The sequence below is a fragment of the Rutidosis leptorrhynchoides genome, chromosome 6 (genome assembly GCF_046630445.1).
Source record: "Rutidosis leptorrhynchoides isolate AG116_Rl617_1_P2 chromosome 6, CSIRO_AGI_Rlap_v1, whole genome shotgun sequence".
Classification (NCBI taxonomy): Eukaryota; Viridiplantae; Streptophyta; class Magnoliopsida; order Asterales; family Asteraceae; genus Rutidosis; species Rutidosis leptorrhynchoides.
Genome location: NC_092338.1, coordinates 254,296,382 through 254,440,560, shown reverse-complemented (window position 1 = coordinate 254,440,560; position 144,179 = coordinate 254,296,382).

Genomic DNA, 144,179 nt, shown 5'->3' with positions numbered 1-144,179 from the left:
TAAAAAAAATAATAAGTAAACTAAGGATGATATTGGTACCAATAGGGGTTCCAGGCATAACCATAAGTGCTATAGAATGCTTCGGCAGGGTCATACGTATGATATGGTGGCTGCATCTCTATCGACCAAGGAGGAAAGACGGGTTTCGGTGTAGGAATATAGTTTCTACCTATATGTTGGCAATGCGCTATGATCTGGTTCTGATGAACTTGCCAATCTTCAAATGCTCTCTGTCTAGCATTTTCGTATTCCTGAGAAGCTATAAACCTATGCATTTCTTGCATCTCATTCCCCCCTCCTACATTACCTTGCTCCTGGTTTCTCTCCACCTGTGGATGTCTACCATGGTATCGTACTGCGGCGTTATTTCGCCGTTTCAAAACTTTCGCACCATGGTATACATTTAAACCTATAGTATCGCGGGGTTCCGGTTCTTCTAGTAATAATCCCCCCCGACTTATATCCACACCGAGATATTCACCAATCAAAGTAATAAAAATACCACCTCCTATTATGCTATGTGGACGCATCCCCCGAACCATAGCTGATAAATAATAACCCACACAATATGGTATACTTACAGCGCTCTGTGGGTCTCGAATACACATATGGTAAAACAAATCTTGTTCATTTACCTTTTCTTTGTTTTTACCCCTTTGTGTAATCGAATTAGCTAAAAACCTATGTATTACTCTTAATTCGGCTCTATCTATATCCAAATAAGAGTAGTTTCCCCCTTTGAAACGGTGATGGCTTGTCATTTGACTCCACACACCGTGTGTATCAAAATTCGCATCTATCTTTCTACCGTTTAGTATCAATCCTCTACAATCGGCAGACGCTAACTCCTCAGGCGTATATATACGTAAAGCCTGAGCCATGTCCAGTAAAGACATGTGGCGCATCGAACCGCCTAACAAAAATCTAATAAAAGAACGATCGGTTAAACTAGCTACCCGATCATTCAACTCTATACTACATAACAACTCTTCACACCATACTTTATATACAGGTCTGCGTATGGTGAATAAACATATCCAGTCATTAAAAGAAGAATTACCATACCTTTGTACAAGTAATTCCCTAATTGGACCGGCCAATTCTACAGCTTCTAAGGGTCCCCATTCTATGACCCTCGGTACCTCAACAACCTTAGAGTGAAGAGTATGCAAACCCCGTTGATATTTTGGATAATCTATCCAAAGTCTGTCAAATCTCAGGTTCGGGTGCAACTGTTCCAAGTGCATATCTGAAAAGGTCATGACTGGATGAGGTACATCCTGCTTGTAGTAGTTATCTACCTCCTGTTGGTCCAAATTCTCAGCAGGAGCATGGCGGGCTTGGGATGAAGATTCACCCCTTTCATTCTGCAAAACATATCAAACACAAATTTTGTGCATCCAAATATGCATTAGTGTCAGCAAAATCATCAATCAAAATAATTACAATGACATTATCAATTTATATCAAACTTAAGCTTATTTTCACATTTTTATCAAATCTACACTTTTTCAAATAAGCATATACGAAAATTTTCGCCAAGTTCATAACATTCAACTCAAATAACATGTCAAAATAATCATTACTAGCAATCAAACAAGTCTCAAATGGCATTATCTTTCAAAAATCAAGTTCATGAATTTTAGACTTGAAAAAGTCCACTTTAATTCTCAAAATCATGTTTAGGCTCAAAGTTTGGATCATTTAACTACCTAGACATGTTACACTACTCATCTTAGCAACAATTCATGACAAAAATCGGCCATAACCTGTTTATATCAAAAAGCCCCAAATTGCTCAAGAACACAAACCCTAGATTATTCAAAATTTGAAGTTTAAGGCTTCTAATCATGTTAAACAGCATCAATCTAGGCTATACAAGCATAATACATAAACAATTTAAGTCTAATTACACTAAAAAGCATCAAAATCAAATTGGGGAAAAAAATAGCTCAAGAACACCAAAATTCGGATTAAATGGTGTTTAGGTGTAGAAATTTACCGTTTTTCTTGAGTAGTTCTTAGATAGCATCCTTCTCAACATGATTTTAGCAAAAAATTTGGTGATTAACGGTTAAAAATTGGGATTTTTGGGGGTGTTTTTCGGGTTTTTTCGGGTGCAGTTTCGCAGTATTTTTCTGTGTTTTTGTTTGTGGGAGTGAACTGATCGTGCAGTTCTTTATATTTTTTTTCTGATTTTTGATCCCTCCGCGAGTCGCGGAGGTTTTGTACTTCAAACTCCGCGAGTCGCGGAGTTTACTCTTTTTTTTTTTTTTTTTTTTTTTATATAATCTTTAACTTATTAAAACAATTAAGTAATTAATTTTAAAATTTTGTTTCCCTTGTTATTTAGGACGAGGTCGTTTCGGATCGATGTCCTAGTCCGTCTCTCGACAAAATTTTAAAATTTGTCTTTTAGTAGCGATTGTTTTAAAAGCTAAGATTTTTGGGTTTTTTAATGTTTTTGGCATACTTTAAATCAATAAGATTAAAAATAATGATAATAAAAGTTCTCGTCCCTCCCTCGGGTAAAGCAATTTCGGTTCAAAGACCTAGTCTTCAACTTACGACGAATTTTAAAAATCATATTCTTAACTTAATGAGATAAAGTAAATTTTTGTTTTTAAATTCACACAACTTAAATATAAAATTCAAAATTATTATTAAAAATTCACACCAAACTTAAAATTTGAAATGCATAAAATTAAAAATTCATATTTTAAAAATTAAAAATTCACACCAAACTTAATTTAAAAATTTATAAATTCATATCAAACTTATATTAATTTTTCAAATATTTTAAATATATTGTTTTTACAAAGTTTACAATATTAATTTAAGATTTAAATATTAATTTTAAAAATATGGTAAAAATAAAATTAAAAATCTTTTTGTCTTTTTATCCCACTTTAATCAATCAAATATTATCAAAAATATGCGCCCCTCTTTTCGGTAAAGTAATTTCGGTTCCAAGACCTAATTTAACTCATGACGAATTTTTGAAATATTTTGGGTTGATTGTTTAAAGATATTTATACCTTAAGAATAAACGTTAAATTTCGCAGTGATGTAATAAATTTTTGAATGATATCAATAATTTCGGTCGCCAAACCTAATTTTATTTAATACCAATTTAATACTTTTTAGCGAACAAATTAGCGTTTATTATCAAAAGGTTAAAAATAAATAAAAATAAAAACTGTACAGACATACCTGTGAAATAGATTTCTTAGTTATATGATCTATTATATTCATAAGATAGTCGGTTTAATTGGTTTTCCATGGCTGCATAGGCGTAACCTCGAGCATTCATTGTCTTTTCTTCTAAACATATGAACGGTCCGTCTCTGCATAAAGTAACAAATTCGGTATTTGAATAGGTTTGATTATTTGAACATTTACCTCCATGTGACCATTTTCCGCATTTGTGACATCGTTCTAGGTGTCGTGCTCTTCTTTTCGCTGCGGATTTTGATTTTCCTTTACCAAATTGTAACTTATTATCTTCGCATCTGGATCCTTTTCTAACTCCGTCCATTCTTTCTCTGATTACTGATACTAATTCACTCGGTAGTATGTCATTATTACGTTTAGTGATCAAAGCGTGTAGCATTAGACCATGGTTTAGTTCACAGGCAGTCTTCATTTTGTAAAAACCTAAAAAAAATAAAAATTCAGAATGGGGGGAGAAGACTAGTTCTTTAGGGTCTGCTAGGGAAAGACCATTCGGGTTCCATTTTTGAGAACTACACGAAAACAGACAATCTAACTCTAACAGAAATACATATTATCCTTTAAAGACTTGATTCTCCCCACACTTAGTTAGCTGTGGTGTCGAAATTGTGATTAACTTCGTTGTCGACTTCCATCGGACCATGTATGTAATGTTTAACTCTGTGACCATTAACTTTAAATTCAATCCCATTTGAATTTATTAATTCTATCGTTCCGTATGGGAAAACTCTTTTGACTATGAATGGTCCAGACCATCTTGATTTCAATTTTCCAGGAAATAGCTTGAATCGTGAATTGAAAAGAAGAACTCTGTCTCCTTCTTTAAATTCTTTTGAACTTCTGATTCTTTTATCATGCCATTTCTTCGTTCTTTCTTTATAGATTAACGAATTTTCGTATGCTTCATGTCTTAATTCTTCTAATTCGTTTAGTTGACTTAATCGTAGACGTCCGGCTTCATGTAAATCAAGATTACATGTCTTCAAAGCCCAAAATGCTTTGTGTTCAATTTCTACTGGAAGATGACATGCTTTTCCATAAACAAGTCTAAAAGGTGTGGTTCCAATTGGAGTTTTGTAGGCTGTTCTAAAAGCCCAGAGTGCATCCTCCAATTTAATGGACCATTCCTTTGGATTTGATCCTACGGTTTTCTCTAGAATACGTTTTAAAGCTCGGTTGGTGTTTTCAACTTGTCCACTTGTTTGTGGATGATATGCGGTGGAGATTTTATGAGTTACTCCATATCTTTTAAGAACTTTCTCAAGTTGATTATTACATAAATGAGTACCCCGATCACTTATTAAAGCTTTCGGTGTTCCAAACCTTGCAAAAAGACGTTTTAAAAAATTGACTACAACTCGTGCATCATTAGTTGGGAGAGCTTGTGCTTCCGCCCATTTAGATACATAATCAATGGCTACGAGTATATATAAATTATTATGAGATTTTGGAAATGGACCCATAAAGTCAATACCCCAAATGTCAAATACTTCACATACTTGGATGACATTTTGTGGCATTTCATCACGTTGACTTATTTTTCCGGCCCTTTGACATGCATCACAGGATTTGCAAAGAAGGTGTGCGTCTTTGTAAATTGTAGGCCAATAGAATCCAGCTTCATAAACTTTTCTTGCTGTTAGTTGAGGCCCATAATGCCCTCATGTTGGTCCTGTGTGACAATGGTTTAAAATTTTACTAGCTTCATCTCCAAATACACATCGGCGTATTATTCCATCGGGACAACTTTTAAACAGATGTGGATCTTCCCAGAAATAGTGTTTTATATCACTGAAGAATTTCTTTCGTCTTTGGTACGATAATCCTTTTTCAAGGAATCCACAAACTAAGTAGTTTGCATAGTCTGCAAACCATGGGATTTCTTTATAATCTATCTTCAATAGATATTCATCAGGAAAGTTGTCTTGTATGGCTGATTCATTTAGAACTTCTAATTCGGGATTTTCAAGACGAGAAAGATGATCAGCGGCGAGATTTTCTGCTCCTCTTTTATCTCGGATTTCAATATCAAACTCTTGTAAGAGTAAGATCCAACGGATTAATCTTGGTTTAGCATCTTGTTTTGAAGATAGGTATCTAAGAGCAGAATGGTCGGTATAGACCACCGTTTTTGCTAGAACGAGATATGATCGAAATTTGTCAAAAGCAAAGACAATAGCAAGGAGTTCTTTTTCAGTAGTTGTATAGTTCGTTTGTGCTCCTTGTAATGTCTTACTAGCATAATATATAGGTTGAAATCGTTTTTCAATCCTTTGTCCTAAAACGGCTCCCATTGCAAAATCACTTGCATCGCACATTAGTTCAAATGGTAGATTCCAATTTGGTGTTATCATGATCGGTGCATTAGTGAGTTTTTCTTTAAGAATATTAAAAGATTTGATACATTCATCTGAGAAGATGAATGGCGCATCCTTTTCTAGGAGTTTATTCATAGGAGTGGCAATTTTAGAAAAATCTTTTATGAAACGTCGGTAAAAACCGGCATGCCCTAGAAAACTCCTAACTCCTCTAACATTTGTGGGATGTGGAAGTTTAGCAATTACATCTACTTTAGCTCTATCCACTTCAATTCCTTCTTTTGAAATTTTATGTCCAAGAACGATGCCTTCTTTAACCATGAAATGGCATTTCTCCCAATTAAGTACTAGATTTGATTTTTCGCATCTAATTAGCATTCGTTCCAGATTAACTAGACATGATTTAAATGTATCACCGAAGACTGAAAAGTCATCCATGAATACTTCCATGCATTCTTCTATCATGTCGTGAAAAATCGCCATCATACACCTTTGAAAGGTTGCAGGGGCGTTACAAAGTCCAAATGGCATGCGTTTGTAAGCAAAAGTACCATAAGGGCACGTGAATGTGGTTTTCTCTTGATCTTCGGGTGCTATTGGAATTTGAAAATATCCGGAAAATCCATCTAGAAAACAATAGTAACTATTTCCGGCTAATCTTTCCAACATTTGATCTATGAAAGGTAAGGGAAAGTGATCTTTTCTGGTGGCGTCATTTAATTTTCTATAATCAATACATACACGCCATCCTGTTACAGTCCTAGTAGGAATAAGCTCATTTTTCTCATTTGTAATGACAGTCATGCCACCCTTCTTAGGCACGCATTGAACTGGGCTTACCCATGGACTATCAGAGATTGGATATATCAAACCTGCATCTAGCAGTTTAATAATCTCTTTCTTAACTACATCTTGCATATTAGGATTTAGTCTTCGTTGGCGTTGCACATACGTTTTATGACCTTCTTCCATAAGGATTTTATGTGTGCAATACGAAGGACTTATTCCTTTAATATCATGAATCTTCCATGCAATGGCTGGTTTATGAGCTTTCAACACAGAAATGAGTTATGATTTTTCATTTTCAGTAAGAGAAGACGATATTATTACAGGTAATTCAGATTCACCATGTAAATAAGCGTATTCCAAATGGTTTGGAAGTGGCTTTAACTCTAATTTCGGAGGTTCTTCTATCGATGATTTATATCGATATCTGTCTTCTTCTTTTAGCATTTGAATTTCTTCTGTTGTTGGTTCATATCCATTAGCTATAAGTGTAGCTAACATTTCAGCTTCATCAATTGGTTCATTACCTTCTCCTAAAGAACATTCCCCTGTTCCTTGTAATTCTGGAAATTCTTCTAATAATTCTGCATGTGCATCTATAGTTTGAATATAATAACATGTATCATCTGCAAATTGTGGTTGTTGCATTGCTCTATCAACTGAAAAGGTAACACTCTCATCCTCTATACTTAGGGTCAGTTTCTTACCGAACACGTCTATCATTGCTTTAGCCGTGTTTAAGAATGGTCTTCCTAATATAAGAGGAACTTGAGAATCTTCTTCCATGTCCAAAACAACAAAATCTACTGGAAATACTAAAGTACCAACTTTAACTAGCATGTTCTCCATTATCCCTCTAGGATATTTTATTGATCTATCGGCTAGTTGTATGCTTATTCTGGTTGGTTTCAATTCTCCAAGGTCTAGTTTAGCGTATAGTGAATACGGCATTAGATTTATACTAGCACCTAAGTCTGCTAAAGCTTCTATTGAACTAAGACTACCCAGAAAACATGGAATTGTGAAACTTCCTGGATCAGATAGTTTTTCTGGTATCTTATTCAACAGCACTGCTGAACAATTAGCATTCATAGTAACAGCCGAGAGTTCTTCCATTTTCTTTCTATTTGAGATTAGATCTTTCAAGAATTTAGCATATCTTGGCATTCCTGAAATCACATCAATGAAAGGAAGATTTACATTTATCTGTTTAAACATATCCAAGAATTTGGATTGCTCGGCTTCAAGTTTTTCTTTCTTCATCTTACTCGGGTAAGGAAGTGGTGGTTGGTATGGTTTAACATAAGGTTTATCCTTAACTGTGTTATTTTCATTAACCTTTTCAACTACCGGTTCTTTTTCCTTTTCTTGCTCAGGTTGTGGTTCTTGTGGAGTAGGAATAGTTTCATCAGAAGTTACAGGTATTTCAGGTGGTTTAAGTGTTGTACCACTTCTTGTGGTAATAGCTTTAGCTGTTTCATTCCGGGGGTTAGCATTTGTATCGCTTGGTAAACTTCCCGGTTTTCTTTCACCTATTAACCTTGCTAGGTTACTTACTTCTTGTTCCAGATTTTGAATAGAAGCTTATTGATTTCTAAATGCTTGAGCATTTTGTTCATTAGTTTGTTTTTGAGATGTGAAAAACTGCGTTTGAGTTTCAACTAGCTTCGTCATCATATCTTCTAAATTTGGCTTTTTATCATCGGTTTGTTGTGGTGGTTTGTTTTGAAAATTAGGTCTTTGCTGATTGTAAGTATTATTGGATACTTGTTGATTGCTAGGACCTTGTTGGTTGTTGTATGGAATATTTCGGTTATAATTCTGGTTTTGATTGTAAATCGGTCTTGGCGGTTGATAATTATTCTGATAATTATTTCCAGGCCTTTGGTTTATGTATGAAATATTCTCTCTTTGTTCCATTGTTAATTCAATACTGAGACAATCTTTTGTCAAATGTGGTCCTCCACACTGCTCACAACTAATTCGTATAGCATGAATATCTTTAGTCATCTTTTCCATTCGTCTCTCGAAAGCATCTATCTTTGCGGAAATGGAATCTAAGTCATGGCTAGAATCGGCTCTAGCTGCTTTAGATGATCTAATGATATCTTTTTCTTGGTGCCACTCATGCGAGTGGGAAGCAGTGTTATCAATAATTTTGTAAGCATCAGTTTCGGTTTTCTTCATAATAGAACCACCAGCTGCTATATCTATATCTTTCCTTGTAGTGATGTCGCATCCTCGGTAGAATATTTGTACTATTTGACAGGTGTCTAAACCATGTTGCGGACATCCTCTTAATAACTTTCCATATCTTGTCCACGCCTCATATAGAGTTTCATTTGGTTTCTGTGTAAACGTAACAATTTCTGCTTGAAGTCTTACGGCTTTAGATGCAGGAAAGAATTGTTTAAGAAATTTGTCAATTAAAACATCCCATGTATCGATCGCCCCTTCAGGTAACGATTCCAACCAATCTTTGGCTTCTCCCTTTAAAGTCCAGGGAAATAACATGAGATATATCTGTTCATCCTCCACTTCTCGGATTTTAAATAGTGTGCAGATCCTATTAAAGGTACGTAGATGTTCATTTGGATCTTCCTTCGGCGCACCACTAAATTGGCATTGATTAGTCACCATGTGTAGAATTTGTCCTTTGATTTCATAATCTGGCGCATTAATGTCTGGATGAGTAATTGCGTGACCTTGGCCAGTGCGTTTAGCTCTCATTCGGTCTTCCATACTTAAAGGTTCCAGATTCTCCATAATTGAATTTGTTGAATCGGTATCACTAGATGATTCTGATTTAATGGTTCGTTCCTCAACAATCTCTGTTTGAATGATTGGTGGTTCCGGAGAAAAGTTTAGTGGTTCAGGATCTACGAACCGTTCCTGAATATTCTCTGGATTCTCAATTGTGAGGTTGGGTTCAAAAAATGGATTATCGGAAATTTGAACTGAAGTACTTGGTCGACTGGATGACGATTCTAAAGAAAAATCAACGGCGGTTATATTTGTTAAACGATGTCTTGATCGAGTTACAGGTGGTGAACGTACAAAAGGTGATGAACGTCTTGCTCGGTGCATTCACTGAATATCCTATTAGTTTTTTAAAAGGAAAGAAAAATTATAATAAGTTATCCAATCAATAGGCTTTTCTGATTTTGCCCACGTTTCGAATAGCCAAAAGATGCAGCAGAGGGGCAGGATTCGTTTGGTCTCAATATAATTGAGGACTGTTTGGCTCCAATAACCCGGTCCACGTACAAATCCAACTATTACTACGAACCAGAAAATTTTGATGTCTATTAATTTAACCACTTAAAATAAATTTTCGTAATTTTAAGAAATTTAGATAAGAAGTAGAAAAAATTCTAAGTCCTAAAAACTAGAATAGCGAGAAATAAGAGAGAAAAAGAGTTCGTCGAAAAAGGTTGAAAAAGAAAAAATGGTTGAAAAAGTAAAAGGTGACGGAAAAATAAAAGAAACTTATAAAAACTTAAAAATACTTAACTAACCTAACCTTATTACTACAACTAACTTAAAATTATAATCGCAAATTGAAATTACTAATTGAAATGATAATTGATACATAGTAAAAGGTCTAAAAATATTAAAGCTTACAAGGAAAAACTAAATCCCAAATGGAAATAACTTAAAAAGAAATTAAAACTTAAAAAGGCGTCGCAAAATTCTAAAGCACCTAAATCTTAGTCTAAAGAAAAAGCACTTAAGGAATTTTACGGCAAAGCCTAAAAATCTAGGAGTAAAAATGACTATAGCAAATACTAAGTTTAAAATTAAATATGAGCTAAAAAATACAAATATTACGCTACAACGATTAAAAAGGTACAAAATATAAAAATATACAAAAAGTTGTAAAAAGTACAATTTTTATAAAAATATTATTTTTATATTATTTATTTAATAAAACTATTAATTTTACAATTTTATTAAACTAATTTATACTAAATACATTAAACTAAATAAAAAGTAAAATTAAAAATAAAACTAATAATAATAATAATAATAATTAGGTTTAAAATAATAATAATTAATAATTACCGTAATTAATGCTCGATTAGGGCTTCCTGTGCGCGTGTCAGAGTAGCTCCGCGAGTCGCGGCAATTAAAGAAGAAAACCCCGCGAGTCGCGGGGATCAGAAATTCAGCTGACAGGGTTGAGTTTTTACGCGTTTTCTTTATTTATTTTTTTTTTATGTTTTCTGTTTTTTAAATAAATAAAAGATTTTAAAATAAAACTTATATTTTTATAAACTAAAATAGAAATAAAGAAACTTATAAAACTTAAATATTTAATAAAATCTTAAAAATACTTATATTTTTGTTTTTTCTTTTTATATTTTTGAATAATTAAAACGTATTTTTACAAAAGCGAATTTTAATAAAAGTAGATAAATTTTTTTTTTTTTTATATTAGCGTTGTGCTTCCGGCTTTTAAGATAGTTCCCCGGCAGCGGCGCCAAAAATACTTGATGTCAAAGCTAAGGGGTATAAAATACTATTAAATTTTTGCAGGAAATACTATTAAATACGATACAATTTTACACAAGATATTTATTTATTTATAGAATGGATATACTTAAACCTTGCTACAACACTTATAGGCAGTGTACCTAATCGTACAGTAGTGTAGTTTTTAGTAAGTCCGGTTCGTTCCACAGGGAAATCTTTAAACAAAACTCAACGCTATATTAGTTTACTTTTATAAAAATACAAATATATATATAAGTAATATTATTATTATAAAGGGGGGTTTTTACCGTTTAATGACCGGTTTGTCGATTTTAAGATTTTAGTCGCAGTTAAAACCTAATGTAAAATATAAAATAATTACAAGACTTAAAATTAAAGCGTAAAGTAAATAACGATAATGAAATTGCGAATAATAAAAATGCGATAAAATAAAATTGCGATAATTAAAAAGTACGATAATTAAAAGTGCGATAAAATAAAATAAATAAAAGTGCGATAATTAGAAGTGCAATTAAATATAAAATAAAGGAAATTAAATATGAAATAAAAGAATTATGCTTATTTAAACTTCCGTAATCATGATGTTTGACGTGTTGATTTTAGTTTTATGCCCATGGGTTAATTGTCCTTTGTCCTGGATTATTTAATATGTCCGTCTGGTTTTTGTCCATAACAGTCCATCAGTCATAAATATAAATTGCAAGTGTCCTCGTCAAATTATTATTATACCCGAAGTTAAATATTCCAACTAATTGGGGATTCGAATTGTAACAAGGTTTTAATACTTTGTTTAATGAATACACCAGGTTATCGACTGCGTGTAAACCAAGGTTTTACTACTTTGTTAACAATTACACCAATTACCCTTGAATGTAATTTCACCCCTGTTTTAATTATTCTAGTGGCTATTAATCCATTCCCGTGTCCGGATAAATGAACGATTATTCGTACATATAAATACCCCGCCCATCGTGTCCGATCGAGTGTATATGGTAATTTATAGGGACGCCCAATTGTAAATCTTTATATTAACATTAACAAACTTTCATTTAGTTAAACAAATATAAAGCCCATTAATAGCCCATAGTCTAATTTCCACAAGTGTCGTTCTTTTGTCCAAACCCCAATTATGGTACAAAGCCCAATTACCCAATTTTAGTAATTAGCCCAACATCATGATTACTTCGTTTTAAATAAGCATAATAATAACTTAGCTACGAGACATTAATGTAAAAGGTTGAACATAACTTACAATGATTAAAAATAGCGTAGCGTTACATGGACAGAATTTCGACTTACACCCTTACAACATTCGCTAACATACCCTTATTATTAGGATTTAAAATTAAAATTAAAATTAAAATATAAATTATATATATATATATCGTATATATTGAGAGAGATAGAGAAATAAGATATGAAATTTGATCAGAATTCGGTTTGCTTTATAGCCAGAGTTGAAAATTGGGGCTCCGCGACTCGCGGCAAAATGCTCCTCAAACTCCGCGAGTCGCGGAGATAGTATTTACAGCTCAGTCCTTGGAGTTTTCTCTGCCGACGGTTTTTTATATATATATATATAATATATATAATTAATATAATTAATTATATATTATATTATATTTATATACATAGTTAACTTGTAATTTTTAGTCCGTTGCGTCGAGCGTTAAGAGTTGACTCTGGTCCCGGTTCCGGATTTTCGAACGTCCTCGCGTACAATTTAATATCTTGTACTTTGCGTTTTGAATCTTGTACTCTTGTGATTTCGAGACGTTTCTTATCAATAATTGGAACCTTTTTTATTGTCTTTTGTACTTTTGAGCTTTTTGGTCGTTTGCGTCTTCAATTCGTCGAATCTGTCTTTTGTCTTCACCTTTTATTATTTAAACGAATATCACTTGTAAATAGAACAATTGCAACTAAAAGCTTGTCTTTCTTGAGGAATAATGCTATGAAATATATGTTCGTTTTTAGCATTATCAGTTACCATTAGAAATACTAGTAACGCAGTAGTTGTATTAGAATCTAGTGCTCTCTGATAATAAAAAACAGCCCTAGTCTTATATACTGACTACCCAATTCTAGTAAACTTTTTCAAAATTTTCAATTAAATGAACTCAAAATCATGTTTATACATATTTATGAACGATAAAACTAGGTGTTAACACCGAAATTATTGTTACCTCGGAAAGGACATAAATTGAGAAACAAACTAAAATGTTAGAATTCATTTAAAATGGAATAGAGAACAATAAAAAGGCAAAGAAAGGAAAATAAAAGCCAAGTGTGGGAAAAATTTACCAAGTTATTTAAAACATATATCACATATTTTTGTACAAATAACTGAAGATGCTTTTGCTTTAGACTAAACTAATCAGTTTCACCCGATTTAAAGTAATATATTTGAAAGAAAGATGGAGCTACACGATGAATCAATTCCATCGTTAAAAGGAAGTAAAGTCTTCCGAAAAAGACACGCGCTTCTTAATTTAGGTCATGAAGTTGTCGTCCAGACCAGCTGTAGGTTAACGAAAAATCTAGAAAAGTCATCACTAAAATCAGCATGAAATCCACGGACCTCAGCATCAAACAGGGTCGCCAAGTGGTCAGACTTATCCTAACCATGAGCGGATACGTCTTGTAAAATGGGGAGGACGCCGTGCAAATTAGCTTGATAAGACTAATGAATCAGACCCCCAGAAAGGATAATCTCCTTAAAAGATCAAAAATCAGCTTTTAAGACTGATATTACTCAATCCTTGAGATTGACCTTAAAGATTGAGAATTACAAACTCATGGAATTCAATGATATCTAAACTCGAGCTTGAACGAGAAAATATTTTGATCAAATTACAAACCGATTTGTTTTCTGAAAACCCATTTTTAATGCGTTCATTACCATTGAACGTAAAATCCTAGAAATTCACCTGGAATTCATTAGGTCACCTGAACCAAATCGGGTGTCAACCGTAAGAACGGTGGTTGCATAGCATGGTCAAAGACAGGACCTTGTGCCAGACCGGAAAATTATAAGGGTGAGCTTTACTATTGCTCCTACAAAGGATAGTAATTGCATCCGACATGTTATAGACCATAAATAAAAGCATGTCAGGGGACATTGCCTTAACAGTTGCTTGTTCAACGCTTTCCTTTACAACCGGACGGTAGTTTACCGAAAAGTAATATACGGAGCAAGTATACTGGACGTGTTGCTTTCCCAATACAAGGTTAGCAAGTGGGTGACACAAAACCATAAGTTTTGAGCTAAAAGTTTCAAAAATGAAACCCACAAAACCCACAAAAACAATTTGCAAACACCGGTGAAGGGTTATTCCTGAAAATTTATCTAGGGTAAAAGCTAGATTTAATTTTCAAAAGATCAAATGTTTTCATAAAGATCCAATTTACTTAAAGGGTCTAAATTTTTATAGTCATGTGGGACTGTAAACCACATCATTACTACCATTGTTTATACCACCGTATAGAAATCACTGATGTACAAAGTGTGAAGAATAAAGAAGTGATTCTAGTAGTTTTATTTCAAGACTATATTGCTTGAGGACAAGCAACGCTCAAGTGTGGAAATATTTGATAATGCTAAAAACGAACATATATTTAATAGCATTATCCCTCAAGAAAGACAAGCTTTTAGTTGCAACTGTTCTATTTACAAGTGATATTCGTTTAAATAAAAAAAGGTGAAGACAAAAGACAGATTCGACGAATTGAAGACGCAAACGACCAAAAAGCTCAAAAGTACAAAGTACAATCAAAGTGGTTCAAATTATTGATGAGAAACGTCTCGAAATTACAAGAGTACAAGACGCGAAACGCAAAATACAAGATATTAAATTGTACGCAAGGACGTTCGAAAATCCGAAACCGGGACCTGAGTCAACTTTCAACGCGCGACGCAACGGAGCTAAAATTACAAGTCAACTATGCACATAAATATAATATAATATATAAATAATTCTTAAAATTATATATATATTATATTTATATTTTAAATTCGTCGGCAAGCTAGGATCCAAAGTGTGTGAGCTGGAATCCAGTGCTCCGCACTCGCGGAGATTCAAAGGCAAACAAATCCGACCTCGCGGAGGCAACAGTATCCAGATGGGGCCTATAAAAGGCAACGCATTTTGCTGAATTCGATCATCTTTTTCTCTTCTCATTCATACGTAAATGTATATATATTTATATTATAATTTTAATTTTAATCTTAATTCTAATAATAAGGGTATGTTAGCGAATGTTGTAAGGGTATAAGTCGAAATTCTGTCCGTGTAACGCTACGCTATTTTTAATCACTGTAAGTTATGGTTAATGTTATTTTTATATTAATGTCTCGTAGCTAAGTTATTATTATGCTTATTTAAGCCGAAGTAATCGTGATGTTGAGCTAAATATAAAAATTGGGTAATTGGGCTTTGGACCATAATTGGGGTTTGGACAAAAGACTATGGGCTATTAATGGGCTTTATATTAACTAAATGATACATCGTTAATTTAATATATAGACTTATAATTTGACGTATTTATATATAACCATATACGCTTGACTGGGTACGGTGGGCGGGATATCTATAAATACCAATAATTGTTCATTTTACCGGACACATAACTAGATTAATAGTTAATAGACTTGTTGAAACAGGGGTGGATTACATTAAAGGGTAATTGGTGTAATTGTTAACAAAGTAGTAAAATCTTGGTTTACACGCAGTCGATAACCGGGTGTATTCATTAAACAAAGTATTAAGACCTTGTTACAATTCGAATCCCCAATTAGTTGGAATATTTGACTTCGGGAATAAGAATAATTTGACGAAGACTTTCGCACTTTATGATTATGACTGATGGACTATTATGGACAAATCCGTATGGATATATAGAATAATCCAGGACAAAGGACAATTAACCCATGGGAATAAACTAAAAATCAACACGTCAAACATCATGATTATGGAAGTTTAAATAAGCATAATTCTTTTATTTCATATTTAATTGCACTTTTAATTATCGCACTTTTATTTATTGTCATTGTATTTAATTGCACTTTTAATTATCGTACTTTTTAATTATCTCAATTTTATTTTATCATACTTTTATTCATCGCAATTTCATTATCGTTATTTACTTTACGCTTTAAATTAAGTTATATTTATTTTTAATATTTTAAATTAGGTTTTAACTGCGACTAAAGTTTTAAAATCGACAAACCGGTCATTAAACGGTAAAAACCCCCTTTTATAATAATAATACTACATATATATATTTTTGTATTTTTACAATTATAAGTTAAAAATATAGCGTTAAGCTTGTTTAAAAGATCCATGTGGAACGAACTGGACTTACTAAAAACTACACTACTGTACGATTAGGTACACTGCCTATAAGTGTTGTAGCAAGGTTTAGGTATATCCATTCTATAAATAAATAAATATCTTGTGTAAAATTGTATCGTATTTAATAGTATTTCGTTGTAAAAATAATACTATTACCTAGTACACCTCGCATAATATCAGTAGTCAACTTTGTGCTTTCATGTGTGGGAGGGCGGTGTATGCTAGGAAGGAGTATAAGTCAAATACATGGGAAAGAGGTGCATGCATGCTTGAGACATCTTTGTCTCCTACACCTTAATTAATCTTGTTTAATCTTAATGAATTACTAGCATAAAAATGGGCTCACTAATTAGTCCATTAAGTAATGTAGGGTGGGCCGTGGTAGTCCAAGTCCAATAACAAAAGCCCATGTATAAGTATGCAACAAATTAGTAACAAGCCCAAGTAATTAACTACTTACATTAGTTAATTAGGAGTAATTAATAATAATTAATTATGAACGTAAATAATATTCGAAATATTATTCGAGAAAAGCACGTGTCGAAAAGATGAGTCGGGACATGGAAAGTCAAATACGATGACAAGGAAAATGTATAAGAATACATTTATTGACACGCGAACAACTATTTGTAATTAAATATGTATATATTTAAAAACTAGTCATTTTAATATGGAACCAATTAAATGTTAGTTTACATACTTTTATGGGGAAATTTAAATAAGCCTATAATATATTGTAATTTTAGCAAAATCATCACAAATGTTAACATCTTAAATTACATTAACATAAACAAATACACTGCTGAGTTAGAACCCATGAGTATGTTAAACATACTTGATTCCATAGACATAATAAATAACTAGTGATAACCTTTAACATTAAAAATCCTAAAAAGAAAGAAACAATAATCCACTAAACAATATTTAATAGTTAAAGGGCTAACGAAAGTTGACTGGAAATTTAGTATATTGGTCGACCAAATCATCGATGGACACAACTATGGAATTCATTTATAATTTATATATCTTCATGGCTGCTTTACTATTAGTTTTATTAAAGTGATATTATTGTTTGATTCCCACTAGCTAAATTTATATATAAATACGTGATATGGTCATTAGTCACCAACCCCTTATCATATTATCACTTTGTCGACAATAAAGAGTCCAAATTTCAGGCTGCTGTACAATCGAATTATTTATGCACGTTCTTTTTCCTTTGAACATGAATATGATATTATATATATATTAAATATATTATATGTACTATCTATCTCCATCTATATATTTATATACGAGAACATTCATATATGCATCTTAATTTATACCCACCATATTCATCACCAATTATTTAAACACCCACTTGTTCTTTTTCACCAGTAAATTTGTGAATGATTAATCTAATGTAGAGTTCTTTTATCATCATTGCCATTTATATATAAACATATATATATACATGAGACTTGGCAAAAACCATAAACCCATCAATTGCTCTTTCTCCATCTCTTTTTATCTTGGCACCTACACCACACCCACACCGTCACCATCACCACCATTAACCAAAGTCAAACCGCCACCACTAAACAACCGTTCACCAACCTAGTTCCACCGGTCACCACCTAGAACAACCACCTTCACCGCTAACCTCCATGCTCTTCTCTCTCTCTAACTCTCTCCCTCTCCTCTTTTTATCTTCCTGTTACTCACAATATTTCTGTTTTCTATTTAATCTAACGCAGCTGCTGCAGCATAGTGGCTTATGTTTCTGTTCTAAATTAATAGCCACCTGATGTTATTCCTGCTACTGTTTCTATCACCACCAAGACCACCTGATCAAACCGCCATTTTATGGAGTTTACTTCATAAAATTCGATCCTACTGTTACCGCCACCCAATAACAAATAAAACATCACCACCGACTACTAAAATCGCTACTGCAGCTACTTTTTTTTCCTTTTTCTTTTTCCCTACTGCAGCTGCTATTTTATTTTTATCTTTTGAGACTGTTATGATGTTAAAATATGGTGTACAGCGAGAAACGAGAATGATGATGATGATTATTTTCTTTTATAACGAATATGATGATAAAATTATTGTACGATGATGGTGATGGCGATATATGATAATGATGAAGTAGTTATTATGAAGATGATGATTAATGAAGATGTTGATGATAATGAATTGTATGAGTATGATACAAATAAGATGATGATTAGGGTTTAATGTTTAAAGAAGATGGTCACAGAAAAACAGGTTAAATAGAAATAAATCAGGAATTTAAACAGAAATAGAAGTACAGCGGAATGGTTAGGCGTATTTGGGTGTAACGAGAGGTCACGGGTTCGAGCCCGGGCAGTGCCGTTTATATTTTAAAACCTTGTTACTATAAGGTAGTACTCTCTTTATTATTATTATTATTATTATTATTATTATTATTATTATTATTATTATTATTATTATTATTATTATTATTATTATATTATTATTATTATTATTATTGTTGTTATAATTATAATAATAATTATTATTAATATTATTATCATTATTATTGAAAGTATCATTATTATTAAAATTAGTAAAATTTTCTTTTTTTATTAAAATATCATTTTTATTATTATTTTTATCATTATTATTATTATTATTATTATTATTATTATTATTATTATTATTATTATTATTATTGTTATTATTATTGTTAACATTAACATAATTTTATTATTATTAAAATTATTATTATAATGATTATTATTATCAGGATTACTATTATTATTACAAAATAATACAACTATTTATTCATTATTATTATTAACAATATTTTATCAAATAAATATTATATATATAAAAATATATATTTATTACATATAACATAATTATAATGATATTTTTATAATAAATACTAATTATTTATCTAAAGTATATAAAATAAATATAGATAATTAAGTTATTAATGAAACATATAATTTACTAAAATAATAATTAATAATAATATATAAATTTGTTTGATTACGATTATATGTGTTAATATATATACTAGATATAGGTTCGTGAATCCGAGGTTAATCCTGCACTTGTTCAGTGCCATCATAGGCATAATTACTACGAAATATCATATCGTGAGTTTTCATAGCTTTCTTTTTACTTGCTTTTGCAATCTATATTTTTGGGCTGAGAATACATGCATTATTTTTATGACTGTTTTATGTTTAGACACAAGTACTCAACTTTATTATGCTGTCATGCTTTGTCATGCTAAATCCTCACCGTAATATCGTTAATTGCTACTTTGAAACGCAAGCTTAATTATTGTGAATAGCGCTATTGAGAGTAACGTCTCTAATCATTTGACTGTTGGTCATTGGTTACATAATAATGATTCAACGACACTGACAGGACAAGGTGTCACGGGGTAACTTTTGTTTAGTCGCGATATTACAAACTGCAGCAACACTTTTAGATTGATATATTTGGTATCAATCAACTTTAAACTAAATCTTGTGGTCTATTACTATTTGTAACGTCCCAACCTGTATTCAACCGGATAATTTTTTTTTTAATAAATAATCATTTACCCGCCATTCGAGTGGTCGCAAGATGTAAACCATTTAATACAACCCATTTAAACTTACAAGTTAAATGTTTACAAAAGGCACGAAGGCCATTAATTAAATGTAATACAAGTTCGACCCATTAAAATGATAGTTTTAATCCAAACTACACACGAGCATGGTTTGGGGCTAAACTACCCTAAACACTAGGTCGACTTCCAAAAGCTTCAACAATCATCGAACAAGAGAAATCTAGTGCCCAACGACACCCTTCCTTTTTTCCGCACCTGCATCTAAAAAGTAAACAACGAGAGGGGTAAGCTAACGCTTAGTGAGTGCAATAATTATACATATACATATATAATCCATTTACTTGCAATCACTTACACAATACCGCATACAAGCTAGCAATTCAATTATCATACCAATCTCAAGTATAACGCTACTAATCTCCGACCACAAAAGCTAGCATATCAATAGCATATAACACGAACGATATAATATGCTACACTACAACATACACCCATGGTTAACCAATCGTACAAGGGAACGGTACTCGCGAAAGACCGTCGGAGTTCATAACATCCATTACTGTACTTAACACCGCGTAATCACTAATCCCCCGGGTGATGTCTTAAACACTACGACTAACTCACCCCCATGACAATGTGGTGTCTTAAACACCACGACTATCCCACATGTCAATCAAACCCATGATTGGTGTCTTGAACACCGCGACAATCCCACTCCCATGACAATGTGGTGTCTTAAACACCGTGACTATTCCACATGTCAATCAAGCCCATGAGTGGTGTCTTGAACACCGCGACAATCCCACTCGTTACGTAGAATGTGGTGTCTTGAACACCGCGACTATCCCACATTTCACGCTACACAAATAAATACATTATGTACGTACACGCATAATTATTCCACTCACCTTATCACGTCGGTGGTGATTAAATACTTCTGTAAGCTTCAAAACAAAGTACCTAATACATTAAGTACACATTCAATACACAAACTTGTGGAACTAACCACAATACTTACTCTTGAGCATTTAATGACCCAAACACATTAAATGACTCACTTACACCAAAACCGACCATCAATGTCCAAGACTCATTATAAATCACTAAAAGCTAGCGATTAAAGCCTACTAACACCAAATAACACGAATTATGGGTATTTCATACCCATCTTACCCAACTAGGTCAACCATTAACCATTTGACCCATTTTAACACATAGACTTACAATTTTGGTCAAACTTAAACCCATTTAACAATCTTTCAACATATTACAAGTGTATTAGTGACTAACAACACAATTAACACTTACAAATATCAATTTATATGGTCAAACCCTAGATTATAGCCATTAGGGTTTTCCATACATCAATTTAACATAAATTCACCCATTTAACCCCCAAATGGGTCTTACAAGTCTCAAATGAGCAAACCCTAGCCATAAATCAACTAAAACTCAAAACACGGAGTTAAGACTTACCAATACAATCACAACGTAGCTAGAGACTTAGGGAATAACTTTAAAACTCAGACTTGGGTGAGATTTGGTCTCCTTCTTCTCCAAATGAGCTTTCTCTCACTAGAACCTTAACTCTCTCTCTCTCACTCTCTTTGTCTCTAAAATTGAATATGGAGTAGTTGGAAGTGTGTTAAATGAGTTAGGATAACTCATGTATCAGTTTTCTAGATCTAAAACCGTCCACAAGTGAAAAGACCAAAACACCCCAAAAGATCCCATTTAAAACGCGTCAAATAAGTCAATACAGCGACTTTGTCGCGTTTCGCGACACCAGGATGCGACACCCACCACTAAAACGCGATAACTTGGACAGTCGAAGGGTTTTGTAACAGTCGCGTTTTGAACCCATTTGTCGCGTACCGCGACACACCCAAACGCGACACAACACACTGAAATGCGGTAATGTGGTCAGGTCCAAGAGTTTTTCGGCCATCGCGTTTCAAACGATATTGTCACGTATCACGACTTACCAATTCGCGATAGACCCTTCTAAAATGTGACAATTTACCTATTTGTCCAATTTTCAACATTCAACACCTAAACAATCGATCACGGTTAAAATTAAATGTTTACAAGGTAAAATACGCACCTTTAGACCATGTATGAGGAAACGGGGTGTTACAACTCTCCCCCACTTGAATCGGAGCGCGTCCTCACGATCCAAGCCGCATGACATGCCGGAAGATAAACCAAAACAAACTCTCCGGGTTCCCATGTAAACTCGCAACCTTTTCGATGTCGCCATTGGACCTTGAAAGTTCTAATTTCTTTGTTTCGCAACGTTTTAACCTTCTCATTAAGAATGGCAATCGGCGCTTCAACATACATTAATTTGTTGTTCAAAGCGATCTCATCTAACGGCACCCAAGTCGAGTCATCTGCAAGACACTTACGGAGATGGGAAACATGAAATGGGTTATGGATTCCCGTAAGCTCTTCGAGTAACTCTAGTCTATAAGCAACCTCACCAACACGAGCCAAAACCTTGAAAGGACCAATAAACCGAGGAGCTAACTTTCCTCGTTTTCGAAAACGAATAACACCCTTCCATGGCGAAACCTTAAGCATCACCATGTTACCCTCTTGAAACTCAATCGGTCACCTTCGTTTATCGACATAAGATTTTTGTCTATCTTGCGCTGCCTTAAGTCGAGTCCAAATCATCTCAATCTTACTATTCGTCTCTAAAACCAAATCGGTACTCCCGATTTCTCTTTGACCCACTTCACCCCAACATATAGGAGTCCTACACCAACGCCCATAAAGCATTTCATAAGGTGGCATTCCAATACTAGCATGATAGCTATTATTGTACGAGAATTCCACCAAAGGCAAGTGCTCATCCTAACTACCACCGAAATCAATAATAAACGCCCGTAACATATCCTCCAATATTTGATTCGTACGTTCGGTTTGACCGTTCGTTTGAGGATGGTACGCTGTGCTCATTCTCAATTGGGTACCCATATCTTCATGAAACTTATTCCAAAACCGAGATGTGAAACGAGTATCCCGATCTGAAATAATATATATAGGAACCCCATGTCTCGATATCACCTCCTTAATAAACAACTTTGACAAAGTCTCCGAAGATATCGTTTCCCGAATGGAAAGAAACAAAGCGCTCTTCATCAACCTATCAACTATCACCCAAATCGTATCAAATTGGGTTCTTGCCATCTTTGGTAGCTTTGTAATGAAATCCATGATAATGTGCTCCCATTTCCATTTTGGGAATTCCAATGGTTGTAACTTACAATACGGCTTTTGGTGTTCGGCCTTAACTTTCAAACACGTGATGCATTGTTCAACATACTTTACAACATCACGTTTCATGCCCGGCCACCAATACTCTTTCTTCAAATCGTAATACATCTTTGTCGCGCCCGGATGAATGGAATACTTTGACTTATGCTGTAACGTCATCCCAATAGGGTCTGGAAGGAACGTCACTAATATCAAAACATACCAACATATTATAATAAACGAGAACAATACTAAATGATGAATTTAACTTTAATGAGTACGCAGCGGAAAATGAAATGTCGTTACAATGACAGGAATAACAATAACGTAAATGTTCACATGCAGAAGTAATAAATGCAATATCTCTTGATCCTATGTCCAAGTAGCATAACATTAGCAGTAAGTATAAGAGCTTGAATCAAACAGCACCTGAGACAAAACATGCTAAAGTGTCAACCAAAAAGGTTGAGTGAAGTTCATAGGTTTAACAAAAAGTTTGACCGTTGTTTTAGACCACAAGATTTAGTTTGTAAAGTTGATCTCCCGCAGGATCAAAAAGTTATGCCAATGCGTGATATTTAGACTAAACGTTCAAGTTTGCCCCATGACAAGTTGTGTCTGTCCTTGTCGGTTTAATTTCATTATTAAGTAATACAAAGACTTAGTCAAATGTATCGGGGACGTTACTCCCGATAGGCCTACCTCCAATAATTAAGCATGCAGCAGCAATTAAAAATATCACTGTAGAGACTTAGTCGAACGTAGCCGGGTATAGCTTAGTTTAACAGTTTGGTACTTGTGTCTAAAGTGTAAAAAGTAAAAACAGCATGTGTCTCACCCCAAGTAAAAGTAAGTAAGTTTGCTAGCAATTAAAGAGGGGCTATGAATTCACCTTAGTAAGTAGATAGAGAGTTATTCCTCGGAATAAAGAGTTGAACGAGTGAGCAGGAAAGTCAACCTATTGACATTTAAGAGTAGTTAAGTGTTTTTCCCATGTTTAAGTTTAAGTATGTGTTTATGTATAGTTTGTTTTACTAAGTTTCTATTCCTAGTAAGTTACTATTTTTATAAGTTTCCATTTTTAGAAAGTTTCTTATTTTACTAAGTTTTTATGACTAGAGAGTTTCTACTTTTATCAGTGTTTTCCATTTTAGGATACTTGCCGTATTAGATAAGCTTCCAATCACCCCTTTCCCTTTGAATGGCTAATTTAGATCTAGGGGCTTGAGCCATAGGACCCTTTAAATCGGAAATCCAAACCCTCTGCATAGAATCTCATAGAAACCATTCGTCAAGAAAGTTCGAAGATCTATACATCTCTAATACATATCCCAAAATATTTTTATGTTACAATATAAGTAGTAGGTTATAGGTGCTAGTAATAGTAATAGTAATAGTAATAGTAATAGTGTATACATGTTATTTATTTTATTTTTAATTGCATATAATTTATAACATTATTTACACGTTTCGGTAAAAATAATAACCGAAGTAAAAAGTAAAAAGTAAAAAAGTAAAAAGTAAAAAAATAAAAAGTAAGAAAATAATACTTACTAGTAGTAATTCTTCAAAGAGAGAATGAGAGAAATTTTGGTGTGAGTTTGAATGAGAAATGAGGGGTATTTATACTTGAAAAAATTAGGTAAAAAGAATAAAATAATTAAAAGAAAAAAGAAATATTTTAATTCTTAATGGGATTTTAAAATTAAAAAGTATTAAATGTTAGGTCATGGGATAATGCACAAAATAAAATAATAAAAGTAGTTTTTCCATTACAATTTTTAATTAAAAAGTAATTTATTTATTTAATTATTTTTTTTTTCATTTATTTTAAGGATTTTTTTATATAAATAAATAAATTGATTTAATGTTTTTCCAAGAATATTTGTCAATAATATTTTATTTTATTTTATTTTTATTTAATTAATAAATAAAAATTTTGCATAAAAATAATAAATAATTCGGTATTTTGTATTTTTAATAATAATTATGATTTTAATTATTAAACTATAGTTTTAGTAAGTTTGTAAATATTATTACATTTATATATAATTGGATTTATTATATAGTTAAATATATAATATATTAACTAAATAATAAAAGTGATACAAAGTTTATATACTTAGTTAAATTATGTCAAATTATATAAATTAATAATATATTATTTATTTAAGCGTACATTTTGACTAAAAATTACTATTCGGTCAATATTTAATTGTATATAACAACCCTTAATACATATAGTCAGACATATAACCCTAGGGTTAATTCAGTAATTTAGAAGTCGAAAAGTGAGGGTTGTTACATATGCGCTTCATCAAGTAGTACTTGTCGGAATTCTCCCATTCTAGGCACCCATACTCGCCCTTAAAAGGACAACAAACCATGCGGGCCTAAGGTAATGAACTCTGTTTACCCCAAAATTCGTTCTTCATGCTTGTTATAAACGAACGCTTTAATTTGTATCTCACCAAGCGTTACAAGAAAATCGTTAGTAATAATCATGCGTAACGATCCTACTCGTATCGCCAGATGTTGACTCTTTCGACTTAACGCATCCGCGACCACGTTCGCCTTACCCGGATGATAAAGTATCTCAGAATCATAATCCTTTACCACATCCATCCATCTACGTTGACGATAATTCAAATCTCATTGATCAAGAAGATGTTTCAAACTCTTATGATCCGAATAAATCGTACGCTTGACACCATACAAGTAATGGCGCCAAATTTTCAATGCATGTACCACCGCCGCCAATTCAAGATCATGAGTCGGGTATCTCTTTTCGTGCTCCTTTAATTGTCGAGAGGCATAAGCAATGACTTTACCTCTTTGTATTAGAACACACCCGATTCCATTTAATGAGGCATCACAATAAACCGTCATATCTTCTACACCTTCCGGTAATACTAACATCGGAGCTTGACACAATTTCTCTTTTCAACAATTGAAAAGTGATCTCTTGCTCATTTTCCCAATTAAATCTCGCATTCTTCCTCGTTAACTTCGTCAATGGAGAAGCGATCTTAGAAAAGTCTTAGATAAACCGACGATAATAATCGGCAAATCCCAGAAAACTTCGGATTTTCGTAGGCGTAGTCGGTTGTTCCCAACTCTTCACCGTCTATATCTTTCCCGGATCTACTTGAATGCCTTCTTTATTCACAATGTGGCTAAGGAATTGCACTTCCCTAAGCCAACATTCGCACTTTGAGAATTTAGCATACAACTTCTCCTTCGTAAAGTCTTCAATACTTCACGCAAATGACATTCATGTTCCTTCATACTCTTAGAATAAACGAGGATGTCGTCAATGAACACAATTACCGACTTGTCCAACATAGGTTGGCACACTCGGTTCATAAGATCCATGAATGCCGCCGGTGCATTCGTAAGACCAAAAGGCATAACTACAACTTCAAAATGCTCATAACGTGTTCGAAAGGCCATTTTCTCAATATCTTCCTCACGGACCCGAATTTGGTGATAGCCGGACCGTAAGTCAATTTTAGAAAAATACATCGCACCTTGGAGTTGGTGATAGCCGGACCGTAAGTCAATTTTAGACCACAAGATTTCATATATAAACGTTTTAATAAAAATATTCTAAGTTGTTGAGCACTTGATAACCATACTTAACATTTAATCAACGTCGCATATTCCCTTTATTATGAAATCTTACTACACCGTACCAAGTGTAGTCACCGAAACGAAGTACTGTGCAACCGTTGAATACTGGTCGTCCAGTCCGGTTAGGGTTGTCAGGCCCGATAGATCTATCAATAGGATTCGCGTTTACAATACCTCATGTAAATAATAGTTACCAAGTTACATGGAAGTATGCCAGTGGTACAACTCAACGTAGAATATATATTTTTAATCACTTGTGTCCATAACGTAAATCATAAAATGCATGTATTCTCATCCCGAAATATCTAGAGTTTAAAAATGGGACTATATACTCACTTTTGCCTTGAAGGTATTTATCACGACTTGGTCTCCGATAGATATCACGAACCTAACCATATATATAATATATGAACATATTTTCTTTTTAAGTAATCGTTACATATATATATATATATATATATATATATATATATATATATATATATATATATATATATATATATATATATATATATATACTTTTAATATTTTCTTAGTCCCTAGTTAGCAGTCCGATGTTAGTGGTCCACAATTAGTTGCTCAATAAAATAAATAAAGACCCCATCGTATTCGTATTGATCAGAATTAATCTTGACCCATGGTACCATGTTGTCAAATGACGTGTTGCGTACATAAAGTACCGTGTTATCAAATGACGTGTTGCGTACAATCATGAGGTCTTATGATTAATCTTCTCGTGTTATTTACGGGTGGTCCTGAAATATATAAAATCAAATCATAAGTAAATATATATGAAATATCATATTAATTAGAAATATATGATTAATTTAATTTTTATCCAAATATTTTCGTAGCTAAACTAGCTTCGCATACCCGATCTTTTTTTAGCCGTAGTTTCTTCATTACAACTCCGTTTTTGTTGGTTCAACTTGCCACTTCCTTGGATCGAGTCAAATTTTAAGAATATGAACTGAAAATACCTTAGGTTGTATTCGAAATCACAGGTTATAGGTCAAACTTTGGTGAAACTTATGAAAGTGATCATTTTCCATCATAAAAACAACATTTAATGATCATTTTTCTAAAAATACTTACACTTTGAGTTAAACCATGAAATTTTTATGTGTTAACATATTCATAAGAAATATCATTTTTCCAGAATATGAACTTCCAATTCAAAGCTTAAGATGGTTTTTAATTATCCAACCCAAAACAGCCCCCGGTTGCACTCCGACGACGTAGATTCAGTTTTTAAGATGTTCTTTGTAAAACCAAGTTATATCTTGTTAAGTTAGCATATCATTATGATATATTACAGGTCTTGAAGTATTTTAAAAGTTAAGTTAGAAGGATCTATTTAGTTTGCAAACAAGTTTGAAATCATTCAAACTATGTTCTTGTTGTTAAAATTTTATAACACAAAATAAGATAGCTATATGAATATGAATTGAATAAGATTATGAATAAGGTTACTACCTCAAGTTACTTGGATAAAGTTACTGTAATAGATGAGAAAAATCCTAGAATCAAAAGAGTGGTGGAGTTGGATTGAAAGGTTGGAAGTAAACTTGTATTTTTGGAAGGATTATTGAAGTTTTCTTGTAAGGAATTTATTATGATGATTAAGGCTTGTTTTTGAAGCTAGATCTTCATGGTTATTTGCTGAGATTGTGAAGAACACTTAAGGTTCCTAAGAGTGTGTTTTTTGTTAGAGAAAATGTGTAGTAAAAATGAAAATGGAATGGAGTATAAATGGTGGTGAAAAGATGTATAAATTTGTAATATTGTGCAAAAGTCTTGTAATATGCCAAATTGATTAATCATGCATGCTAAGATCTAAAATTAGCTGACTCATGGCTGCTAATAAAGTGATTGTAATGTGTATATACCAATAGTAAATACGTATAGAAGCTGGGTATGATACGGGTACATATACCCTAGATATACGTATAAAAATCTTGAGAAAACGGAACGAGGATTCAAATATAGCTATCTTTTGTAAATATACTTATATTGTTTTATGTATATAAATCCTTTAAAAGTGATACAATACATATCTATACGATACATGTATAAGCATTATAAGTTTTAAGTATTTAAGTCGAAGAACGTCACATATAGTTATTGTTTTGAAAACTTAAGTTAGTAGTCTCAAAATATACTTATAACTCATTGTTATTAGTACACAATGAGATGTTAAAACATTCTTAGATCATGTTAAATATATAAAAATACATATATATACACAAACGTATAATTATCGTATGTTATATAGTTCGTGATATCATCGGTCAAATTGGACGGGCAAACGTTGTGTAAAACTCTTTTCAAAAATATAAGTCTCAACAATTTAGATTGCTTATCATGTTGGTAAGGTTTAATTTATTTAAATTTTAATCTTATAAGTGTAAAACGATCGGAAAAATCCGGGTCGTTACAGTACCTACCCGTTAAATAAATTTCGTCCCGAAATTTTAAAGTTGTACCTATTTTGCGTTCTCGGGAAACAAATGTGGGTACTTTTGTTTCATCTGATCCTCTCGTTCCCAAGTAAACTCGGGACCTCTTCAAGCATTCCAACGAACCTTAACGATTGGTATGTTGCTCTGCTTGAGCCGTTTAACTTCACGGTCCATGATTTCGACTGGTTCTTCTATGAATTGTAGTTTCTCATCGACTTGGATTTCTTCAAGAGGAATGGTGAGATCTTCCTTTGCAAGACATTTCTTGAGGTTTGAGACGTGAAATGAATTATGTACTCCGGCGAGTTGTTGTGGTAATTCGAGTTGATAAGCTACCGGTCCAATGCGTTCGATGATCTTGAACGGGCCTACATACCTTGGGTTCAGTTTACCTCTTTTTCCAAAACGTATTACACCTTTCCAAGGTGACACCTTTAACATAACCATGTCACCGATCTGAAACTCTAATGGTTTCCTTCGGACATCGGCGTAGCTCTTTTGGTGACTACGGGCTGTTTTCAATCTCTCCTTGATTTGCACTATCTTCTCAGTAGTTTCATGGATGATCTCGGGTCCAGTTAATTGTCGATCTCCTACTTCATTCCAATAGATAGGGGATCTACACTTCCTTCCATACAGTGCTTCAAATGGTGCAGCTTTAATGCTCGCATGATAACTGTTATTATACGAGAATTCTGCTAATGGTATATACTTATCCCATCCGTTTCCAAAATCAATCACACATGCCCTGAGCATGTCTTCAAGAGTCTGAATTGTTCTTTCACTCTGCCCATCAGTTTGTAGATGATATGCAGTGCTCATATCCAAACGAGTTCCCAGGGCCTCCTGTAGTGATTGCCAAAACTTTGATGTAAATCTACTATCACGATCGGATATAATGGAAATAGGTATTCCATGCCTTGAAACAATTTCCTTTATGTATAATCGTAATAGTTTCTCCATTCTATCTGTTTCCTTTATAGGCAAGAAATGTGCAGATTTGGTGAGACGATCAACTATTACCCAAATGGTGTCATAACCCCAGGCAGTCTTAGGTAACTTTGTGATGAAATCCATGGTAATACCATCCCATTTCCATTCTGGGATTTCTGGTTGTTGAAGTAACCCTGACGGCTTCTGGTGTTCTGCTTTGACTTTGGAACAAGTTAAAAATTCCCCAACATATGTTGCAACATCTGTCTTTAAATTAGGCCACCAATAATGCGTCTTAAGATCTTGATACATCTTTCCAACTCCAGGATGTATTGAGTATCTTGTCTTATGTGCCTCGTTCAATATCAACTTCCTTAATCCACCCAACTTTGGTACCAAAATACAGTTTGCAAAATATCGAATTCCGTCTTCCCGTATAACGAGTTGTTTCCCATACTTCTTCATTATTTCATTTCCTATGTTTTCTTTAGTAAGAGCTTCTCGTTGAGCCTCTTTGATTTGTGAGTTGAGATTCATGCGAATTTTTATGTTCATCGCTCGTACTCGAATTCTTTCCCGTTCCTTTCTGCTTAGAGCGTCGGCCACTACATTCGCTTTACCGGGATGATAGCGAATCTAACAATCATAGTCGTTTATCAGCTCGACCCACCTACGTTGCCTCATGTTCAGCTGTTTCTGATCAAAAATATGTTGAAGGCTTTTATAATCAGTAAACACAGTGCATTTAACCCCATATAAATAGTGTCTCCATATCTTCAATGCAAACACTACTGCTCCCAATTCTAAATCATGCGTCGTATAATTCCGCTCGTGAATCTTCAATTGTCGAGATGCGTATGCTATAACTTTCTTCCGTTACATAAGGACGCAACCAAAACCTTGTCGCGAAGCGTCACCATATATCTCAAAATCATCGTTCCCTTCTGGTAACGATAAAATAGGTGCTGTAGTCAACTTCTTCTTCAGTAATTGAAATGCACTTTCCTGCTCAGAAGTCCATTCGTACTTCTTCCCTTTTTGCGTTAACGCTGTTAATGGTTTAGCTATTCGGGAAAAATCTTGAATAAACCTTCTATAATAACCAGCTAAACCCAAAAATTGGCGTATCTGCGTTGGTGTCTTAGGAGTCTCCCATTTTTCAATGGCCTCAATTTTAGCTGGATCAACCTGAATTCCTTTGCTACTAACAACATGGCCAAGAAATTGCACTTATTTCAACCAAAATGCACACTTAGAAAATTTGGCATATAACTGTTCTTTTCTTAACAATTCTAATACCAACCTTAAATGCTGCTCATGCTCTTGCTCACTCTTGGAATAGATAAGAATATCGTCAATGAAAATGATAACAAACTTATCTAAATACGGACTACAAACTCGATTCATGAGGTCCATGAATACAGCTGGCGCATTCGTTAATCCAAACGGCATGACCAAAAATTGATAATGACCATAGCGTGTCCGAAAAGCAGTTTTCGGAATATCTTCTTCTTTGACACGTAGTTGATGATAGCCCGACCTTAGGTCGATTTTTGAGTAAACACATGATCCTTGTAATTGATCAAATAGTCATCAATTCTCGGTAGTGGATACCGATTCTTGATAGTTAACTTATTTAATTCACGATAATCTATACACATCCTAACAGATCCATCTTTCTTCTTGACGAATAAAATCGGAGCTCCCCACGGTGAAGTACTTGGTCGTATGAATCCATGGTCCAGTAATTCTTTTAGCTGACTCTGAAGTTCTTTTAACTCAGATGGTGCAAGTCTATATGGAGCACGAGCCACTGGTGCAGCTCCTGGTACTAGATCTATTTGAAATTCTACAGATCTAAATGGAGGTAATCACGGCAACTCTTCCGGAAAGACTTCAGGAAAATCTCTTGCCACAGGCACGCCATTGATGCTCTTCACTTTTTCCTTCGTTTCGACTTTATTAACATGTGCTAAGATAGCATAACAACCTTTCTTCAATCACTTTTGAGCTTTCAAACAACTAATGAGTTTTAGCTTTGAGTTACCCTTCTCTCCATAAATCATTACTAGCGTTTTATCCTTACGAGGAATGTGAATTGCCTTCTTGGCACACACAACTTCAGCTCCTATTTTGGACATCCAGTCCATGCCGACTATTACATTAAAACTTCCTAATTCTACGGGTATCAAATCAATCTTAAATATTTCTCCGGCTAAATTTATTTTACAATCACGGCAAATTTTATCGGCTTTAATTAGTTTATCATTAGCTAACTCAATCATGTACTTAGCATCTAGAGGTAATGATGAACAATTCAATTTAGCGTAAAAGTCTCTACTCACGTAACTTCTATCGGCACCAGTATCAAATATAATAGATGCAGATAAGTTATTAATGGTAAACGTACCCGTAACAAGCTCCGGGTCTTCACACGCCTCTCTAGCATTAATAACAAATGCTCTTCCACGTGCAGATCCATTATTCTTCTCTGGATTCGGACACTGGCTCTTATAATGACCCTGTTTCCCACACCCATAACAGGTAACAGTGGCCAAGGCAGTTCTATTTGCATTAGTGGCAGGAGTCTTGGTGCCATTTGTATTTGTAACAGGAATCCGACAATCTTCAGCAAGATGACCCCTTCGATTACAATTTTCACACACCACATTACAATAACCAGAGTGATATTTGTGGCATCTGTTACATAAAGGATTTCGTCCTTTGTAACCTGAGTTTGAACCGCTACCCGCACCTTGTGTGGTTTCTTGTTTGTTGTTGGATTGTTGATGATTACCTTCCCACTTTCTTTTGTTTCCCGATGTCTTGACATCGGTGTTCTTATCCAGAATAATCTGGTCCATCAACTCGTTCGCCATGGTGATGGCTTCGTGAATAGTCTTGGGTTTCGATGCTGTAACATTTACTTTGACATTTTTAGGCAAACCATCTTTGTACAGTTCTATCTTTCGTTCTTCGGTTGGTACCAATTCGGGACATAGCAAAGCTAATTCCATGAATCACTGATTGTAGTTGGTGAGTTCAGTACCAACAACTTTCAGGCTTCGTAATTCAGCTTCCAACTTCCTAACCTCGTTCCTTGGACAATATTCGTTGATTAGCATTGTTTTGAATTCTTCCCAGGGAGTATCATAAGCTACATCTCCTCCTACGGCCTTCACATAGTTTTTCCACCACGTGAGTGCACTATATTGTAAGGTGCACGATGCATACTTGGTCATGTCCTTCTCAATACAACCACTAATTTTAAACACAGACTCAATCTTTTCGATCCACCGGGTTAAACCCACTGGTCCTTCTGTTCCACTGAATGATGAGGGCTTGCAACCTTGAAAAGTTTTGTAAGTACATCCCACACGAGGATTTGGGTTAACTGCAGCACCTCTCGCAGCCTCGACCCATAACATTCTGTCGTCCACTCGCTGATTGATGAGTTCCTCGATTTCTTGTTCCGTCATTCGGTTCAATCGCGCCATAATCTTCAATAAGAATGAAAAAAAATAATTATTCACATGGAATATTATAGATGTAGTATGTATTTACAGTACATCGTAGCTTATTAATAATATGAACCAGTTATTATTATAAAAGCATTTTCTTCTTATTAGCGTTTTATAATTATATCTAGGGTAGTACCTACCCGTTAAAGTTCATACTTAATAGCTTAGTACAGAAATCAATTACTATCACCCAAATAATACTCAACCATGGAAAATTATTGCATTTCACACTTCACTATTTTACATATGCTTATCTTACATCAAACATTAAGCAAACCACACTAGTAATATTATACAAAACGTTATATGATCCCATAGTTTAAAACAACAGCGCATCATTTAACCCAAAACATTTGTGTTCAAAGAAATCGCTTATAGGTTATCTTGACTGTCTCCCTCCGTTTTGGCGGAGGGGCTGAAGAACTGGATGCCGGGATAGAACTAATAGGAATAGCGGGAATAGGGATGGAAGTGTCTGGTGGAGTTGGTGCCACAACATCCTCACTAAACTTGGGATTTGGATTTGGATTTTCCAATTCAGTAGCCTTTCGTTTCTTTCCTCTTTCAAACTTGTCTTTCGTAATTTCCTGTATTTCTTCCTCCTCAGGATCACTTTCCGGTTCCTCTTCAATTGATTCATCCGAAAATTGTGAGTCTTCCCCAAAGGTATCGTTTTCATCATCGGACAGGTTAATGACTGGAACACCATCTGAAGATTCTGGTTCGGAGTCGCTGAATGTGATAACAAGTTCTAAGCCAGACATCTATCACATAACAACTAGCACGTTAGTACCACATAATATTTACATATTAATTTTTTTTAACCAACAAGGATAAGCAATAGTTTTCGAAATCAAACACGGTCAAAGTCCAGACTCACTAATGCATCCTAACAAACTCGATAAGACACACTAATGCAAATTTTCTGGTTCTCTAAGACTAACGCTATGATACCACATGTCATAACCCGACCTTAACCATAAGGATGATTACAATAACATATGATTTCATCGCGAGGTATTGACCTCTATATGCGACATTTTTCAAAAACTGCATTCGTTTTTACAATACAAACCATAGCTTTTATTACAAATACAAGGTTTAAACAACTTAATAATGATTATCGTTTAGCGATAATCTTAGACTTACAAACTTTACACGTGATAATAACAATACGACTTCCAACATATTTTACATTACAAATCCTCCGATATTCAGTTTTATTTTTGACACAAATATGCATACTCAAGATCTTGCTTAAATTCAACATGTTGCAGCGGAAGCTTTTAGTTATCACCTAAGAATAAACATGTTTAAAACGTCAACATAAAGTTGGTGAGATATAGGTTTAATGCCGGAAGCGTTATAAATATAGACTACAAGATTTCATATATAAACGTTTTAATAAAAATATTCTAAGTTGTTGAGCACTTGATAACCATACTTAACATTTAATCAACGTCGCATATTCCCTTTATTATGAAATCTTACTACACCGTACCAATTGTAGTCACCGAAACGAAGTATTGTGCAACCGTTGAATACTGGTCGTCCAGTCCGGTTGGGGTTGTCAGGCTCGATAGATCTATCAACAGGATTCGCGTTTACAATACCTCATGTAAATAATAGTTACCAAGTTACAGGGAAATATGCCAGTGGTACAACTCAACGTAGAATATATATTTTTAATCACTTGTGTCCATAACGTAAATCATAAAATGCATGTATTCTCATCCCGAAATATTTAGAGTTTAAAAGTGGGACTATATACTCACTTTTGCCTTGAAGGTATTTATCACGACTTGGTCTCCGATAGATATCACGAACCTAACCATATATATAATATATCAACATATTTTCTTTTTAAGTAATCGTTATATATATATATATATATATATATATATATATATATATATATATATATATATATATATATATATATATATATATATATATATATATATACTTTTAATATTTTCTTAGTCCGTAGTTAGCAGTCCGATGTTAGTGGTCCACAATTAGTTGCTCAATAAAATAAATAAAGACCCCATCGTATTCGTATTGATCAGAATTAATCTTGACCCATGGTACCATGTTGTCAAATGACGTGTTGCGTACATAAAGTACCGTGTTGTCAAATGACGTGTTGCGTACAATCATGAGGTCTTATGATTAATCTTCTCGTGTTGTTTACGGGTGGTCCTGAAATATATAAAATCAAATCATAAGTAAATATATATGAAATATCATATTAATTAGAAATATATGATTAATTTAATTTTTCTCCAAATATTTTCGTAGCTAAACTAGCTTCGCATACCCGATCTTGTTTTAGTCGTAGTTTCTTCATTACAACTCCATTTTTGTTGGTTCAACTTGCCACTTCCTTGGATCGAGTCAAATTTTAAGAATATGAACTGAAAATACCTTAGGTTGTATTCAAAATCACAGGTTATAGGTCAAACTTTGGTGAAACTTATGAAAGTGATCATTTTCCATCATAAAAACAACATTTAATGATCATTTTTCTAAAAATACTTACACTTTTTTGTTAAACCATGAAATTTTTATGTGTTAACATATTCATAAGAAATATCATTTTTCCAGAATATGAACTTCCAATTCAAAGCTTAAGATGGTTTTTAATTATCCAACCCAAAACAGCCCCCGGTTGCACTCCGACGACGTAGATTCAGTTTTTAAGATGTTCTTTGTAAAACCAAGTTATATCTTGTTAAGTTAGCATATCATTATGATATATTAAAGGTCTTGAAATATTTTAAAAGTTAAGTTAGAAGGATCTATTTAGTTTGCAAACAAGTTTGAAATCATTCAAACTATGTTCTTGTTGTTAAAATTTTACAACACAAAATAAGATAGCTATATGAATATGAATTGAATAAGATTATGAATAAGGTTACTACCTCAAGTTACTTGGACAAAGTTACTATAAGAGATGAGAAAAATCCTAGAATCAAAAGAGTGGTGGAGTTGGATTGAAAGGTTGGAAGTAAACTTGTATTTTTGGAAGGATTATTGAAGTTTTCTTGTAAGGAATTTATTATGATGATTAAAGCTTGTTTTTGAAGCTAGATCTTCATGGTTATTTGCTGAGATTGTGAAGAACACTTAAGGTTCCTAAGAGTGTGTTTTTTGTTGGAGAAAATGTGTAGTAAAAATGAAAATGGAATGGAGTATAAATGGTGGTGAAAAGATGTATAAATTAGTAATATTGTGCAAAAGTCTTGTAATATGCCGAATTGATTAATCATGCATGCTAAGATCCAAAATTGGCTGACTCATGGCTGCTAATAAAGTGATTGTGATGTGTATATACCAATAGTAAATACGTATAGAAGCTGGGTATGATACGGGTACATATACCCTAGATATACGTATAAAAATCTTGAGAAAACGGAACGAGGATTCAAATATAGCTATCTTTTGTAAATATACTTATATTGTTTTATGTATATAAATCCTTTAAAAGTGATAAAATACATATCTATACGATACATGTATAAGCATTATAAGTTTTAAGTATTTAAGTCGAAGAACGTCACATATAGTTATCGTTTTGAAAACTTAAGTTAGTAGTCTCAAAATATACTTATAACTCATTGTTATTAGTACACAATGAGATGTTAAAATATTCTTAGATCATGTTAAATATATAAAAATACATATATATATACACAAACGTATAATTATCGTATGTTATATAGTTCGTGATATCATCGGTCAAATTGGACGGTCAAACGTTGTGTAAAACTCATTTCAAAAACATAAGTCTCAACAATTTAGATTGCTTATCATGTTGGTAAAGTTTAATTTATGTAAATATTAATCTTATAAGTGTAAAACGATCGGAAAAATCCAGGTGACACAAAAGACAAATTAGCACTGCTATCAAATAATATCCTTGTTGGAATAGAGTTAACCATGAAAGTACCTAAGACAACTTCATTGGATTGTTTGGCCACATCATTGGTCATCAAATAATTTCGCCCCCGAGCAGTACCCGCCGCCTTCTCCAATTTCTTAACATGATCATCCCGCAACTCGGGACACTCCGTCCTTTGGTGACCTTCTTTACCACAATTATAACAAGTGAGTTTGGTTGTAATAGATGGTTTGGTGCAATCACGGGCCATATGCCCCTTTCCTCTACAATTGTGACAAGAATAGGGAAAAACTCCGGAAGCACCTTTCTTCACACTACCAACACTCTCGGTTGCACCTTTACTCTTCTTGTTCGAGTGACTAGTAGCTTCAAACTTCCTTTTTCCAAAAGTAAAGGCACTCTTTCTCAAGATGTGTGACTCAAAACCCTTGGCCATATCGAACAACTAATCAAAACTTTTCACCACGTTTACACTAATCTTCTCTTGATAGTTGTCGTTCAAGATTCGATAGAAGTCTTCCTTCAACATTTTATCATTTCCAGCATACTCCGGGCAAAATTAGGTCTTTGACAAGAAAACAGATTTGAGAGTGTTCAAATCCATCGAACCTTGCCTCAAGGCACGTAACTCATCCTTAAGTCTAGTAAGATCGGCCGAAGTTCGGTACTCTTGGAAAAACTCCACCTTGAACTCGTCCCAAGTGAAATCCATACATTGTTCTTCATTATAAAGTTGGATTTTTGCGTCTCACCATAACTTGGCATCACCCCTTAGCATGCTACAACCATACCCCGTCTTCTTTTCGAGAGGGCATTCACAAGTACAAAAAGCCCCCTTCATATCGGAGATCCAACGGGCACTCTTAAGTGGGTCCTGTTCACCCTCAAAAGTGGGAGGTTGAGCATCCCTGAAGTTCTTGTAGAAAAAGTCTCGCCTTCCAACATTATCTTCGGGAAGAACGGCCTTAATTTGTTCCTTAACAAGATTAACTACTTGCTCGTCGATCGAATCTAAGAACATCTTCCTAACGTCCTCGATAAACTCCATTCTTTGACGTTTAAAGATGGCCTCAACCTTGGCCGTGAATTCGGAGTTTCGCTCGGGCCTCCAATTTCGGTATCATGACCGTTTCTCATCTTCATTCTATAAAACGAAATAAATTAGACAACGAAACGATAAGTCATGACACACATATATACACATATACACCTTACCGCCCTATCTTACTCAACATTCATCGTACTTCGCTTGTTTGACACGATTTGTATCCGTAACAATGGTAGCTAGTCATTACTACACGAGAACATCGCATTAACTTGTTAGTAAAATGTCTATCTCTCTTGATGATTTCAAACACCATACAAAACAATTATTAAGAAGTTAGTTCACCTAAACCTAGGCACTAATCAAATCCGGTCTGACCCGTCTCCTACAAGTCCACATAAAACGTATGCACAAATAAGTCTAAGTCTAGGCACCTATCTCAAGTCACCTAAATCCCTTAGACCATGCTCTGATACCACTTGTAACGTCCCAACCCGTATTCAACCGGATAATTTTTTGTTTTTAATAAATAATCATTTACGCACCATTCGAGTGGTCGCAAGATGTAAACTATTCAATACAACCCATTTAAACTTACAACAAGTTAAATGTTTACAAAAGGCACGAAGGCCATTAAATAAATGTAATACAAGTTCGACCCATTAAAATGATAGTTTTAATCTAAAATACACCCGAGCATGGTTTGTGGCTAAACTACCCAAAACACTAGGTCGACTTCCAAAAGCTTCAACAAGCATCCAACAAAGGAAATCTAGTGCCCAACGACACCCTTCCTTTTTTTCGCACCTGCATCTAAAAAGTAAACAACGAGAGGGTATGTTAATGCTTAGTGAGTGCAATAATTATTTATACATATATAATCCATTTACTTGCAATCACTTACACAGTACCGCATACAAGCTAGCAATTCAATTATCATACCAATCTCAAGTATAACGCTACTAATCTCCGACTACAAAAGCTAGCATAACAATAGCATATAACAAACGAACGATATAATATGCTACACTACAACATACAACCATGGTTAACCAATCGTACAAGGGAACGGTACTCGCAAAAGACCGTCAGAGTTCATAACATCCATTAGTGTACTTAACACTGCGTAATCACTAATCCCCCAGGTGATGTCTTTAACACCGCGACTAACTCACCCCATGACAATGTGGTGTCTTATACATCGCGACTATCCGACATGTTAATCAAACCCATGAATGGTGTCTTGAACACCGCGACAATCGCACTCCCATGACAATGTGGTGTCTTAAACACCACGTGAGACGACCCGTCCTAATCAATAAGGACGAATACATTACATTTGGTAACATTGCGAGTTATTTGACCTCTATATGATACATTTTACAAACATTACATTAGTTTTTAAAAGACAAACTTTCATTTCAAAGAAAGTTGACAGGCATGCATGATATCGCATAATATATCCAAACTATGAATGACTTATTATCAATCTCGATGAACTCAACGACTCGAATGTAACGTCTTTTGAAATATGCCATGAATGACTCCAAGTAATATCTTTAAAATGAGCAAATGCACAGCGGAAGATTTCTTTAATACCTGAGAATAAACATGCTTTCAAGTGTCAACCAAAGGGTTGGTGAGTTCGTTAGTTTATCATAATCATTCATTTTCATCATTTTAATAGACCACAAGATTTCATATATTGACACGCGTAACTCGCGAATTAAAATTCATTCATATGGTGAACACCTGGTAACCGACCTTAACAGGATGCATATAGAATATGCCCATCATTCCGGGACTCCCATCGGACATGATAAATCGAAGTAATAAAGAAGTTCAAATTCTCTGAATGGGGCTTGTTAGTGCCCATAGATCTATCTTTAGGATTCGCGTTAATTGGTGGCAATTATAATAAACACCAATTCTTAGGCTACCAAGCTAAAAAGGGGCATATTCGGTTTGATAATCCAACCATAGAATGTAGTTTCGATCACTTGTGTCTATTTCGTAAAGCATTTATAAAAACAGCGCATGTATTCTCAGTCCCAAAAATATATATTGCAAAAGCATTTAAAAAGGGAGAAAATAAAACTCGCAATACTGTATTTTGTAGTAAAAATACATATGCCGACATTGAACAAGAGTAGGGTTGGCCTCGGATTCACGAACCTATATCAATTGTATATATATTAAAACATTTTAATAGAAATCTCATAATTTCATTCATTAATTGTATAGATTTTTAGATATGTGTAGTTATATAGAATTTATACTAAAATCTATTTAAATAGATACTTTATTTATATATAATATATCTTATGTATATTTGTATATTTTGTATATATATTTAAAATTAATTCTTTTATTTATACATTTAGTTACATGTAAGTATTTATATAAAAATATTAGTATGTTTGATATATTATTATATGAAATATAATTATAGTATATATATAGTAAGTATAATTTTTGTACAAAAAATTTATTTGTTAAACATGATAGTTTTGACAATAATGATATACTAATAATAATAACTTTATAAATAATGATAATACTAATAATAATAACACTAACGATATTGTTAATAATGATACTCATGTTAATGATAATAATACTAATTATTATAAAAATGATACAAATACTAATATTAGTGAAGTAATAATATTTTTGCATCATTTTCTTAGTAATAATAATACCTATATTAATAACACTGATAATTCTAAAGTTCTAACAATAGTACCTTTCTTGATATTGACATAGATGATAATAATAATAATAACAATATTAATGAATACATAATAATAATAATTTTAATCATAAACATAATAAAAATAGTAATAATACTCATTCTATTTAGTAATAACTAAGTTAATGATAATAATTAGAATAATGACAATAATTACATTTAATGATAATACTTGTTAATAATAAAAATAATAATAATAATGATAATAACAATAATACTTATAATCATAATAATCATAACATTAATAATAATAATCATAATTGTAATGATAATAATAATAATTGATAACTAAAACTTATGTTAGTAATTATAATAACAATGATAATTATAATACAAGTAATATTATCAATAATTAATAATAACATTAATAATAGTAATAATAATAATAATAATAATAATAATAATAATAATAATAATAATAATAATAATAATAATAATAATAATAATAATAATAATAATAATAATAATAATAATAATAATAATAATAATAATAATAATAATAATAATAATAAAAATGGAAATGAGAAGTAAAGGTATACCCTAAAAAGAAATGCACCAAACGGGACTCGAACCCAAGACCTCTCAAACACCCGAACATAACCCAACCATTGAACCATAACTGTTTTTTTTTAATTCGACACCCATATATATATAACTTGTTTTCCTGTTATCTCCTTCTTCTTGTAATTCAATCGATCAGAAACCTTCCTAACCTCTAACTAATTGTTTGTTTTATGATTCAAACTTGAAACAGAAATGACACGTACAGATTGTTTGAATTAAATAGAACAGAAAAAGAAGAAAATAACAAAATAGGCTGTACAGCTCCAAAAAATACGGTTATGAACTCAAATGTCAAATTCAAAATTGAAAACATTTTAGACTAAACTTTCAACATGAAAAAGGTTCCAAATAGATAATAGAAACTATCTGGATTATCAATTAAACTTGAATCAAAACAGAAAACTCGAATTTTGCTGAAGAACAATTGTTGACTTTTTTATTTTAAAACTTTGACCTCACAATTTGAGATCGATATAAAGAATTGAGTTCTGAAATTTTGTAGACAGTTTAAACGAAACAATTCTAACATGATAGCATTTCTAGATTTTGAAAAAATGATTTGAAATTGAGCTAATGCAAAAATCATAAAAAAAACAAGATACAGCGATTTGTTTTATTATTTTTCTGTTTTAAATTCTATAAATTGAGTTACTTGAAGTTGATATTTGATAAAGATGATGGAAAGACTGAATGATTTCAACCATATAATTGAAGAATTCATTTCCTAAATAAAAATTAATGGTCAACAGGTTTGTTCCATCGTACAGATAATAAAAAAAAACCTAACAAATTTAAACAAAATCGTACGAATTGATTTTGATCGGTAATTAATTCTAGACAAAAACAAAATGAAGATAAAGCATGATGGGGAGTGAAACTGAATCCGTGATTTACATGATATAATATATTTGTATTTATATTTATATTCTATATATAGTTAGTATTAAAAAATATATTAATAATAATAATAATAATAATACTAATACTAATAATAATTATTATATAGATAATAATAATAATAATCTTAACAATAATGATAACATTAGTTATTAATAACAATATTATAAATGATATTACTAATGACAATAATAATAAATTGTGTTATTTTTATATTAATATTTATAATATCAATAATGATTTTAATGATAATAATAATAATAATAATAATAATAATAATAATAATAATAATAATAATAATAATCATAATCATAATAATAATAATCATAATAATAGCGAAATTCATAATTTTTCTACTAATTATGATATCAATAATATTAGTGATATAACAAATTAATTGTATAATTGTCTATATATTTATAAATTATATATTGAAACTAGTAATATAATAAATACAGATATTAATATTAATATTAATATTAATATTAATATTAATAATGAAAGTAATAATAATATTAGTATAACAACTCTATTTTTAACTTGTAATTACATATATTAACATTATATATTATTAATAATATAATATTTAATAATCATATGTTATATCATATAATAACTTTTGTTGATTCTTTATTATTTATAAAATTTTATATATATTACAATATATATATATATATATATATATATATATATATATATATACCTATAGAAATCGTATATTTTAATATAATTTCATTTTAGGTACAACTTAATTATTGTATGTCTTATTTTACATATTTAATTTTAATGTTTAAATTATATTTTAAAATTTCAAATTAATATATATATATATATATATATACACTTACATTTATATATATATCCATATTTTGTTACAAACACTTGTTCGTGAATTGTCGAGAATGGTCGTAGGTCAATTGAATATAGTTTTCAAAACTTTCGAGACTCTATATTATAGACTTTGCTTATCGTGTCGAAATCATATAAGATTAAGTTTAAATGTGATCGGAAATTTCCGGGTCGTCACACCACGACTATTCCACATGTCAATCAAACTCAAGAGTGGTGTCTTGAACAATGCGACAATCCCACTCGTTACGTAAAATGTGGTGTCTTGAACACAACGACTATTGCACATTTCACGCTACACAAATAAATACATTATATACGTACACACATAATTATTCCACTTACCTTATCACGCCGGTGGTGATTAAATACTTCTGTAAGCTTCAAAGCAAAGTACCTAATACATTAAGTACACATTCAATACACAAACTTGTGGAACTAACCACAATACTTACTCTTGAGCATTTAATGACCCAAACGCATTAAATGGATCACTTACACCAAAACCGCCAATCAATGGCCAAGACTCATTATAATAACTAAAAGATAGCGATTAAAGTCTACTAACACCAAATAACATGAATTATGGGTATTTCATACCCATCTTACCCAACTAGGTTAACCATTAACCATTTGACCCATTTTAACACATGGACTTACAATTTTGGTCAAACTTAAACCAATTAACAATCTTTCATCATATTACAAGTGTATTAGTGACTAACAACACAATTAACCCTTACAAATCTCAATTTATATGGCCAAACAGTAGATTATACCCATTAGGGTTTTCCTTACATTAATTTAACCCAAATTCACCCATTTAACCCCCAAATGGGTCTTACAAGTCTCAAATGAGCAAACCCTAGCCATAAATCAACTAAAACACAAAACATGGAGTTAAGACTTACCAATACAATCACAACGTAGCTAGAGACGTAGGGAATAACTTTAAAACTCCGACTTGGGTGAGATTTGGTCTCCTTCTTCTCCAAATGAGCTTTCTCTCACTAGAACCTTAACTCTCTCTCTAAAATTGAATGTGGAGTAGTTGGAAGTGTGTTAAATGAGTTAGGATAATTCATGTATCAGTTTTCTAGATCTAAAACCGTCCATAAGTGAAAAGACCAAAACACCCCAAAAGATCCCATTTAAAATGAGTCAAATTAGTCAATACAGCGACTTTGTCGCGTTTTGCGACACCAGGACGCGACACCCGGACGCGACACCCACCACTAAAACGCAATAACTTGGACAGTCGAAGGGTTTTGGAATAGTCGCGTTTTGAACCCATTTGTCATGTACCGCGACACACCCCAACGCGATACAACACACTAAAACGCGGTAATGTGGTCAGGTCCAAGAGTTTTTCGGCCATCGCGTTTCAACCCATATTTTCGCATATCGTGTGTGATGCCCCGTACAAAACCATCGTGTACGAATCATCAACAATAGGATCATTACAAGGTCAAACACTATATGCGTTTTTAAAACAAGTTGCATTCATGATAAAAGGTGACGTCATAAACAACGTCAAATGTTTTACATCCAAAAGTATGCTTCAATGAACGGAAGCAAGTAATAATATTACGTGAACCTTAGGTCGTTACAAATCATAGTTCAAAAGTATTAAAGTTATGAATGCAAGATAAACAGTGCATGCGGTGATAACTCTAGAGCAACGGGTGTCTACAACAAGACTAGTACCCAACGGAAGCAACCTTAAGCACCTTAGAAAAACATGCTTAAAAACATCAACACAAAGGTTGGTGAGCTATAGTTTAAGTATAACAGTATGTAAGGTAGGCCACGAGATTTCAGTGCTACAAAGAGCGTTTCAAAACAGTATGTTAAAGTATATGCTTAACCGTGGGCACTTGGTAACTAACTTAACGTTTATACCCCCTGAAAGTACACTTGGCAAGTGCGTATGTATATGAAGTATTAAACACCCGTTAAATGCTAGCGCTACTAGCTCGAGTGGGGATGTCAAACCCTATGGATCCATATCTAAGATTCGCGTTCACCGGTTCAAAAACCAATGACTAAACGTTACCGAGCTTAATGGAATGTTTATGCCATTGTATAACCCACACATATATAAGTTTAAGTACTCGTGCCTACTATGTAAAATGTAAAATGCCCATGTATTCTCAGTTCCCAAAATAGTTAAAGTAAAAAGGGATGCTATAACTCACAGTGGTAAAGTAGTGGTAAAGTCGAGTCGGGAAAATAAGCAAGTACGTAGGTCCGGAAGTCCTCAACCTAAGTCAAATATCACTAAGTCAGTAAATCGTCCCAATAGGTTTAAATGTACGTAAATAAGGTCTTAAAGGTCATCATCATTCATCATCAAACAAAAGGTGTAAAGTAAGTTTCGTTCATGAAAGAAGTTTAAAACAAAGGCTGATTTCGGTCAGTCACCACGGCCTCAATACCTACTGAAATAAGGTGAGACCAGTGTCCATGGATCCGTATATGAGTCCTTTAGTTGTGGTAAAAATCCCAGAAGCAAACTCGTCTTCTTTTGACCGTGGCGACGGTCTAAGTGCGAGTAGGTCAGAATTTTCAGCACAACGTTAAAGGACATAGTGACATTCGGAGGGCCATAAATCATAAACCGTAACTCGGATTAAGACAAGTCCTAAATGTAAAGTTATGTAATCGAACAGAGCTAACTAAAAATCATCTTTACAGTAGCCCAGGTCATACGGGTCAGACACAGAAACAGTAAAACAGTAGGTTCTGGTGGTTCTTGGTACTCGATGCTTATCACGGTTCTCATCCTTGATGCATATAGCCTCAAGTGTACAACTCGTTGATGTTTTTGCATCATCTTAACCAAGGTTTCACCATCATAACACTTGTGTAAGTCTAAGACATGTAGCACAACTCAATTAAGTGTTGTATGTAATTTGATGAACCAAAGTTACATCAAAGTCTTAGATTTAACACATACATGAACTATAAAAGTAATATTGAACTACAAACTTGAAAGAAAACTAACTAATCAAGATCTTAAGATGTAGAACATAGTTCTTAGTTAGATCTTGAAAATCCAAGACCCAAAAGTCAAGATCTAAAGTTATTAAGTTAAATCCTAAGTAATAATGCTTGAATCTTTACTTTAATGAAACCATAAGTTACAAAACTTAGATTTTCATCTTGCAAAGTGTATGTAAGCTTACAAGCTTTTGTTAATGACAAAATAAGTAGACCATAAGCTATAGAACTTAGATCCATCACAAGTATATGAAGTTATAACTAAAAAGTTATACTTCAATGTTCTTGAACTTTTAAAGTTAACTTTAGTTCAAGAAAAATGAGATCAAAGTTAACTAGTAAAATTTGACAAACAATAACCAACAAACATGAATTTAAAATGCATAACATGAAGTAATAAACTAAGTAAGCAAGTAATAAGTTCATGGGTTTCATACTTTTAAAGATTCAAGCCTAAGTCTTGATCTTTAGAAAGTAAACTTTAAGTTTACTTCATGAACACAAGTAATGATTTACAACCATGAACTTACAATCTTTTTAAACGTTATATGTAGAATATAAACTAGAGAGTTTTGCTCTCTTATGTCTTGTAAGAACAAGATGATATGAAGAATAAACTAAAGAGTTTGATTCTTGATAACATGTAAGTAATTAACAACAAAGAACAAGTAAGTAATTTAACAACAATAAACAACAAGTAATGATGATGATATGTGTTGTTAGGCCACAGTTTTGATGAAGAAAAAGGAAGAGAACATAAGTTGTTGCTTACAATATTTTTTTTTTTTTGAAAGGCAATGTTAGTGGTTAGAGTTAATTCACGAAAATCCCCCCCCCCCGAGACTCGAACCCTGGTCTCCTCGAACACCATGTTAACATGGTGACCAATGAGGCAAAGCCCCATTGGCGTTGCTTACAATATTTGAAAGAGAAATGAGAGCAAGTACTAGAGAGAAGGAAGTGTTGTTGAATGTGTGTGTAAAATGGGAGTGAAATACAAGTAACAAATAACAAGGTTTGAAAAAAAAGAACTCCCTTGCCTCCCATATTGGTTGACGGTTTGGAAAGGGGAAGGGGGAGGAGTTTACTCACCAGGTCCTTGCATGTATGTGTCATAAAAGTTGGTTAATATGTGTTAGTTCATGGGGACATGGTGTAACTAGATTTCAAGCAAAGTTAACTCATCTAGTTTCATCTTAAATGATACTTACATGTGTAATTGGGCTAATAAGTCCATTAAAGAAGTAGGGTGGGCTTTCAAGTCCACTAATACTAATAAAAGCCGAAGTTCCATTAATTAACAAATTAATCCAATAAAGGCCTAAGTAATTAACTAGTAACCATAGTTAATCAAAAATGATTAATAAAACTTAATCATGAATGTAAATAATACTTGAAAATATTATTCGTGTAATGTACGTGTGTCACAAAGACGTTTCAGGCATTTAAAGTCAAGTATGGTAACATGTTAATGTAATAACATACATTCGTTAAATCACAAGTATTAATAATAATAATTATTAATAAATAAACGTTGGAAAATCCGGGGTCGTTACATTACCCACCTGTTAAAGAAAATTTCGTCCCGAAATTTTAAGCTGAGGTAGATGGAGGAGTTGGGAAAAGGTGAGGATACTTCTGCATCATTTGATCCTCTCGCTCCCAGGTAAACTCAGGTCCTCGTTTGGCATTCCATCATACTCGGACGATCAGAATCTTGTTGCGTTTCAAAGTCTTGACCTCACGGTCCATAATCTCAACTGGTTCTTCCACAAAGTGGAGTTTGTCGTCAATCGTAAGTTCCTCAAGTGGTATGATAAGTTCAGGTGCAGCATGACACTTCTTCAAGTTTGACACGTGGAAGGTAGGATGAACTGAGCTCAATTGAGCTGGAAGATCCAAACGGTAAGCAACGGGTCCAACAAGTTCCAAGATTTTGAAAGGACCAATGTATCGTGGGTTCAACCTTCCACGTTTTCCAAAACGAATCACACCTTTCCAAGGTGCAACCTTCAACATTACATGGTTACCGACGTTGAATTCAAAGTCATTACTTTTAAGATCGGCATAACTCTTTTGACGGTCACGAGCAGTCTTAAGTCTAGCTTGAATCTGAGCAATCTTCTCCATTGTTTCATGGACTACCTCGGGTACGGTGATTTGCTTCTCGCCCACTTCGGCCCAACAAATAGGATATCTGTACTTGCGGCCAAACAATGCTTCAAAAGGTGCGGCATTAATACTCGAGTGATAACTGTTGTTGTAAGAAAATTCGGCGAGTGGAAAATGCCTTTCCCAGGCCTTTCCGAAATCAATAACACATGCACGTAACATGTCCTCCAAGGCCTGAATCGTTCGTTCACTTTGCCCATCGGTTTGTGGGTGATAAGCAGTACTCATGTCGAGACGGGTTCCCATGGCTTCTTATAAAGAACGCCAAAATCTAGAAGCAAAACGGGGATCGTAATCTGAGATGATCGATAAACGTATACCATGACGAGATACAACCTCCTTGATGTATAGTTGAGCAAGTCTCTCCATTGTATCCATTTCCTTCATAGCCAAGAAGTGTGCAGATTTAGTAAGGCGGTCAACAATAACCCAGATGGTATCGTATCCGCCCACCGTCTTTGGTAGCTTGCTGATGAAATCCATAGTTATCCTTTCCCACTTCCATTGCGGGATTTCCGGATGTTGAAGTAACCCAGAAGGTCTCTGATGCTCGGCCTTAACTTTCGAGCAAGTTAAACACTTACTAACATAAGTTGCAACGTCTTTCTTAAGATTCGGCCACCAATACTGTTCTTTAAGATCGTGGTACATTTTGCCTGCTCCTGGATGAATTGAATATCTCGATTTGTGCGCTTCATCAAGTATGAGGCTCCGTAGATCGCCATAAAGAGGTACCCAAATTCTTCCGGCATAACATCGGAGTCCAGACTCCCTAACCTCGAATCGAGAGACAAGTATGTTCAAATGTTCGTGAGATATATTCTCCTCCTTGAGAGCCTCATCTTGGGCTACTCAGATCTGGCTATTGAGATTCGAATGAATGGTGATGTTCAGAGCCCTAACACGAAGAGGTGCCATCCTCTCCTTTCGGCTTAAAGCGTCAGCTACAACATTGGCCTTGCCAGGATGATAGCGAAGTTCACAATCATAGTCGTTTAGCATCTCGATCCATCGACGCTGTCTCATATTCAGTTGCTTCTGATCAAAGATGTGCTGGAAGCTCTTGTGATCGGTGAAGATAGTACTCTTAGTTCCATACAAATAATGTCTCCACAATTTGAGCGCAAAGATGACGGCTCCCAGTTCGAGATTGTGAGTAGTGTAGTTTCGTTCATGAATCTTCAGTTGACGGGAAGCATAGGCAATAACCTTTGATCTTTGCATCAGTACACAACCAAAACCACTTTTCGATGCATCACAATAAACGACGAAATCGTCACTGCCTTCAGGAAGAGATAAGATAGGTGCGGTGGTCAACTTCTTCTTCAAGGTTTGAAATGCTGATTCGTGTGCGGGTTCCCAAATGAACTTCTTCCCCTTGTGAGTCAGTGTGGTCAAAGGACGCGCAATCAGAGAGAAACCTTCAATAAACCTTCGGTAGTAACCGTCGAGACCTAGGAATTGGCGAATATGAATTGGAGTAGTGGGGGTCTCCCACTTGCTGATAGCTTCAATCTTGGCGGGATCAACTTTGATACCCTGGTCGCTCACAACATGACCTAGAAATTGAACTTCCTTCAACCAAAATTCACACTTGGAGAATTTGGCGTAAAGTTGCTCTTGTCTTAAGAGTTCAAGTACTAGTCGGAGGTGTTGCTCATGCTCTTCTTCGCTCTTAGAGTATATGAGGATATCATCTATGAAGACGATAACAAACTTATCCAAGTACGGCTTGCAGACACGATTTATGAGGTCCATGAACATGGCAGGTGCATTTGTCAAACTGAATGGCATCACGAGAAACTCATAATGACCATAACGGGTTTTGAATGCAGTTTTCATCACGTCACTTTCCTTCACCCTCAACTGGTGATAACCGGATCACAAATCAATCTTTGAGTAAACGCTCGATCCTTGTAGTTGATCAAAAAGATCGTCAATGCGGGGAAGAGGATACCGATTCTTGATTGTCAATTTGTTGAGTTCATGGTAGTCGATGCACATACGGAAGGATCCATCCTTCTTCTTCACAAACAACACAGGTGTGCCCCAAGGCGAGAAACTTGGTTGGATAAATCCACGATCTAATAGCTCTTGTAGTTAACTCTGTAATTATTGCATCTCGGAAGGTGCGAGTCTATAAGGTGCGCGAGCTATAGGTGCAGCTCCTGGCACTAAGTTGATCTGAAACTCTACTACTCTTGGTGGCGGTAATTCAGGCAATTCCTCTGGGAAGACATCGGAAAATTCGTTCACAATTCGAACTTCGTTCACATTCTTCACCTCGGTTTCTACCGTTTTCACATGTGCTAGGACAGCAAGACATCCATTCTTCATGATCTTTTGCACTTTCACGCAACTAATAAGGTTCAGCTTCGAGGTACATCTCTCTCCGTAAATGATCAGTGGCTCACCATCGCCTTGCGGTATACGAAGAGCTTTGTCTCCACAGATAATGTTAGCCTTTATCTTACTCAACCAATCTATACCGACTATCACGTCAAAACTTCCCAGTTTGATAGGTATCAAGTCAATCTTAAAATCCACACCAGCTATGTTGATAATAGCTCCTCGGCTAATATGGTCAACTTTCTAAGTTTTCCATTGGCGACCTCGACAAGCATACTTTCTTTTAAAGGGACTAATAACCAATTAATCTTATCGCAAAAATGTCTACATACATAACTTCTATCGGCACCAGTATCAAATAAGACAGAAGCTAATAGATTGTTGATAGTGAATATACCTGTCACCAAGTCGAGGTTTTCTCAGGCATCCCTTGCATTAACGTTGAAAGCTCTACCACGGGGTGGTCCGCCGTCTTTTCGCTTGTTTGGACACGCATTTTTGAAATGGCCCGTCTGTCCGCATTCATAGCACTTTTTAGGTCCATTGGTGTTCGGCGTCCCATTCAAAGTGGTGACCTTGCAGTCTTTCCCGATATGCCTAGTCCGTTGGCACTTTTCACAAACAATGTTACATTACCCAGTATGGTTCTTGTAGCACTGCTTGCATTGTGGTAAGGTTCCCTTGTAGTTCAAGTTTGAGCTTGTGTTCGGATTGGGGTTTCCACCGTTGTTGTTTCCTCTGAAACCCTCATGTCGATTTGTCGGGTTTTGAACATAGGTCTTTCCCCTATTTTTATCCCATTTGCGCTTCTCACTAGTACCTGCTTCGGACTTAGACTTCTCCGGTTCATCGATGATAATTTGATTCATTAAAGTATGCGCCATGCGCATCGCTTCTGGGACATTGGGCGGCTTGGACGAGGTGACGTTTCCCTTAATGCTCTTAGGAAGTCCCCAGAAGTACCTTTCCATTCGCTTGAACTCCGGTGTAACCATGGTAGGACACATCAGGGCTAGTTCCAAAAATCTCCGATTGTAGCTATCAAGGTCGTTCCCAACGGCCTTTAACTGCATAAATTCCATTTCCATCTTCTGGATCTCGGTCCTAGGGCAATATTCCTCAATCAGGGCCCCTTTGAATTCCTCCCATGGAGTAGCAAACACCTCATTGATACCTTTTGCTTGAGCCAACGTGTTCCACCACGTCAGTGCACCATCAGACAGCGTGCATGAATCAAACTTGGTTTTATTCTCCTCTGAACAGTTACTAACTCGAAACACAGGTTCTAACTTCTCGAACCATCTAGTGAGACCAACCGGCCCCTCTATTTCGCTAAAGCTGAGAGGTTTGCAGCTCTGAAACTCTTTGTACGTACACCCATTACGAATGGGCTGAATAACCGGTGGCGGTGGCGGTGGGGCTTGGGGTTGCATTTCTGCAATGGCTGCGGCTACCCTTTCGGCAATCATCTCCTCGATTTGGGCTGTGGTAGGTGTTGATGTTGATCGTCCGTTGGCCATGGTGTTCTAAACAAAAATTATGACTCAAGTCAAAATCCAGTATGCAAATAGTAATGGTACAGTATGGTAACCAACATGGAATCAACATATCACATGTTTATTAAGTAACGCATCTAGGTACAAATACCATAGAATCATCATACAGTAATGTAAATAGAACATCGTGCAAGAATTAAATAACGCAAAGTTCCATTCATTAATAATAAGTTGCATACATCTGTATAAGTTCGTACAATACATAAGTAATACATAAAACTACAACTGGATTACATAATGAAATCTACTACAAAAGCCCTACGGTGATGGTAGGTGTAGGATGTCCAATACATGGGACATCTGGTCCTCGAGCTCAGTTACCCGAGCACGGAGGATCTCCACCTCCCTCATCAGTTCCTTGATCGAGGGGGAGGGTGGGGCAGGCAGTGCAGTCGGTACGGATGGTGCTGGTGGAGCTGGTGGTGCTAATGGTCCGGCTCAAGAAGTAGCGGCTGCGAGGCGAGCGGTAACCCTACGACGCTGACCAAATGCGTCAGTGAATGCTCGACCTCCATTGATCCTAGAATAATGGTACCGTCGAAGCGATACCGCTTCTTCAGCGGGGTGGAGGGTGGCTGAACGGGTGCATCATCGGGGTCCTCCTCGTCGGAATCATCGTCACTCGAGTCGTCTGTGGATGAATCATCGGATGAAGGATCATCTGAATCGTGTGGAGGTGGCTGCACGGGTGGTTGTACTGGCTCTCCTCGAGCGGCCATCATCTGTCGATATCTGAAGGGTGGAATAGGCACAAGACATCCATCAGGGGCGCGTCGGCACTAATGGCGATACTGTTACGGAATGGACCCTCCCCAAATTCCGCGAGAATCACAACATCACCAGAGCGAGGCTGTGACCCCGAAGGTCCTGGGCAGATGGAGCTGGAATCTCCGGGAGGTCCTGAGTGTGAAGACCCGTCCTAATCCATCCGGACGAAGTCTATATCGATTATAAATGATTCACAACAGTTGATTACATCGCGAGGTACTTGACCTCTATATGATACATTTTACAAACATTGCATTCGTTTTTGAAAAGACAATCTTTCATTACATCGAAAGTTGACGGCATGCATACCATTTCATAATATATCTAACTATAATTGACTTAATAATAATCTTGATGAACTCGACGACTCGAATGCAACGTCTTTTGAAATATGCCATGAATGACTCCAAGTAATGTCTCTAATATGAGCAAATGCACAGCGGAAGATTTCTTTCATACCTGAGAATAAACATGCTTTAAAGTGTCAACCAAAAGGTTGGTGAGTTCATTAGTTTGTCATAAATAATCATTTCATAATTTTAATAGACCACAAGATTTCATATTTCCATTTCTCATAAACATACGTCCCATACATAGAGACAAAAATATCATTCATATGGATTGAACACCTGGTAACCGACATTCACAATATGCATATAAGAATATCCCCATCATTCCGGGATCCTCCTTCGGACATGATATAATTTTCGAAATACTAAAGCATCCGGTACTTTGGATGGGGCTTGTTGGGCCCGATAGATCTATCTTTAGGATTCGCGTCAATTAGGGTGTCTGTTCCTAATTCTTAGATTACCAGACTAAAAAGGGGCATATTCGGTTTAATAATCCAACCATAGAATGTAATTTCGATCACTTGTGTCTATTTCGTAAAGCATTTATAAAAACAGCGCATGTATTCTCAGTCCCAAAAATATATATTGCAAAAGCATTTAAAAAGGGAGCAAATGAAACTCACCTAATGTATTTTGTAGTAAAAATACATATGACGATATTGAACAATGCAGGGTTGGCTTTTGATTCACGAACCTATATCATTTGTATATATATATTAAAATGTATAATGGAAAATCGAATAAGTTTATATATTATATCTTAAATTATATATTATACTTATTTAGTTTGTGTATATATATTCAAAATGTTTAATATCTATATATTTAGTTATTTTGATATACCTATATATACATATGGTTAATATTATATAAAAATATCATTAGTTTGTTATATATAAGTATTTATATAAATAAAGTTATTATGTTTGATATGTAGGTATATAAACTGTTAATGTAATTATAGTATATGTACTAAATATATTTTAGGTACAAAATATTTATCTGTAACAAAAATGATAGTTTTGATAATAATGATTTATTAATAATAATAACTTTCTTAATATTGATAATACTAATAATAATAACGATATTGTTAAAATTGATACTTATATTAATAATAATAATAATAATAGTAAAACTAATAATTGCAAAAATGATATTAATACTAATATTAGTTAAAATAATAATAACTTTTATTGTTTTTATAATATCAATAATAATAATCATAATCATAATAATAATAGTAGTACCAAAATGATAAATTAATAATGATAATAACATTAATAATACTTATAGTAATAGTAATAATAATTTTTATAACACTTATTATGATACTAGTAATAATTAGTATAATACTTATAATAAAAATAATAATAATAATAATAAAAATATTAACACCATAGTAATAACACTAATATCAATAATAATAATAACACTTGTAATAATAACAATTACTAATAATAAACCTAATAATAATAATAATCATAATAATAATAAAAATAATAATATTAATGATAATAATAATAAGGAGGCTACCTTAATTGTTTTCCAAAAAGAATGACAACAACCAGACTCGAACCTATGACCTCCCGCTTTCCAACGTCTCCCCCAAACCATGTGCACTATTCAGTTTTTCTGATTTATATCTTAACTAAGTCTATATAATCCTTTCATTTCGGCCCAATCAGGAAATGGGAGGTTCTCAGCCCAATCAACTAAATTACGGCCCAATAATTCGGCCCAACACATAGCCTGTCTGATATAGTTATTAGATGAAAAAGAAAAAAATAACTGTATGAGCAGGGATTCGAACTCAAGACCTATCGTTCGACAACACAACACCCAACCATCGATATATTCATTATTATCTGTTTTAATTACATTTTTAATTTCTTTCACCTCGTAATTTCTCCTGTGTCCTTCTTCTTTCTCATCATCACCGTTCCTCTCTATCATACGTATCATCATCATGGTTTTTTTTTATCAGAATAATTATCATAAGTTTCGCAGTTAAAACAATATTGTAAAACAGGAAAAAAAAAGTAGCAGCACGGGCTGCTGTTGGCTGAGAAAAAAAAAATAAATCGAGTAGAAACAGAAATAATAGCGGCAGTGGTTGTGACTAGGTTTTCATGGTGATTCACGATGGAAACTGAAAACGTAACAGCAACATTCAATTTGCAAGATATAGGAGCTGTTTTAGTGGTGACTTAATGATGGTAGTTGTTTTCAGTCATGGTTACATGGGTTCTCGGTTATCACAAAAAAATATAAGAAAGGATAAACAAGAAGATGGAGGAGAAGGGGTAAGGTGGTTTACTATGGTGAGGGTTAGGGTGGTGGTAGTACGATGATGATGATGGTTCGTGCTGTTGAGGTGGTGCTTCGGTGTAACCGGTGGTGGTTCGTGAGGATGACCGGAGAAGATGTGAGTTATGTACTCGTGTGTGTGTATATGTCATATACATATACATATAAATATAAGCATATAATTATAATATTAATTAATAATAATAATAAATAATAATAATAAATAATCATACGATAATGATTCTAAAATTTCAACAAAAGCACAGTAAAATGATTGATTGATACACAGTCGCCAGTGTTTTAACTTATTATTAGTTCACATATCGTGTCCATTGCTAAACAGTTAACGTTTAAAAGTGTTCCTAAAAATCCCAAATTTTTTAGATTAAATATATTTAATTATTTCACTCATTAACTGTTTGAAACCTGATCAAAAAGGTTCAATAATTATTTAATTTCTGTTCCAATTTATGTGTACAGAGTACTAATATTTAAACTTAATAAAGTAAAAATATTTTTAACAAATCTAACATCTTCTTTAATCGATTTACAGTTCAAATATTATTTTTGTCCTACATGAGCATATAATATATCTATATTAAAACTAACGAAACGTCAACCGATTGTTACTGACGTTTACTAATTAAGCTCGAAATCATTCATTTTTCATTTACTTTCTCTCTAAATACAATCAGTTTTAGATAACAAGTTTTATCACATAAATATGTATTATATATTTTTAAACAAATAGATTTAATATTATTTATATATTTACAAGTACTATTATATATATATATATATATATATATATATATATATATATATATATATATATATATATATATATATACATCTGAAATAATAGTTTTCATTATAACGCATCTTATTTTACATATTTATTTCCAACAATTAACTCATATATTATTTCAATTAATATTTCAAATAATTACATATATATATATATATATATATATATATATATATATATATATATATATATATATATATATATATATATATATATATATATATATATATTTAAATATACATGTATCTATTTACAATTAGATGTTCGTGAATCGTCGAGAATAGTTAAAGGTCAATTGAATACATGAACACAGTTCAAAATTTTTGGGCTCAACTTTACAGACTCTGCTTATCGTGTCAAATTCATATAAAGATTAAGTTTAAATTTGGTCGGAAATTCCCGGGTCATCACAGTACCTACCCGTTAAAGAAATTTCGTCCCGAAATTTCAGTGAGATAGTCATGGCTAACAATAAAAATGTTTTCATGACGAATATCAGTTAATAAATTGAGTTTTATCATCATTGAGTAATATGGATAAAAATATTCGATTATTCGAAGAGTACGAATAAAGCTATCACCAAAGAGTGAAATAGGAAAGTAAAGATTCATCTTAACTTTTGACAGAGTCAGGGTTGAATTCCGGAATTCAAGGGATTTAAAAAAAATATACTGGAAATCTATAAGATCTGATTCTTCGAGATTTAAGGAAATTAGGATTTCTTTAATTAAATGCGATGATCTGCCTCGATTACTCTGTCTGATACTTCCATTATAAATTTAACTCTTCCGTTCCATTATTCTCACCATTCCTATACTCAATTCCCATACTCAAAAGATTATGATAATGCTTAATCCAATTCTAAACCCTGACATTTTCCTAATTATCATTTCTGTCATCCTTCTTCTCAATCTTCCACCAAAAAATCTGTTTACTTCTACTATTACCTTGGGGTGATACTATCCTTAATTATACCGTGTCTTTATATTGCTAATCGTATTAATATCCACAGTTTGTAACTTCTGGGTTGTTGTTGGGTTTTATATCTTCCCTTATATTTCGATGTCTCTGCTTCTGTCTTTCTGTAATCATTGACACCCACAGTTAATACTCTCTCCAATTTACTGTGATTTATACTCCCATTGATATTTTGAAGCTTCATGCTTTTATTTTCTCTTCCCGACTTTAAGTCAAGCGAGATATGGTCCAGAATTTGTAGATATGAATTTCGGAATGAACATGATTAATGTTCCAGGAAGAAAATTATAATGGCACGATCTTGATTTGTCAAAGTACCAGAATCACTGAGAATAAAACTATCAAGAATATACTTTCTTGATGTGTTCAGAAGTTAAGCAGAATGAAAGAATTATGTAACATGGCACATGATAACGTTATGATTTGTGAATCATCACGTTCCATTAGAAACTCAGCATGAGTTGCTGTAATATAATCACGTTGATCAAGTGTCATTATATTATACTAACTCATGCATCAATTTCCAACACTACTTCAAAACATTCATATTTTAAGCTCAAAAGTTTACAGAATATAGAAACTAACAGTTTCTATATGATGTAACACTGGTAGCACGAAGATTAATGATTTCAGATAAGAATAGTTATGAAAATATCTTCAGAAATATGGAGGATATTTATAATGAAAGATACGATGATATCTTGGAATTTCTAATATCGAAGGATGGTGAAGAAAATTTGTCCGCAAGAGTTTGGAGTCAGAAGCAACGTATTCGCTAAAGATTTCATCAGAAACAGAATCATCAGGATTCTTAATGTACAAGTTGAGTCCTTGTGATTTGTTCAGAGACTCCTTCGTAGTTAGCTCAATCCGTTTTTCCAGTTCCAACTTTTCTGAGCTTTTCCAACATACTATTCTTTATTACCAAACTTCCAATGATTAAGGTCATTTACGGTTGTCTACGGTTTCTGCTACTTCATTCAGCTTTTTCAACATTCAGAACATTGATTTGTAGACTGAGTACTTTTTAGAATTTCAGAATGAAAGATCATAATTCTAAGAGATAAATGTTATACATATAACTGTTGATGTAGATATGCTGTGAGTTTTCAAAGTACTGATTGCTGATTCCTGGTAATTGGTATGGCAGTTCTTGTTACAAGATGCGGATGAGTATATGATAGGGTTTCAATGAATAAATATAATGATTTATCAGATAGATTTAAGCCAAGAAGCAACGAGGTTGCTGGTACGTCTACTGGTAATATGGTGGAATATAAAAGGTTTCCCAGTAACAATAAAAGAGCACGCATATATATCAAGGTTATAATAAGGTTGTTTCGAACGAAAAGTCGAAGTTGATTTGATGGAGCTGTGACAAAATTTGCTACTTTGAAAAGGGATTGCAAAGTGATTTTCGGTAATAACAACGCCAAAGGAGCTAGTACAGATACGTGTTAAACGTTTACTCATGTTCCGAGGGTTTTCAGCTGCATAACTATATGCATAAATCTTTCCTCCCGTAATTGAAGTGCGATTGGTTCATCCTCTCGATTGAGGTGTTTTCAAGAATCATGAAAGGTTTGAACGCAGATTGTAATCGTCAGGATACAAATGAGGTTTAAGATGAAATTAAGTGGCAAACTTGAAGAATTGTTTAGTTTCATATGTTATAATCAATATTTTAATTCATTTTAATTGTCCAATCTTGATAGTCCACAGTCGATAGTCCAAAGTTAACACTCCAATAATTCATATATAGTTTAATATATAATATTCGAATTAATTAATACGTATCGTGACCCGTGTACATGTCTCAGACTCGATCACAACTCAAATTATATATATTATTGTAGAATCAACCTCAACCCTGTATAGAGAACTCGATCACTACTGCATATAGAGTGTCTATGGTGATTCCAAATAATATATATAGATGCGTCGATATGATATGTCAAAACCTTGTATACGTGTCCCGATATTTAAAGTGTGTAAAATAATTACATAAATTAAATGACGATAAATTAAATGCGTAAAGTAAATAACAGAAATTAAATGAGGATAAATAAAATTGCGATAATTAAATTGCGATAAATAAAATGTAATCAGTTAGCTAGGAACAGTTAGCTAGGATTTTGTTAGCGTGGATCCTTAACAAAATTTTCTCATGGTTAATTTGTTTGTTTCTAAAAAATTTTTATTTTTGTCCAATGTTTTCTTCATTATGCCACTTGTTGGATTCTGATAGATTAAAATCCAAATATAAAATTGAATGAAAAGGGTTATTCTGCAGTAAACGGATACGTATAACGTTGGATGTAAATAGGATAGTAAATGTCTGTTGAATCAGATTTAAAAGAATGTACAGTGTAACTTATTAATGCGAAATCTAAATATTCCTCGGGTATTACCTGCCCGTTAAAATATTTTCACCATTAACAGTTTGTACAATAAAATTTTAATTACAATCTCTATGAAAACATATATACATATATATTTTCTTCAGACGTAATCATGGATGTAATGAGTCAATGTGATATTAAACTCATTAGATTTACGGCTCGAACTAGAGTACATAATCTCTAAAACATTATAGATTACATAATTTCCATGAAGAACGAAGATAGTTTATATATAATGATACGTAGAACGATGATTATGCTTGAGGTATAGATTGCGAGGTTGAGACGTGTGATGATGTTATTGTCATTGGTACTGGTTATGCTGCTGGTGCTGCTGATGGTGATTCTGTTGCTGTCGGTGCTACAAGTGTCGTTGGTGCTGAGGTTGATGATGATGTTGGTGTAGTAAGCATAGCTTGTAATTCACGCACCATTCTTGTCAGGGTTGCGATCCTACCCTCTATCATTTCTATCCATCCACTCATCTGATTCGATAGATCTTGATTATCAATTCGAAGTTCCCTAACTTCTTCTAATATTCCCCTTTGATTGGTATTCGGAAGTAGAGGTTGAATATTTTCTGAGATTGCAGTAATGCGACCTTCGAGGTGGAATATTTTAGCAAGAAGGGTGAATACAGTGTTACTCATGGGTTCACCGGTGAGTACATCGTTTTCTCCGATGTTAGGAGGTAAGTCTGGTTCGCGGTAGGGCTCGCCTTCTTCATTTCTCCATCGAGTGAGTAAGTCTCGGACCCACCCCTATCTCCTCCAGAAACAAAAATAACTAAATGGTGGAGGCACTTCTGGTTCATTGACTTCGGAGTCTGCTTCAATATACATCTCGAAATCGCTTCCGGAACTAATGGAATCCAAGCTAGGTGTAGGATCCATCTCTCACATTCAGTTAAAGGGTTTTGATATGAAATGATTTTTAAATATCGAATGATATTCTAATTATATATAGAATATCTATACATACTTCCAAAGATCCCATGAATTACGGAGAAAATTAAGAAAACGTGTCAGATAAAGTCTACAGTGACAGATACGTTAAGATATGGATTAGTAGATATGCTAAGATATGAATTTTGTCTATACACTATTCATGTAATCAATGCAGTAAGATGTGTCTAGACTAAGAATGATAATCAGATGATTTTCGACTAGAAATGATAAGCAAAACTTTTGACATGCAGACACGGTCGAAGTCCAGACTCACTAATGCATCCTAACGACTTATCAGTTATACACACTAATGCAAACCTAGTTCGCTAAGACCACCGCTCTGATACCAACTATGAAGACCCGTCCTAATCCATCTGGATAAAGTCCATATCGATTATAAATGATTCACAACAGTTGATTACATCGCGAGGTACTTGACCTCTATAGGATACATTTTACAAACATTGCATTCGTTTTTGAAAAGACAATCTTTCATTACATCGAAAGTTGATGGCATGCATACCATTTCATAATATATCTAACTATAATTGACTTAATAATAATTTTGATGAACTCGACGACTCGAATGCAACGTCTTTTGAAATATGTCATGAATGACTCCAAGTAATATCTCTAATATGAGCAAATGCACAGTGGAAGATTTTTTTCATACCTGAGAATAAACATACTTTAAAGTGTCAACCAAAAGGTTGGTGAGTTCATTAGTTTGTCATAAATAATCATTTCATAATTTTAATAGACCACAAGATTTCATATTTCCATTTCTCATAAACATACGTCCCATACATAGAGAAAAAAATATCATTCATATGGATTGAACACTTGGTAACCGACATTCACAATATGCATATAAGAATATCCCCATCATTCCGGGATCCTCCTTCGGACATGATATAATTTTCGAAGTACTAATGCATCCGGTACTTTGGATGGAGCTTGTTGGGCCCGATAGATCTATCTTTAGGATTCGCGTCAATTAGGGTGTCTGTTCCCTAATTCTTAGATTACTAGACTAAAAAGGGGCATATTTGGTTTAATAATCCAACCATAGAATGTAATTTCGATCACTTGTGTCTATTTCGTAAAGCATTTATAAAAACAGCGCATGTATTCTCAGTCCCAAAAATATATATTGCAAAAGCATTTAAAAAGGGAGCAAATAAAACTCACCTAATGTATTTTGTAGTAAAAATACATATGATGATATTGAACAATACAGGGTTGGCCTTTGATTCACGAACCTATATCATTTGTATATATATATTAAAATGTATAATGGAAAATTGAATAAGTTTATATATTATATCTTAAATTATATATTATACTTATTTAGTTTGTGTTTATATATTCAAAATGTTTATTATCTATATATTTAGTTATTTTAATATACCTATATATACATATGGTTAATATTATATAAAAATATCATTAGTTTGTTATATATAAGTATTTATATAAATAAAGTTATTATGTTTGATATGTAGGTATATAAACTATTAATGTAATTATAGTATATGTACTAAATATATTTTAAGTACAAAATATTTATCTGTAACAAAAATGATAGTTTTGATAATAATGATTTATTAATAATAATAACTTTCTTAATATTGATAATACTAATAATAATACCGATATTGTTAAAATTGATACTTATATTAATAATAATAATAATAATAATAATAATAATAGTAAAACTAATAATTACAAAAATGATATTAATACTAATATTAGTGAAAATAATAATAACTTGTATTGTTTTTATAATATCAATAATAATAATCATAATCATAATAATAATAGTAGTACCAAAATGATAAATTAATAATGATAATAACATTAGTAATACTTATAGTAATAGTAATAATAATTTTTATGACACTTATTATGATACTAGTAATAATCAGTATAATACTTATAATAACAATAATAATAATAATAATAATAATAATAATAATAATAATAATAATAATAATAATAATAATAATAATAATAATAATAATAATAATAATAATAATAATAATAAAAATATTAGCAACAGAGTAATAACACTAATATCAATAATAATAATAACACTTGTAATAATAACAATTACTAATAATAAACCTAATAATAATAATAATCATAATAATAATAAAAATAATAATATTAATGATAATAATAATAAGGAGGCTACCTTAAATGTTTTCCAAAAAGAATGACAACAACCGGACTCGAACCAATGACCTCCTGCTTTCCAACGTCTCCCCCAAACCAGGTGCTCTATTCAGTTTTTCTGATTTATATCTTAACTAAGTCTATATAATCCTTTCATTTCGGCCCAATCAGGAAATGGGAGGTTCTCAGCCCAATCAACTAAATCACGGCCCAATAATTCGGCCCAACACATAGCCTGTCTGATATAGTTATTAGATGAAAAAGAAAAAAATAACTGTATGAGCAGGGATTCGAACTCAAGACCTATCGTTCGACAACACAACACCCAACCATCGATCTATTCATTATTATCTGTTTTAATTACATTTTTAATTTCTTTCACCTCGTAATTTCTCATGTGTCCTTCTTCTTTCTCATCATCACCGTTCCTCTCTATCATACGTATCATCATCATCATTTTTTTTATCAGAATAATTATCATAAGTTTCACAGTTAAAACAATATTGTAAAACAGGAAAAAAAAGTAGCAGTACAGGCTGCTGTTGGCTGAGAAAAAAGAATAAATAAATCGAGTAGAAACAGAAACAATAGCGGCAGTGGTTGTTACTAGGTTTTCATGGTGATTCACGATGGAAACTGAAAACGTAACAGCAACATTCAATTTGTAAGATATAGGAGCTGTTTTAGTGGTGACGTAATGATGGTAGTTGTTTTCGGTCATGGTTACATGGGTTCTCGGTTATCACAAAAAAAAATATAAGAAAGGATAAACAAGAAGATGAAGGAGAAGGGGTAAGTTGGTTTACTATGGTGAGGGTTAGGGTGGTGGTAGTACGATGATGATGATGGTTCGTGCTATTGAGGTGGTGCTCCGGTGTAACCGGTGGTGGTTCGTGAGGATGACCGGAGAAGATGTGAGTTATGTACTCGTGTGTGTGTATATGTCATATACATATACATATAAATATAAGCATACAATTATAATATTAATTAATAATAATAAATAATAATAATAAATAATCATAAGATAATGATTCTAAAATTTCAACAAAAGCACAGTAAAATGATTGATTGATACACAGCCGCCAGTGTTTTAACTTATTATTAGTTCACATATCGTGTCCATTGCTAAACAGTTAACGTTTAACAGTGTTCCTAAAAATCCCAAATTTTTTAGATTAAATATATTTAATTATTTCACTCACTAACTGTTTGAAACCTGATCAAAAAGGTTCAATAATTATTTATTTTCTGTTCCAATTTATGTGTACAGGGTACTAATATTTAAACTTAATAAAGTAAAAATATTTTTAACAAATCTAACATCTTCGTAATCGATTTACAGTTCAACTATTATTTTAGTCCTTCATGAGCATATAATATATCTATATTAAAACTAACGAAACGTCAACCGATTGTTACTGACGTTTAATAATTAAGCTCGAAATCATTCATTTTTCATTTACTTTCTCTCTAAATATAATCAGTTTTAGATAACAAGTTTTATCACATAAATATATATTATATATTTTTAAACAAATAGATTTAATATTATTTATATATTTACAAGTACTATTTATATACATCTGAAATAATAGTTTTCATTATAACGCATCTTATTTTACATATTTATTTCCAACAATTAACTCATAAAGGTCAATTGAATACATGAACACAGTTCAAAATTTTTAGACTCAACTTTACAGACTCTGCTTATCGTATCGAATTTATATAAAGATTAAGTTTAAATTTGGTCGGAAATTCCCGGGTCATCACACTGGGCTCCGTCAGAAGTAGCCACTAGGGCGGGAGTATGGCTGCTAGCTCCGGAAGACGAAGCGCCGGGGTCACTAGAGGATGTCGCCAACGGGATCGGTGGATCAGCAACAGTGGCAGGTGAAGTAGCTGAAGTGTCTGAACTGCCCAAAATGATAGCAGGTGGAATATCCGACATCTGAACAAGGAAAAATAAATTTTCCATGTCAGTAAGTCATAAAGCAAGCACGTATTAGGCCAACATTCTAAATCATGTGTAACAGTAAGTAGCATGGCAATAACGACAAGTATCATGCAATCGAAAGCAGATAATAGCATGCAGTAGTGAAATCATGTAATAGCATATGGCATATAGCAGTAAAAGTAAGCAGCAGCATGCAGTAAGTTCAGCGGAAACAAGTAAACTAGCAAGTTGTAGATTAGTCCTATTAGTGAATCATACTCGGGTCGGTCTTAGACTCACTAATGCAACCTAATTCCCTACAACCAATGCTCTGATACCAAATGTGATGCCCTGTACAAAACCATCGTGTACGAATCATCAACAATAGGATCATTACAAGGTCAAACACTATATGCATTTTCAAAACAAGTTGCATTCATGATAAAAGGTGACGTCATAAACAACATCAAATGTTTTACATCCAAAAGTATGCTTCTATGAACGGAAGCAAGTAATAATAGTACGTGACCCTTAGGTTGTTACAAATCATAGTTCAAAAGTATTAAAGTTATGAATGCAAGATAAACAGTTCATACGGTGATAACTCTAGAGCAACGGGTGTCTACAACAAGACTAGTACAGAGCGGAAGCAAAGAGCATTTCAAAACAGTATGTTAAAGTATATGCTTAACCGTGGGAACTTGGTAACTAACTTAACGTTTATACCCCTTGAAAGTACACTTGGCAAGTGCGTATGTATATGAAGTATTAAACACCGTTTAAATGCTAGCGCTACTAGCCCGAGTGGGGATGTCAAACCCTATGGATCCATATCTAAGATTCGCGTTCACCGGTTCAAAAACCAATGACTAAACGTTACCAAGCTAAAGGGAATGTTTATGCCGTTGTATAACCCACACATATATAAGTTTAAGTACTCGTGCCTAGTATGTAAAATGTAAAATGTGCATTTATTCTCAGTTCCCAAAATAGTTAAAGTAAAACGGGATGCTATAACTCACAGTGGTAAAGTAGTGGTAAAGTCGAGTCGGGAAAATAAGAAAGTACGTAGGTCCGGAAGTCCTCAACCTAAGTCAAATATCACTAAGTCAGTAAATCGTCCCAATAGGTTTAAATGTACGTAAATAAGGTCTTAAAGGTCATCATCATTCATCATCAAACAAAAGGTGTAAAGTAAGTTTCGTTCATGAAAGAAGTTTAAAACAAAGGCTGATTTCGGTCAGTCACCACGGCCTCAATACCTACTGAAATAAGGTGATACCAGTGGCCATGGCTCCATATATGAGTCCTTTAGTTGTGGTAAAAATCCCAAAATCAAACTCGTCTTCGTTTGACCGTGACGACGGTCTAAGTGCGAGTAGGTCAGAATTTTCAGTACAACGTTAAAGGACATAGTGACGTTCGGAGGGCCATAAATCATAAACCGTAACTCGGATTAAGACGAGTCCTAAATGTAAAGTTATCTAATCGAACAGAGCTAACTGAAAATCATCTTTATAGTAGCCTAGGTAGTATAAGTCAGACACAGAAATAGTAAAACAGTAGGTTCCGGTGGTTCTTGGTACTCGATGCTTATCACGGTTCTCATCCTTGATGCATATAGCCTCAAGTGTACAACTCGTTGATGTGTTTGCATCATCTTAACCAAAGTTTCACCATAATAACACTTGTGTAAGTCTAAGACATGTAGCACAACTCAATTAAGTGTTGTATGTAATTTGATGAACCAAAGTTACATCAAAGTCTTAGATTTAACACATACATGAACTATAAAAGTAATATTGAACTACAAACTTGAAAGTAAACTAACTAATCAAGATCTTAAGATGTAGAACAGAGTTCTTAGTTAGATCTTGAAAATCCAAGACCCAAAAGTCTAGATCTAAAGTTATTAAGTTAAATCCTAAGTAATAATACTTGAATCTTTACTTTAATGAAACCATAAGTTACAAAACTTAGATTTTCATCTTGCAAAGTGTATGTAAGCTTACAAGCTTTTGTTAATGACAAAATTAGTAGACCATAAGCTATAGAACTTATATCCATCACAAGTATATGAAGTTATAACTAAAAAGTTATACTTCCATGTTCTTGAACTTTTAAAGTTAACTTTAGTTCAAGAAAAATGAGATCAAAGTTAACTAGTAACATTTGACCAACAATAACCAACAAACATGAATTTAAAATGCATAACATGAAGTAATAAACTAAGTAAGCAAGTAATAAGTTCATGGGTTTCATACTTTTAAAGATTCAAGCCTAAGTCGTGAACTTTAGAAAGTAAACTTTAAGTTTACTTCATGAACACAAGTAATGATTTACAACCATGAACTTACAATCTTTTTAAATATTATATGTGGAACATAAACTAGAGAGTTTTGTTCTTGTATGTCTTGTAAGAACAAGATGATATGAAGAATAAACTAAAGAGTTTGATTCTTGAAAACATGTAAGTAATTAAAAACAAAGAACAAGTAAGTAATTTAACAACAATAAACAACAAGTAATGATGATGATATGTGTTGTTTGGCCACGGTTTTGATGAAGAAAAAGGAAGAGAACATAAGTTGTTGCTTACAATATTTGAGAGAGAAATGAGAGCAAGTACTAGAGAGAAGGAAGTGTTGTTGAATGTGTGTGTAAAATGGGAGTGAAATACAAAAAACAAATAACAAGGTTTGAAAAAAAAAAGAACTCCCTTGCCTCCCATATTGGCCGACGGTTTGGAAAGGGGAAGGGGGGAGGAGTTTACTCACAAGGTCCTTGCATGTATGTGTCATAAAAGTTGGTTAATAGGTGTTAGTTCATGGGGACATGGTGTAACTAGATTCCAAGCAAAGTTAACTCATCTAGTTTCATCTTAAATGATACTTACATGTGTAATTGGGCTAATAAGTCCATTAAAGAAGTAGGGTGGGCTTTCAAGTCCACTAATACTAATAAAAGCCCAAGTTCCATTAATTAACAAATTAATCCAATAAAGGCCCAAGTAAATAACTAGTAACCATAGTTAATCAAAAATGATTAATAAAACTTAATCATGAATGTAAATAATACTTGAAAATATTATTCGTGTAATGTACGTGTGTCACAAAGACGTTTCGGGGATTTAAAGTCAAGTATGGTAACATGTAAATGTAATAACATACATTTGTTAAATCACAAGTATTAATAATAATAATTATTAATAAATAAACATTGGAAAATCCAGGGTCGTTACATCGTGACTTACCAATTCACGATAGACCCTTCTAAAACGCGACAGTTTACCTGTTTGTCCAATTTTCAACATTCAACACCTAAACAATCGATCACGGTTAAAATTAAACGTTTACAAGGTAAAATACGCACCTTTAGACCATGTATGAGGAAACGGGGTGTTACACTATTACTGAAATCATTATTTATGATAAACCTATGAACTCACCAACCTTTTGGTTGACACTTTTTAGCATGTTTATTCTCAGGTATTACAAAATGCTTCCGCTGTGTATTTGCTAATTGAAAAAGACATTACATGGAGTCATTTATGGCATATTTTTGAAAGACGTTGCATTCAAAATCATTTCCATGTATCATATAGATGTCAATACCTCACAATGGGACCAGAGATAATGTACCGCGTCAATGGCAATTTTGGCAGGTTGTTATAGTGTGCTTTTCATAACCCTAATGGTCTCCTTATATAGGGGTTGGATAACTTGATCACAAAGCTAAAATTCGTATTTCCTGGCACCAGAATTTTTGTATTGGCGTATTTTACGCCAAGCCTGGCGTATTTTACGCCAGTGTTAAATCTGATTGGGCGTATTTTTATGCCAGACATTGAATCTTGCTCTGAAACGTATCTGAGATGTGGCGTAATTTACACCCCAACTGGTGTATTTTACGCCAGTGTTAATTCCTGGGTCATTTTCCGCTCTCTCCATTCTTGTCTGCAATTCACCTTTAACCGCTATTTTCTACCACATTTCACACCAATATCTTTTCTTACCTCTAAAACACAAAACCACATCAAAGTATCTCCTTTTTCACTAAAATATGATTATTTCCACATTATTAAGCATGAACGATCGTGTCAAATAGGGACCGATCAGTAGCGAACCATCCGAATGAGGGCTCGTCAAGCCCGTATGGATCCACACAACGTAAGTTCACGCTTACATCCTATAAGTGTAATTAATGATAATTGAATTAAGGCTTTTTGTTCTAACTCGCATGTGGAATGTTTATTTCCGTACTTGTGTTCAAATTATAAAAGTATAAACCATATATGTTTCTCATCCCATGATTTAAAAGAGTAAAAGTTGTTGAAAAGATGGGACTATGATCTCACCATAGTTACATGCCAAAGTACTTCATTTAAACATTGTGCAATGAAATTTGTTTAGTCTTGACCTAAACAAGTAAGTTATATCAATACCGGGTAAGACACAAGGTCGGTCGAAATGTGTTCAATTAGTCCTATGGCGCGTTATGACTCGATTATATAGCATGTGAGTCAAATTGTCAAGTTTCATGCAAGATATAAGTATAAAAGCGCATAAGAACGATTGCACAAGTATTTGGTTAAGTTTGAATAAAAGTCAACTCTAGTCAAGTCAAAGTCAACGAAAAAGTCAACACGTTTGGGTCGGGTCTCGGACAATTTTTCTGAGTTATGTAATCATATATGAGCATGTTAGAACAAGTTACATGTTAATCGGAGGTGCGTTGCATAATTAGAATTAAACGTGAAAACGCGAAATTGAACAGCCTACTTTTCAGGCAAACGCCGCGCCGCGCCAAGGATTGGCCGCGCCACGGCAAAGTACCTTGGCTGATTCCTGGGCTGTTTCAAGTGTTCAAGTCTCGAACCAAAATTCACCAATTCACAAATAATGAACCGCAAACATTCAAAACACGTATCTTATATCGTTGCAAAGGTAATTTAACGAGGAATACAACTAAACACATATCATCAACCAAAAACATCATTTAAAATAACTAAATCCTCATCGAATGATCGTTAAATGTTCATCATTCAAAGTTCAAGTTCATAAAATGCATTTCATGATTCGGGAACTTACCACACCCATATAATATTCCGTTTCGTAGGTAATTATGCATACATTACAACTAAACACTTACCAACAACACCCATTATCATTTAAGACCTCAAAATTTCATATCAAGACCTATCAAACCGGTAATGACCCCACTTTTTCGACTTACTTTTGTGCTTGTTACTTTCATGAAACTGCGTATTTGAGCATACTGTGTTGGTTTATATTCTGGGATCTTATTTCATGTTAATTACTTTCGTTCATACCATACAACGTGCCATTAAGTACTTAGTTACTTAACTTGATCCCTGAATGCTTTTATGACCGTCAGTGTCACTTGACGTTTAGAACGAGCTATGTATCTTGGTACAGTTTAACTTTTGTCGTAATTAGAATATTATGACTACGTAATACAAATTGTTATTTCCTAATAACAATTACTTGGGTTTTTGTTTACTTAATTATGCTTAGTAATTTACTTATGCTCACTAGTTAGTCTTGTTGGACTTTCTACCTTGTTGGACTTTAGTCCACCCTACTCTAGCTAATGTTCTATTTAATTAGCCCAATTTTAAATGCATTATGACCCATTAAGATGTAGGACAAAAACCCATTTATAAGAGCCAACATACTAGCATTTTTGTTAACCATTATCATAAATGTTGCATGGGATGCTAACAATAAGCACCACCTTTAGACCACCACCATCCAAAAAGCAAAAAGGTGTCCCCTTGTCCCTCATGCAAACCCACGGCCACCACCACCAATATCCACTATAAATATCAAGCTATTCTCATCCATTTTACACTTGATCTCATTCTCATTTTACACACTTACTCTCTAATTTCTCTCTAGTGTTTCTCACTCTAAAAATTGTAAGTTTTAAATTTTCTTCTTCTTCTTCTTCTTCTTCTTCTCTAAATCACGACATCATCATCATCTTTATAAGATCAATCTTGTTAGCTTTTTGATCTTGTTATATCTTGTAGATTCAAACTTTGATTTGAATCCTTCAAGAACATTAAAGATTCAAGCTTTCTAGCTTTGAATCTTCATTAATTTGATGGATCTAAGCTTTATAGCTTAAGATCACTTTATTTTTATTAAAAGATCAAAACTTGTGTTTATGATCTTCATGAAACTTGAAGATCTAGCTTCATGCTTTAAGGATCTTCGAGGACATTCAAGATTCAAGCTTCTGGCTTTGAATCTTCATTAGTTTTGTTGGATTTAAGTTCTCTAACTTATGAACCCTTTTATTTTATTAAAGGATCAAAACTTGTGTTTATGATCTTCATGGAACTTGAAGATCTAGCCTTTTGCTTTGAAGATCTTCAAGAACATAAAAGATTCAAACTTTCTAGCTTTGAAATCTCATAACTTTTGTTAAAAGGATCCAAGCTCTCTAGCTTAGGGTTCCATTACTTTGTTTGATCAATTTTATGTCCTTACTTGTTTTATTGAATGAAAGTTTGTATCTTTAGTTATAGATAGAACTTGTATTTATGTTAAGACTAAGAACATGATGTAACCTTGGTTCATCATCCTTCTAAAACTCTTAATTGAGTTGTATTCTTAATTAGTCTTGACATTGTATGTTGAAGGTTGAAACTTGTTCAAAGTGATGCTAAAACATTAAAGAGTTGTACACTTGAAGCTTACATGCATCAAGGATGAGAAACGTGATGAGCATCAAGCACCAAGAAACCCACCGGAGCACTTGTTTACTATTTTTCGGGGCCTGATCAGACACCTGGGACTTCTGGAAAATTGATTTTCAGATAGTTCGTTTATAGTAGATGACTTTTCGTTTAGGACTCGCCTAAATCCGATATACGATTTAGGATTTATAGCCTTCCGAAAATCACTACGCCTTTGTAACGACGTGCTGAAAAAATTCTTACCTACTCTCGCTTGAACCGTCTCCATGGTCAAACGACATCGAGTTAGGATCTGAAACTTGGACAGCGGTTAGAGGACTTACATACGGAGCTTTTCCACTTACCACGCATCTTTTTGTTTTGTATAGAGGTCGTAGCAGCTGTCCGAAGTCAGCCTTTTTGTTACGATCTCTATTATTGTTGAAAACTTACTTTAGCTTTTACGAATGATGATGATGATGATGATTATACTTAAGACTTAATTTATTCACTTTTAAACTTTTGGGGACAATATACTGACTTAGTGACCTTTGACTTAGGTTGACGACCTTTTGGACCGACTTACTACTTGCATACTTTTCATATCAACTTTTACTGCTTATTCTCTGTGAGTTATAGCTTCCCTTTTTACTTATACTATTTTTGGGACTGAGAATACATGCGCTTTTTATGTTTTACATACTGGACACGAGTACTTAAACTTTATATATGTGTGCGTGACATAACGCCACAAAGATTCCCCTTAGCTCGGTAACGTTTAGTCATTGGTTTATGAACCGGTGAACGCGAATCTTAGATATGGATCCATAGGGTTTGACATCCCCATTCGGGCTAGTCGCGCTAGCATTGAACGGGTGTTTAATACTTCGTAAACAGACGCACTCTCCAAGTGTACTTTTAGGGGGTAATATTACGTTAAGTTAGTTACCTGGTGCCCACGGATAAGCATATACTTTTCATACTGTTTTGAATATGAAATCTTGTGGTCTACATTACATTACTGATTACAAACAAACCATAGCTCACCAATATTTGTGTTGACCTTTTAAGCAAGTATTTCTCAGGTGCTTAGACGTTGTTGCTTCCACTGTTAGACTTGCTATCTTGGTGTTATAGACTTGTTGTTACAGACTCGCTATGTTAGACTTTCGCTGCATTACTTAGGGATGTCTCAATCATGGAACTTTTATTTTGCATTCGCAACTTATGTTATTTTGAATAATGGCTTTGTAACGACCTTTGTGTCACGTTATCTTTTGTAAAACATTTGAAGTTATCTTTTCATGAATGCAAAACTGGTTTTTAAACAGTATATAGTGTTTGACCTTGTAATGATCCTGTTGTTGATGATCCGTACACGATGATTTTGTACGGGGCGTCACATTTGGTATCAGAGCATTGGTTGTAAGGAATTAGGTTTCATTAGTGAGTCTTTACCGAGCCGAGTAGGATTCGCTAATAGGACTAATCTACAACTTGCTCGTTTACTTGTTACTGCTTACTACTACTACTTCATGCTACTGCTTACATTTACTGCTATGTGAACTTGCTGTATGCTATTGCTTATTCTCGCTACTGCATGCTACTATCTGCTTTTGATCACATGCTACTTCTGTTTAATACAGATATTATTGCCATGCTATGTACTTCTATAGACGACCTAGGCTGCTATAGTTACTATGCCTGATTACGCCCATGACCTTTGACTTCAAGAGTGACTCAGATACGTCTGCTACCTCGCCCACTATTGTTGCTGACTCACCGCTACCCTCCGGTGACTCCGGCAATTCTTCATCCGGAGATAGTAGACACGCGCTTGACCTAATGGACATCTCAGATGGAGACGATGATCCCGAGGAGATTCTAAGTCCACCCAGCCCTAGACTCCCAGGGCCACAACACCATTCCGGTGGTACTGTAATTCCTGGGGGAGACGAGGACGGTCCCTTTCGTAACGAGCGTGGACATTAGGTTAGACGCACCGCTGACGGACGTGTCGTACCGATTACACCTGGTAGATATCGACTTATGACCACCGGCACCACCTGCACCACCTGCCCCACCAGCATCTCCCACCGTCGAGGAACTGACGAGGGAAGTGCATGCCCTCCGTGCTCGGGTAACTAAGCTCGAGGACAAGATGACCCACCTGATGGACATCATTTAACCACCCTTACCCTAGGACGGTTGTATTAGATTTAATCATGTATTCCGTTAGTAGTTTCCTGTTTTTCATTTATGTATTGTACGAACCTCATGCCGTTGTATGCAATTTTCTTACTATGAATGGAATTACTGTTGTTGAATTATTGTACGGCGTTTTATTACATGTTAGTTTTTGTGCTATCTGCTACTAGTTTGTCATAATTAGTTATTGTGTACTGTGTTGTTTCCATGTTGTTTACCGTATGCTATGATGTTGTTGGTTGATGATTAATGGATTTTGACTTAAGTCGAAATTTTTGTTTGGAAGATCGATGGCAAATGGAAGAGGTCCAAGAGAAATCCCTACCGCAGCTCAAATTGAGGAGATGATAACAGCTCAAGTAGCCGCAGCTATGGCAGATACCAACCCTGTACTAGCACCAATGGCAAACCGGATTGCTCAGAACGGGTGTACTTACAAGGAGTTCATGAGTTGCAAGCCCAATTCGTTCAGCGGAACGGAAGGTCCCGTTGGGCTGATGAGATGGTTTGAAAAGTTGGAATCTGTATTCCATGTGAGTAACTGCTCTGAAGGGAATAAGACTAAGTTCGTATCCTGCACTTTGTCGGATGGCGCTTTGACTTGGTGGAACACGCTCTCCCAGGCGCAAGGCATTGATGAAGCTTACGCTACACCATGGGAGGAGTTCAAAAGGGCTATGATCGAGGAGTACTGCCCAGAACCGAAATTCAGAGTATGGAAGCACAGTTTTGGGAACTAAAAGTTGTAGGAACTGACCTTGATGGCTATAACCGAAGGTACTTGGAGTTGGCGTTGATGTGCCCTAAAATGGTTACCCCTAAATTCAAACGAATGGAACGGTATCTGAGGGGACTCCCTAAGGACATTCAGGGAAATGTCACTTCTTCGAAACCAGCAAATGTCCCAGAAGCTATGTGCATGGTGCACACCCTAATGAATCAAATTACCCGCCAAGAACTAGAGAAGGTGAAATCAGAATCGGGAGCTAGTAATGGGAAACGTAAGTGGGACGGAAACAAGGGAAAAGGTTTTAATTAAGACCCAGCTAAGAAGTATGAGAACTTTAATGGAAACAACGACTGGAGGAACTGTAACCCGAACCCTAGCTATAACCCTAACTACAAAGGTACCCTACCTCAGTGTAAGAGATGCTACAAGAATCACATTAGATACTGCAACGTAGTGTGTGAGAAGTGTAAAAGGATTGGACACGTCGGCAGAGATTGTAAGAGCTCCACCCCAGCTGTGAGGACAAACCCCAGTGGACCAAGGAAGTGCTATGAGTGTGGTCAGCAGGGCCACTTCAGGAATGAATGTCCCAACAAGAAGAAGGATGGCGGGCTAGTACGTGGATGAGTCTTCAACATGAACGCCAGAGACGCCCGCCAGGATCCTGACTTGGTTACAGGTACATTCACTATCAATAAACTATTAGCTTCTGTCCGGTTTGATACCGGTACTGATAGGAGTTATGTATGTAGACACTTTTTCTCTAAGATAGATTGGTCGTTAGTGCCTTTGTATGTGAGTATACTTGTTGAGGTGGCCAATAGAAAACTTAAGAAAGTTGACCAAATTGACCGAGGAGGTATTATAAACTTAGTTGGTGTAGATTTTGAGATTGATTTGATACCCATTAAGTTGGGGAGTTTTAATGTGATAGTCGGTATGGATTGGTTGTCCAAGGTAAGAGTATAAGTTATCTGTGGAGAGAAGATTCTCCATATACCTCGCGAAGATGGTGAGCCACTAATTGTTTACGGGGAGAGATGTAGCCCGAAGCTGAACCTTATTAGTTGCATGAAGGCACAAAAGGTTATGAAAAATGGGCGTTTTGATATTCTAGCGCATGCGAAGAAGCTAGAAACTGAGGAGAAAAGCGTGGATGATGTGCGCATTGTAAACGAATTTCCTGACGTCTTTCCAGAAGAATTTCCAGGATTACCGCCGCCGAGATCAGTGGAGCTCTAGATCGATCTAGTTCCAGGAGCTGCACCTGTAGCTCGCGCACCTTATCAACTTGCACCTTCCGAACTACAAGAGTTACAGAGTCAACTGCAGGAACTACTAGACCGTAGATTTATCCGACCGAGTTCATCGCCTTGGGGCGCACCTGTTTTGTTCGTGAAGAAGAAGGACAAATCTTTCCGCATGTGTATCGATTATCGTGAACTGGACAAGTTGACGATCAAGAATCGGTATCCCCTTCCCAGAATTGACGATCTTTTTGATCAGCTGCAAGGATCCAGCATCTACTCCAAGATTGATTTACGATCAGGTTATCACCAGTTGAGGGTGAGGGAGAGCGATGTGCTGAAGACTCCGTTCCGAACTCATTATGGTCATTATGAGTTTTTGGTGATGCTATTCGGGTTAACTAACGCACCTGCCATATTTATGGATCTCATGAATCGCGTATGAAAGCTGTACCTAGACAAGTTTGTTATCATCTTCATAGATGATATCCTCGTCTATTCCAAAAGTGAAGCAGAACATGAGCAACATCTTCGACTCGTACTTGAACTCTTGATACAAGAGCAACTCTATGCCAAATTCTCCAAGTGTGAATTTTGGTTGAAGGAAGTCCAATTTCTTGGTCATATCGTGAGCGATCAGGGTATCAAAGTCGATCCCGCAAAGATCGAAGCCATCAGCAAGTGGGAAACTCCCACCACTCCTACTCATATCCATCAATTTTTTGGCCTCGCCGGTTACTATCGTAGGTTCATTGAAGGTTTCTCTCTGATTACACGTCCTTTGATCTCGTTAACTCACACGAGGAAGAAGTTCGTTTAGGCAACCGAGCAAGAGTCGGCATCTGAAGCAGAAATTAACCACCGCTCCTATTCTATCCCTTCCAGAAGGCAGTAATGACTTCGTTGTGTATTGTGATGGCTCCCGACAAGGTTTTGGGTGCGTATTAATGCAACGGAAGAAGGTTATTGCTTACGCCTCCCGATAACTGAAGATTCACGAGCGAAACTACACAACTCACGATCTCGAACTTGGAGCCGTTGTCTTTGCACTCAAACTATGTAGACACTATCTTTATGGCACCAAGAGCACTATCTTCACCGACCACAAAAGCCTCCAACACATATTTGATCAGAAGCAACTGAACATGAGACAGCGACGGTGGATCGAGACGTTGAACGATTATGATTGTAAACTTCGTTACCACCCTGGCAAGTCAAATGTTGTAGCTGATGCCTTAAGCCAGAAGGAGAGAATGGTAGATCTTCGTGTCTGAGCTCTAAATATCACCATCCACACAAATCTCAATGGCGAAATCCATGTAGCCCAAGATGAGGCTCTCAAGGAGGATAATATTGCTCAAGAGCACTTGAACATTCTCGTCTCTCGATTCGAGGTCAAGGAGACTGGGCTCCGATACTTTGTCAGAAGAATATGGGTGCCCAGTTATGGAGATTTACGAAGCCTTATTCTAGATGAAGCTCACAAGTCAAGGTATTCGATTCATTCAAGAGCTGGTAAGATGTACCAAGACCTCAAGGTTCAATATTGGTGGCCAAACCTCAAAAGGGATGTTGCTACGTATGTTGGAAAGTTTTTAACTTGTTCCAAGATCAAATCCGAACATCAGAAGCCGTCTGGGTTACTTCAACAACCCGAAATCCCGCAATGGAAGTGGAAAGGAATAACAATGGACTTCATTACGAAGCTACCGAAGACAGTAGGCAGTTATGATACCATCTGAATTATCGTTGACCGTCTTACCAAATCTGCACACTTCCTAGCCATGAAGGAAACTGACACGATGGAGAAACTCGCGCAACTATACATAAAGGAGATTGTATCTCGTTACGGCGTACCCTTATCGATTATTTTAGACCGAGATGCCCGTTTCGCTTCCAGATTTTGGCGTTCTTTACAAGAAGCTTTGGGAACACGTTTAGATATGAGTACTGCGTATCACCTGTAAACCGACGGACAGAGCAAATGCACGATTCAAACCCTGGAGGACATGTTGCGTGCTTGTGTAATTGATTTCAGAAAGGCTTGGGAAAAGCATTTGCCGCGGGCCGAATTCTCTTACAACAATAGCTAGCACACAAGCATTAAGGCCGCACCTTTCGAAGCCTTGTATGACCACAAGTGTCGTTCTCGTATCTGTTGGGCCGAAGTAGGTGAAAAGAAACTCACCGGACCCGAACTCGTCCATGAAACAACCGAGAAGATTGTCCAAATTCAAGCGAGGCTCAAGACGGCCAGTAATCGTCAAAAAAGCTATGCCGACCTTAAACGTAGAGATCGCGAATTCCAAGTAGGTAACTGCGTAATGTTGAAATTCGCACCTTGGAAAGGTGTAAACCATTTCTGAAAGCGTGGGAACTAAATCCATGATATATTGGTCCTTTTGATGTCTTGGAGCATGTTGGACCCGTTGCTTACCGTTTGGATCTTCCTACTCAGTTGAGCGCAGTGCATCCCACTTTCCACGTGTCGAATCTGAAGAAATGTCTTGCTGAACCAGAACTTGTCATACCTTTTGAGGAGCTAACGATTGATGAAAAAATCCACTTCGTGGAAGAACATGTTGAAATTATGGAGCGTGAGGTCAAAAACTTGAAACGCACCAAGAGTCCAATTGTCCGAGTCCGTTGGAATGCTAAACGAGGACCCGAGTTCACTTGGGAGCGAGAGGATCAAATGAAACAGAAATATCCTCACCTCTTCACAACTCTACTGTCTACCTCAGCTTAAAATTTTGGGACGAAATTTTCATTAACAGGTGGGCAATGTAACGACCCGACTTTTTCGACTTACTTTTGTGCTTGTTACTTCCACGAAACTGCGTATTTGTGCGTACTGTGTTGGTTTATATTCTGGGATCTTATTTCATGTTAATTACTTTTGTTAATACCATACAACATGCCATTAAGTACTTAGTTACTTAACTTGATCCCCGAATGCTTTTATGACCGTTAGTGTCACTTGACGTTTAGAACGACCTATGTATCTTGGTACACGTTTAACTTTTGTCGTAATTGGAATATTACGACTATGTAATACTAATTGTTATTTCCTAATAACAATTACTTGGCTTTTTGGTTGCTTAATTACGCTTAGTAATTTACTTATGCTCACTAGTTAGTCTTGTTGGACTTTCTACCTTGTTGGACTTTAGCCCACCCTACTCTAGCTAATGTACCATTTAATTAGCCCAATTTTAAATGGATTGTGACCCATTAAGATGTAGGACAAAAACCCATTTATAAGAAGCAACATACTAGCATTTTTGTTAACCATTATCACAAATGTTGCATGGGATCCTAACAATAAGCACCACTTTTAGACCACCACTAGCAAAAAGGTGTCCCCTTATCCCCCATGGAAACCCACGGCCACCACCACCAATATCGACTATAAATATCAAGCTATTCTCATCCATTTTACACTTGATCTCATTCTCATTTTATACACACTTACTCTCTAATTTTCTCTCTAGTCTTTCTCACTCTAAAAATTATAAGTTTTAAATTTTCTTCTTCTTCTTCTTCTTCTTCACCTCTAAATCACGACATCATCATCTTTATAAGATCAAGCTTGTTAGCTTTTTGATCTTGTTATATCTTGTATGTTCAAACTTTGATTTGAATCCTTCAAGAACATTAAAGATTCAAGCTTTCTAGCTTTAAATCTTCATTACTTTGATGGATCTAAGCTTTATAGCTTAAGATCACTTTATTTTTGTTAAAAAATCAAAACTTTTGTTTATGATATTCATGAAACTTGAAGATCTAGCTTCATGCTTTAAGGATCTTCAAGAACATTCAAGATTCAAGCTTTCTAGCTTTGAATCTTCATTACTTTTGTTGGATCTAATTTTTCTAACTTATGATCTCTTTTATTTTGTTAAAAGATCAAAACTTGTGTTTATGATCTTCATGGAACTTGAAGATCTAGCCTTTTGCTTTGAAGATCTTGAAGAACATAAAAGATTCAAGCTTTCTAGCTTTGAAATCTCATAACTTTTGTTAAAAGTATCCAAGCTCTCTATCTTAGGGTTCCATTACTTTGTTTGATCAAATTTATGTCCTTACTTGTTTGATTGAATGAAAGTTTTAGCTTTAGTTATAGATAGAACTTGTATTTGTGTTAAGACTAAGAACATGATGTAACCTTGGTTCATCATCCTTCTAAAACTCTTAAGTAAGTTGTATTCTTACTTAGTCTTGACATTGTTTGTTGATGGTTGAAACTTGGTCAAAGTGATGCTAAAACATCAAAGAGTTGTACACTTGAAGCTTACACGCATCAAGGATGAGAACCGTGATGAGCATCAAGCACCAAGAAACTCACCAGAGCACTTGTTTACTGTTTTTCGGGGTCTGATCAGACACCTGGGACTTCTGAAAAATTGATTTTCAGATAGTTCATTTCTATTAGATGACTTTTCGTTTAGGACTTGCCTAAATCCGATATACAGTTTAGGATTTATAGCTTTCCGAAAATCACTACGCCTTTGTAACGACGTGCTGAAAATTCTAACCTACTCGCGCTTGAACCATCGGCACGGTCAAACAACATTGAGTTAGGATCTGAAAATTGGACAGCGGTTAGAGGACTCATATATAGAGCCTTGGCCACTGACCACGCATCCTTTTGTTTTGTACAAAGGTCATAGCAGCTGTCCGAAGTCAGCCTTTTATTTCAATCTCTATTCTTGTTGAAAACTTACTTTAGCTTTTACGAATGATGATGATGGTGATGATACTTAAGACTTAATTTATTCACTTTTAAACTTTTGGGGACAGTATACTGATTTAGTGACCTTTGACTTAGGTTGATGACCTTTCGGACCGTGATAATGCTAAAAACGAATATATATTTCATAGCATTATCCTTCAAGAAAGACAAGCTTTTAGTTGCAATTGTTCTATTTCCAAGTGATATTCGTTTAAATAATAAAAGGTGAAGACAAAAGAAAGATTCGACGATTTGAAGACGCAAATGACCAAAAAGCTAAAATGTACAAGATACAATCCAAGTGGTTCAATTTATTGATGAGAAACGTCTAAAAATTACAAGAGTACAAGTCGCAAAATGCAAAGTACAAGATATTAAATCGTACGAAAAGGCGTTCGAAAATCCGGAACCGAGACATGAACCAACTATCAACGCGCGACTCAACGGACCTAAAATTACAAGTCTACTATGCACAAGAATATAATATAATATATATAATTATAAAAAATTATATATATTATATTATATAATAAAATAACCTCAGCATCCCACGTTTAAAACTCATTGTGAGCAGGAAATGGCTGCCATGCGATCGCATGGCCAGCATGAGTAAATACCATGCGATCGCATAGCCAAGGAAACTTGGTCAGGTCTATAAATTGCAACGAATCCTAGCCAGTTTAGACACACATATATCAACTATCTCTCACTCTCTCAATATATATTTATATTTATATTAATTATAATTTTAATATTAAGTTAATAATAATAAGGTTATAGTAGCGAATGTTTTAAGGTTTGTAAGTCGAAACTCTGTCAGTGTAACACTACGCAATTAATACTCATTGTAAGTTATGTTCAACCTTTTTAAATTAATGTCTCGTAGCTAAGTTATTATTATGTTTATTTAAGCCGAAGTAATCGTGATGTTGGACTAAATATTAAGACTGAGTTATTGGGCTTTGGACCATAATTTGGGTTTTAACAAAAGACCGACACTTGTGGAAATTGGACTATGAGCTATTAATGGGCTTTATATTAATTAAATGATATCTCGTTGATTTAATATAGAGATTTATAATTTTACGTATTTATATATAACCACATACGATTGACTGGGTACGGTGGGCGGGATATCTATAAATACTAATAATTATTCATTTGACCGGACACGGGGATGGATTAATAGTCACTGGACTCATTAAAACAGGGGTGGATTACATTCAAGTGGGTAATTGGTGCAATTGTTAACAAAGTATTAAAACTTTGGATTACACGCAGTCGATAAACTGGTGTATTCATTAAACAAAGTATTAAGACCTTGTTACAGTTTAAGTCCCCAATTAGTTAGAATATTTGACTTCGGGTATAAGGGTAATTTGACGAAGACTTTCGCACTTTATAATTATGACCGATGGACTATTATGGACAAAACCAGATGGACATATCGAATAATCCACGACAAAGGATAATTAACTCATGGTAATAAATTAAAATCAACACGTCAAACATCATGATTACGGAAGTTTAAAAAAACATAATTCCTTTATCTCATCGCACTTTTATTTATCGTCATTTTATTTATCGTACTTTAAATTATCGCACTTTTATTTTATCGCATTTTTATTTATCGTCATTTACTTTACGCTTTAAATTAAGTTATATTTATATTTTGCTTTAGGACTTAAAATCGACAAACCGGTCATTAAACGGTAAACCCCCCCCCCCTTTTATAATAATAATACTACTTATGTATATATATATATATATATATATATATATATATATATATATATATATATATATATATATATATATATACAAATATAGTTTAAAATAAATATAGCGTTAAACTTAGCCAGCTCCCTATGGAACGAACCGGACTTACTAAAAACTACACTACTCTACGATTAGGTACACTACTTATAAGTGTTGTAGCAAGGTTTAGGTATATCCATTCTATAAATAAATAAATAACTTGTGTAAAATTGTATCGTATTTAATATTATTTTATAATAAAAATTAATAGTATTTCGTACTACCCCTCGCACACATCAAGTAATTTTTGGCGCCGCTGCCGGGGACCCGAAAGCGAAACGCTATAAATTTTTTTTTTTAGTTTTTAAGCTATTTTTGTAAATATATAATTTTATATAAGCTTTATAATACAAAAATATAAAAACATAAAAAATATATATATATATCTATATTTTTAAGTGTTTAAATTAAAAAGTTTATATTTTTTTATTACTTTTGTTAAAAGTTTTAAAAACTAATAAGTAATTTTTTTTTAAAATATAAGTTTTATTTACATAATATTTTCTATAATTTAAAAAAATATATATATAATTAAAGTTGGAACTGGGCCGAACCCGAATTAAAAGCCCAATCCAATTCTGGATTTGCAGTCCATGCGACCGCATGGATTTAAAACCCTCAATTCATGCGATCGCATGAGCTGAGGTGACAGGACTATCCTCGGACATTAATTACACGTAGGGTTTCTAATTAATTATTATTATTATTATTAACCTAATTAGGGTTTTATTAAATAATATTTAGTTTTAGTTTATTTAAATTAGTTTTAATTAAGTATTTATAATTATAATTTAATACTTTTATAAAATAATAATATAAAAATAAGCAATTTTATCATTTTTTATATTTTTTATTAATTGTATCTTTTTATTCGTTCAGTTCGTAATTTGTATTTTTATCGTTCGTAATTAGTTTTAAACTTAGTTTTTGCCGTAGTTATTTTATATTTCTAGATTTTTAAGCTTTGCCGTAAAATCCCTTAAGTGCTTTTTCTTTAGATTAAGACTTAGGCGCTTTAGAATTTTGCGACGCAGTTTATAGATCTTAGTGCCTATTTAAGTAATTACCGTTTTTCGTTTAGAATTCTTTTTAAGCTTTAATACCTTTAAACGCAAGTTTTAATTTGTAGTTTTTACACTTTTAAGTTTCGTCGCTTTTCTTTCTTATCTTTATTTTTTCGACTCTTATTTTTTCGACGCGCTTTTTCTTTCTCATTTCTACGCTCTAGTTTTTTTTAGGACATAAATTTTTCTTTCAATTCCAACTAAAAATTATTTTAAGCGGTTAAATTGATAGACATCCAAAATTTTCTGGTTCGTAGTAATAGTTGGATTTGTTAGTGGCGAGAGACCCGTCCTAATCCATCCGGACGAAGTCCATATCGATTATAAACGATTCACAACAGTTGATTACATCGTGAGGTACTTGACCTCTATATGATACATTTTACAAACATTGCATTTGTTTTTGAAAAGACAATCTTTCAATACATCAAAAGTTGACGGCAGGCATACCATTTCATAATATATTTAACAATAATTGACTTAATAATAATCTTGATGAACGCAACGACTCGAATGCAACGTCTTTTGAAATATGTCATGAATGACTCCAAGTAATATCTCTAAAATGAGCAAATGCACAGCGAAAGATTTCTTTCATACCTGAGAATAAACATGCTTTAAAGTGGCAACCAAAAGGTTGGTGAGTTCATTAGTTTATCATAAATAATCATTTCATAATTTTAATAGACCACAAGATTTCCATTTCTCATAAACATACGTCCCATACATAGAGACAAAAATATCATTCATATGGATTGAACACCTGGTAACCGACATTCACAATATACATATAAGAATATCCCCATCATTCCGGGATCCTCCTTCGAACATGATATAAATTTCGAAGTACTAAAGCATCCGGTACTTTGGATGGGGCTTGTTGGGCCCGATAGATCTATCTTTAGAGTTCGCGTCAATTAAGGTGTCTGTTCCCTAATTCTTAGATTACCAGACTTAATAAAAAGGGGCATATTCGATTCGATAATCCAACCATAGAATGTAGTTTCGATTACTTGTGTCCATTTCGTAAAACAGTTATAAAAACAGCGCATGTATTCTCAATCCCAAAAATATATATTGCAAAAGCATTTAAAAAGGGAATAATGAAACTCACGCATATAAATATTGTAAAACAGTTAATAAAGCATTTGCATGTATTCTCAGCTCAAAAACGTAAAGAGTAAAAGGGAGCAAATGAAACTCACACATATAAATATTGTAAAACAGTTAATAAAGCATTTGCATGTATTCTCAGTCCCAAAAATGTAAAGAGTAAAAGGGAGCAAATGAAACTCACACATATAAATATTGTAAAACAGTTAATAAAGCATTTGCATGTATTCTCAGTCCCAAAAATGTAAAGAGTAAAAGGGAATCAAATGAAACTCACAGTACTGTATTTTATAGTAAAAAATATATATGACGACATTGAACAATGCAGGGTAGGCCTCGGATTCACGAACCTATATCATGTATATATTTATTAACACATAATATTGTAATTGAACAATGTTGTATATATATATTTATTATAATATTTTATTAAATTGTAACTTATGGTTATAGATATATAATGTGCTGAATTCAATATTTATATATGTGTTTATTACTACTTATAGTATCTTGAAATTTTTTTATACAATATATGTAATTTAGTTATTATTACAGTTATTAATATTTCATATGAAAATATAGTATGTAATATACTTTCTACATACAAGTCTCTTTTGTTTGTATAATTAATATTTATAATACTATTAAGGTAAAGATGTTAATACCTATAATAAAAATGATAGTTTTACTAATATTGATTCTCTTAATAATAATATAGTTGTAAAAATAATAATTTTTAATAATAATGCTAATAATGATAATGATAATATTAATAATAACAGTACTTATGTTAATAGTGATAATAATAATAATTATAGAGATATCTATTTTGTAAATCATGGTTACAAGTTTAATTATAACCATTCTAATAATCATATTAATAATAATAATAATAGTTATACTAGTAGTAAAATGTTAAAGTTATTTTTTAAATGATATTAGTAAACACATTAGTAATAATAATATTTGTATTTGTATCTATAAATGGGTTTCTATCATACATCATACATTTGTAGTAATACCTAACTTAATAATTATAAAACTAATTATAGTAATAATAATAAATATAATAATAATAATAATAATAATAATAATAATAATAATAATAATAATAATAATAATAATAATAATAATAATAATAATAATAATAATAATAATAATAATAAAACTTATAAGTATGATAATAATAATAATAATAATAATAATAATAATAATAATAATAATAATCAATATTAATAAGGAAAACTACCTCACAATGAAAAAGTCCCAAAAAGAATAAAGATGCCTACGCACGGGCTCGAACCTCCAACCTCTCGCCTAACACAAACACACCTAAACCATTGAACCAAATATTTGTTTCTGTAATTTCTCGTGTCATTTATTATTTATTAGTGCAAACCCGTTAACATCTCCTATCTTCTTAATCATTATGATCATCAAACGCCATCATCATGCTTTTACTCGACTCAAGTACTCAACCCTGCAACCAAGTATCAGGCCCAGCGAAATAATGATCTACAGCCCAACTCCTTTTGCTTTAATAAAGGTGTCGGTCAAAACAAAAAAAAATATAAATAATGGTGTAGTGGTGCAGCGACGAATAATGAGGGGAGTGAGTAACAAATGTCGGCCCTCATATAATAATTTGTCCCACCACTATGGTTTTGTTAATGCTCAATTATCATCCTAAATATATTTAAGTTGACAATTCATAGAGCCTGTAAACATATTAAATAAACTTCATGGTTTGTGATGCTATTACATATCCAAAAAAAAATAGCAGTGGTCGAGTGGAAGAGTAGCAAAACAGAAAAGAATTTTTTTATTGGTGATGATGCACGTGTGTATATACATGGAAGAGGTGGAGAAATTTTATGGTGTCACGATGATTTATAGGATGAAGGTGATGTAATGGGTCTTGTTTTATAGCCACAATAACAATACCGCAGGTGTAGTAGCAGGTGACGGGTTGAGCAACAACAAGTGATTGATGATGTTGATGGTTTTTGAATCCCAAAACAGAAAACATAATTAGGCTTCGTTACAGGTGACGGTGGTTTAATGGTTGATCGTGTAGGTGATTGTGTTGTTTGGATTAGCTTGGAAAATCAAGTATGTATATATATATATATTAAGAAGAAGGTGGTTACATGATTGTGGACAAAGCCGAAACAAAATAGCGAATACAGTTGTAGTAGTATCCCTCTTTTGCAGGTGGGATCATGATGAAGGTTTGTGATGGTTGAAGATGGTGGCCGATTCGTTGGTTCGAGAATGGAAGAGGTAATCGAGCATATATAATTTCTATATCTTGTATGCATGTTCATTGTATATATAAAAATAATACAGAGAAAATTTGGGTGTTTATAGGTGGTTTGGTGATGGTAGTCTTCCCGATTGGAATAAGAAACAGAAACGTAAATTATAGTTTATGTTATTTGATAGCTGAAATGTCCCGTTCTTATTGATTAAAAACGTTCCATATTAATTGATTTCGTTGCGAGGTTTTGACCTCTATATGAGACGTTTTTCAAAGAATGCATTCATTTTAAAACAAACCATAACCTTTATTTCATCAATAAAGGTTTAAAAAGCTTTACGTAGATTATCAAATAATGATAATCTAAAATATCCTGTTTACACACGACCATTACATAATGGTTTACAATACAAATATGTTACAACAAAATAAGTTTCTTGAATGCAGTTTTTACACAATATCATACAAGCATGGACTCCAAATCTCATCCTTATTTAAGTATGCGACAGCGGAAACTCTTAATAATCACCTGAGAATAAACATGCTTAAAACGTCAACAAAAATGTTGGTGAGTTATAGGTTTAACCTATATATATCAAATCATAATAATAGACCATAAGATTTCATATTTCAATACACATCCCATACATGGAGATAAAAATCATTCATATGGTGAACACCTGGTAACCGACATTAACAAGATGCATATATAAGAATATCCCCATCATTCCGGGACACCCTTCGGATATGATATAAATTTCGAAGTAGTAAAGCATCCGGTACTTTGGATGGGGTTTGTTAGGCCCAATAGATCTATCTTTAGGATTCGCGTCAATTAGGGTGTCTGTTCCCTAATTCTTAGATTACCAGACTTAATAAAAAGGGGCATATTTGATTTCGATAATTCAACCATAGAATGTAGTTTCACGTACTTGTGTCTATTTTTTAAATCATTTATAAAACCTGCATGTATTCTCATCCCAAAAATATTAGATTTTAAAAGTGGGACTATAACTCACTTTCACAGATTTTTACTTCGTCGGGAAGTAAGACTTGACCACTGGTTGATTCACGAACCTATAACAATATATACATATATATCAAAGTATGTTCAAAATATATTTACAACACTTTTAATATATTTTGATGTTTTAAGTTTATTAAGTCAGCTGTCCTCGTTAGGAACCTACAACTAGTTGTCCACAGTTAGATGTACAGAAATAAATCGATAAATATTATCTTGAATCAATCCACGACCCAGTGTATACGTATCTCAGTATTGATCACAACTCAAACTATATATATTTTGGAATCAACCTCAACCCTGTATAGCTAACTCCAACATTCACATATAGAGTGTCTATGGTTGTTCCGAAATATATATATAGATGTGTCGACATGATAGGTCGAAACATTGTATACGTGTCTATGGTATCTCAAGATTACATAATATACAATACAAGTTGATTAAGTTATAGTTGGAATAGATTTGTTACCAATTTTCACGTAGCTAAAATGAGAAAAATTATCCAATCTTGTTTTACCCATAACTTCTTCATTTTAAATCCGTTTTGAGTGAATCAAATTGCTATGGTTTCATATTGAACTCTATTTTATGAATCTAAACATAAAAAGTATAGGTTTATAGTCGGAAAAATAAGTTACAAGTCATTTTTGTAAAGGTAGTCATTTCAGTCGAAAGAACGACGTCTAGATAACCATTTTAGAAAACATACTTCCACTTTGAGTTTAACCATAATTTTTGGATATAGTTTCATGTTCATAATAAAAATCATTTTCTCATAATAACAACTTTTAAATCAAAGTTTATCATAGTTTTTAATTAACTAACCCAAAACACCCTGCGGTGTTACTACGACGGCGTAAATCCGGTTTTGCGGTGTTTTTCGTGTTTCCAGGTTTTAAATCATTAAGTTAACATATCATATAGATATAGAACATGTGTTTAGTTGATTTTAAAAGTCAAGTTAGAAGGATTAACTTTTATTTGCGAACACGTTTAGAATTAACTAAACTATGTTCTAGTGATTACAAGTTTCAACCTTCGAATAAGATAGCTTTATATGTATGAATCGAATGATGTTATGAACATCATTACTACCTCAAGTTCCTTGGATAAACCTACTGGAAATAAGAAAAATAGATCTAGCTTCAAAGGATCCTTGGATCGCTTGAAAGTTCTTGAAGCAGAATCATGACACGAAAACAATTTCAAGTAAGATTTCCACTCGAAATAATATTGTTATAGTTATAGAAATTGAATTAAAGTTTGAATATAATTATTACCTTGTATTAGAAAGATAACCAAATGTAAGTAACAAAGGTTTCTTGATCTTGGATGATTACTTGGAATGGATTTAGAAAACTTGGAAGTAAACTTGCAATCTTGGAAGTATTCTTGATTTTATGAAACTAGAACTTTTGGAATTTATGAAGAACACTTAGAACTTGAAGATAGAACTTGAGAGAGATCAATTAGATGAAGAAAATTGAAGAATGAAATTGTTTGTAGGTGTTTTTGGTCGTTGGTGTATGGATTAGATATAAAGGATATGTAATTTTATTTTCATGTAAATAAGTCATGAATGATTACTCATATTTTTATAATTTTATGAGATATTTCATGCTAGTTGCAAAATGATGGTTCCCACATATGTTAGGTGACTCACATGGGCTGCTAAGAACTGATCATTGGAGTGTATATACCAATAGTACATACATCTAAAAGCTTTGTATTGTACGAGTACGAATACGGGTGCATACGAGTAGAATTGTTGATGAAACTGAACGAGGATGTAATTGTAAGCATTTTTGTTAAGTAGAAGTATTTTGATAAGTGTCTTAAAGTCTTTCAAAAGTTTATGAATACATATTAAAACACTACATGTATATACATTTTAACTGAGTCGTTAAGTCATCGTTAGTCGTTACATGTAAATGTTGTTTTGAAACCTTTAGTTTAACGATCTTGTTGAATGTTGTTAACCCATTGTTTATTATAACAAATGAGATGTTAAATTGTTATATTATCATGATATTATGATATATAATATATCTTAGTATGATATATATACAGTTAAATGTCGTTACAACGATAATCGTTACATATATGTCTCGTTTCGAAATCATTAAGTTAGTAGTCTTATTTTTACATATGTATTTCATTGTTAATACACTTAATAATATATTTACTTATCATTTAACATAATTAACCAAGTGTATCAATATCTTAATATGATTCATATGTACCTAGTAAGACGTTGTTATAACGATAATCGTTATATATATCGTTTTCGAGTTTCTTAAATTAATAGTCTCATTTTTATGTATATAACTCATTGTTAAAATACCTAATGAGATACATACTTATAATAAAATCATGTTAACTATATATATAACCATATATATGTCATCATATAGTTTTTACAAGTTTTAACGTTCGTGAATCACCAGTCAACTTGGGTGGTCAATTGTCTATATGAAACATATTTCAATTAATCAAGTCTTAACAAGTTTGATTGCTTAACATGTTGAAAACACTTAATCATGTAAATAACAATTTCATTTAATATATATATAAACATGGAAAAGTTCGGGTCACTACAATAGCAAGGATGATGGAAGGTTCATGGTGATCCGATGGTTGTGAAGTTTTGTTTGGGTTGCAAAATAAGAACACGAGCATGGTGGTTCTCGGTTCAGCAAAGTAACGAGTACTTGTTGTATGGTGTCGATGAAGGTGATGATGTTGGTCTCCGGTGATGATATGGTAGGTTTCGTTCCTTTGATAAACCAAAGGTGATATTTGAATGATAATGGTTATGGTTGGTTTGGTTTAGGTTTCACCGAATACAAGTTGATCGATGGTGTGTTTAAAGATGGTTGCAAACAATAGATTGGATGATGGTTGAGTGTTGAGTGAGTTGTGGGTACACGAATGAAAAGAAAGAATTCGGGTTTCAGTTTGTTGACTAACTTACAACAATAGTGAGATGTTGAAACATATGATGGACAGTTGCGGTGGTGGTTTGTGAAGGTGTAGGGTTGTGATAGTTCAATGAGGATTCAAGTGATCTTCATATAGCAATAACCGAAGCAAGAATGATTCGGTAGTGATGGTTTCATTTTTTTTGATATTTGAATTCCCTAAGGATATACATATATGTTATGTATATATGAAATAAGAGAATATAGATATTGGTAAATGGCAGACAGCAAGTACACGCATAGTGTATTAGGTAGATAAAAGTTTAAAACAGATATGCTAAATCTAACATGTTTGGATTGGTCTGTGAATGAACTGTGAATTGTACTGGATTGAGGTCATAAAGCAATACTTCATTCATCATGACAGTGATGCAAAAACAGAACATATTTATCTTTAAATCTATACGCTATATAATTATATTTAGGTATATATTTATATATATATATATATATATATATATATATATATATATATATATATATATATATATATATATATATATATATATATATATATATATATATATATATATATATATATATATATATATATTTATATATATATATTCTGTTTACGTATTTATAAAACCTATAACAGTATTTATCAATATACTATCTCTACAACTTTATATATCATAGTTAAAATTTATCTTTTATATATATTTCATAAAAGTCATATATTATATAGATTCATAATAACATATATATATATTTATTTTAAAAGTAACTTAATTATACTATGTATTATTAAAGTATACTTTATTAATTCAAAATATTATATATATATATATATATATATGTATATATATATATACTTATAATTATATTTATCTTTACATATTTATTTACAAACAATTGTTCGTGAATCGTCGGAAATGGTCAAAGGGCAAATGCATTCATGGAAATAGTTCAAACATTATGAGACTCAGTTTAATAGACTGTGCTTATCGTGTCGAAATCATATAAGATTAAGTTTAAATTTAGTCGAAAATTCCCGGGTCATCACAGTACCTACCCATTAAAGAAATTTCGTCCCGAAATTTGAGTGAGGTGGTCATGGCTAACGATAAAAATGTTTTTATGACAAATATGAGTTAATAAATGGAGTGTTATCATTATTGACTAATATAGATAAAACGATTCAATTAGGTGAAGCGTACGAATGAATCTGTCATAACAGATTGAGATAGAGATTTAACTTTTGACGTAGTCAGGGTTGAATTCCGGAATTCAAGGGATTTACAGAAAATCTTTGAAATCTAAAAGATTTGATTCTTCGGCGACTAAGAAAATTAGGATCTCTTTAATTAAATGCGATCATCTGCCTCGAGTGCTTTGTCTGATATTTTCACTATAAATTTACCTTTTCCGTTCCCTTACTTTCACCACTTCAATACTTTCTTTCTTAATTCAAAATTCCAAGAATTGTGAAAATACTTAATCCAGTTCTAGTCCTTGATATTTTCTTGATTATCGCATCAATCTCTCTTCTTTTTCAACTACCATCAGAGGAATCTGTTTATGTCTACTATGCTCTAGGTATTGTTGTATTTCTCATTCTCCCATGTCTTTATATTGCTATTCGTATTAATATACACGGTTTGTGATTTCGGTGTTGTTGTTGGGCTTTATATTTTCCCTTATATATCGGAGCTTCATGTTCTTGTTTTCTCTTCCTGACTTTAAATCGAGCGAATAATGGTCCAGAATTCGTAGGTATAGAATTTTGAATGAATTTAATGTTCTAAATAAGAAAGAACGTAATAGCACGATTTGATTTGTCAAATTACCAGAATCACTGAGAATAGAACTATCAAGAATATATTTTCTTGATATGTTCAGAAGTTAAGTAGAATGAAAGAGTTATGTAACATGGCACGTGATGACGTTATGATTCTGTGAATCATCACGTCCCATTAGAAACTCAGCATGACTTATTGTAATATAATCACGTTGATCAAGTGTCATTATATTATACTAACTCATGCATCAATTTCCAACATTACTTCAATAACATTCATATTTTAAGCTCGAAAGTTTACAGAATATAGAAACTAACAGTTTCTATATGATGTAATACTGATAGCACGAAGAGATTAATGATTTCAGATAAGAATAGTTATAAAAATATCTCCAGAAATATGGAGGATATTTATAATGAAAGATACGATAATATCTCGGAATATCTAAGATCAGCGGATGATAGAAACTATTATCTGCAAGGGTTTAGAGTAAGGAGCAATATATTCACTAAAGACTTTAGCAGACATTGAATCATTTGGATTCTTTGAAGTCAAACTTATTCTTTGTGATTTGTCCACGGCTTTCTTCATAGTTTCGCATAATTTACTTTTCGGTACAAAATTTTCTCTTGAATGTTTTCACTATAATGATACACAGGAAGCACGAAGAGGTATATAATTTTGGACGAGAATATTTATGAAAATATCCTCAGAAATATCGAAGATATTGATGATGATATTTTGGAATTTCTAAGTTCGATGGTTGATGGAGAAAGATTTTCCGCAAGATTTTAACATGACTTCGGGCAAGATATTCTCTAAAGATTTCAACGGATCCAGAATTATCTGGATTCTTTGAATATAGGGTATGGTCCTTGTATTTGTCCTTGGTATCCTTCACGGTTAACTCTATCCGTTTTTCAGTTCCAACGTTTCTGAGCTTTTCCAACATATTATTCTCTATCATCAAACTTCCTACGATTAAGGTCGTTTACGGTTATCTACAGTTTCTGCTGCTTCATTCAGCTTTTTCAAAGTTCAATGTATTAATTCGTAGGCTGGGTGCTTTTCAAAATTTCAGAATGGAAGATCATTATTCTAAAAGATAATTGTTATACATATACTGTTGATGTAGGTATGTTGTGAGTTTTCAAAGTACTGATTGCCGATTACTCTACATTTACTGCTACCATATCTGAATCATTAGTTATCGATCCGAGATGATTTGAAGAGAATTGTGTTTTTAGACGATTAAACGCTGACGGTAATATGGTGGAATATAAAAGATTCCCCGGTAACAATAAAAGAACATACATATAAGTCAAGGTGATAATAAGATTGTTTCGAACGGAAAGTCGAAGTTGATTTGCTGAAGCTGTGACAAAATTTGCTACCTTGAAAAGGGATCACAAAGTTACTTTTGCTAATAAATGCCAAAGGATCTGACGCGGCTACGTGTTAAACTTTTACTCAGTTGTCGAGAGTTTCTCAGGTGAAAAGTTATATGCATCAATCTTTTCTTCCGTAGATGAAATGCGGTTGGTTTATCCTCTCGATTGAGGTGTTTTCAAGAATTACGAAAGGTTTGGACGCAGATTGTAATCGTCAAGATACAAATGAGGTTTTAGGGTGAAATCAAGTGGCAAACTTGAAGATTTGTTTAGTTTCATATGTTATAAAAAATATTTTAATTTTTTTTAATTGTTCAATGTTGGTAGTCCTCGATTGATAGTCCACAGTTAGCAATTCAACAATTTATATATAATTTAATATATAATATTCGAATTAATCAATACGTATCGTGACCCGTATTCGTCTCAGACTCGATCACAAATCAAAGTATATATGTATATAGATGGGTCGATATGATATGTCAAAACATTGTATACGTGTCCCGATATTTAAAATGCATAAATAACAGAATGACGATAAATAAAGTGCTTAAAATAAATAACAGAAATTAAATGACGATAAATAAAATTGCGAGAATGTAAATTGCGATAATTAAATTACGATAAATAAAATGTAACCACTTAGCTAGGAACAGTTAGCTAGGAACAGTTAGCTAGGATCTTGATAGCGTGGTTTCTTAACAAAATTTCATATTGTTAATTAGTCTGTTTCTAATCAATTTTTATTGTGTCCATTATTTCTTCATTATGCCACTTGTTGGATTCTGATAACTCAAAATCCAAATTTGAAATTGGATGAATATGGTTATTCTGTGGTGAACGGATTTGTATATCGGTGGATGTAAATATGATAGTAAATGATTTGTTGAATCAGATTCGAAGAATGTACAGTGTAACTTATTAATGTGAAATTTAAATATTCCTCGGGTATTACCTACCCGTTAAAATATTTTCACCATTAACAGTTTGTACAAGAGAATTTTTAATTACAATCTTTATGAAAACATATATACATATATATTTTCTTCAGATGTATTCATGGATTTAATGAGTTGATATGATATTAAACTCATTTACTTTTTGGTTGGAACTAGAATAAATAATCTCTAAAACTTTAGAGATTACATATTCGCCATGTCGAACAAAAATAAATGAGGTAGAACGATACGTAGAACGAAGATCATACTCAAAGTACAGACGATGATATTGAAGCATGGGTTGTTGATGGTACTGGTACTGTTATTGATGGTACTGTTGGTGCCGGTGATGTTGCTGAAGCTGGTACATTTTGCACCATATTCCCCGAATTGATTATTCGAGCGCGAAGTTCGTTGACTTATTACTCCAGGATGATTGTCGGTCGGAACGAGCGGATGAATAAGGTTCAGAATTGTGGATATAATATAATCTTGTCGTGTTACCCTGGAAATGAGACTGAAAATGGTGTTTCGAACAGGTTCGCCGGTAAACGCTTCAGGTTCATTGTCAAGAGATGAATTCGGTTGGTGGAACGGATTGCCTTCTCCGCGTTTCCATTAATTAAGTCAACTACGAACCCATCAGATGAATTGATAATGGCTGATTGGTTGATTCATGCTGATGACGCTGTTTTCGGAGCTTAGGTGAACATCTAGGTTGGAATAACTATCGGAATAGCTATCGAAATCTGAGGGACTCGAACTGGTTGCAGGATTTATCTCGTACGATTAGATGAAGGATTTTCGATAAGAAATAGATTATAGGATGTAGATTAGTACCCTGCAATACATAATTTACATATGCATATATAATACTAAAATCCCATAAGTTACGGAGGAATCTACGAAAGTTGTCAGGCAAAGTTACAGTAACAGATATGCTAAGATATAAAGTAGCAGATACGCTAAGATATGAATTTTTGTCTTTACACTATTCATGCAGTCAATGCAGTAAAACGTGTCTAGACTAAGAATGATAAGCAGGTAATTTCCTAAGGATGATAAGCATATGATTTCCGACTAGAAAATGATAAGCGAAACTTTTGACATGCAGACACGGTCGAAGTCCAGACTTACTAATGCATCCTAACAACTATCAGTTAGACATTCTAATGCAAGACCTGGTTCACTAAGACCACCGCTCTGATAACAACTGTAGAGACCCGTCCTAATCCATCCAGACGAAGTCCATATCGATTATAAATGATTCACAACAGTTGATTACATCGTGAGGTACTTGACCTCTATATGATACATTTTACAAACATTGCATTCGTTTTTGAAAAGACAATCTTTCAATACATCAAAAGTTGACGGCAGGCATACCATTTCATAATATATCTAACAATAATTGACTTAATAATAATCTTGATGAACGCGACGACTCGAATGCAACGTCTTTTGAAATATGTCATGAATGACTCCAAGTAATATCTCTAAAATGAGCAAATGCACAGCGAAAGATTTCTTTCATACCTGAGAATAAACATGCTTTAAAGTGTCAACCAAAAGGTTGGTGAGTTCATTAGTTTATCATAAATAATCATTTCATAATTTTAATAGACCACAATATTTCCATTTCTCATAAACATACGTCCCATACATAGAGACAAAAATATCATTCATATGGATTGAACACCTGGTAACCGACATTCACAATATACATATAAGAATATCCCCATCTTTCCGGGATCCTCCTTCGGACATGATATAAATTTCGAAGTGCTAAAGCATCTGGTACTTTGGATGGGGCTTGTTGAGCCCGATAGATCTATCTTTAGAGTTCGCGTCAATTAGGGTGTCTTTTCCCTAATTCTTAGATTACCAGACTTAATAAAAAGGGGCATATTCAATTCGATAATCCAACCATAGAATGTAGTTTCGATTACTTGTGTCCATTTCGTAAAACAGTTATAAAAACAGCGCATGTATTCTCAGTCCCAAAAATATATATTGCAAAAGCATTTAAAAAGGGAATAATGAAACTCACGCATATAAATATTGTAAAACAGTTAATAAAGCATTTGCATGTATTCTCAGCCCAAAAACGTAAAGAGTAAAAGGGAGCAAATGAAACTCACACATATAAATATTGTAAAATAGTTAATAAAGCATTTGCATGTATTCTCAGTCCCAAAAATGTAAAGAGTAAAAGGGAGCAAATGAAACTCACACATATAAATATTGTAAAATAGTTAATAAAGCATTTGCATGTATTCTCAGTCCCAAAAATGTAAAGAGTAAAAGGGAATCAAATGAAACTCACAGTACTGTATTTTATAGTAAAAAATACATATGACGACATTGAACAATGCAGGGTAGGCCTCGGATTCACGAACCTATATCATGTATATATTTATTAACACATAATATTGTAATTGAACAATGTTGTATATATATATATATATATATATATATATATATATATATATATATATATATATATATATATATATATATTATAATATTTTATTAAATTGTAACTTATGGTTATAGATATATAATGTGATGAATTCAATATTTATATCTGTGTTTATTACTACTTATAGTATCTTAAAATATTTTTATACAATATATGTAATTTAGTTATTATTACAGTTATTAATATTTCATATGAAAATATAGTATGTAATATACTTTCTACATACAAGTCTCTTTTGTTTGTATAATTAATATTTATAATACTATTAAGGTAAAGATGTTAATACCTATAATAAAAATGATAGATTTACTAATATTGATTCTCTTAATAATAATATAGTTGTAAAAATAATAATTTTTAATAATAATGCTAATAATGATAATGATAATATTAATAATAATAGTACTTATGTTAATAGTGATAATAATAATAATTATAGAGATATCTATTTTGTAAATCATGGTTACAAGTTTAATTATAACCATTCTAATAATCATATTAATAATAATAATAATAGTTATACTAGTAGTAAAATGTTAAAGTTATTTTTTAAATGATATTAGTAAACACATTAGTAATAATAATATTCGTATTTGTATCTATAAATGGGTTTCTATCATACATCATACATTTGTAGTAATACCTAACTTAATAATTATAAAACTAATTATAGTAATAATAATAAATATAATAATGATAATAATAATAATAAAACTTATAAGTATGATAATAATAATAATAATCAATATTAATAAGGAAAACTACCTCACAATGAAAAAGTCCCAAAAAGAATAAAGATGCCTACGCACGGGCTCGAACCTCCAACCTCTCGCCTAACACAAACACACCTAAACCATTGAACCAAATATTTGTTTCTGTAATTTCTCGTGTGATTTATTATTTATTAGTGCAAACCCGTTAACATCTCCTATCTTCTTAATCATTATGATCATCAAACGCCATCATCATGCTTTTACTCGACTCAAGTACTCAACCCTGCAACCAAGTATCAGGCCCAGCGAAATAATGATCTACAGCCCAACTCCTTTTGCTTTAATAAAGGTGTCGGTCAAAACAAAAAAAATATAAATAATGGTGTAGTAGTGCAGCGACGAATAGTGAGGGGAGTGAGTCACAAATGTCGGCCCTCATATAATAATTTGTCCCACCACTATGGTTTTGTTAATGCTCAATTATCATCCTAAATATATTTAAGTTGACAATTCATAGAGCCTATAAACATATTAAATAAACTTCATGGTTTGTGATGCTATTACATATCCGAAAACAAATAGTAGTGGTCGAGTGGAAGAGTAGTAAAATTGAAAAGAATTTTTTTATTGGTGATGATGCACGTGTGTATATACATGGAAGAGGTGGTGAAAGTTTATGGTGTCACGATGATTTATAGGATGAAGGTGATGTAATGGGTCTTGTTTTACAGCCACAATAACAATACCGTAGGTGTAGTAGCAGGTGACGGGTTTAGCAGCAACAAGTGATTGATGATGTTGATGGTTTTTGAATCCCAAAACAGAAAACATAATTAGGCTTTGTTGCAGGTGACGGTGGTTTAATGGTTGATCGTGTAGGTGATTGTGTTGTTTGGATTAGCTTGGAAAATCAAGTATGTATATATATATATATATATATATATATATATATATATATATATATATATATATATATATATATATATATATATATATATATATATATATATATATATTAAGAAGAAGGTGGTTACATGATTGTGGACAAAGCCGAAACAAAATAGCGAATACAGTTGTAGTAGTATCCCTCTTTTGCAGGTGGGATCATGATGAAGGTTTGTGATGGTTGAAGATGGTGGCCAATTTATTGGTTCGAGAATGGAAGATGAAAGGACCCGTTCATATACATTATAAACGATTCACAATAGTTGATTACATCGCGAGGTATTTGACCTCTATATGATACGTTTTACAAACATTGCATTCGTTTTTAAAAGACAAACTTTCTTTACATCAAAAATTGATGGCATGCATACCATTTCATATTACATCCAACTATAATTGACTTAATATTAATCTTGATGAACTCAACGACTCGAATGCAACGTCTTTCAAAGTATGTCATGAATGACTCCAGGTAATATCCTTAAAATGAGCTAATGCACAGTGGAAGATTTCTTTAATACCTGAGAATAAACATGCTTAAAAGTGTCAACCAAAAGGTTGGTGAGTTCATAGGTTTATCATATCAATCATTTCAATATATTAATAGACCACAAGATTTCCGTTTATAAATATATGTACACTCGCAAGTGTATAAAAGTATTCTATAAGTTGTAGGCACCCGGTAACAAGCCTTAACGTTCATGTTTTACCCTCTGAAGTACACCAGATCAGGTGTGTTTAATATAACCTCGAAGTACTAAAGCATCCCATAGTCAGGATGGGGTTTGTCAGGCCCAATAGATCTATCTTTAGGATTCGCGCCTACCGTACATAGACAAGTAGTTTAATGTTACCAAGCTAAGGGTATATTTCTGGTTTAAACCCACGTAGAATTAGTTTTAGTACTTGTGTCTATTTCGTAAAACATTTATAAAACAGCGCATGTATTCTCAGCCCAAAAATATATATTGCAAAAGCAATTAAAAAGGGAGCAAATGAAACTCACAATACTGTATTTCGTAGCAATTATGTATATGACGGCACTGAACAAGTGCAGGGTTTGTCTCGGATTCATGAACCTATATTAAGTATATATATATATTTATATGTTGGTCAATATTTGTCTAACAATTTAGGTCAGGTCGTAGTGTATCACAATCCTAATGCTCGAGACCGACATGCAAAAGTCAACAAAAGTCAACTTGACCCAAAATGACTTCCAAAATCTATACATGTTTATTATATAACTTATATATAGTCATTTTATATAAATATTTATCAGATCTTATTATACTAAATAATACAAGTCATTTATTAATAAATAAAAATTTATATTTAAATTCATATATGATAAAAATATACTTTTATATATCTCAAGTAATAAAATTTATAAAATTCACTTAATATCATAAAAATATAGTGGTATGTATTATTAATGTAATTATATTACGTGTGGTAAAAATATCTTTGTACGCATATTTATTTGATTAAATAATATTGATAATAATAATAATAATGATAAAAATAATAAAATGATAGTTTCAATAAAAATATTAATTTTTAGTAATAAAAATAATTTTAGTAATAACATCAACTGATAACAATTATAATAATCGTTTTAATAATAATATTAAAATTAATAATAATTCAGTTGACCATATCTTTTAATCCGTTCATCGAACCCACACAATTTCTAAAGGAAAAGTTATTAATTTTTCTTTAGCTTTTCAACGACATTCATATCATATACCTTATCTCAGTAGCATATATATCAAATTCGTGATTTATCATAAACTATTTAACGACGAAACTAAGCATACAAACATGCATAATCATATATACTCGAGCACTAGTCAGGGATACACTATTAATATATAAAAGATAAGATATGAATGCTCACATATCAATATTGTGATTCAATATTGCAGGAAAGTACGTAGACGCAACGAAAATGATAAATGTTAGGTTGACCTCACGAGCAATACCCTCGAACAATATCCATAACCTCCATAGCTATAACCCATAATTTCCTTAGCTCTATCCCGTTTGAAAACTTATTTTGAAATCGTCTGAATATAACTCCGTCGTAGTATTTTATGTATACTAATAATATCTTGAAATAATACTAAGTAAATATATATATGTAATTCGATTGAGAGAGTTTAGAGAAATATATTTTCAAGTTTCTATGAAATAATAAAACCTATTGAATTCTATTTATAATAGGTTTTTGAATTATTAAAGTGAATTATTAAAGTATGAATTATTAAAGTGAATTATTAAAGTATGAATTATTAAAGTGAATTATTAAAGTATGAATTATTAAAGTGAATTATTAAAGTACGAATTATTAAAGTGAATTATTAAAGTTAAAGTAAAGTAAAAGTAAAGTAAAGTAAAGGTAAAGTTAAAGTATAGTAAAAGTATAAAACTATGTACGTATAATACGCGTATAAATATATTTAATATTAATTTAAATCGTTATATCATAAAACATTTTAGAAAAGTAGAATTATATATATTCATAATAGGTTTCAAGTTTTTAAATTACAGTCTGTTGGTGAAGCATGGGATAAAGTCCAAAGGTTTAATAAACGTATGAAATCATCTTAATGAAAAATGTCGAGTTACTTAACTTGTCGATATCCAACATCTAAGTTATTTACACTCCACGTTCTTACTTATAGATCACTTTACCATTTTTCGAATATTGTCAAAAAGAATAGATTTCTTAAATCACAGTGGACCTCATAACATTGGACCGTAATCATATCATAATGTATCTGATAATTCAATCATTTGATATTATCTCTTAATTCTGTCGATAAATATATCGAAACAAATACGTTCATGTAAAGTATCATATATATCAAATACTTTGTTAATGTTTTCAGTTATTATATATTATATATACATATCTATATACACATAATTGTTCATGAATCGTCGAACACGGTCAAAGGGTAATTGATTACATGAATGTAGTTCCAAACTTTTTGAGATTCAACATTACAAATTCTGCTTATCGTGTCGGAAACATATAAAGGTTAGGTTTAAATTTGTTCGGAAATTTTCTGGTCGTCACAGAAGAGGTAATCGAGCATATATAATTTCTATATCTTGTATGCATGTTCATTGTATATATAAAAATAATACAGAGAAAATTTGGGTGTTTGTAGGTGGTTTGGTGATGGTAGTCTTCCCAATTGGAATAAGAAACAGAAATGTAAATTATAGTTTATGTTATTTGATAGCAAGGATGATGGAAGGTTCATGGTGATTCGATGGTTGTGAAGTTTTGTTTGGGTTGCAAAATAAGAACACGAGCATGGTGGTTCTCGGTTCAGCAAAGTAACGAGTACTTGTTGTATGGTGTCGATGAAGGTGATGATGTTGGTCTCCGGTGATGATATGGTAGGTTTCGTTCCTTTGATAAACCAAAGGTAATATTCGAATGATAATGGTTATGGTTGGTTTGGTTTAGGTTTCACCGAATACAAGTTGATCGATGGCGTGTTTAAAGATGGTTGCAAACAATAGATTGTATGATGGTTGAGTGTTGAGTGAGTTGTGGGTACACGAATGAAAAGCAAGAATTCAGGTTTCAGTTTGTTGACTAACTCACAACAATAGTGAGATGTTGAAACATATGATGGATAGTTGTGGTGGTGGTTTGTGAAGGTGTAGGGTTGTGATAGTTCAATGAGGATTCAAGTGATCTTCATATAGCAATAATCGAAGCAAGAATGATTCGGTAGTGATGGTTTCGTTTTTATTGATATTTGAATTCCCTAAGGATATACATATATGTTATGTATATATGAAATAAGAGAATATAGATATTGGTAAATGGCAGACAGCAAGTACACGCATAGTGTATTAGGTAGATAAAAGTTTAAAACAAATATGCTAAATCTAACATATTTGGATTGGTCTGTGAATGAACTGTGAATTGTACTGGATTGAGGTCATAAAGCAATACTTCATTCATCATGACAGTGATGCAAAAACAGAACATATTTATCTTTAAATCTATACGCTATATAATTATATTTAGGTATATATTTATATATATATATATATTCTGTTTACGTATTTATAAAACCTATAACAGTATTTATCAATATACTATCTCTACAACTTTATATATCATAGTTAAAATTTATCTTTTATATATATTTCATAAAAGTCATATATTATATAGATTCATAATAACATATATATATATTTATTTTAACAGTAACTTAATTATACTATGTATTATTAAAGTATACTTTATTAATTCAAAATATTATATATATATATATATATATATATACTTATAATTATATTTATCTTTACATATTTATTTACAAACAATTGTTCATGAATCGTCGGAAATGGTCAAAGGGCAAATGCATTCATGGAAATAGTTCAAACATTATGAGACTCAGTTTAATAGACTGTGCTTATCGTGTCGAAATCATATAAGATTAAGTTTAAATTTAGTCGGAAATTCCCGGGTCATCACATTGTGGGCTTCCGATTTAAAGGGTCCTGGCTACCTGCTGCATCTATTGGCTATTCGAAACGTGGGAAAAATTAGAAAAGTCTATTAATTTGATAACTTTAATAATTTTTATCTTTATAACTAGATATTCAGTGAATGCACCGAGCAAAACGTTCACCACCTTTCATACGTTCACCACCTGTAACTCGATGAAGACATCTAGCCAATATTGTCGCCGTTGATTTTTTTTTTAGAATCATCATCTAGTCGAACGAGTACCCCAATTCAAATTTCCGATAATCCATTTTTTAAACCCGACCTCACAATTGAGAACCCGGAGGATATTCAAGGATAATTCCGAGATGCTGAACTACTAATTATTCCTCCTGAACCACAAATCATTCAACCAGAGATTGTCGAGGAAGAAACCATTAAATCAGAATCCTCTAGTGATTCAGATTCAACAAATCCAATAATGAAAAATCAGGAACCTCTAAGTATGGAAGACCGAATGAAAGCTACACGCACAGGTCAAGGTCATGCAATTACTCAACCAAACATTAATGCGCCAGATTATGAAATCAAAGGACAAATCCTACACATGGTAACTAATCAATGCCAATTTAGTGGTACACCAAAAGAAGATCCAAACGAACATCTTCGAACCTTTAATAGGAACTGTACTCTATTTAAAATCATAGAAGTTGAGGATGAACAGATCTATCTCATGTTATTTCCCTGGACTTTAAAGGGAGAAGCCAAAGATTGGTTAGAATCGTTACCTGAAGGAGCGATTGACACATGGGATGTCTTAGTTGAGAAATTTCTTAAAAGATTCTTTCCGGCATCTAAAGCCGTGAGACTTTAAGGAGAAATTGTTACGTTCATGCAAAAGCCAAATGAAACTCTATATGAGGCGTGGACAATATTCGGAAAGTTGTTGAGAGGATGTCCTCAACACGGTTTAGACACTTATCAAATAGTGCAAACATTCTACCAAGGTGTCGACATTGCTATACGAAAAGACATCGAAACAGTAGCTGGTGGTTCCATTATGAAGAAAATCGCAACTGAAGCTCACAAAATTATTGATAACACAGCCTCCCAGTCACATGAGTGGCATCAAGAAAAAGATATCTTCCGTTCATCTAAAGCGGCTAGAGCCAAATCTAGCCATGACTTTGATTCCATTTCCGCAAAGTTAGATGCTTTCGAGAGACGAATGGAAAAGATGACTAAAGATATTCACGCAATACGCATTAGTTGTGAGCAGTGTGGAGGACCACATTTGACAAAAAATTGTCTCAGTATTGAATAAACAATGGAACAAAGAGAGAATGTTTCATACATGAATCAAAGGCCTGAAAATAATTATCAGAATAATTATCAACCGCCAACACCAAACTACAATCAAAATCAGAATTATAACCGAAATGTTTCATACAACAACCAACTAGGTCCTAGCAATCAACAAGTATCTAATAATGTGACGACCCGAAAATTTTTGACCAAATTTAAACTTAATCTTTATGTGATCTCGACACGATAAGCAAAGTCTGTTATGTTGAGTCTCAAAATTTTGAATTGTTTCATATATTCATTTGACCATCGATCATTCCCGAAGATTCACGAACAACTATTTGTAAATAGATAGGTAAATATATAATATATATTAACTTGAAATGTTATATGATTCAATTATTAAAATTTACTATGTAAAATAAAATAAAATATGATATTATAATAATTATTATTTAGAACATAACTATATATAAATAGAGTATATCAGATATAATTATTTAATAATTGTAATACTCATTGGACGTTTCGATTATTATTTAGAGAAGTTTAATTCGAAATTATATGATTTTAAAATAAACGGTGATCCGAAAATGAGTTCTATAAATTATAGGCTCATTAAAAATATATTTAGGAACTATTTGTTGAATTTTAAAACTTTTTATATTTTACTTGGGATTGGGAGTGAATAATTAATGTAATTTTTATCTAATAGTTAATGATTGTATTTTATACCATAATGACCAAAATAAATAAATAAATTTAATATAAAAATTTGGAATTTTTCTGAAGACTTTTATTCGCCACTGATTTCAAATAAGTGCACAATACACAGTCCGTGAAAAGTGTAGGTAGAGTAATCCAATTTGTGAGATGGCTATACTGTGTTGCACGATTCTTTTAACACTTTATATATAATATATATTATTATATTATTATTCTTTTATCTGTTCTTGTTCGATCAATACAAACAATTAACTATCACAAGTTTCACAGAATATGAGTGAGCACTGTTTTCTTTTTGACTTCTCCACCAAATCATTCATGTAAGTGTTTAGGTATATACATGCACGATATGTACATACATATAATTCTCTTCATTTGATAAACTTCCATCACCACCCTATACATTAGAACCACGGATCATCACCACCTTCATTGTCTATCACCACCGTTGATCACCCGTCACCACCACCATGTTTTGCAACCAAGAACCACCCTCACCATTTTAATCATGTACCTACTGTTGCAGCTGGGTTCGATTATGATTATTTGAAACACCACCTTTTTCCTTCGCCACCTTTTCTTTATCTTTCTCTTTCATTTTACAAACACACGACACCACCGGTTACACTTCCTCCACCATCAAGCCATTTTACCATTTTTTTTATAAACACCACCTTCACCATCTTTATTGAAACCCACCAACAACAAATCTTACATGATGCTCGCTGTTTATGAAGAATCAGACCACCTATAACCACCACATGAACGTCACCATAAACCGTTCTCTGTCTAGTTCCTTGATTAAATCAAACCCAACTCAAACATGTTTTCATCATAAAAGCATCACTCAACCGCCACCATCACCATCGAATGGTTATTACATATTTTTGTTTAAATCGATCATCACCTCATAACCCACTACTATTGATTGAAGTAATATTATTATCATTACGAAAGTTAGGCAACTGCTAATTCCATTCTCTTATGTTATTCGACAAACATGCAACCTAATTCCTTGTCTGTTACGAATACAAAACCAAAACCAAACCACCCTAATCACCACCTTACATCAACTATTGTTGTATCTCCATGGCTGTGTTGCTACTCGCTGCTATACTAGTCCATATTTTCTTGTCCTTTTGAACCACCCATACAACCATCGCTATTACTGCACTTTTTTATCTTTGTGTTATTGTTCGCAAGTTATCACCAAACACCACCATCTTTATAACCGCAAAATACCTCACCACCTTAACTAACATGACTGCAAACTCGGTTCTGTTTCTAATTCTTTTACATCGATATATGGCTGTTATTATTTTTTGTTCACCATAAGGAAACATGAATGGATGGAATAAAGTAATTGTTGGATTGGTGGTCACTTTTATGAACAAAAAGAAGTGGGGTGGAGCTAATGCTTGGTGCTTGTAAATAGAGATGTAGTGACTGCCATAATTATTATTTTTTTTACTAAAAGCTACGGATGATTTAGTAATGCGTAGAATGTAATGAAACATATGGGATCAGTTTGGGGTCACAATCGGCATTTTGGACGGTTGGTGAAGTTTCGGTTACTCTTATTGAAGGGTCCTCTATATAGTGTGTCAGAGATTATATGTTAGCCTAACAATGATGGGATGATCACGATGGCGTTATGAGGTTAATAAGATGATGATGATGATGATGAGGTTGTTATAAGATGATATAAAAAGATGATTATGGTGATGTTAATGGTAACGAATAGGTTGATGTTAAGGATGATCATTTAAAATGGACAACGATGATAATAATATAATTAAGATGATAATAATAGCAATAAGATAATGATAATATGATTTTATGATGGGTTGAAGAGAGTATAAGTTAAAAGGATTTAAGGTGCTAGTTAAAATAGAAAGTAGCAAACGGAGGAGTGGTTTGGAAGGAATTGGCTAAGCGAGAGGTCTCGAGTTCGAGCCCGGACATCGGCGTAATTTTTGTTTTTATATAAAGCTTGTCTTCAAAGGTTGTACATTATTATTATTATTATTATTATTATTATTATTATTATTATTATTATTATTATTATTATTATTATTATTATTATTATTATTATTATTATTATTATTATTATTATTATTATTATTATTATTATTATTATGATTGGTATTATCATTAATAAAATTAATATTATTATCATTATTACTAGTATTATATTATTTGTATTATATTATTTGTACTTTATAAGTATTATTATTATTGTTAATATTATCATTTTTATAGTTATTATTAGTATTATCATTTAGGTTATTATTAGTAGTATCATTTTGATTAAAACCAATATTGTTATTATTATTATCATTAATATTATAAATATCATTTTTTAAACTATCATTTTTAGCATTATTATGAAAAGTATCATTTGAGAAAAAGTATTATTTTTATTAAAGATTATTATTTAGTAAAATTATCATTTTTATCACTATTAGGATTATTATTATTCTCATTATTATTATTAGTATTATTTTTAGAGACATTATTATTATTATTATTACTATAATTAATATTATTATCAGTATTATTACTTTTTAATATTATCATTATAATCAAATGCAACCTTTATTACTATTATTGTTATAAAAATATATTTATAGCAATATTACATATAAGTATGTATTAATCATATTAACAATTTTAGAAAATTTTATTTTTAATATAATACAAATTATATATATATATATTGATATAACTATATATATATTAAACATTTTAAATATATATATATATACAAATTAAACATATATAATACATAATTTAAGATATAATATATGAATTTGTTCGATTACAATTTTATGTGTTAATATATATATAAATGATATAGGTTCGTGAATCCGAGGCCAGGCCCTGCAATTGTTCAGTTCCGTCGTATGCATATTTTTACTACAAAATATCGTATAGTGAGTTTCATTTGCTCCCTTTTTAAATGCTTTTGCAATATATATTTTTGGGACTGAGAATACATGCGCTTTTATAAATGTTTTACGAAATAGACACAAGTAATCGAAACTACATTCTATGGTTGGATTATCGAATCGAATATGCCCCTTTTTAGTCTGGTAATCTAAGAACTAGGGAACAGACACCCTAATTGACGCGAATCCTAAAGATAGATCTATGCGCACTAACAAGCCCCAGTCAGAGAATTTGAACTGCTTTAGTACTTTGATTTTATCATGTTCGAAGGGAGTCCCGGAATGATGGGGATATTCTATATGCATCTTGTTAATGTCGATTACCAGGTGTTCAATCCATATGAATGATTTTTGTCTCTATGTATGGGACGTATATTTATGAGAAATGGAAATGAAAATCTTGTAGTCTATTAAAATTATGGAAATGATCGATTATGATAAACTAATGAACCCACCAACCTTTTGGTTGACACTTTAAAGCATGTTTATTCTCAGGTTTGAAAGAAATCTTCCGCTGTACATTAGCTCATTTTAAGGGTATTACTTGGAGTCATTCATGGCATATTTCAAAAGACGTTGCATTCGAGTCATTGAGTTCATCAAGATTATTATTAATTCAATTATAGTTGGATGTATTATGAAATGGTATGCATGCTTTCGACTTTCGATGTAAAGAAAGTTTTTCTTTTAAAAACGAATGCAATGTTTGTAAAACGTATCATATAGAGGTCAAATACCTCGCAATGTAACCATATGTTATTGTATTCGTCCTTATGGATTTGGACTGGTCGCTTCATGTAGTATCAGAGCGGTGGTCTTAGCGAACCAGGTCTTGAATTAGTGTGTCTAATTGATAGTTGTTAAGATGCATTAGTGAGTCTGGACTTTGACCGTGTCTGCATGTCAAAGGTTTTGCTTATCAATTCTTGTCGAAAATCATCTGCTTATCATCATTAGGAAATTACCTGCTTATCATTCTTAAGTCTAGACACATCTTACTGCATTGATTGTATGAATAGTGTATAGACAAAAATTCATATCTTAGCGTATCTGCTAATTCATATCTTAACTTATCTGTTACTGTAAACTTTGCCTGACAACTTCCGAAAGTTCCTCTGTAATCTATGGAATCTCCTGTACTATATATAGGTATTCTATGTAATTAGAATATCATCCGACATCCGAAAATCATTTCATACCGAAAAACCCTTTACTCAATAGTACGAAATGGAACTCGTCACTAGTTCAAGTTCTTCGGAACCCGACAGCTATTCCGACATGGATGTTGAAATGTCGCGTTCATATTGATTATAAACATTCCATATTAATTGATTTCGTTGCGAGGTTTTGACATCTATATGAGACGTTTTTCAAAGATTGCATTCGTTTTTAAAACAAACCATAACCTTTATTATATCGACAAGGTTAAAAAGACACCACCTAGATTATCCAGAAATAATAATCTAAAAATATCACACTTACACACTACCAATACATATTGGTTTACAATATTAATATGTTACAACAAAATAAATCTCGAATGCATTTTTAAACAATATTATACATGCATACTGACACCAAATCTTGTCCATATATTAGCATGCAACATCAGAAGCTCTTAATAATCACCTGAGAATAAACATGCTTTAAACGTCAATAAAAATGTTGGTGAGTTATAGGTTTAACCTATATATTTATCAAATTGTAATAATAGACCACAAGATTTCATATTTCAATATACATCCCATACATAGAGATAAAAATCATTCATATGGTGAACACCTGGTAATCGACATTAAAAAGAGGCATATAAGAATATCCCCTATCATTTCGGGAAATCCATCGGACATGATAAAACAATATCGAAGTACTAAAGCATCCGCAACCATGGATGGGGTTCGTTAGGCCCAATAGATCTATCTTTAGGATTCGCGTCAATTAGTAGATCGATTTACTAATTCTTAGGTTACCAAGAAAAAAGGGGCATATTCGGCTTCGATCATTCACCCATATAATGTAGTTTTATTTACTTGTGTCTATTTCGTAAAACATTTATAAAACTGCATGTATTCTCATCCCAAAATATTAGATTTTAAAAGTGGGACTATAACTCACTTTCACAGATTTTTACTTCGTTGGGAAGTAAGACTTGGCCACTGGTTGATTCACGAACATATAACAAATATGTACATATATATATCAAAGTATGTTGAAAATATATTTATATTATTTTTAATACGTTTTACTGTTTTAAGTTTATTAAGTCAGCTGTCCTCGTTAGTAACCTACAACTAGTTGTCCACAGTTAGATGTACAGAAATAAATCGATATATATTATCTTGAATTAATCCACGACCCAGTGTATACACGTCTCATGCTAGATCATAACTCAAAGTATATATATTTTTGGAATCAACCTCAACCCTGTATAGCTAACTCTAACATTACTGCATATAGAGTGTCTATGGTTGTTCCAAATAATATATATACATGGGTCGATATGATATGTTAAAACATTTGCATACGTGTCTATGGTATCCCAAGATTACATAATATATTAGAATACATGTATAATACAATATGAGTTAGCTAGGATATGATTAATATAGATTTGTTACCAATTTTTACGTAGTTACAACAAGCAAAAATATCCAATCTTGTTTTACCCATAACTTCTTCGTTTTAAATCCGTTTTAAGTGATTCAAGTTGATATGGTTTCATATTGAACTTATGTTTATGAATCTAAACAGAAAAAGTTTAAGTTTATAGTCAGAAATACAGGTTACAAATCATTTTTGTAAAGGTAGTCATTTCAGTCGAAAGAACAACGTCTAGATGACCATTTTGGAAAACATACTTCCACTTTTAGTTTAACCATGATTTTTGGATATAGTTTCATGTTCATAAGAAAAATCATTTTCCCAGAAGAAAAACTTTTAAATCAAAGTTTATCATAGTTTTTAATTAACTAACCCAAAACAGCCTGCGGTGTTACTACGACGGCGTATATCCGATTTTACGGTGTTTTTCATGTTTTCAGGTTTTAAATCATTAAGTTAGCATATCATATAGATATAGAACATGTGTTTATTTGATTTTAAAAGTCAAGTTAGAAGGATTAACTTTTGTTTGCAAACAAGTTTAGAATTAACTAAACTATGTTCTAGTGATTACAAGTTTAAACCTTCGAATAAAGTAGTTTTATATATATGAATTGAATGATGTTATGAACATCATTACTACCTCAAGCTTAGTAGGTAAACCTATAGGATATGATGAAAAAATAACTTAAGCTTCAAATGGTCTTTGATGGCTTGGAAGTTCTTGAAATAGAATCATGACACAAAAACAAGTTCAAGTAAGATTATTACTCGAATTAAGATAGTTATAGTTATAGAAATTGAATCAAAGCTTGAATATGAATATTACCTTAATTTAGAAAGATAACCTACTATAAATAACAAAGATTTATTGATCTTAGATGATTGCTTGGAATGGATTAGGAAACTTGGAAGTAAACTTGTAAACTTGGAAGTGTTCTTGATGTGTTCTTGAGTAATTGTTTTTATGATGTTCATAGGTAATAACCAAAGCTTGTATTTGATGATTTTTTCTGGAAAAATAGTAACTTAGAGGTTCATGGAAGAGTGTGTGTGTTTTGAGAGAGAATTGGAAAAAAAATTGGAAGTGAAATGGAGTAGGTGGTGAGTGGTGAAGGTGAGTGGGGTTAAAAGGAGTTCTTGTTTTTGTTTCCTTGCTCATAAGTCATGCTAGTTTTCTAATTATTGGTTCCACATGATTGTTGACTATCTAGGGCTGCTAAGAGCTGAATTATTATGTGTATATACCAATAGTATATACATCTAGAAGCTGGGTATTGTACGTGTACAAATACGGTTGCATACGAGTAGAATTGTTGATGAGAATGCAATTGTAAGCATTTTTGTTAAGTAGAAGTACTTTGATATGTGTCTTGAAGTCTTTAAAAAGTGTACTAATACATTTAAATACAATACATGTATATACATTTTAACTGAGTCGTTAAGTCATCGTTAGTCGTTACATGTAAGTGTTGTTTTGAAACCTTTAAGTTAACGATCTCATTTAATGTTGTTAACCCATTGTTTATTATATCTAATGAGATGTTAAATTATTACATTATCAAGATATTATGATGTATTAATATATCTTAATAGGATATATATACATTAAAATGTCGTTACAACGATAATCGTTACATATATGCCTCGTTTCAAAATTCTTAAGTTAGTAGTCTTATTTTACATATGTAGTTCATTGTTAACATACTTAATGATATATATAATTATCATTTTATCATGTTAAATATAGTGTAACAATATCTTAATATGATACATATGTATTTAGTAAGACGTTGTAATAACGATAATCGTTATATATATCGTTTCGAGTTTCTTAACTTAGTAGTCTCATTTTTATGTATATAACTCATTGTTAATATACTTATTGAGATACTTACTTATCATAATCTCATGTTAACTATATGTATATCCATATATATATCGTCATGTCATTTTTACAATTTTTAACGTTCGTGAATCGGCGGTCAACTTGGGTGGTCAATTGTCTACATGAAACTCATTTCAAATAATCAAGTCTTAACAAGTTTGATTGCTTAACATGTTGGAAACATTTAATCATGCAAATATAGTTTTCAATTAATATATAATCATGGAAAAGTTCGGGTCACTACATTACCTACCCGTTAAATAAATTTCGTCCCGAAATTTTAAGCTGTTGAAGGTGTTGACGCATCTTCTAGAAATAGGTGAGGGTATTTCAGCTTCATCTGATCTTCACGCTCCCAGGTGAATTCGGGTCCTCTACGAGCATTCTATCAAACCTTAACAATTGGTACCTTGTTTTGCTTAAGTCCTTTAACCTCACGATCCATTATTTCGACGGGTTCTTCAATGAATTGTAGTTTTTCGTTATTTGTAATCTCGTCTAATGGAATGGTGAGATCTTCTTTAGCAAAACATTTCTTCAAATTCGAGACATTAAAAGTATTATGTACCCCGACTAGTTGTTGCGGTAAGTCAAGTCGGTAAGCTACTGGTCCGACACGATCTATAATCTTGAATGGTCCAATGTACCTTGGATTTAGTTTCCCCCATTTACCAAATCGAACAACGCCTTTCCAAGGTGAAACCTTAAGCATGACCATCTCTCAAATCTCAAATTCTATATCTTTTCTTTTAATGTCCGCATAGCTCTTTTGTCGACTTTTGGCCGTTTTCAATCGTTGTTGAATTTGGATGATCTTCTCGGTAGTTTCTTGAATTATCTCCGGACCCGTAATCTGTCTATCCCCCACTTCACTCCAATAAATCAGAGACCTGCACTTTCTACCATAAAGTGCTTTAAACGGCGCCATCTCAATACTCGAATGGTAACTGTTGTTGTAGGAATATTCTGCTAATGGTAGGTGTCGATCCCAACTATTTCCAAAATCGATAACACATGCTCGTAGCATGTCTTCAAGGGTCTGTATCATCCTTTCACTTTGCCCATCAGTTTGTGGATGATAAGAAGTACTCATGTCTAGATGAGTCCCCAATGCTTGTTGCAATGTCTGTCAAAATCTTGAAACAAATCTTCCATCCCTATCTGAGATAATAGAGACTGGTATTCCATATCTGGAGACAACTTCCTTCAAGTATAATCGCGCCAACTTCTCCATTTTATCATCTTCTCTCATTGGCAGAAAGTGTGCTGACTTGGTAAGATGATCGACTATTACCCAAATTGTATCATAACCATCTAACGACCCGTCCTAATCTATCTGGACGAATACATTACATTTGGTTACATCGCAAGGTACTTGACCTCTATATGATACATTTTACAAACATTGCATTCGTTTTTAAAAGACAAACTTTCATTTCATCAAAAGTTGACGGCATGCATACCATTTCATAATATATCCAACTATAATCAACTTAATAATAATCTTGATGAACTCAACGACTCGAATGCAACGTCTTTTAAAATATGTAATGAATGACTCCAAGTAATATCTCTAAAATGAGCAAATACACAGCGAAAGATTTCTTTCATACCTGAGTATAAACATGCTTTCAAGTGTCAACCAAAAGGTTGGTGAGTTCATTAGTTTATCATAAATAATCATTTTTCAATAATATAATAGACCACAAGATTTTCAGTTCTCATAAATACATATCTCGTATCAGGCATTTCGCAAACTGCATAGAGATAAAAATCATTCATATGGTGAACGCTTGATAACCGAACTAACAGGATGCATATAGAATATCCCCATCATTCTGGGACTCTCATCAGACATGATAATCGAAGTACTAAAGCATTCGTAACCCGAATGGGACATGTCAAGGTCCATAGATCTATCTTTAGGATTCGCGTCAATTAGGGGTCATTTCCCTAATTCTTAGGCTACCAAGCTAAAAAGGGGCATATTCGATTTCGATAATCCAACCATAGAATGTAGTTTCGATTACTTGTGTCTATTTCGTAAAACATTTATAAAAGCAGCGCATGTTCTCAGTCCCAAAAATATATATTGCAAAAGCATTTAAAAAAGGAGCAAATGAAACTCACCTAATGTATTTTATAGTAAAAATACATATGGCGTCATTTATCAAGTGTAGGGTTGGCCTAGGATTCACGAACCTATATCATTTGTATATATATTAATACATTATAATATAAATCAATTAAGTTTATATAGATTGTTATGTATTAATTAATATCTTTATGTATAATTATATTAATACCTATAATAGGTTGTATTATATATAAGGTATATAATTTGATTATAATGATAATATATTAGTCACGATATAAGAACATAGTAACTTGTAATATTAGTTATACTTATGCTATTATAAATAATATTTGCTGTAATGAACATAATAATACTATTAGTAACTCTAGTAATAATCTATAATGATAATAATAATACTAATGTTAATAGATATAATGATAATAAAAATATATGTTCATCATGTTAATAATTAATAATAATAATAATAATAATAATAATAATAATGTTAAAAATAAAAGTAATGTTAATACTAATAATAATAATAATAATGATACTTTTAATAATAATTTTAAAATAAAAGATAAGTTTAATAATAATAGTACTTTTAGTAATAATGATAATAATAGTAATAATAAAAGTCCTAATGATAATACTTATATTGATAATAATAACAATGATGATAATAATAATAATAATAACTAATAATACTAATAGTAATAAAGATAATAATAAAAATAAATATAATACTACCTTAAAGAGTTTTCCCCAAAAAAATGCCCAAGTCCGGATTTGAACCTGTGACCTCTCGTTCACCCGTTAACACCTTAACCATCCTTTTAATTTCGTTTTTCTAATTTATACTCCGTATTAAATCCATATAATTTGTTACAGATCCGGCCCAACATGAATTCCTAAATCCATTTGTGTGATATATTTTAAATGGCCCGATACACAAAAACAATAAGCCCAATTCAATTAAGTTGATTTAAATGGCCCTAATACAATTGGCACAACACAAGTAATAAATCAAATCCACCTTGATAATTCTCATATCCGTGATTAAAGGGAAGGTGGGGATCGGTTCTTTCTCTTTTCCTCTTTTTTTTTATCGACAGCTATATCCCAGAGATAATAGCAGCCGTTCGTCTTCATCAACATATCATATCATCATCATCATCATCAATTTATCGTTATTACTTATCATCATCTTCATCTTATCGAGTTTTATCAGTCCATTAACCTCATTAAAATCACGTTACTGTATTATTATAATTATCATGATATCATTGCTATAATCATCTTGTAATATTATTTTCTTCTTCGTTCGTAAAAATAGGAACAAGAAAACAGGAGCTATAGGTTTGTTGATCGATAGTGAGTTAAACTGACAGGTTAACAGGAAGTAGAAGTAGTTTAACATCGAAGCAGCATAAAATACAAGTGTTGATGGTGGGTTGTTGGTTGATCGAGGTGTTTTATCATGGTGGCCGTAGAAACAGAAATAATAGAAAGAAAAAAAAACGAGCAAGTGGTGTTGCTTCAGTGGCGTGTGGTGGTGACTTAAGTGGTTCTTTGATTGCAGTAGAAGCACGAGTTGTTTGCAGCAGTAGCAAGCCGGTTTATAAGTGGTTTTTGCTGTAAACAGGAAGCTGGAACAGCCTTATCACAACCCCAAAATTAAAAGGAAATTATGAGATTGTTTGGGTCTCTTGAAAACGAGAGACAAAAGTGATCTAGTGTTGGGTTTCGTGTGACTGTCGTGAGAAAGATAAGAAGAAGAAATAATATACGAAGGTGGTTTTAAGTGAAGGTGATGGACGATGGTGGTCATTAAATGGGTGACGGTTATGGTGGTGAATTGAAATATAAAAATAGTTGTAGCAACCATGGTGACGAGTTGGTGATGGAGTGAAGGGGTGAATATGGGTTTCTAATTGGTGATGGAGGATGATGGTGCTTGTATTGGTGAAGAGATGGACGAGAGGTAGAGGATGCAATGGTGGTGATCTCAGATTGTTGATAATGATCGATAGATTAAAGAAAAATAGAAAACGAATTAGTTGCAGGTTTCAATGGTGAAGATATGTGGTAAATGGGTTCTGGTTTGGTGTCTCTCCATATGTATATGTATGAGATGTATAATATAACTCTTAATAATTATTAATAACATATAATAATAACACTAACTTAAACGTGTGAATAAGAAAAAAGGAAAAGCAGCCTCATTTAATCATTCACATTCACGGACATAAATCTTTATTATTCTGCCGACACAATTTCCATGCACTGGATATCGTACTCCGTTGATAATTAGTGGCGAATAAAAGTCTTCGAAAAAATCCCAAATTTTTAAATTAACTATATTTATTTATTTTGGTCATTATGGTACAAAATTCAATCATTAATCTAATAAATAAAAATTACATCAACTGTCCGTCTCATTTATGGGTAAAATATAAAAAGTATTAAAACTTAACAAATAGTTCCTAAATACATTTTTAATAAGCCTAAAATTTATAGAACTCATTTTCGGATCACTGTTTATAATATAAGTTCCTTTTTAATTCGTTTACTATCAATTGAATGATAAATGAGTGTTTCCTTCGTTTACTAAATAACTTCGAAATTTCATATATATATATATATATATATATATATATATATATATATATATATATATATATATATATATATATATATATATATATATATATATATATATATATAGATATATATATATATATTCACTTTTATAATAAACATTAATATATCTTATATTAATTTACCTATTTATTTATAACAAATTGTATATTGTTTATAATAGTTTATTAATATTTTTATGCATAATTATTATATTTACTTATTTATATATATTTGTCTATTTACAAATAATGGTTCATGAATCGTCGGAAATGGTCGAAGGTTAATTGAACACATGAACATAGTTTTCAAAGTTTTTGAAATTTCAACATTACAGACTTTGCTTATCGTGTCGGACACATATAAAGATTAAGTTTAAATTTGGTTGAAAATTCCCGGGTCGTCACAAACCACTTGCAGTCCTTGGCAATTTAGTAATGAAATCCATGGTAATGTTTTCCCATTTCCATTCCGAGATTTCAGGTTGTTGAAGTAGACCTGATTATTTCTGATGTTTAGCTTTGACCTTAGAACACGTCAAACATTCTCCTACGTATTTAGCAATATCGGCTTTCATACCCGGCCACCAAAAGTGTTTCTTGAGATCTTTGTACATCTTCTCTGCTCTGGGATGTATTGAATATCTAGTTTTATGTGCTTTCTTAAGTACCTTTTCTCTCACATCTCCAAACTTTGGTACCCAAATTCTTTCAGTCCTATAATAGGATTCCGTCTTCCCGAATATTAAGATGTTTCTCCGATCCTTTGGGTATTTCATTCTTCAACTTTCCTTCTTTTACAACTCCCTGCCGCGCCTCCTTTATTTGAGTAGTAAGGTTAGTACGAATAATTATATTCATAGCTTTTACCCGTATAGGTTCTCTGTCCTTTCTACTCAAAGCGTCAGCTACCACATTCGCGTTCCCCGGGTGGTAACGAATCTCAAAGTCGTAATCATTCAACAATTCAATCCACCTACGCTGCCTCATGTTCAGTTGTTTCTGATTAAATATGTGTTCGAGACTTTTGTGTTCGGTATATATAATACTTTTGACCCCATATAAGTAGTGCCTCCAAGTCTTTAATGCAAAAACACCGGCGCCCAATTCCAAATCGTGAGTCGTATAATTTTGCTCGTGAATCTTCAATTGTCTGGACGCATAAGCAATTACCTTCATTCGTTGCATTAATACACAACCGAGGCCTTGCTTTGAGGCATCACAATATATCACAAAATCATCATTCCCTTCAGACAATGACAATATAAGTGTCGTAGTTAACTTTTTCTTCAACAATTGAAACGCTTTATCCTGCTCATCCTTCCATTCAAATTTCTTTCCTTTATGCATTAATGTAGTCAAGGGTTTTGCTATTTTAGAAAAATATTGGATGAACCTTCTGTAGTAACCAGCCAGTCCTAAAAATTGGCGTATATGCTTCGGAGTTTTCGGGGTTTCCCACTTTTCAACGGTTTCAATCTTTGCCGGATCCACTTGAATACCTTCTTTATTCACTATGTGACCGAGGAATTGAACTTCTTCCAACCAAAATGCACACTTTAAAAACTTAGCGTACAGTTTTTCTTTCCTCAACAACTCTAGCACTTTTCTCAAATGTTCTTCGTGCTATTGATCATTATTTGAGTAAATAAGTATGTCATCGATGAAAACAATGACAAACTTGTCAAGGTATGGTCCACACACTCGGTTCATGAGGTCCATGAACACAGCTGGTGCGTTAGTCAACCCAAAAGTCATAACCATAAACTCGTGATGACCGTAACACGTCCTGAAAGCAGTCTTCGGAATATCATCCTCCTTCACCCGCATTTGATGATACCTGAAACGTAAATCGATCTTCAAATATACCGTCGAGCCTTGTAGTTGATCAAATAAGTCGTAGATTCTCGATAGTGGGTAACGATTCTTGACGGTAAGTTTGTTCAACTCTCGGTAGTCGATACACAACCTGAATGTATCATCCTTCTTGTTGACAAACAAAACAGGAGCTCCCCATGGTGATGTACTTGGTCATATAAAACCACGCTCTAAAAGTTCTTGTAATTGGCTTTGGAGTTCCTTCATTTCGCTGGGTGCAAGTATGTATGGAGCACGAGCTATTGGTACAGTCCTGGTATGAGATCTATTTGAAATTCAACAGATTGGTGTGGAGGCAGTCCCGGCAATTCTTTCGGAAATACATCGGGAAATTCTTTTGCGACGGGAACATCATTGATGTTCTTTTCTTCGATTTGTACTTTCTCGACATATGTTAGAACAGCATAGCAACCTTTTCTTATTAGTTTTTGCGCCTTTAAATTACTAATAAGATTTAGCTTCGCATTGCTCTTTTCTCCGTACACCATTAAGGTATTTCCTTTTTCTCATACAATGCGAATTGCATTTTTGTAACATACAATTTCTGCTCTCTCCTTTTTCAACCAATCCATGCCGATTATCACATCAAAATTCCCTAACTCTACTGGTATCAAATCGATCTTAAATGTTCCGCTAACCAAATTAATTTCTCGATTCCGACATATATTATCTGCTGTAATTAATTTACCGTTTGCTAATTCGTGTAAAAATTTATTATCCAAAGGCGTCAGTGGACAACTTAGTTTAGCACAAAAATCTCTACTCATATAGCTTCTATTCACACCCAAATCAAATAAAACATAAGCAGATTTATTGTCAATAAGAAACGTACTCGTAACAAGCTCCGGGTCTTCCCACGCTTCTGCCGTATTAATATTGATAACTCTACCGCGGCCCTGCTGTGATGACCCGGGAATTTCCAACTAAATTTAAACTTAATCTTTATATGATTTCGATATGATAAGCAAAGTATGTAATGTTGAGTCCAGAAAATTTTGAAAACGATGTTCATATATTCAATTGACCTTGACTATTCCCGACGATTCACGAACAATTGTTTGTAAACAATATGTATATATATTTATAAACGAAGGTATATATAATAAATTGAAATTATAAAATATAAACTAAATATTAAAAATAAATATGAAAAATAAAATACAAAGTAATTAGGTGCAATTTAAAATGAAAATAGATATAAATGATTTCAATATATAATTATTACTTGATTTATATGTATGAATAATAAATATTCAATATATGTCATGTTATATATTACACAATCAATAACATGTAATATTAACATGATAAATTGAAAGTGAAATATAATTGATATAGTAGTATTACTATTACTCCCATTATTACTATAAATATCAATATCAATATCAGTGTTATTAATATCGTTATTCTAAAAATAAATGAATTACATGTAATTTGTTATATTTTTATCACTTGTATTATTAGATATTATTATCATTAAGAATTATTGGTATTGTTATAAAATATTATTAGTAGGAACTAATACATTTTATTAATATTAACAATTTTATTATTATTATCATTATCATTAATTATTATTAACTTGTTAAAATTATCATCATTGTTATCATTATATCATTATTTATTATTACCATTATTTGTAAGTTTATTATATTTAGTATCTTATCAACAATATTATTATTATAATTATTATAATTATTATTATAATAACTATTAGTAATTAGTTATTATTATTAATATAAATATTATTATAACTATTAGTATTATTATTCTAAATATTATTATTACTAGGATAATAATTATTAATTGTATTATTGTTATGTTATTTTATTAATAATATTCAGTATTACTATTATTTATTATTAATAGTATTATTTTTATTAAAAGTGAATTTTATATAAAATCAAGAATAAAACTATTAACTAAGAAAAATTGTATGAATTCAATATCATAAAGCTATCACAACTGTGTTAGATTGAGGATTTGTCTTTAATATTGTTAAACATCAAAATCAGGTGGCGTATTTTTCTTCATTATCTGTTTCTAGTCTTTTTTTTTTTCTTTCTTCTTTATTTCTTTTGTTTCTTTTTGTTTGTTTACTCCCCTGCTCAATCATCTGTTCATCAATTTTGTTTATGTCGGATGTTTGTTACACGTCCACTTCAATCCATTTATCAAATGGGAATTCGTCTATCATTTAATAACTCAATCGATTTTGTGATCTAAAACAGAAAAACCCATATAAACAAAACCGTCGGTCACCCGTTTGAACACTTTTTAATCATAACTTGATTTTAAACGAGTTAGCAAAATCTATAAACGTGGTTTTGCTAGAAATCTGTTATATAATCATTCTGGAAAAACGCAGGTAACAATTCCATCTATTGGATTCAATTTTTATGAGTCAAAGTTATGTAGAAAAAGTCAAACGTTTTGATTTTTTTGAAATTCGTAAACACATCAATATTTCTGATTAAATTATAGTTTCAGAAAGTTTTAATAAAGATTTAGCACCTATTTCATTTTAAAACCGAGACCTAAAACATTCTTAATCCCATGATTAATTTTTGAGTTGTTGCGAGGGACGAATGAGCTGTACAGCTCTTTTAATTGTTTTTTGTGTGTTTTGTATTAGCTAATCTAATTACTCTCTAATAATTCTGTATTAATTATAAATCCTAAAGTTGTAATTAATAGCTGCTAAGATGAATTGATCTCTGGTTCGACTTGTGTTGTGAGGAAGAAGAGGAAACAGATAACAAACAAATACTTACGGTTTAAATAAATTATGGGTTAGTATTAATTCAGAAAAAATGAGCATGGCATAATGGTTGAGTGAATGTTTGTGTTAAAGGCTGGTCAGAGGTTCGAGCCCTGCTACGGGCTGCTATATTTTTTTTTTGGGAACTCATTACTATGAGGTAGTCTACTCTTCAGTATTATTATTATAATTATTATTATTATTATTATTATTATTATTATTATTATTATTATTATTATTATTATTATTATTATTATTATTATTATTATTATTATTATTATTATTATTATTATTATTGTTGTTATTATTATTATTATCATTATTGTTGTTTATTATTATTATTATTATTATTATTATTATTATTATTATTATTATTATTATTATTATTATTATTATTATTATTATTGTTGTTATTATTATTATTATCATTATTATTGTTATTATGTATTAATGTTATTATTACTAATTATTATTAGAATTATAATTGTTATAATTATTATGATTAAAAGTAACATGAACATTATTATTAGTATTGTTATTAACTTTATTAATCTATTTATTATTATAAATTTGTTCATTTGGTATTAGTTATAATTTATCCTTATTATCATTAGGATTATAATTATAATTAGGATTATAGTTAATATTATTACATTTATCAAACTACTAATATATATATTGTCATTATTATTATGAAGACATAAGTATCATGATTAATGTAATTGTCAAATTGTTAATATCTAACATCACTAAGTATTATTAATGATATTATTAGTATTGTTACCCATATCATAATATTTTTTTTTTCTCGTTCAGTTAACTAACAAATGATATTAATATAACAATATATTTAATACACAAAAGTAACCATAATAATATCTTAATTATTAAAATAAATAAAATGAATATAATAAAACATAAAAGTATTGATATTAAAACTTATATTACTAATAATACACATAGTTGCTCGATTACATGTATATGAAATTAATATATTTATACAAATGATATAGGTTCGTGAATCCGAGGCCAACCCTGCATTGTCAATGTCGTCATATGTATTTTTACTACAAAATACAGTATGGTGAGTTTCATTTACCTTTTTTACCCTTTATATTTTTGGGCTGAGAATACATGCGTAATTTTTATAAATGTTTTTACGAAATAGACACAAGTAATCAAAACTACATTATATGTTTGAATGATCGAAATCGAATATGCCCCTTTTTATTAAGTCTGGTAATCTAAGAATTAGGGAACAGACACCCAAATTGACGCGAATCCTAAAGATAGATCTATCGGGCCCAACAAGCCCCATCCAAAGTACCGGATGCTTTAATACTTCGAAATTTATATCATGTCCGAAGGAGGATCCCGGAATGATGGGGATATTCTTATATACATATTTTGAATGTCGATTACCAGGTGTTCAATCCATATGAATGATATTTTTGTCTCTATGTATGGGACGTATGTTTATGAGAAATGGAAATATGAAATCTTGTGGTATATTAAAATTATGAAATGATTATTTATGTTAAACTAATGAACTCACCAACCTTTTGGTTGACATTTAAAGCATGTTTATTCTCAGATATGAAGAAATCTTCCGCTGTGCATTTGTTCATTTTAAAGATATTACTTGGAGTCATTCATGACATATTTCAAAAGACGTTGCATTCGAGTCATTAAGTTCATCAAGATTATTGTTAAGTCCATTATAGTTAGATATATTATGAAATGGTATGCATGCCGTCAACTTTCGATGTAATGAAAGATTGTCTTTTCAAAAACGAATGCAATGTTTGTAATATGTATCATATAGAGATCAAGTACCTCGCGATGTAACCAACTATTGTGAATCGTTTATAATCGATGTGGACTTCGTCCGGATGGATTAGGATGGGTATCTACAGTTGGTATCAGAGCAGAGGTCTGCATTAGTGTGTCTAACTGATAAGTCGTTAGGAAGCATTAGTGAGTCTGGACTTCGACCGTGTCTGCATGTCATAAGTTTTGCTTATCATTTCTAGTCAAAATTCATTTGCTTATCATCCTTAGTAAATTACCTGCTCATTATTCTTAGTCTAGACACATCTTATTGCATTGACTGCATGAATAGTGTATAGACAAAATTCATACCTTAGCGTATCTGCTAATTCATATCTTAACATATCTGTTATTGTTACCTTTGCCTGACAGATTCTGTAGATTCCTTCGTAATTTATGGGATTTTAGTATTATATGCATATGTAAATTATGTATTGCAGGGTACTAATCTACATCCTATAATCTATTTCTTATCAAAAATCTTTCATCTGATCATACGAGATGAATCCCTCAACCAGTTTGAGTCCCTCGGATTCCGACAGCTATTCCGATAGTTATCCAGACAGTTATTCAGAATGAATAGTCATCTAAGCTCCGGAAGCAACGACACCAGAATGAATCAAAAAAATCATCCATCCCCAATTCATCTGATGGATTCATAGTCGACTTAATCAATGGAGATGCGCAGAAGACGATCCCATCCACTAACCGAATTCACCTTTTGGCAAAGAACCTGAAGCACTTACCGGCAAACCTGTTCGTAACACCATTTCACCCTCATTTCCCAAATATCTCGCCACGGCTATATCATAACTCAGATTCTAAACCTTATTCATCCACTCGTTCCGACCGACAATCATCCCGGGGTAATCGAAGAAGTCAACGAGCTTCGCTCACGAGTAATCAATTTGGAGAACATGGTGTAAAAATTATCAGCTTCAGCAACATCACCGGCATCAACAGAACCATCGGTAACAACACCAGTACCATCAACAATCCATGCCTCGACATCTCATTTTGTACCTCGAATATAATTATTGTTATACGAATCGTTCTACATCATTTATCTTCGTTCGACATGGTGATTATGTAATATCTAATATGTTAGAGATTATATATTCTTGTTCTAATGATAAATCAAATGAGTTTAATATAATATTGACTCATTAAATCCATGATTACATCTAAAGAAAATATATATGTATATATGTTTTCAAAAAGATTGTAATTAAAAATTCTTTTGTACAAACTGTTAATGGTGAAAATATTTTAACGGGTAGGTAATACCCGAGGAATATTTAAATTTCACATTAATAAGTTACACTGTATATTCTTCGAATCTGATTCAACAGTTATTCACTATCTTATTTACAACCACCAAGATACGTATCCGTTCACCAAAGAATAACTATTTTCATTCAAATTCAATTTCATATTTGGATTTTGACCTATCAGAATCCAACAAGTGGCATAATGAAGAAATAATGGACACAATAAAAATTGATTAGAAACAGACTAATTAACAATATTAAATTTTATTAAGAAACCACGCTAACAAAATCCTAGCTAACTGTTAATTCCGTATTACATTTTATTTATCGCAATTTAATTATCGCAATTTATTTTCTCGCAATTTTATTTATTGTCATTTAATTTCTGTTATTTCCTTTACGCACTTTATTTATCGTCATTTAATTTCTGTATTTATTTTACGCACTTTAAATATCGGGACACGTATATAAGGTTTTGACATATCATATCGACGCACCTATATATATTATTTAGAATCACCATAGACACTCTATATACAGTAATGATCGAGTTCTCTATACAGGGTTGAGGTTGATTCTCAAATAATATATATACTTTGAGTTGTGATCGAGTCTGAGACATATACGGGTCACGATACGTATTAATTAATTTGAATATTATATAGTAACTTATATATGAATTATTATTTGTACACTGCTAACTATGGGCTATCAACATTGGACAATTAAAATGAATTAAAATATTAATTATAACATATGAAACTAAATAATTCTTCAAGTTGCCACTTGAATTCGTCTTAAACATCATTTGTATCTTCACGATTACATTCTGCGTTCAAACCTTTCATGATTCTTGAAAATACCTCAATCGAGAGGATGAACCAACCGCACATCATTTACGGGAGAAAAGATTGACGCATATAGTTATGCACCTAAAAACACTCGGAACCTGGGTAAACGTTTAACACGTAGCTGTGCTAATTCCTTTAGCGTTATTATTACCAAAAATAACTTTGCATCTGTTGTTCGAAATAGCCAGTTTTGTCACAGCTTCAGCAAGACAACTTCGACTTTTCGTACGAAACAACCTTATTATAACATTGATATATACGCATACTCTCTTATTGTTACCAGGGAACCTTCCATATTCCACCATATTACCATCAGCGTTTAATCATCTAAAAACACAATTTTCCTGAAACCATCTCGGATTAATAACCGATGATTCAGATATCATAGCATTAAATGCAGAGGAAACAGAAAAAAATGGTAGATGGTCTAAACGATCAAAAGTTTGATGATAAAGAAAGGAGTGTTAGGAACGCTCGATAGAAAAATTGGGTATTAAAAAAAAACAGATTGAGCTACCCATGAAGGAGACCAAGGACAAATACAAGAACCAAACCCTATATTCAAAGAATTCGGGTAATTTTGGATCCGTTGAAATCTTTAGAGAATATCTTGTTCCGAAGTCATGTTAAAATCTTGAGGAAAAATCTTTCTCCATCGGCCATCGAACTTAGAAATTCCAAATTATCATCATCAATATCTCGTTCGAAATTATATACCTCTTCGTGCTTCCTGTGTATCATTATATTGGAAACATTCAATAGAAAATTTAATACCGAAAAGCAGATTATGCGAAACTATGAAGAAAGCCGTGGACAAATTACAAAGAATAAGTTTGACTTCAAAGAATCCAAATGATTCAATGTCTGCTAAAGTCTTTGGTGAATATCTTGCTCCTTACTCTAAACCCTTGAAGACAATAGTTTCTATCATCCTCTGATCTTAGATATTCCGAGATATTATCGTATCTTTCATTATAAATATCCTCCATATTTCTGGAGATATTTTTATAACTATTCTTATCTGAAATCATTAATCTCTTCGTGCTATCAGTATTACATTATATAGAAACTGTTAGTTTCTATATTCTGTAAACTTTCGAGCTTAAAATATGAATGTTAGTGAAGTAATGTTGGGAATTGATGCATGAGTTAGTATAATATAATGACACTTGATCAACGTGATTATAATACAGTAAGTCATACTGAGTTTCTAATGGAACGTGATGATTCACAGATCATAACGTCATTATGTGCCATGTTACATAACTCTTTCATTCTGCTTAACTTCTGAACATATCAAAAAAGTATATTCTTGATAGTTCTATACTCAGTGATTCTGGTAATTTGACAAATCAAATTGTGTTAATACATTCTTTCTTATTTAGAACATGATGTTTTTCCGAAATTCCATACTTACGAATTCTGGACCGTTACTCGTTTTATTAGAGGTCGGGAGAATAATAAAAAGGCAAGGAGATCCAAAATATAAGAGAAAATATAAAGCCCAATGACAACACCAAAATTACAAACAGTGGATATCAGTACGTATAGCAATATAAAGACACGGGAGGATTATAAATACAATAATCCCTAGAGCATAGTAGAAGTGAACAGATTTTCTGGTGGAAGATTTAAAAGAAGGATGACAGATACATAAATAGGAAAATATCAAGAATCAGAACACGATGGAGCATTTCCCCAATATTTTAGAAATAGGAATAGAGGAAGAAAGTATAAGAATGGTGAAAGTAATGGAACGAAAAAGGTAGATTTATAATGGAAATATCAGACAGAGTAATCGAGGCAGATCACCGCATTTAATTATAGAGATCTTAATTCCCTTATTCGCCGAAGAATCAAATCTTTTAGATTTCGAAGATTTTCTTCAAATCCCTTAAATCCCGGAATTCAACCAAAACAACATCAAAAGTTAAGAAGCGTCCTGTTTTCTAAATTCAATCGTGACTACGTCAAAAGTTAAGATGTATCTTACTTTCAAAATTCAACCCTGACTCTGTCAAAAGTTAAGACGAATCCTTACTTATCCGGTCTTAATCTTTTGTGATAATTTCAGTCGTACGCTTCGAATAATCGGATTATTTTATCCAGGTTATACCCTGTGATAAAATTCTATTTATCAACTCATATTCGCCATGAAAACATTTTTATTGTTAGCCATGACAACCTCACTCAAATTTCGGGATGAAATTTCTTTAACGGGTAGGTACTGTGATGACCCGGGAATTTCCAACTAAATTTAAACTTAATCTTTATATGATTTCGATACGATAAGCAAAGTATATAATGTTGAGTCCAGAAAATTTTGAAAACGATGTTCATATATTCAATTGACCTTGACTATTCTCGACGATTCACGAACAATTGTTTGTAAACAATATGTATATATATTTATAAACGAAGGTATATATAATAAATTGAAATTATAAAATATAAACTAAATATTAAAAATAAATATGAAAAATAAAATACAAAGTAATTAGGTGCAATTTAAAATGAAAATAGATATAAATGATTTCAATATATAATTATTACTTGATTTATATGTATGAAAAATAAATATTCAATATATGTCATGTTATATATTACACAATCAATAACATGTAATATTAACATGATAAATTGAAAGTGAAATATAATTGATATAGTAGTATTACTATTACTCCCATTATTACTATAAATATCAATATCAATATCAGTGTTATTAATATCGTTATTCTAAAAATAAATGAATTACATGTAATTTGTTATATTTTTATCACTTGTATTATTAGATATTATTATCATTAAGAATTATTGGTATTGTTATAAAATATTATTAGTAGGAACTAATACCTTTTATTAATATTAACAATTTTATTATTATTATCATTATCATTAATTATTATTAACTTGTTAAAATTATCGTCATTGTTATCATTATATCATTATATTATTATTACCATTATTTGCAAGTTTATTATATTTAGTATCTTATCAACAATATTATTATTATAATTATTATTATAATAACTATTAGTAATTAGTTATTATTATTAATATAAATATTAATATAACTATTAGTATTATTATTCTAAATATTATTATTACTAGGATAATAATTATTAATTGTATTATTGTTATGTTATTTTATTAATAATATTCGGTATTACTATTATTTATTATTAATAGTATTATTTTTATTAAAAGTGAATTTTATATAAAATCAAGAATAAAACTATTAATTAAGAAAAACTGTACGAATTCAATATCATAAAGCTATCACAACTGTGTTAGATTGAGGATTTGTCTTTAATATTGTTAAACATCAAAATCAGGTGGCGTATTTTTCTTCATTATCTGTTTCTAGTCTTCTTTTTTTCTTTCTTCTTTATTTCTTTTGTTTCTTTTTGTTTGTTTACTCCCCTGCTCAATCATCGGTTCATCAATTTTGTTTGTGTTGGATGTTTGTTACACGTCCACTTCAATCCATTTATCAAAAGGGAATTCGTCTATCATTTAACAACTCAATCGATTTTGTGATCTAAAACAGAAAAACCCATATAAACAAAACCGTCGGTCACCCGTTTGAACACTTTTTAATCATAACTTGATTTTAAACGAGTTAGCAAAATCTATAAACGTGGTTTTGCTAGAAATCTGTTATATAATCATTCTGGAAAAACGCAGGTAACAATTCCATCTATTGGATTCAATTTTTACGAGTCAAAGTTATGTAGAAAAAGTCAAACGTTTTGATTTTTGTGAAATTCGTAAACACATCAATATTTCTGATTAAATTATAGTTACAGAAAGTTTTTAATAAAGATTTAGCACCTATTTCATATTAAAACCGAGACTTAAAACATTCTTAATCCCATGATTAATTTTTGAGTTGTTGCGAGGGACGAATGAGCTGTACAGCTCTTTTAATTATTTTTTTTTTGTGTTTTGTATTAGCTAATCTAATTACTCTCTAATAATTCTGTATTAATTATAAATCCTAAAGTTGTAATTAATAGCTGCTAAGATGAATTGATCTCTGGTTCGACTTGTGTTGTAAGGAAGAAGAGGAAACAGATAACAGACAGATACTTACGGTTTAAATAAATTATGGGTTAGTATTAATTCAGAAAAAACGAGCATGGCATAATGGTTGAGTGTATGTTTGTGTTAAAGGCTGGTCAGAGGTTCGAACCCTGCTACGGGCTGCTATATTTTTTTTTGGGAACTCATTACTATGAGGTAGTCTACTCTTCAGTATTATTATTATTATTATTATTATTATTATTATTATTATTATTATTATTATTATTATTATTATTATTATTATTATTATTATTATTATTATTATTATTATTATTATTATTATTATTATTATTATTATTATTATTATTATTGTTATTATTATTATTATCATTATTATTGTTATTATGTATTAATGTTATTATTACTAATTATTATTAGAATTATAATTGTTATAATTATTATGATTAAAAGTAACATGAACATTATTATTAGTATTGTTATTAACTTTATTAATCTATTTATTATTATAAATTTGTTCATTTGGTATTAGTTATAATTTATCCTTATTATCATTAGGATTATAATTATAATTAGGATTATAGTTAATATTATTACATTTATCAAACTACTAATATATATATATTGTCATAATTATTATGAAGACATAAGTATCATGATTAATGTAATTGTCAAATTGTTAATATGTAACATCACTAAGTATTATTAATGATATTATTAGTATTATTACCCATATCATAATATATTTTTTTTCTCATTCAGTTAACTAACAAATGATATTAATATAACAATATATTTAATACACAAAAGTAACCATAATAATATCTTAATTATTAAAATAAATAAAATGAATATAATAAAACATAAAAGTATTGATATTAAAACTTATATTACTAATAATACACATAGTTGCTCGATTACATGTATATGAAATTAATATATTTATACAAATGATATAGGATAGTGAATCCGAGGCCAACCCTGCATTGTCAATGTCGTCATATGTATTTTTACTACAAAATACAGTATGGTGAGTTTCATTTACCTTTTTTACCCTTTATATTTTTGGGCTGAGAATACATGCGTAATTTTTATAAATGTTTTTACGAAATAGACACAAGTAATCAAAACTACATTATATGGTTGAATGATCGAAATCGAATATGCCCCTTTTTATTAAGTCTGGTAATCTAAGAATTAGAGAACAGACACCCTAATTGACGCGAATCCTAAAGATAGATCTATCGGGCCCAACAAGCCCCATCCAAAGTACCGAATGCTTTAGTACTTCGAAATTTATATCATGTCCGAAGGAGGATCCCGGAATGATGGGGATATTCTTATATACATATTGTGAATGTCGATTACCAGGTGTTCAATCCATATGAATGATATTTTTGTCTCTATGTATGGGACGTATGTTTATGAGAAATGGAAATATGAAATCTTGTAGTCTATTAAAATTATGAAATGATTATTTATGTTAAACTAATGAACTCACCAACCTTTTGGTTGACACTTTAAAGCATGTTTATTCTCAGGTATGAAGAAATCTTCCGCTGTGCATTTGTTCATTTTAAAGATATTACTTGGAGTCATTCATGACATATTTCAAAAGACGTTGCATTCGAGTCATTAAGTTCATTAAGATTATTGTTAAGTCCATTATAGTTAGATATATTATGAAATGGTATGCATGCCGTCAACTTTCGATGTAATGAAAGATTGTCTTTTCAAAAACGAATGCAATGTTTGTAATATGTATCATATAGAGGTCAAGTACCTCGCGATGTAACCAACTATTGTGAATCATTTATAATCGATGTGGACTTCATCCGGATGGATTAGGACGGGTCTCTACACCTTCCCACTAGTATTCCCCTGATTCGGGCAATTTTTACTAATGTGGCCAGATTTTCCACATGCAAAGCAAACTATGGCGGCATTATCTATTCCGACATTATTTGTTCTTTTATTTCTATTAAACTTTGGTCCGTAGGCCTCACACTTTGCCGCACTATGACCATTTCTTCTACACCTAGTGTAAAATGTCATGCAGAACCCCTGGTGATTCTCTTCACACCTTTGGCATGACTGTTCTTGGTTTTTGTTGCCATTGTTGTTATTAAGATTGTTGTTGTGATTGTTATTGTTGCTATTGTTGTTGTTGTTATTGTTGTTGGGACGGTTATTGTAGTTGTTGTTATCATGTTTGTTGAAGTTGTTGTTACGATTGATGTTGCGGTTGTTGGGATAGTTATTGCAATTGTGGTTGTGATTGTTGTTGTTGTATTGGTGACTCTTGTCATTGGTTTCTTCCCACTTTCTCTTGACTTGTTTCATGTTAGCCTCTTCAGTCATCTGCTCTTTAATCCTTCCTTCGATCTGGTTCACTAATTTGTGAACCATTCGACTTGCCTTTTGTATGGAGGCGGGCTCGTGTGAACTCACATCTTCTTGAATCCTTTTCGGTAACCCTTTTACAAATGCGTCGATCTTCTCTTCTTCGTCTTCGAACATTCTGGGACACAATAGGCACAATTCGGTGAATCGTCGTTCGTACGTAGTGATATCGAAACCTTGCGTTCGTAATCCTCTAAGGTCTACCTTGAGCTTGTTGACCTCGTTTCTGGGACGATACTGCTCATTCATCAATTGCTTGAATGCTGACCACGGTAGTGCATAAGTAGCATCTTTTCCTACCTGCTCGAGATAGGTATTCCACCATGTTAGCGCCGTACCTGTGAAGGTATTCGTAGCGTACTTTACTTTGTCTTCTTCAGTACATTTACTTATGGCAAACACCGATTCAACCTTCTCGGTACACCGTTTCAATCCAATTGGACCCTCGGTTCCATCAAATTCCAAAGGTTTGCAGGCAGTAAATTCTTTGTAGGAGCATCTTACACGATTTCTTGTGAAATTAGTTCCACTAGATCCAGAGTTATTGTTATTTTGTATCGCAGCCTGTACTGCGGCTATGTTTGCTGCAAGGAAAACACGGAAGTCTTCCTCATTCATGTTCAAATTCTGACGAGTCGCCGGTGCCATTTCCTTCAAAAATAGCCCAAAAGAATTAAGTTAATCATATAGAATTTTAAGAATAGTCAATAGTATTTCGTAATATAGTATGAACTTATTTATAAAAGCTTTTTCTTCATATTAGCGTTTTATAGTTTTAAATTCGGGTAGTACCTACCCGTTAAGTTCATACTTAGTAGCTAATATACAATTCAACTACTACAATTCTATATGAAAAAACTGATTATAATAAAATTTCGCGTTCAAATTTTATACAATATTTTACAAACTTACAATACCGCTATTATACATATAGGATGAAATATAGCACATAATAACTTTGCTACTCGGCACCTATAAAGGCAATTCTAGTTAATACGCAAGTTTTTAGCAAAAGAAATAAAGACACATAATTCATAAGTCTAGAAACAAGTCATGCATTCTGGTTTTACTAAGACGACTTCCCATCCTTGGTCTTGTGGAAAGTAACCGTTATGGCCATTGGCTAGGCAGCATGTTGTAATGTCGCCAAAAGGACGAGGGTTTCATAATGTCCAGCAGCCCCGTAATAATCTAAAAACCTTGTTTCTCACCCCAACTACTGAATCCATCACCTGTGGGAATGTTTCATTTAATAGTTGTAATCCGATGTTCTTTTTCTCACTTTGGTGAGAAGCGAACGTCACTAACCCGTAAGTATAACATGCTTCTTTATGTTGCATGTTAGAAGCTCTTTCTAACTCATGAAATCCTATGTTGGGATATGTTGAGTCAAAATTGGTTCTTAACCCATAGCGTAAAATTGCATTTGGGTTCCCCGCATTTAACGCTTTAAAGAAAACACGGCGTAACTTACGGTCTCCCCAATGTGATATACCCCACCTATCAAAGGAAAGCCTTTAATAAACTAAGGCATTTCTGGAAAGTCTTTCAAATGTTTGACAAGTTAATTTCACCATAACTAATTGTGCTGATAAATTCTGACTGACTCTAGATAAGATTTCCTCAATCATATCCTCTGGTAGGTCTTCTAAAATATTTGGTTGTCTACCCTTAACGTCCATTTTATTTTTATACTGTAAAATAGACAAGGATTAGATTCATAAAAGATAATTAACAAACAATACAAGCAATTTTTACATAGAACATAAAAGTACAAGCACACTACAATACATATAATACACAACATGATTACAACTCCCTAATCTGAATCACTGGTTTCTTCTTCTTCGGAATTGGTTCGTTTTCCTAATTTTCTAGGGATATATGGTGTTCCTCTAATACGAGCCGTTGTTTTCCACAATGGTTTAGAAAAACCTGGTGGTTTAAAGGTTCCCGGGTTATTGTTACAATTTTGGAAATATGGAGGTTGCCGATACATATAAAGCTCATCGGGGTTGGAATCAGGTTTCTCTATTTTTATACCTTTTCCCTTATTATTTTATTTTGCTTTATTAAATTGGGTTGAGGTAATTTCTATAACATCATCGGAATCCTCATCAGGATCCGATTCATCGGAAAATTGGTAATCTTCCCAATATTTTGCTTCCTCGGTGGAAACACCATTGACCATTTTTAACTTTGGTCCGTTGGTTGAGGATTTTCTTTTATTTAATTGATTTACTGTAGGTATCAATATTTCTTCCTCCGGAACCTCTTCTTCTTCCGGTTCCTCCTCTTCTGGTTCCTCTTCTCCCGGTTCCTCCTCTTCCGGTTCCTCTTCGGGAATTTGTGAATCTTCCCAAAGTATATTCGAATCTTCATTATTATTAGGTGAGTCGATGTGATTTGTACTAGAGGTAGACATCTATCCCACAATATCAAACAGGTTAAGAGATTAATATATTTACATGTTAATAATATATAGTTTCCAACAAAAAATGTTAAGCAATCGTTTTTGAAGAAAAACACGGTCAAAGTCCAGACTTACTAATGCATCCTAACAAACTCGCTAAGACACACTAATGCAAAAATTCTGGTTCTCTAAGACCAATGCTCGGATACCAACTGAAATGTCTCGTTCATATCGATTATAAACGTTCCATATTAATTGATTTCGTTGCGAGGTTTTGACCTCTATATGAGATGTTTTTCAAAGACTGCATTCGTTTTTAAAACAAACCATAACCTTTATTATATCGACAAGGTTAAAAAGACACCACCTAGATTATCCAGAAATGATAATCTAAAAATATCACACTTACACACTACCAATACATATTGGTTTACAATATTAATATGTTACAACAAAATAAATCTCGAATGCAGTTTTAAACAATATTATACAAGCATACTGACACCAAATCTTGTCCATATATTAGCATGCAACATCGGAAGCTCTTAATAATCACCTGAGAATAAACATGCTTTAAACGTCAACAAAAATGTTAGGGAGTTATAGGTTTAACCTGTATATTTATCAAATTGTAATAATAGACCACAAGATTTCATATTTCAATATACATCCCATACATAGAGATAAAAATCATCCATATGGTGAACACCTGGTAACCGACATTAACAAGATGCATATAAGAATATCCCCTATCATTCCGAGAAATCCATCGAACATGATAAAACAACATCGAAGTACTAAAGCATCCACAGCCATGGATTGGGTTCGTTAGGCCCAATAGATCTATCTTTAGGATTCGCGTCAATTAGTAGATCGGTTTACTAATTCTTAGGTTACCAAGAAAAAAGGGGCATATTCAGCTTCGATCATTCACCCATATAATGTAGTTTCATTTACTTGTGTCTATTTCGTAAAACATTTATAAAACTGCATGTATTCTCATCCCAAAATATTAGATTTTAAAAGTGGGACTATAACTCACTTTCACAGATTTTTACTTCGTTGGGAAGTAAGACTTGGCCACTGGTCGATTCACGAACCTATAACAAATATGTACATATATATCAAAGTATGTTGAAAATATATTTACAACATTTTTAATACGTTTTACTGTTTTAAGTTTATTAAGTCAGCTGTCCTCGTTAGTAACCTACAACTAGTTGTCCACAGTTAGATGTACAGAAATAAATTGATATATATTATCGTGAATCAATCCACGACCTAGTGTATACACGTCTCAGGCTAGATCATAACTCAAAGTATATATATTTTTGGAATCAACCTCAACCCTGTATAGCTAACTCCAACATTACTGCATATAGAGTGTCTATGGTTGTTCCAAATAATATATATACATGGGTCGATATGATATGTCAAAACATTTGCATACGTGTCTATGGTATCCTAAGATTACATAATATATTAGAATACATGTATAATACAATATGAGTTAGCTAGGATATGATTAATATAGATTTGTTACCAATTTTCACGCAGTTACAACAAGCAAAAATATCCAATCTTGTTTTACCCATAACTTCTTCGTTTTAAATCCGTTTTGAGTGTTTCAAGTTGTTATGGTTTCATATTGAACTTAATTTTATGAATCTAAACAAAAAAAAGTATAAGTTTATAGTCGGAAATACAGGTTACGAGTCGTTTTTGTAAAGGTAATCATTTCAGTCGAAAGAACGACGTCTAGATGACCATTTTGGAAAACATACTTTCACTTTGAGTTTAACCATTATTTTTGGCTATAGTTTCATGTTCATAAGAAAAATCATTTTTCCAGAAGAACAACTTTTAAATCAAAGTTTATCATGGTTTTTGTTTTTGTGGGGTTAAAAGGAGTTCTTATTTTTGTTTCCTTGCTCGTAATTCATGCTAGTTGTCTAATTGTTGGTTCCACATGTTTTTTGACTATATAGGGCTGCTAAGAGCTAAATTATTATGTATATATACCAATAGTATATACGTCTAGGAGCTGGGTATTGTACGAGTACGAATACGGTTGCATACGAGTAGAATTGTTGATGAAAATGAATGAGAATGCAATTGTAAGCATTTTTGTTAAGTAGAAGTACTTTGATATGTGTCTTGAAGTCTTTGAAAAGAGTACTAATACATATAAATACAATACATGCATATACATTTTAACTGAGTCGTTAAGTCATCGTTAGTCGTTACATGTAAGTGTTGTTTTGAAACCTTTAAGTTAACGATCTCATTTAATGTTGTTAACCCATTTTTTTATATCTAATGAGATGTTAAATTATTACATTATCAAGATATTATGATGTATGAATATATCTTACTATGATATATATACATTAAAATGTCGTTACAACGATAATCGTTACATATATGCCTCGTTTCAAAATTCTTAAGTTAGTAGTCTTGTTTTACATATGTAGTTCATTGTTAACATACTTAATGATATATATAATTATAATTTTATCATGTTAAATATAGTGTAACAATATCTTAATATGATACATATGTATTTAGTAAGACGTTGTAATAACGATAATCGTTATATATATCGTTTCGAGTTTCTTAACTTAGTAGTCTCATTTTTATGTATATAACTCATTGTTAATATACTTATGGAGATACTTACTTATCATAATCTCATGTTAACTATATGTATATCCATATATATATCATCATGTCATTTTTACAAGTTTTAACGTTCGTGAATCGCCGGTCAACTTGGGTGGTCAATTGTCTACATGAAACTCATTTCAAATAATCAAGTCATAACAAGTTTGATTGCTTAACATGTTGGAAACATTTAATCATGCAAATATAGTTTTCAATTAATATATAATCATGGAAAAGTTCGGGTCACTACAGATGTTCACCTAAGCTCTGAAAGCAGCGTCACCAGAATGAATTGACCAATTCATCTGATGGGTTCGTAGTAGAAATAATCAATGGAGACGCGAAGAAGGCGATCCCTTCCATCAACCAAATTCACCTATTGGTGAAGAACCTGAAGCACTTACCGGCGAACCTGTCCGAAACACCATATTCACCCTCATTGCCAGGATATCTCACAACGATTATATGATATCCTAAATTCTAAACCTTACTCATCCACTTGTTCCTACCGACAATCATCCCGGAGTAATAGCAGAAGTCAACGAGCTTCGCGCCCGAGTTGTAGCCTTGGAAATATGGTGCAAAACGTATCAGCTTCAACAACATCACCGGCACCAACAGTACCACCAACAACCTAAGTTTCAACATCACACGCCTCAACATCAGAATCTATACCTCAAGCATAATCATTGTTATACATGATGTTCTACATCATTTATCTTCGTTCGACGTGGCAACTATGTAATCTCTAATGTTTTAGATATTATATATTCTTGTTCTGATAGTAAATCAAATGAGTTTAATATCATATTGACTCATTAAATCCATGATTACATTTGAAAAATATATATATATATATATATATATATATATATATATATATATATATATATATAAATATATATATATATATATATATTTTCATAAAGATTGTAATTAAAAATTCTTTCGTACAAACTATTAATGGTGAAAATATTTTAACGGGTAGGTAATACCCAAGGAATATTTAAATTTCACATTAATAAGTTACACTGTACATTCTTTCAAATCTGATTCAACAGTCATTTACTATCCTACTTACATCCACAGATATACGTATCCGTTCACCGCAGAATAACCATTTTCATTCAATTTCATATTTAGATTTTGACTTATCAGAATCCAACAAGTGGCATAATGAAGAAAATATTGGACAATATAAAATTTTTTAGAAACAAACAAATTAACTATGAGAAATTTGGTTAAGAATCCACGCTAACAAAATCCTAGCTAACTGTTCCTAGCTAACTGTTGATTCCATATTACATTTATTTATCACAATTTATTAGCGCAATTTTAATTCTCGAATTTTATTTATCATCATTTAATTTCTGTATTTATTTTACGCACTTTAAATATCGGGACACGTATACAAGATTTTGACATATCATATCGCCGCATCTATATATATTATTTGGAATAACCATAGACACTCTATATGCTGTAATGCTCGAGTTAGCTATACAGGGTTGAGGTTGATTCTAAAATAATATATATACTTTGAGTTGTGATCAAGTCTGAGACATGTATACAATGGGTCACGATACGTATTAATTAATTCGAATATTATATATTAAACTATATATGAATTGTTAAACTACTAATTGTGGACTACTAACTATGGACTACCAACATTGGACAATTAAAATGAATTAAAATATTGATTATAACATATGAAACTAAACATTTCTTCAAGTTTGCCACTTGATTTCATCTTAAACCTCATTTGTATCTTGACGATTACAATCTGCGTTCAAACCTTTCATGATTCTTGAAAACACCTCAATCGAGAGGATGAACCAACGACACTTCATCTACAAAAGAAAAGATTGATGCATGCACCCGAAAACACTCAAAGCTTGAGTAAATGTTTACACGTATCTGTGCTAGCTCCCTTGGCATTGTTATTACCGAAAATAACATTGCATTTCTTTTCCAAATTAACCCATTTTGTCACAGCTCCATCAAATCAACTTCGACTTTTCGTTCGAATCAACCTTATTATAACTTTGATATATACATTACCATTGTTATTGTTACAGGGAAACCTTTTATACTCTGCAATATTACCAACAGATGTACCAGTAACCTCGTTGCTCCTTGCCTTAAATCTCTTCGAAAAATTGCTATACTTATTTATTGAAACCCTATCATGTAATCATCGACATCTTGTAACGATAGTTGCCATACCAAATACCAAGAAGCATTAATCATTAATTCTCGAATTTTGTAGCATTCCTACGTCAACAGTTATATATCTATATATAACGTATATCTTCTGGACTGATGAATTTTAATTCGAAATCTCTGAATTCCTGTAAAGCACTCTAGCTTACGAATCAGATCTCTGAGTTCTGGAAAATCTGATGAAGCAGCGAAAACTGAAGACTGTTTAAACAGTCAAAAGTTTGATAATAAAGAGCGACATACTGAAAAAGCTCAAAAGTTTTGATACTGAAAAACGAATTGAGCAAACCATGAAGGAGGCTATGGACAAATCACAAAGACTAAACCTGCCTTCAAAGAATCCAAATGATTCAGTATCTGCTGAAGTCATTAACGAATACCTTGCTCCTGACTCTAAACCTTTACGGACAAATCTTCTTCATCATCCTTCGATATTAGAAATTCTAAGATATTATCGTATCTTTCATTATAAATATCCTCAATATTTCTGAAGATATTTTCATAACTATTATTATCTGGAATCATTTATCTCTTCATGATATTAGTATTATATCAGAAAGAAAACTATTTTAGTTTCTAAATTCTGAAGAAAAAAATTCGAATTTAAAATATGAATGTTTTTGAAGTAGTGTTGGGGACTGAAGCATGAGTTAGTATAATATAATGACACTTGATCAACGTGATTATATTACAGTAAGTCATGCTGAGTTTATAATAAAACATGATGATTCTCAGACTAAAACGTCATCATGTGTCAGGTTATACAACTCTTACATTCTATCTAATATATAAACATATCAAGAACATAATTTCTTGATTGTTCTATCTTTTCTCTTGATTCTGGTAATTTAACCAATAAAGATCATGTTATTTCTCTCTTAGAATGTTAGTTATGTTCATTTCGAATTTCATATCTATGAATTCTGGACCATTATTCGCCTGACTTAAAGTCGGAAAGAGAAAACAAAAGTATGGAACTCCAAAATATAAAGGAAATGAAGAGGATGGATTTATAGTAAAATATCAGTCAGAGAAATCGAGACAGATATTCGTATTTAATCAAAGAGGATTCTAATTTCCTAAAATCCCGAAGAATCAAATCTTATATAGATTTCGAAGATTATCTCTAAATTCCTTGAATTCCAAAAATCCACCGTGACTACGTCAAAAGTTAAATCTCTATCTCAATCTTTTGTGATAGCTTCACTTGTACACTTTGAGCAATCGAATTGTTTTATCTATATTACTCAATGATGATAAAACTCTATTTATCAACTCATATTCGTCATGAAAACATTTTTATTGTTAGCCATGACAACCTCGATCAAATTTCGGGACGAAATTTCTTTAACGGGTAGGTACTGTGACGACCTAGAAACTTCCTACCAAATTTAAACTTAATCTTTATGTGATCTCGACACGATAAGCAAAGTCTGTTATGTTGAGTCTCAAAATTTTGAACTGTTTCATATATTCATTTGACCTTCGACCATCTCGATGATTCACGAACAACTATTTGTAAATAGATAGGTAAATATATAATATATATTAACTTGAAATGTTATATAATTCAATTATTAAAATTTACTACGTAAAATAAAATAAAATATGATATTATAATAATTATTATTTAAAACATAACTATATATAAATAGAGTATATCAGATATAATTATTTAATAATTGTAATACTCGTTGGACGTTTTGATTATTATTTAGAGAAGTTTAATTTGAAATTATATGATTTTAAAATAAACGGTGATCTGAAAATGAGTTCTGTAAATTATAGGGTCATTAAAAATATATTTAGGAACTATTTGTTGAATTTTAAAACTTTTTATATTTTACTTGGGATTGGGAGTGAATAATTAATGTAATTTTTATCTAATAGTTAATGATTGTATTTTATACCATAATGACCAAAATAAATAAACAAATTTAATATAAAAATTTGGAATTTTTCTGAAGACTTTTATTCGCCACTGATTTCAAATAAGTGCACAATACACAGTCCGTGAAAAGTGTAGGTAGAGTAATCCAATTTGTGAGATGGCTATACTGTGTTGCACGATTCTTTTAACACTTTATATATAATATATATTATTATATTATTATTCTTTTATCTGTTCTTGTTCGATCAATACAAACAATTAACTATCACAAGTTTCACAGAATATGAGTGAGCACTGTTTTCTTTTTGACTTCTCCACCAAATCATTCATGTAAGTGTTTAGGTATATACATGCACGATATGTACATACATATAATTCTCTTCATTTGATAAACTTCCATCACCACCCTATACATTAGAACCACGGATCATCACCACCTTCATTGTCTATCACCACCGTTGATCACCCGTCACCACCACCATGTTTTGCAACCAAGAACCACCCTCACCATTTTAATCATGTACCTACTGTTGCAGCTGGGTTCGATTATGATTATTTGAAACACCACCTTTTTCCTTCGCCACCTTTTCTTTATCTTTCTCTTTCATTTTACAAACACACGACACCACCGGTTACACTTCCTCCACCATCGAGCCATTTCACCATTTTTTTTATATACACCAGCTTCACCATCTTTATTGAAACCCACCAACAACAAATCTTACACGATACTCACTGTTTATGAAGAATCAGACCACCTGTAACCACCACATGAACGTCACCATAAACTGTTCTCTGTCTAGTTCCTTGATTCAATCAAACCCAACTCAAACATGTTTTCATCATAAAAGCATCACTCAACCACCACCATCACCATCGAATGGTTACTGCATATTTCTGTTTAAATTGATCATCACCTCATAACCCACTACTATTGATTGAAGACATATTATTATCATTACGAAAGTTAGGCAACTGCTACTTCCATTCTCTTATGTTATTCGACAAACTTGCAACCTAATTCCTTGTCTGTTACGGATACAAAACCAAAACCAAACCACCCTGATCACCACCTTACATCAACTATTGATGTATCTCCATGGCAGTGTTGCTACTCGCTGCTATACTAGTCCCTATTTTCTTGTCCTTTTGAACCACCCATACAACCATCGCTATTACTGCACTTTTATTTCTTTGTGTTGTTGTTCGCAATTTATCACCAAACACCACCATCTTTATAACCGCAAACTACCTCACCACCTTAACTAACAAGATTGCAAACTCGGTTCTGTTTCTAATTCTTTTACATCGATATATGGCTGTTATTATTTTTTTTATTTTTTTTGTTCACTATAAGGAAACATGAATGGATGGAATAAAGTAATTGTTGGATTGGTGGTCACTTTTACGAACAAAAAGAAGTGGGGTGGAGCTAATGCTTGGTGCTTGTAAATAGAGATGTAGTGACTTCCATAATTATTTTTCTTTTACTAAAAGCTACGGATGATTTAGTAATGCGTAGAATGTAATGAAACATATGGGATCAGTGTGGGGTCACAATCGGCATTTTGGATGGTTGGTGAAGTTTTGGTTACTCTTATTGAAGGGTCCTCTATATAGTGTGTCAGAGATTATATGTTAGCCTAAAAATGATGGGATGGTCACGATGACGTTATGAGGTTAATAAGATGATGATGATGAGGTTGTTATAAGATGATATAAAAAGATGATTAGGGTGATGTTAATGGTAACGAATAGGTTGATGTTAAGGATGATCATTTAAAATGGACAACGATGATAATAATATAATTAAGATGATAATAATAT